The sequence below is a fragment of the Erpetoichthys calabaricus genome, chromosome 11 (assembly GCF_900747795.2).
Source record: "Erpetoichthys calabaricus chromosome 11, fErpCal1.3, whole genome shotgun sequence".
Taxonomy (NCBI): domain Eukaryota; kingdom Metazoa; phylum Chordata; class Cladistia; order Polypteriformes; family Polypteridae; genus Erpetoichthys; species Erpetoichthys calabaricus.
This window is the reverse complement of record NC_041404.2, coordinates 12,040,675-12,184,853: the sequence shown is the minus strand read 5'-3', so window position 1 is coordinate 12,184,853 and position 144,179 is coordinate 12,040,675. Positions and strand designations below refer to the sequence as shown.

The window sequence follows — 144,179 nt, the reverse complement described above, 5'->3', positions numbered from 1 at the left end:
AGTACTTTTTATAGGCACTGTGGTACTAACTTTGACTCAGCTGAGCCTCAAAGCCTAAGCAAAAATAGCCTTGTAAACCTCTCCTGAATGAGAGACATTCATTTTTAACTCAATTTTTAACAGGATGCGGGAATTGTATGACACTGTATAGTTAGAAAATGGATGAAGATCAAATTTCTTTTAAAGTTTGAAGTAATTATGGCTAAGAAACAGGTAACTCACAAACCAGGAGGAGACTTCTCAGCAGGCCTGACATTAGAGGTATAACCTGTGCTGGTAGAAGGACCAGTGGTGCTGTTATTAGGGTCTTCTGGGGTTTCAACCACCAACCTGAGGTGTGTAGCCCCACATTTATTAGATCTATGACACCCACTTTATCAAAGCACATAAGCCTGATCATCAAGGGGCCAGCCCTGATTTCTTCCATTTAGCGCTCTGAAAATGGCCACTGACCGCTTAAAAACTATAAGAGAGACCCCCACTCCCAGTTGTCACAAAGCAGTCCAAATAAGTGCTGAAGCTAGCAACGCTCCTGGGAAGAAAAGGATGAGTTGATATCCCATATACACAGACACATAGGCAGGGGAATGACTACCAACTTGCCCTAAATATTGGGAAGGGGGCTAAAAAATCATAAACTACAACATAAATAATAGCATATCAATTTGGCCACCTTCAATAGCCTACTACTGCCAACACTTATTGCTTGAGTTCTGAGATTCCTCAACAGTTTGGAATAATTCAGCAGCAGAGGAACACAGTAATGCTTCTCTTTAAATGAAACATTGAAGACTGTGATGCATTTCAGGACCTGGCCTTTCAAGAGAAAGTTTATATACATATTAACTGGCATTGCCAGTTATTTTGAAGTTATTTTTTCATCTTCATGCAATACAGAATAACAGCAAGATCAATGTAAATTCTTTGCTAGAAACTTATTTTTGTAGTGTCCCATCCACCTTATTAAAATTATAAGTGTCTGTGTGTCCGTCTGGTTGTTATGTCTCTGTGATTCTAACAGATGGCACATCACAAACATTTGTAGTAATAAAATGAATTGCATTTTCCATTCCAATAGATGGCACATCACATTAATTTGCAGTAAAGCATTTCATTATGGTAAATGTTTGTGATGCACCATTTGTTGGAATGACAAATGCAATTCTTTTTATTACTATATGTATTACAAAATACATTCCAATAGATAGAACATTAACACTGAGATCTACGTTAATTACTTTGATTTCAAACCACCTTAGACGTGTACCACAGCCAGTTTTTCATAAAACAACAGCCATCACCATCACCACCACAATAATAATAATAGTAATAATAATAATAATAATGCTCATTATCCAAATGCAATTGACAGGAGACATAGCAAAATAAATTGTAACGATCAACACAACATCGTGGCTGCAATTGTCATGTAATTGTAGGCTTTGCAAAGATGACTGATCTATGTCAACATATAAAAGTCTCCCAAACTTGTATTCGTTAAAACTTGCCTTAAAGCCTGGCTAATTTCACTTTGTTCACTACCATCTATGAATTGACTGATAATGTTCCTCTTCTTCACTGCTGCTTTGCTAAAAAGTCAGTCTCTCACTTGAAACTACAGGATGCCATGCATTGAGTGAAAGGTGATACTGTGTTTTCTGCATGCGTTCTTGTAAGAACATAAGAAGTGTTGTAGGTCAATGGCTTTGTGACTTGTCACAGGTGACTGGGGGGCGACCCAGCCGGGACTCCCTGGAGAACCGGAGGAGGGCTTACGCTTCCCACGTGGGGGTGACCGCAAGGGGGCGCCCTAATGCCTTGGGACACACACCCGGAAGTGCTGGGGGGAAGAGGATCAGGGACACCTGGAGTGTTTCAGGGAAGATTGTCGGTATGCACCTGGAGCATATCCGGGTGATTATAAAAGGGGCCGCCGCCCTCCATTCGATGGCTGGAGTCAGGAGAGAAGGAAGGACAAGGTCTTGGAGGAGTCAAGGAGGTGGCCTGATGAGTGAAAGAGGCATTATTTGTTGGCCAGGACTTTGGGGACTTTGGGGTTGTGTGTCACACACTTGTAAATATGGAGTACTATAATAAACATGTGTTGGGTGACTTCAACGTGTCCACCTGTCTGTGTCCGGGTCATCTTCCACACTGTATTGGGCTAATTTTGTGATTTCAATGACCTAAATTAAATGAAGTCATTTAAGGTTATGGGACTGCTTTGGTAAGAACACAATTTTGCTGTCACTGTCACAGTAGGCTGTCAGTTAGGCTGACAGGTCAAAGGCCAATCCACCTTTATAAGAAGTCTTCAGCAATGGATAAACCAGACCATCTGGTATTGAGGTTTCAACTCGATTTCAGCATTGTGACATTTCTCCAGCATTGCATTTAGATTAGAGGGGCATTGCACCTACAGGCTGTAGGATTCAGGTAAAGCAGACACCACACCACCAACCCCTCAGATGGGAATCCTATGAGTTAGGAAGATCTGAAAAGACCCCTACCCTAAAGAAGCTTCTCACAGATTAAGAGACAACAATTGTCCTAGAAGGAGACAGCTAAACTACACTAAGGTACTTCAGACCAGACGGAGATAGAGTTTTCCTTGGTAGGAATATATTGGATCAGGGGTCTGATCTTCCCAATGACTACCAGGAAGGAATGTGGCCTGAAAATCTGAATTGTTTTGAAGCAGCATGGATTAAAAATGTTATTCTGTTTTTCTTACATAAATTAATCCATAAAAAGATGGCTGATGCCCGTGTTGGAATAACGGGTGGACAATGGGCCAAGAGCAGCTGGAAAGGTTGGCCAGATAGCAGGGATGAGAAAGAGAAAACAGGGAATACTGGAAATAATAATGAAGAGAGCAGGCCAAATGTTTCCTTTTTTATTTGGGTACCCAGCACTTGCTTGATAGATTGGTCTATATGGACATTAGACAGACAGATAGATAGAACTTTATTTGTCCCCAAGGGTAAATTTATCTTTTAAAAGAAGCTCTATGTGCAGATGACAGTGAAATTCTTACTTGCATGAGTGAATCAACATACAACATTCTACCCCTTTCTGGTGCCAGGACTAGTAAGTATAACTATCTTGCTCCCAAACGTCTGTCTTCCTAACACTGAAAATCTCAGCAGACATGGTGATTTGGGGAAATCACATTGTTTTCAGAGTGGTGCAGTAAATCAGAAGGTCCAGGATAAAGAAGAGGCAGAATGCTGTTTCATTTTTATACGATTATAGTTCTAAAATATCATAGTTTCACATCTGCCTCAGACCGCCATTGACCATGTGTGTAGAGTTTCCATGAACTCTTCATGTCTCTCTAGGTTTTCCTCCCACATCTCAAAGACATGCAGGTCATTTTAATTTATAACGCTTAATCTAGCCCAGTCAATGTGAGTGTACTCTGTAAATGGATTGGCACCTTATGTAACATTCATTCCTGCCTTGGGTCCAGTGCTGCCAGGATGAGCTACCTCTGACTGTGAACTGAATATTCATGTTAAAAATGAACGGAGGGATCTTGCTGTTTTCTTCTGCTTGTAAAAATAAACTATAGCATGGTATTGAAATGAAGCCCATCTTCTGGGATTCCATTGTTTTGCAAAAAGAGCAGTTAATAATGAATTTAAAATGTGACATTGTTTCCAGTTCTCATTGCAATGGACAGCATACATGGATTGGCATCCCAAACGGAACAGAAGATGGATCCTTACCCAGCCAGGAGGCGAGTACAATGGAAGAACAAGGGAAGATTAGCATGGCTAAATATTTCCTCCTCCATAGACTAGGTGGTAGCAGCCTTGGGTTAGGATACCTACATGGACTCCTGCAGAGCATGCTGGGAGTGTAGACCCGTGAGGCAACCTTGTTGGGCTCCGTGGGGGCCAATAGGGGGAGCTGATGGGATTCATAATTCCTGTTATGTGGGACTTCCGATTGATGTGGAAGTTTTTCCATAGAGCAATGCCCTAGCACCACTTGACCTTATCCAGGCGAGCTGGAGTCGGGTGGAAGAGGACAAAGCTCACCTGGGAGGAGTGGAGGTGAAGGAAGAGAGACAGAGAAGAAGGAATGTGCTTGGTTTATGACACCTTTGAAGCCTTTGGGCACATTATCCTCTGTGAATAGGCCTTTTATTTTTACCAGAATTTGTGTCTGTGAGATTCTGTCTGGGGTTTGGGATGCTGCAACACCCCCTACTGGTCACATCATGTATTAAACTATAGTAGTACAGATGCACAACTTGCATATGAGGCTCCAGAAATGCCTACTAGTGTGGACATTCTAGTGTCAGTGCTACTGTCCCCTATTAAAAGCATCACATTCAGACTTTAAACAAATCGCTCCAGGGTTCACTTGGCACCACACCGAGACCACCCTTTCCAAAAGATCACGGTACGGTTGACGTGTTCACATCTACCTCAACAAACTGGCCCTTCTGGGAAATCGCGTTAGAGTTTGAAAAAACTGGTCCAGACCATCTAGGTGTGAAAGCGACTTAATATTAGTATGCATCATAAATACTCCTCTGGAGGTAGAACACATTCTTATCTAGTCTTCTTAGCAATTCCGAGATGCTTGATAAATCGGAGCCTTGATACTGTAGCAGCCTTTGACAATCTATAAGGGATTTGACCGGCAGGCCGTGCTGTGCATGAAGGGCTTTTAAGTCACTGTCTCATCCACACTGACCCATAGGCCTACTCACTGTGTCTTACAAAGGCCCCACCCTGGTCAGGAGAGCCAAACTGGCGGCACTGTAGATACAAATGCATTTCTCTCTCTCCTGCTCCGGCTGTTTATATATAACTACAAATATAAATATATACACATATTCATATCTTTGACAGATGAAACGTGAAATCCGTGTGGCTAAACTTAGCTTCCTGCAGGCCAACTATTTTTATCTGCCGTTCCAGGCAGGCAGCAATATGACTCACCACTGATGACGATGCCATAGCAGAAGACAGACACAGACGTCCTCCCCCTAAACAATACAGTCTCTAGCCTACTAAACCCCCCCCCCCCCCCAACACACCACCATTATCAAACATACAGCAGCAAGCTCAAATCATTTGTCACCCAAACTAATGCCACGCTCTTCCTCCACAGGGGTTTTTTAATGAAAGTCAGACAATCCAATGTACCCCAATGCTGCTCAGATTCAGGAATTAGCAACATATCTAATAAGCAGTCTTCTCAGCCCTGAGAAAAGAAAAGAAATTTAACATCATTGGGTGATGTATGGCACATTTTTTGCAGAAGGCATGCAGCTCACTATCCAGGAGAGGGGACTGATTTATATTCCTTGCACAAACCAGAATGGCCCGTGTCTGAGGCACAAATTAGTCAGCTTGCCACCTTTGCTATAATGATCCTGGTACCAGGGCACATTAGAGTTTATCAGTTTCTGAAATTTTATTTTCAAGACTTGTGATTCAGTCAGAGCAGGATTTCAAGGCTTCACTAGCTTTACTGAAGGTTAGTACAGAGACAAAAAATACAGAGTGTGGCACACTGTTTACTGAAGAGGAGAAAAGTTCAGAGCTATGGTAGAAACAGTCAAGGAGCTGGAATAGGTTCAACCATTGTGCCAAGGCAAAGAGAGGAAAAAAGGGCAACAAATTGAAAGTCCTTCTATTCATTTTCTTACATTGCTTACTCACTTTAGGTTTGTGGGGCATATCCAAACACCACCAGGCATTAGGCAGGTGCCAACAATAAATGAGACACCAGAACACACTCTATATTTCCTCATAAATAGGGCCAAATTTCAGTTATCATCTCATGTGCACGGTTAGGATTTTGGATTAAACGGAGGTATCTAGTGAAACCCAACACAGACATGTGGATAACATGCAGACAGTGGCTGAACCAGAAGTCACTGTCTGAAACCTGAGGCCAGTGCTAACCATTGCAAACCTGTGTTACCTGATGACCACCCTATTGATTAGGTAGTCAGTCTGTATGTTCTACAGGTTATTTCATAGCATCACAGGGTATATAAACATCATCATGTGATAATAGTTCTGTGGTTGGACGTTGGCATTAAAAAACAGTAACAGAAAGTCAAGAATTTGAAGACTTTTGCCATTTCAGATTCACAGGTGTCAGGATGGATGTGCCATTGTTGCCTTGAGGTTACTCTGAGAATCTCTCTGAGGTGTCAAGTTACAGAAAACTTCACCATTGCACTTGTCATGACCCCTCAGGTTAAAGCTTTGTGTGTACCACAGAGATCACCTTGTCATTCAACAGTGCCAATCTGGCACAAATGAATGAGGACACATTCACCCCCAAGACAAGACATTAGCCTGGCAGGCAGTGTGCTGCTTTAGCCTATCCTTCAGGGAGATGGCTCCTGGCAAATAACCATCTGTTTTGTTTTTTTGGTTTATATCCTGGCTCTGCATCAGTTTTAGTCCGCAAATGGGAAAGATGTCAGAAATGTAAACAGTCACTGTCTAACCCAGCCACCATAGGGGCCTCAATGGCAAAAAGAGACTTGGCCACATATTTCAAGCTTTTAGGAAGAAAGCAAAAAACAAAGTTAGTCACCCAGAAGCGTGAGACTTTGAATGAACTGCGCTTCCCACTGTGAAGTCTTGGGATTCTAGTGCTGGTGGCAAAGGGCAGGGGAAGCATTGAACAATTTTGAATGTGGGCAAGCAGTGTGGGCTGAGCCCTTGCTATGCTGGCTGATCAGACCAGAGAGCCATGAAAAAACAGAAAGAAGCAAGCAACAGCCTTTGGTGACCTGGCACTGGAAAATGTGCAAACAAACAACAACCGCTGCCTGCTCAGGCCACTAGGACCAATATAAAGTGGCACATCTGGACTGAAAAGTCCTTTTGTAGCAGGTGTTGGCCATAATGGGCATGCTGAAAAGTTCTCAATAAGCACTGTTAACAGTGGGTGCATAGCAAACTAAGGAGTAGGAAGCTTTAAGCAGTAAAACTGGGCCAGAGTGGTACCAGCAGAAAAATTAATAGCCTCTTGATATTCAAAACTCAAGAACTAAGAACTGGAGCAACAAATATTGGCGTCACTTTAGAAATAGGAAAGTGCCTACCAAAAGTAAGCAGATATCAAATTATGACTGAACATGGGATACAAAAGGCCAAATAAAATCAGATTACCAAAAGGAGCAAAATAAGTGACCAGGAGATATACTCATAATGCAGGCTGGTAACCAGTAAGTGGACCTCACCCTGTGACGAGAGGAGGCTGCCCAGTAGAGATTGACCAGCCTTGGAAAACACTGAAGACTTTCAAGGTCAACTACAACTGGAAATTGACAAGAAGATACAGGTAAGAGGGACTTGCCAGTTAAAGATTTGTATCCTGCGTTGACTAAACTAAGGACCTTTGCAAATTACCAACACTGATTGACCAAACAAGTCTTCATTCTAAGATTTTAGCACTTGGGTAGGTGTTCAGGAGCAGCTCTGTCCTCCATTAGTGTCTGTTCTGACACCACCTTCCAGGACTGGGCTGGCTTTATAGGGCTGAGATTGGAAGGGGCAGAGCTTTCCCATGGTGGTAGGGTGGGGTAGGGTCAGTTGTCCTTCTTGGGCATTTTTGCTTGGAGGAAGGAGAAGCGAATGTTGGAGTCAGAGCCCCCTTCTCATCCCTGGGTGGAACTGCTTACCTCACCATATCCAGGAAGGTAGTCCCCAGACGTGCATGTGTGATACCTTATAGTAATAGCTGTACTAGCAGCATTTTTAGGTGGTGCAAGCCTACTGGCAGCAGAGTGAATTAATTTTCAAAGAAAACAAACAGTTAATTAATTAGGATTCAGTATATCAGCAGGAAGGTAAATTCATCCAAGGGCATTGTTAGGTTGGAAATATCTATGAAAACAAACATGAAGTAAAGGTGCTAAGCAACTTGCTCATAAAGTAGGACTCAGATCAAAGTAAGGTCTTCTGATCTTGTATCTTCTTTATTAATTTCTGCAAATAAAATAAATTACAAGACCAACATTTGCGTGTTAGCCCTTTAATTCTTAAAAACCATGCTGAATGGATACTCTTCTAAGAGATATTCAAATATGCACTGCCACTATGGAGCATAACGGAGCAGATGGTCAAAAAAAAAAACAATGACAGAATGTCTGCTTCCCCCTTTATTGTGCCTGAGCCATGCCAGTCGGTAACGTATTATAATGCTCGTCCTCTGAAGCTCATTTATCTTTAGGTTCAGAAGTAAGTTCACATTATGTCCTATTGTTTTCAATGCTAGCCTGCTAAATTAGATGACCAGCCTCAATCACCTAAAGACGTCACTGTCAATATAAAAGTAGGTCAACATTTCTCCTCATACCACTAAGACTTTCTTGGGCTGTCAAGTCTTTTTTTTTTTGATTGTTAAGTGCTTTAGTGCTCATTTTTATTAAATTTTTCTGCACTCTGCCTTTGGCTTGTTTGTTACACATACTTGCCTTTTAGCTGCTCTTTTGATTCCCACTGGTTCTTGTTTTGCTCCATTAGTTTTTGGCCTGTGTCAAAACTTCAGCTTGATCCTCAGGTCTATAACATAAGCGACAATGGGCCAATTGTTCTTCTTCGTGAATCCTCTGGGATTAGCCAGGGTGGAAGACTAAGAATAACCCACCATAATGTCAAGCACATTCTGTCATAAACTGGTACCACAACACATTACTGCACAAAATGTACTGCAAGCATCATCCCACACAAGAAAGGTTGACATGTTAATACACACCTTTCATAAAACTGTGTCGCCACATAGGGTAATTGATAGAGCAATATAATTGGTTATGGGTGCTGCTCCCAGAGTTCTCTTCAACTTCACCTTCTCTCTGGATGATGCCCAAGTAACATAGTTGAACCAGCAGCCAGCTGCCAGAGTGAACATCTGCCACAAAGGCACACTGTAACTGCTGTGATGGTGAACACTACCTTTGACAAGGTGAGAGGGTTTTGCTTGAGCTTCCTGGAGGAAGCAACTTCTGCCTTGCTGATAAGGTATGAGACTTTAAACCCTAAGATTACCAGTTTGGCTTCACTTCTGACTCACTGGGTGACTATGAGCAATTCACTTAACATGCCTGGACTCCAGCTAAAAATGATAAATGTGAAAAATTGAGGTTATAGCTCTGTACGCATTAGGCACTTTAGGATGGTGCCCTAGATAGACAGAGTCACAAATGCATGTCAGTGGAACCTTACCAGTACTGAGAAAATGTCCAGTGAGGGTATTTGACTCCTCCCCTTTCGATACCCAACCTATAAATCCCAAGGTCAACTGGAAGGAGGCACCACTCTGTGAACAGAGCACACCTCAGGATGGAGCTTCTACCTGGTGAATGATAAACGCTATACAAAGCCTGACAGCTCGAGTGTTTGATTTTCAGACTCTTGTGTTGTGTTTTACACCTAGAGCACCTACTTTGTTTGATTTATTTTCATTTGATTAAATGGGGATGGCTGATTTGGCACCCCAACATTTCTCCATGGGGCTTAATGTTCTTCCCTCAACCACGATAGACAGAACTATATTTTTCCTAAAAGGAAATTTAGATTTTTACAGAATCTCAGGCAAAATTATTACAGTACATAGAACAAAAGCAGAAACTTGACCCTACAAACACATACAAGAATCACAAAGAAGAGAAACAGATTAATGTCATCACAGAGAGGCATTATAAAGGCTTGTTGCCGAAGGAATGAATGAGCCCTAGTACTGTTTCTTAACACACTCCTGCTGAATGACTGCAAGTGCGTCAGAGAGACAATGTGCAGCATTATCCATAAAGGACATCAATGTGGCCTTCATTCGCTCTTCTGCTTCTACCTCCAGTAGATTGAAAGTGCATCCCATGATTCAGCCAGCCTGCTTGAAGTGATGTCACTGGCCCAGAAATCACATTGGTTTTCACAGATATATAGAAGAGGGAAAGAATGTCACCACTGACGTTAAAGACACACAGTCTACAAAGTCTGTTCTACCCTTTCTTATACAATTTCTCTACATTGCAACACCAGTCCGGTCCGTCACTGGATGTTGACCCCAAGTGTCTGCAGAGAGAGAGAGAGAGTGAGACAGGTTGGGAGAATGCACTGATACAGTGCGTTACCACACGACAAACCACCTCAGGATCCCTGCCATGGGCGACACCTAACCACCACACTAGTTCAGATGGAATAGAGCAGTGTAAGGTTTCTACAGTGGCTGGAGAGCAAATCCTGCCACCAAATCCCCGAATTTTCCCTTGCAAGTTGGAGGTAGTACAGAAAATAAAGGTTGCTTTGTTACAACTTTTCCTGCTCTGATGAGTCCATAAACATGCTAGTATAGCAAGAAGTTGCCATCACCTTTTTAATTTATCACAACAAAATATATCTTAATTTGAAGGCTGGAAAAGTGCTCTACACTTAGTGCCAAAACAAGCTACTAAGTATCCGTGATCCTGAACTGGACTTAGCGAATTCAAAAACGATAGATGGTAAGTTTTCCCTACCATATCCCAGTGATATTTTAGATTAAATCACAACACTACATTGACCCCAGAGGAGTGTGTGTGTTTGTGTGTACCTTGTGTTGGACTGGTGCCCTGCTTTTTGCTCTCTACCCAGTGCTGCCAGGATGGGCACCAGAACTGTATGACTTTGAATTTAATAAATGGGTTAGAAAATAAAGGAATTTTTACTCAATAAAAGGACAAAACACGTGATATCTGTAGAAAGTGTAAAAGCAAAATGTTTAGAGTCACCCCCCGATTTATCACACTATGTAGCACCATATGCAGGACTTGCTTTTTGAGACTTCAGCTGGAGACTTGCAATATGGATGACTGGTTTTGTCGTCCTCTTAGCAGCTGTCTGATGCTTTGTCTCAACAGCTGGAACTTACCCTGGGGCTACAGCTACAGAAGAGACCAGTCTACACTGACTGATATGTGTTGGGCTCAGAAAAATGGCAGCAGATTTTTTTTATCGATTTAAGTTACCAGCTGAATAGTAAGTTTAAGGCTAGTTAACACTAGTGCTACTTAAGTCTGTTTCATATTTTCTCCGAGTTGATATCAGGATGCATAAAAGTTATGAGGGAAGGGATGGGGCAAACCACAGATTCTCAAATTTGTGATAGGTAATGTTATAAAATGACTTGGTGGTGACGTATAGTGTACTGATAAACAGGTATTGGAGAGAAGTGGGCAGTGTTGTACTGGATGTTTGCTGAAATGTCTAGAAGGTTTGTTACACTACCCTACAATGTATGCCAAACCAGACTGCAAGCAAAGGCAAATGGGCATAAATGTGTTACAGGCAGGCAATGTGGCATAGTGGTTAAGGCTTCAAACCCTGAGCAAGTGACTTGGCCTGTCTGTGCTTCAACTGGAAAACTAAAAGAAATGTAACCAATTGTATCAGAATTGTTGTAAGTCACCTTAGATAAAGGAGGAGAGCAGGTTGAGAGCATGCCGTGTTATCCAAATAAGTAACTGTAAATGCTACATTTCGAGTTATGATATAATACAACCCATTCCTCCATTTTCAAACTCACTTCAAGATTGCAGCAGCTGAGCCTATTAGAGCAACAACCAGGTGCAATTTGGGAATCTGTCCTGGAAACTAAATTACATTAGGTCTCAGAAGAAGATGAAACGATACACGTTGGCAGAAGAATCCATCCGTTTTCACAGAAACAAGACAAGAAAAGCGGTGTAATCCGGAGGAACTGACAGGACACTAGTCCATCTGAGGCTGCACGAGGTGTTGTTTCATGTTTAACTGTTAGTTTGATTTGGTTTTATTGCAGCCATCCAAAACAGTTTCCCAAATGCTGTGGACGCTGAACACTGTTTAGCGTGCAATGTCTCAAATCTGTTTTAATTTTAGGACACAGCTTAAAGTTGTTTTTTATAGTCTGTTCTTATCTGAATCAAAACGAAAAGTAGTTTTCATACCCCGCTTTCTGAATTACATATTTTGCTTTATGTGACAGTGTCACAGGGGCGCACACTTCGGCAAGCCCTCTCTGACACATTTGTTTACAGCCTGACTCAGTAAATGGGCTCTAAGTCACGTGATTCATGCAGTGCGCGATGGGCAGTGAGATGATGCCCAGGTGTATTTCTGCAACATTAATAATAACATTAAGACATCACGGGTTTACTTTACATTGGCAGCACACCCTCCTTAAACCATCTTGTACTCTCTCATAGGAGGACCACCTTACACTGACTAATTCGTTCATTCAGAAAATTAGGATTAACTTTTTTATTTAATCAAATCTCACAGTATGATTAATGTAGCTGGAACTTACACTTACTTTAAACTGCTTTGACAGTATAATAAAAATGATTAATTACAAGTGTTTAATTCAGAGTATGCTCCGACATTTGCTAGAATTTTCTCACACATTAGGCCAAATTACAGTGGCTTCATCCAAATGCACCATCCCAAAATGAAATTCATTCTATAAATTATCTGTCCTCATTTTATGTAGTACAGTAGTCAGATATTTAAAGCCACCTGCTTTACCAATAATGGAGATATGTCCCAGTCTTCTGAAACTTCGCTCACAAACATTGGACGTGCAAGCTTTTAGCTGTCCCCAAGCTTCCCATGACGGCTGCCGTTCCCCTCCCAAGCAAAGCATTGTGCTCTTAAATTATTATCGGCCGTTGCCGTCTGCCGAGCATTCAGCTCCACTTCGCGCTCCTGTCTGAATCCCTAATCGACATTTAATCAGACACGCTGAGTTAACTTTCAAAGCGAATTAGTATCAGCCACTGGCTGCTTTCACTCGCTGCATCTCATCAGAAAACTGTCACCGGGGGCTTCAGCAGGTGGAAGCAAATGAAAGACAATCTTTGGAGGTATTGATCTCCACAGCGCCCAGCGCCTTTCAACTCAATACATAACAGTGTGCAGCGTGCCTGCAACGACATCACGATCAGGTTAAACGCGTTCACCTTGGGAGTGGAGAGGTGAGCTGTGTGCGTCTGCACTGCACTGCACTGTTGGCAGCGGGAGCGCCCATCCCCTGAAGAAAATACCACTGGAAGAGCCAGTAAATTCAGGAGACTTCCATCAGACCCAGCGTCATTGAAAACTGTTCAGCTTTATCTGATGGGAACAAATTAGTTCTGAAAGAAAAAAAAGGAGACAAACTAAGTTTAGTGGGGGTAAAATAAAGGCCTACATGCATATGGTGAAAATAATGGAATGAACACAAAAGGACTGAATCTGGAGCTTGGGGGACAACAGGACAAATACATTTTGTGCACTATTCATTTTTCAGATTTAATAAGTTATGCACACACACACACACACAACCACTTAAACATAAATGTTGTCACACTGCTTACAAACACATCCTGTATACTGTAATAAACGGCGCACACACACACTCCATGTGATGGGACCTTAATGACTTATACACTAATTAATTATACACACAATGATTGACAAATTAATTACAGCTTTTCTCAAATGAATTTACACATTCCTCCAAACTGACTTTCGTTCCCTGAAAACACTTAACACGTCTAGCCAACGTGATGACTTCTTTTTCTAGAGCTATTAAAATTTACTGCACACTTTGCGTTTTTCATTCTACTGCTGTGAATTTCAAGCTCAGAGAGGCCATACAAATGCTGACCCTCTGAAGAGGACTTTCCCTCACCTGGGGCCTCATGTATAAACGGTGCGTATGCATAAACATGTTGTGTAAGCCCGTTTCCACTCTCAAATCGCGATGTATAAAACCTAAACTTTGTGTAAAGCCACACACATTTTCACGCTATCTCAAACCCTGGCATACACAAGTTCTCCGCTCGGTTTTGCAAACTGGCGGCACCCAGCGTCAAAGCAATGCTACTGTTCCAGTGTGGTTTCCCTTTCTTTTTTAGATCCACATCCCTGGCATGGCTTTATCAAAAATACTGAAATTAACTGCATATTGTTTATTAGTTTAATGCATCTGATTGTAATTAACCTGTAACAATATAATGGTCCACAGAATGGTCAAACTATTCTAATACCATAGCTGCTTTAGCGTTGTTACTCTCACTGCACCTTCTTCTTCTTCTTCTTCTTTCAGCTGCTCCCATTAGGGGTTGCCACAGTGGATCATCTTTTTCCATGTTACTGCACCACTCTGAATATTTATATCACTGTATTTGAGTGGGGAATCACAGCTGTACAGCAAGATCAGAAAGAGAATTATCGGTATCCAGCATCAAGCACACGCTGCCTCAGCCACGTTGTCTATTGAACTGCTCTCACACGGCAAACACTTCAGAGCCTTTCTTGTACGGACCTCGTGGTTCAGAAACAGTGGTTCACAGCCTCTTTGATATCTGACAACTTCTTTTTTATTTCAGGCGCTGTGCGACTTTGTGAACTTGAGCTTTCAAGTTTCTCCAACACTCTGTCACACAATCAACTTCCTTTTGTTGATTATATCACTGTTTAAACCAACAAATAGCACGTTTTTCCTTGCCTCTACTTGGTATTCGCTGAAATTCTTCTGTTTTCCCTTGTGCTTTTGCCATTGACTTTTCACAGAAGGCAGAGCTTAAGGGCTATTTATATTGATTTGCATATTCAAAGAGGTGTAATTCTGGGAGGAGTTGGGGCGGGACAGCAGGTGCGTGCATGCGTTACTTTTCACGCTAACTGGGAGTTATGTAGCGGAAGAACGTGGAAGTTAGCGTTTGCACAGATTTATGCATTTTTGTGTTGTTCTGAACATTTCCGCTTTTGTCCGTACGCCATGTTATAGTGTGAATTCTATGCATGGCATTATACATGAGGCCCCTGGACTGGCACAAGATCCCCAATGGAAATCACATTTATCCGAAGCCTTCAGTCCCTAGCAGTCAGTTCAGGACATCTAAGATGGAAAGAAAGCTTCATTTCTGGAATAGTGGAGGATCTCACAATTTAATAACAATGTTTGAAAAATGGAATAGTAGCTATTGTCATTTTCCACATGTAAAGCATCAGGAGTCCATTGGCACTTTACCACAGAGTACAGGGTTTGTTTTGTGTCCGTACAAGGACTAGGCATTGCTAAGCAAATGTTTTGTCACACTTTAAATCACTACAGAAAGAAAAGAAAACACAGAGATCATTGCAGTAGGTGAACTGTACTCCACTGACTTTCAGATTATGTCAGGCACACCTGCTACATTCTCATCACGGAGTATACCAGCCCTGGGCAAACACGCAGGGTGCGATGGTGAGTCCATCCATGGCATGCAGTGTGTAGAAAGCATGGTGATCAACATCCTTTAGTCTTCAGGCAGAGATGAACCCTTCAGTAGGATTCAGAAATGGGAAGATAGGTGGAAGAAAAATCATTTGAAAATGGAGATGAGCTTCTTACTACTTCTGCACCCAAGTAGCTGAAGGAGACATGGCTGGCTGTCTGATTCTCTCTCACTGTCCTGCTCTGTTTCTTCACATTTTCAAAATGGCTTTACATTAATCAGTCTTTTGATACTGTGCTAGTATCAATTTGACAGGAAACAGAGAAACTACATCAAAAAAGTGGATCAGCACTATAAATGTTTTAACATATACATTTTTAATCTTTTTGTTAAACTCTCCAGAGGTAAAGATGAAAGATTTTGGAGTGGCCTTTTCTTCTTAGTAATTCTGTAGTTGACACTTGGCTTTCCATTATTTAATTGCAATTTAAATTAAGTATTTTTTTTTGTTTGAGTAATTTGTTTAATAATTGTCATCTTAGTTTGTATTTCTTCTTCACTTATTTTTAAATTAGCCTTATCTTCAGTTTAATTATTGTTTGAGTCTTCTCTTTTTGTAGCCGTACTAACTATTGCTAATTTTGCCTTTAGTTTGCACTAATAGATTGAACGTTTTTCTCTCAGTTTCTTATAATTTTATGTTAATTACTTTATTAGGTTTGTCAGTTAATTTCCCAATAAACTAATTTGGATAAAATGGTTTATTTTATCAGCTTGTGATCTTTCATTTTTGTTTTGAGAACAAATCAAATAAAAGAGATAAATATGAGAAACAGACAGAAGTTCAGCCTTAAGAGGGAGCTTTTATCTACTCGCCTCAAATGCAATTCACAAATGCTTCACTCCCTAACCTCCAAATGTTGCATCAGGCAGCCGAATCTCTCAATCAGATCGAGCCTTTAACACCACCACCACACCCTTTACCCCAAGCTGAACCTCTCTCTGGTCAAGGGTCAGTTTTAGACACCTCCACACATGCACTTCCAGGCTCAGAATGCCCCTCAGAAATTTCTGTGGCCAGACTCACAGAGCTCCTTCAGGCGGCCTCAGCCTTCCCTGCATCTTGAAGCCCTTAAATTAGTGCCCAAGGAATAGATCCTTGTAGAGCTCATTAATTTCAGATTTAAGTAACCTCTTTGCAGTTCCCATCCATTTAGAATTCCCCTTGAAGGAAACAGGAGCTGAAGGACAAAGCTCTAACAACTTCCTGACTGCCCTCACAAAGACCATGGACCCTCCTCCACAGGATTCATTCTGGATCTGCTTCTTATTTCATGCTACTTAATAACAGACACACTAATATGAACTCATACTTAATGATTATTACTCTAACACACACACACACACATATAAATAGCAATTATTGAATGTTATAGGAACAGGCCTCTCCCCAGGCAGCTTAACCTCTTTTCAAACAGCAGCATGCACAGGCCAAACATAGGGCTAAGGCTTTTAGAAAGCAAATGTCCACACAACTTCCACACAAGGGGAAGGGGACAAGGAAAACCTTTAAAAACCTCCAACCTCAAAAAACAAAGTTCTTTATATTCCTTAATATACAGTAGTGGTTCATTATGCAGTTTACGGTGTCTTTAAATGTAGTAATGCTCCTGGTTCTTTGTAAGTGGTTCCCCAAGAGGTGGGGTCACCCTGACATCACTGCTGTGGAGACCTCCTTATATATTCTCCCAGAGAGGAGGCCTCTGCAACATTTACATTGAAGTCATTTGGGGCGTTTGTTTGAGAGTACTGCCAGTTCTTTGATTCTTTTTGCCCGCTTTATTGGATTTGTTTATATGATTTTCATATTGGGACATATTTGGCTTTGGATTGCCTTTTGGCAACACCCACCACTGTGCTTCTTTTCTGCTGTTACAAGCTTTTCTTCATATTTTTTGAAAATAAATCCTTTTATTTCTTAAGATTGTTTATTGCCCTTCTGTGCACAAGCCAAGGTTTTAAGTCATTCTCCTCTTCTGGGGCTTTTGTTATATTTTTAGTGCATTTAAGATATTTTTGAGGCTTAAAATTCCTTTTGGGCATGCAAGGCCTTAGGCAGGCCCCATAGGGGTGAGGCCTTTTCTGTGCAAGCACAGGAAGCCTGGCCTGGTAAGCAAAGCACTTTGAATGCTTCGCATTCATTTACATTATGTTCGAAACTCCATTGTATGACAGTCCTCCAGCAACATCACTAGGGGGCCCGGCCTCCTTTGGTTCCACACAGAGGAGGCAGGGTAGAACACAAGCAACACTACACTGCAACAATCAAATAAAATTACAAACACAAAGACAAGACAAAACAGAATACCATATCAAATTTATAAATAGAAAAATTATATACACAAAAAAATAAACAAGCTATAACAATTGCATTCTTAACCTGTTCTGTAAAAGAGTGACAAACATAGCAAAAAAAAAAGGGTGTGAGAGGCCTACCAAAAAAAAAAACAAAAGGAGACCAGAGGGGCCTCATGTATAACGCCGTGCGTAGAACTCACACTATAACATGGCGTAAGCACAAAAGCGGGATTGTGCGTACGCACAGAAAAATCCAGATGCAGGAATCTGTGCGCACGCATACTTTCACGTTCTTCTACTACATAAATCCCGATTTGCGTGAAAAGTAACGCACGTGCACGCGCCTTCTGTCCCGCCCCAACTCCTCCCAGAATTACACCTCTTTGAATATGCAAATCAATATAAATAGCCTTCTGTGAAAAGACAATGGGAAAAGCACGGGAGAAAATATAAGAATTTCAGCGAATACCAAGTGGAGGCAAAGGAAAAACGTAATATTTGTTGGTTTAAACAGTGATATAATCAACAAAAGGAAGTTGATCGAGTGACAGAGTGTCGGAGAAACTCGAAGGCTCAACTTCACAAAGTCGCACAGTGCCCGAAATAAAAAAGAAATCACATATCAAAGTCGCCGTGAAAAAGCGAGTCGTAGCCCACCGTCTGAGTGTCATATGAAAGCTTATTAGGGTACAGACAAACTTCATCTTAAAATCGTTTAATTTACTAGTTTCTCAAATCCCATTGTAACTAAAGTGGCATGTTAAATGCTTTGTTCTGTATTTGATCTTCTATGTGCTCTATGTGTATGAATCACTACCTGCTTCTTAAACGGGCTTTCTCTTTCTCAACAGGACACATAATCCATTACATTCTTGATATTACAGCTCTCTGAATAATTAAAATACTGAGATGTATACGTGATATCTTTTTCATGATGATAGGAATGAAAGCATGTTATTAAACATGGGAACACGGTGGCGCAGTGCTTGTTCATGTCTCACGCAAGAGGCTTGCAGTGCCATGCGCAACCTTCAATGAAATAATTTATCACAGCAGTACTGTCTCTTTCAAACGTACTAACCTCCAATTCCTGTCCTTACTTTTCTTTCTCCAAAAACTCAATCGCCACACAATAAGCTATGTAATAGACGTGAAGCCATCTGTAATCTTAGAACTTCGATTCTTCAAAACTTTTAAGGAACACTGAAATATCTTAGTAGTACGTGTTTAATTATTATATCCGTCTATCTTTCCAGTGTCGCGTCAGCACCAGCAATAATACAGTGCAAGGCAGGAACAATTACTGAACTAGCTAGCGCTGCGGCACCGTGTCCTCACATGTTTAATTATTAACAATACAGATTATTTAAATGAAGTTAAAGTTTTATCTGTATAATATAATCAACATGTTTTGCTGCATTTCGTCTTCGAAATGAATACCGTCATCACATGTAAATACGCGCTTTATAAAGTGGCGCTTGTTATGCAATATTATAACTGTAGTGCAAGTTTACAGTGGGGTAATTGTACTTATAAGTCCAAACATTTCTACAAGGAGCACTTGATGGACTGATTTAGTGCGTTTAGAGTTCTTGGGATGAAACTGTTTCTAAACCGCGAAGTCCGTACAGGGACTAAAGCGTTTGCTGTGGCTCAGGCAGCATCTGCTTCATGCTGTGTACCGATAATTCTCTTTCCAATCAGCTGCTGCTGTGATTTCCCACTCAGATACAGTGATATAAATACTCCGAGTGGTGCAGTGAGAGTAATGTGGAAAAAGATGATCTGCTGTGGCAACCCTTAACGGGATCAGCTGAAAGAAGATGCAGTGAGAGTTACAACGCTAAAGCAGTTATAGTATTTGGAATACTATGGCTATTCCCTGGACCATTATATTGCTACAGGTTAATTACAATCAGATGCATTACACTAATAAACAATATGCAGTTAATTTCAGTGTATTTATAAAGCCGCGCCAGGAATGTGGATTTAAGAAAGAAAGGGTGATCACACAGGAACAGTAGCACTGCTTTGACACTGGGTGCCGCCAGTCTGCAAAACCGGGCGGATAAATTGCGTACGCCAAGGAATGAGTTACCGTGGAAATGTGCGTGGCTTTACGCCAAGTTTAGGTTTAATACATTGCGATTTGACCGTGGAAAGGTTCGTACGCAACATTTCTGTGCGTACGCACCGTTTATACATGAGGCCCCAGGACAGAAGCCTGCACAGAAGAGGCTCACTCCAAGTCAGCCAGCCTCTAACTGCAACCAGCAGGATGTGGCCTACAAAGGCTCCCAAATGGGAAAAGGGCTTTTCAAGTTTAAAAGTGCACAGAAAGTCCCAAAATATATCGAGAAATTCTCTACAAAGAAAAGAGTGACCATAAACCACCAACTTGAAAAAAAAATGAACAATTTAGATTTATTAACAGAAAAAAATCTAACATACAATAAAAATGATCAAAAAAGCTAAAATGGAGCTGGCTAAAAGGCAATCTGAGGTAACAAAGTCCCAAAAGACAAATCCAAGAAATAAAAGAAGAAATCCAATAAAGCAGAAAAATCCTATGAAAGGTAATATGTACAAATGACAACAATCAATGATCTACTGCTGGATCTCTTGATCTGACTCGGAGTGCCCTGCTTTGAGGGGCTTCACCCACAAAGCACAAGAAATGGCAGCACCTCTAAATATTAAAAAAAATACAGAAAAACAGCAGAAATAACAAGCAATATTACAAAATTAGTCATAACACAGAAATAAAACAAGACAAGGGGTATAGCTTGGCTGTATGCAAGATAACAAAAACCAGCTTCATCCAAATAGACAAATTTAATGACAGGCACAATCTAGATTTACTAACTTGTACACATACAAATACTTAATTACTATTACACTTAAAGCACATCAAACCACATGCATTTTTACTGATTTGTGCAAATTCATATGCACTCATGTACTTAATGACTGACAGAATGGATGATACACGTACAGCAACATATTTACTAACTATGCACATTTCACAGGCCAACATTTAAAGATGAACATGCTAATTAAAAATGCACACATATGAACAAAAAGTGAGCAGATTAATTAACACACACACACGCTTAATAATTCATGCACACATGTAACCACAGAAATTTAATAACAGGCACACTAATTAGCACAACCAAACCTAATAACCTACAAACATAAAAATTCAAAGTCCTGCTTGAAATTGCTTGGTACTGCTGCCCACAAGTGTGCCAGTCAGCCCACCACCTTTAGAAAACTGTGTTCACCTGCTGTTGTTCATTGAATTTAATCTACTTGGTACAAATATTGTTTGAAAGGATGTATGTGTTACCGATTATTTCCAAGTGACTCACTTGGTGCATGTGAGGAATTTTAAAGGGAAAATTTTCAAAGCCAGGTTTTCCAACAGTGGATGGGCCAGAAACAACAAAGGAAATCCCAAAAAATGTTTGGGGGACAGAGGAGACAAACCTGGCAAGACATGCTTATCTCAGATTGGCACTATCTGCAACTTTGTAAACTAATACCCTGTGACTGACATGGAGATTCATTTTATCTCCCTACGTGCCAACAAACACCTTGGTTTCATCCCAGGTAACCCCTCACCCCCAGCCCAGGACCTTTGCCCCGCCACACTTGCTAAGTTTAAAATGAGGATGCATAGCCTCTGACTTCATTCATTTATTTATCACAGAGATGATCGCTAGATTCACCTTGGAAATGCCCGCATGGTTGATCCAGGGCCTAGCTTTCAATCTCCACCAGCATTTTGACTCCATGTTATTCTCACATTTCTAATCTGGTGGATTTTCCAGTGGAGTCTGAAATAAATGAGTAAATATTGTGCAGGAATGACAGCTGCCAACACTGGCCTCTGTGTAGGGGCATCTGTTGCCAAGCTCCTCCTCAACCCCGGAATTAATGTTGATATTTCTGTGTCAGCACTGTGGCCATTTATTTTAAGTGGGTCAGAATTTCTGAAGACACAAACAAATAACGTAATGGGTGTTACAAAACTGCGTACCCATCTTGGTCAGCCCGTTTCAAGTTGTAGACCCTCCATTTGTGGCTCATTCCACAGGAACATTTAAAAAAAAGAAGCACCAAGCCTGCTAACACAAATTAATGCCTACTGGTGGTACTGACATGGCCTCTCTGTGTTGTGGATTAATGTACACAAATGCCAATGGTGACCACCTGTTTCCATAAACATTCTAAGGAGACTCATCAAGCACAGACTGCTGCAAAGTTCTATGTTACACATAGTCTCAAATCCTTGGCCTTGAAAAGTACATTGTTGGAAACCTCAGTCCAAGTGAGAGCAGGCATAGAACTGAGCTATGATGGCAAAGTCTTGCATGTATGAGCAAAAAAAAGTTGAAATCCATGCAATACTTTTAAAATACAACAATCTCGCAGTGATGCATTCGGTAGCACCAAAGAAACTTCACATTAAAACGTTCACGTGGACAACTGCAGTCATGCTGCCAACATTATCGATAAGTGCACTGGCATGACAATACTGGGTCTTTGTTACCATACTTGTCTCTCTGTCTGTTACATCCCATCCAACTCAAAGAAGCTTTTCAAGTGGAGGAGCTCCTTTCTAACATTTGTCATATTGCCAGTTTGTGCCACACTAAGTCTAAGCCAGATCAATAGATGCCAATATAACCAGTCATCTTATGGTGTCTACTGGCTGCACCTACTTAGATCCTGGTAAATAGAGGCCTCTCTCCTACTCATTAAATATCTATGTTTTACATGAAATAAACCTTTTATTTTGTTAAAACTTTATTAAGGATAGTGAGTCGGCATTGTGTCCATAGCACCTCTCTCTCATTTTTTGCTCCTATTTAAGGATCTAGCACTGTATTGGTACTTTTCAACTGACGCTGTGTCTGGCATTTGGAAGATCCCTTGCACTCTCTCTTAGTTTTTCATTCTTGGGTAAAGACTGTGCACTGTAGCTGCGTCTAAAACTTAGTCACTAACCATGGCCCTGGCGTCTGCACCGCCCTTCTCTCTTCCTTCTTTTAATTCAATCCCATTGATGAGGTGCCATACATGCATCAGGCTCTGCCCATGGACATGGCTACAAGGATGCCTTTCTCTCATTCCATATCCACAAGACACATAACCAATCTTACAACTTTGAGCACGGGCCACTTTCCTTACATCTTCTTCATACTTCTCATGGATGCTCTCTGCATAAGCCTATAAAGAGAAAACAGAATTGTCAGACAAATACCAGGACATCAGCTCCTAAATTACCTCACCAATGTCCTCCACAGGTCTCCTTACTGTGTTTACAGTTATGCCAATACTTATAAGTCCTTATCCTAGTCCGAACAATAGTAAGTGTCAAGTAGAGCCTCACTATGGAAAGACAAAGTGGCAGCCTCTGCTTAGAACTTCACAATGGAAGTTTAATCTGCCAAAACCTATTAATCACCCTGAAAATGTTAATTAACTTACAAGAGTTAAGCAGCTGTGGGAATCTCAGAACACATCGCAGAATCCTAAAGCAGTGAAATTACTTCAAGTTTTACAATAAGTACGGTTCTGCACAGATAAACCAGAAACTGTTATGGACTACAAAAGAGGGTCTTCAGCATAAAACCGGACCTGCTGGGTGAGTTCTGGCAGAAATGAGCCCCGAGAGTCAATATGGAAACCACTGGTGTCACAACTGTGTGAAAAACAAGCAAGAGAAGGTAGACATGGCATAACATTTAGGAGCGTTTGGAAACTTGGCTAGCTGCTTTGAAAGTTGGGACATTCACAAGTTTTCAGTGGTTTGTTAGCACAAGTCTGTTTTGTTTACATCATTTTGTAACAGTGAGTCTTCCTCCAAAATAACAGTGTTAGTAGATTGTAGGGCAGAGTGGGGACTCGGAGGCCCCCAGGAGGCTAGGGTTCTTTGACAGCAAATGGAAGGTTGCCAGTTCAGTAAAAAAAAATTTACACTGTTCCGTTCCATTTGAGCTAGTGTGGGTGCTGCGTTCGGGTCCTAATCTGGGACCCTTAGGTGGTTCGTCATGTGGTGGGTGTGGCAACATGCTGTATGAATGCATGCTCCCAACCCTTAGTAGATTATAATTACGGATATAAGTAAATGTACATAAAATGTTTTTTTTAATACCACTTTACAGAGACAGACAGGTTAGGTGGCTTGGCGATCCTAAATTGGTCCTAGTGTGTGACTGGGCTGTGTGTGTGTGTGTGTGTTTGCCCTGTACTGGACTGGGACCCTGTCCAGGATTTGTTCCTGCCTTGCACCCTGTACTAGCTGGGATGGGCTCCACAACCCCCTCATCTGGACTAGGCAGGTTAAAGAACGACTGACTGATTTTACAGCATCATGGAAAAATTTATGTGCTATTGTTAGTTGTTGGATGTGGGTAACTGTAGCTCAAATTTAAACACATTTTTGATTGAGATTTCAAATCTACGCTGAAGCCTCAAGGAAAATTTGTAGCTGCTTCCAAAACATGATAGATAGCGGATCAGTGCTGCACTTTGCTGATAAATTATAGCGTCAGAAATATTGAATCATCATAAGCTTTAGATAATATAGCCATGAGGTTGTTTTTAGTGTAGCAGAGATGCTGAATGCACATTTAGTCACTGTAGCGTAAAGTGTCACCAAGCCATGTTTCATCCATTTCTGTGCAAGTTGCTTTTATATTTTACTTTTACAGCCATGAACATCATGTCACTTAGCCACTTTGATTTAAAGGAGCAAGAAAAATGGGTTGCTATGACTGATGAAGCCGTGTAGCCACAGATAGGAGCATGAGACAGGACAGAGGTAGAATCCAGACATATAACAAGACCTACTTCTGCATTCTGGTACAGTAAGAGAGTTCTGAACAAACAATAACCTTACTACTGCATTGAATAAATGGAGAATATTATTATTAGTGAATTCAACAGATAAATACATATCTAATGTCTTACTTTTCTTATATGGTTGTCACACACGTGCACTTGAGGAACAGCTAAGGGCTTATGTGATAGTAATTTTCCACCAAGACATGAGGGGGCGCTCTGTAATCTCTCCTCTCCTTTCCCTTAAGCAGAAAGAAAGATTGATGTACCCGCCTGTGACATCACTTCCGGGGTCAGACTACTTGGACCCACCTCTTCCTCCCAGAAGCCATCAAAATAGGAAAAGTTGCCACCTTGGGCAGTTTGTGGTTTCTAAGAAGACTCAACATTGTGCTGCACAACATTTTTTTTTATGCCTTTTGTGTATTTATAATATATGGGATTTGCCTTCAAGCTGCCCCAGACTTGGTCATCCAACTCTGCCTACATCTGAAGAGGCTCCATCCCTTCAGTGCATGACTGCAGATGTTTCTCTCTTTTGCCATCTAGGGTGGCTGTCAAAGAAGTGAAAGAAAAATGGTTTTTAAAAAAAATACAAGTTGAAGTAACCACTGTCACACATGTCAGAGGACCACCTTCCAGGTTTATTGGAGGTGAGCGATACCACGCCAGGGAGAGAGGGGACGCAATCGCTAACATTCTTGTCTCTTCAGTCATCCACAACAGAGAGAAAAGACGCCCACTGAAGACAACTGACTCCACGCCCAATGGCAGGAGGGCTATAAAAGAATGAACACCCCAGAGAATGGCGCTCTCAGATCGGACCCGCACTGTGATCATCATGGAGCTCCTGAAGACGACCCGATTGATTTCTATTAAGAGAAGTTGAAGACCTGTTAGTTTACTCTTATTTTCTTGCCGTTATATATGCCATTGAGTGTTTTTTTTTGTCTTTAAAAAGGGAGACCCAGCCTGCACCCCAACACTTTCTGGAAATGACAAGTGTCCTTCCAATCGTCCACACCACTCATAAGGTAAATTTGACAAACTCACACAGAATGTTTCTCTGTTTCAGTATATACAAGTTTGAATATTTGACAGTGTTTTTCCAACAGAAGATTTGGAAATTACAGAAATGTGTACAGGAGGCTGTATTCAAGATATCAAAAAAATTCTACTGTCCTTGGAGAGTAACTGTGATAAATTTTAACAAAAATGAGTCCCCTGGAAGCCAAGTTGTTTCATGCCGACAGACAGACAGACAGAGCTGTCACAGTAGGGCCTTGTGCGTTATATGAGAATGCATTTAAAAAGACAGATATCGGGGCAACGGGGACCACTTTAACGTGGGGAATAAGGTTCTGCAAAGCATGACCAGACACTCTGAACTCTAGTTTCAAAATAAACAAACTGGGCAATTGCAATCTGGAACTTAAAAAAAGCTAGAAAATAAAGTATGCGTGGCATTTCAAGAATGCATCACCTGATGTTATGGCTAAAGAAAATGAGAGGTAGAGAGCAAAAGACAGTCATTAGCATGGAGTGATCAGCACAACCTGGGGTGCAAGGGGTGTTAAACGGGGTTAGGGGAGACTTGTCTCACTCCACAGCTCACCTGTCGCTCTCAAACAAAATGCTGCAGTTCACCCATCACTCTCACTGAGAAGCTAGCAAATTGACTGTCACAACCACAAAAATCAACAGTCAACGTGTCACTGTCACACACAGAAACGTCTGTCATTCTCAAAAACATCTGCAATGTACCTGTCACTCTCACACAAGAGTCTGTAGCTCACATGTCACTCTTATACTTTCAAGTCAAACGTCTGGAATTTACCTGTCATGTTCACATGAGTGTGCAGTCTCACACACAATTTTACGGGTTACCTGGCACTCCCACACACAACTTTGTGGAACTCTTTCACTCTCAGACACAATTAAGTCACAATCTGCAGTTGGCATGTCACTGTTACATGCAAGTCTGCAGTTCACGTGTCCCTTTCAGCTCAGCTGCCCCTCTCATATACATTTGCAGTGTGCCCGACACTCACACACAGGTCACACTACTGCACTCTGCACACCATTTTGACACAGATGTCACTCTCCTGCTCAAATTGGCAGCTGACTCTGTACCCTTTCACCAGTCTGTTGTACTTTTAAACCGCATAGAAGAAAGTGTGCTATTCACTCAGCTGGAATGTCCAAGGATGAGCGTCAAGGGCAGGTAACTCCGTCACCTGAACTGGCGGGTATCTAGTCAGTTTGCATCAGTTTTTCGAGGTTTTCAAAATTAGTTTAATCAATATCGCAGTCCAAAAGGGGCGACAACATTGCAATTTCTTCTTATAAATCGTCTGTTTTCTTTCTGACATACGAGATCACTTCGGCAGAATCAATCATTGACAGTAGTAAGGATTGTTACACACAGACATATTGAATTAGGCTTGAGCAATCCTCAGATGACGATTCACCAATCAAAACACAGTATGTGCTAGAGCCCACCCCCTCAACTTTGACGAGTGAAAGTTTGAACTTGATTACAGACACATTTTTGTTCACCTTTCATGCAGTTTTTATTTACTCGCGCATTTATTTCGTTACTTTTGTCCAAATTATTCCTCCATACTAGACGACTGCGTTTACTTTCTTGGGGCTTGAATTTTTCAGAAACATGTTTTAGGTCGGGGCGGCACGGTGGCGCAGTGGGTAGCGCTGCTGCCTCGCAGTTGGGTGATCTGGGGACCTGGGTTCGCTTCCCGGGTCCTCCCTGCGTGGAGTTTGCATGTTCTCCCCGTGTCTGCGTGGGTTTCCTCCGGGCGCTCCGGTTTCCTCCCACAGTCCAAAGACATGCAGGTTAGGTGGATTGGCGATTCTAAATTGGCCCTAGTGTGTGCTTGGTGTGTGGGTGTGTTTGCGTGTGTCCTGCGGTGGGTTGGCACCCTGCCCAGGATTGTTTCCTGCCTTGTGCCCTGTGTTGGCTGGGATTGGCTCCAGCAGACCCCCGTGACCCTGTGTTCGGATTCAGCGGGTTGGAAAATGGATGGATGGATGGATGTTTTAGGTCTCGTACCCCCGTCGTTGTCCACAACACAGCCACACTTTGAAACTGCAAACAAGGAAAGCAAAAAAGGCTTTACCGGTACTTACATCACATCCACTTAGCCAAGTCTGTTTGCCACACAAGTGCTGGGAAAAAGTCCATGTGTAAGCTCATCCTCGAATTCTCAAGTCAGGTTGGTCCGGTCCATGTTCCTTTATCTTCTTTTTTTTTTCTCTTCAAGTGAATGATTTATGAAGAGGTAAAATACTGAATTTTCTTTGACCTCTGAAGTTACCATCTTCATAAAGTTGCGCTCGCTCATCTATAGTTATATTAATGGTGGGTGTGAACTGTAACCCATAGACGTGAACTTGAAATAGTCTGTCGACGATTGGCCAATCACATGAGATTTATTACACCTAAAAAAATACTAATTCGTTGCCAATAAATGTGGGAGTGGCTGGGGCGCAGAGAGCTGTGTCTCCGGAAACATCTGAAAGCAACCAATTAAGGAGCAACCTCAGGTCACATGTTTTCCAAACGATCAAGGTCTTAAAAAAAGTGTCTTTTGGCCGGTGTACTTTATTGTGGAAATATGGATATTCACACAGAAATTAAACAAGTACAAGTCAGAACTGATTGTTAATGGATGTTGACATGAGCTAACACCAGGCACGTTGTGCAAATAAACAAATTTATGTAATTATTATTTTGCATTACCTAATTAATTTAAGGATAGTTTTTAAAATATTGGGGGAGGGGGCGCACAGTATTTCAAACCACCACAGGAAAAGAGTATAGGTGGGAGGCATCCCACTGTCGTGTCCACATCCACCAGCTGCCCCTTCACTTCTGATACCACTTCAGCTCACTTGCTGTAACAAATTTAGCAGCGAGCTTTAATTATACGTTTTCACGATTACTTCAAGGAAGAAAAGAGATTGCAGCCTCCCAGATGGTGAGCACTGCCTGCAAGCAGAAATCAAGTCAAGAGCCCAGGGCTGACATTTGTGTTCTACTTTCTTCCATCACAATGACTCTCTGGCACTTCACATAACTTTTTACCTACATAAAGTTGTGCTGACATTCAAAGTCACTTTGAAGTCTTAACGTGTCACTGGAAATCCATGTCATGCTATGTCCTGCGTGTATAGAGGTGCTCTAACATTTTTGCTACATATTATCTACATAGATGTGCTCTGGTATTCCAGATCTCTTTTGGTAACATACTGTTCATTGGGTCTCACTGCCAGTTGTTGTATATATTAAAACTAACTGACGCTTTTGTCTACATAGTTGGCCTCTGGCTAGCAATTCTTAGGTTTATTGGTATTCCACGTTATCTTCTGTCAAAAGGATTTTGAGTATGGGAGAGATGCTATATAAATACATCTCATTATTATTAAATATCACCCACATAGAGTTTCATTGGCTTTCTAGACATTGTGTATCTGTAAAGTGGGGCATTCCCTCCTATTTCATAAGTACTTACTGGTGTTCTAAGTCACTCGATTACTTAGTAGGGCATCTGCCAGCTAGGCCACATCCTATGCGTGCATCACCTTCAAAGAGATTCACTGGCATTCTGGACCCTCAATATTGTATAACATGAACTATTTGCTATTTCATATATTTTTACATTTACATTTATTTGCTTGCAGATGCTTTTATCCAATCTGACTAATGAAAGAAGTCAACATAATTGAGTAAACATCAATCCAAGGGACTATTTTGAAACAAATTTTACAGGACAAGGTTACAAAATTGATTACCACAAGTGAAGAGCTCAGAACAAAATGCAAGCTCGTTACATCTCCTTGCCTTATCTGACGACTTATTTACCTGTCAATAAGAGCTTCCTTGACTTTTTGTAGATTGGTTGCACAAATGAAATAACAGTCTTTGCACCCGGTATTAGAATAATAAATACACACAAGAATACAATTTACAATATAGCAAATGAGGCTAAAAAGCAACTGGAACTGACATTTTCTACAGTGGATTCAGAAAGATTTCAGACCCGCTCACTCTTTACCTACCTTGCTATGTTGTAGGCTCAAACTATAATCATTCAAATCAATTTTTTCCCCACATCAAGCAATAACTCAATATCCCAGAATGACAAAACAAAAACAAGGCCCTAAAATTTTTTGCACATTTATCAAAAACGTTAAAAACAAAATATCACCTTGACATAAATATTCAGACCCTTTATGCTGTACTTAAAGCGGTTTTGGCATAAATTACGGCCTGGAGTCTTTGCATACCTTGATTGAGCAGTTCCTGCCATTGTTTCCTGCAGGTCCCCTCAAGCTCTGTCAGGTTGGATGAAGACTTTTGGTAGACAGCTGTTTTCAGGTCTTTCCAGAGATGTTTGATTGGGTTGCAGGCTTTGGCTGGGCAACTCAAGGACATTCCCAGTGTTGTCCCCAACTATCACCTGCGTTGTCTTTAATTTATATATATTTTAAATCTTTTATACACTGCAGGTCACCCATTGATAATATCATTTCTGGTTGAATATCTCTGTTACTCTAAGCACCATTTTACTTCCACAGACGTTCATGGGCACTGCAACTATTTTCAGTCTGCATTTCAGTGACTAGAATACTTCTTGTAACAGATTCCTAAGTATAAAATTCCCTGTGGCACTCCATGCAATATCCCATTTAAACAGAGGTAATCTATCATTCAGTTTTGCATATTACATTAGAGGATGACAGGTATTCCATGTTTATCATTTCTAACATTTAAAGTGGCACATAATGCCACTTTTTCACATTATACACACACATTGCAGTTCACTTATACTGATTTTTTATATAAAAATAACAGCATACCATAAAGTTGCAAGCAAATCTGAATGTATGACATAAAGATAATTAATATAACAATACTTATAAAAACATTTGCAGCATGTTATTTAACTTTATAAACAAAAACTGAATAGTGTTTGCATGTACAATAAGATATATGGCCAATAATCTTTAATATATATTACTGAAAACTCTGGCCTGTCATATTCAATGTGTGTAGTCATAAACATCTCATGGATTCGGTCAAACTGGCCCACCTTCACATATAATTGCCTGAAGGACAGATGGCTCATAAAATCAGTGGCGTAGCGTAGTGGGGGCGGCAGGGGCGGCCCGCCCCGGGCGGCACTTTTAGGGGGCAGCAAAATTTCACAATAAATAATAATAATATCTTGTAAAAATTTGAACCATACCTAAATAAGGGGGCGGCGGAATTTTCCTCCGCCCCGGGCGGCTGACACCCATGCTACGCTACTGCATAAAATATAATCAAATCACTGGTTGTTGGTAGAAAGCTATACAAAAATATTAATAGCCTTCGATAAGTAATTACAATTAAATGTCATTCTTAAGTTCCAAATGTGTCAGCCATTTGCTGCCAACTGCCAAGTCATAAATACCTTTGCCTCCTCCTTCAGATACAGTATATGTTTAGTGGTGGACATTTTCAAGTTAGTGGCATGGAGACGCAGTGGTAGAGCAGCTGCTTTGCTGTAAGGACACCAGGGTTCGCTTTCCTGTGTCCTCCCTACATGGAGTTTGCATGGTGCCCGTGTGGGTTTCCTTCAGGTGCTCCAGATTCCTCTCAATTGGCTTTACTAAATTATAATACTAAGTCGGCCCTGGGGTGTGTGTGCCCTGCGATGAACTGGCCCCCTGCACAGGGTCTGTTCCTGCTTTGTGCCCTGTGCTGGCTGGGATGGACTCCAGTAGCCCTTAGAACCCTATTCAAGACAAAGCAGGTTAAACAATGACTGACCGGCTGACTTTTCCAGTCAATCTGTAGTTAACTCTAAAGCAAGAACAAAATTCTTGATAGGTTTTACTAATCCAAAGCAGCATGTGTGTACATGTCCTTATATATTCATGCTACTGCTATTATAATCTATTCTATTGCTAATGGTATTCTAACATCCTTATATATCCATCCATCCAACCATCCATTTTTCAACCTGCTGAATCCAAACACAGGGTCACAGGGGTCTGCTGGAGCCAATCCCAGCCAACACAGGGCACAAGGCAGGAACCAATCCCGGGCAGGGTGCCAACCTACCGCAGGACACACACATACATACCCACACACCAAGCATACACTAGGGCCAATTTAGAATTGCCAATCCACCTAACCTGCATGTCTTTGGACTGTGGGAGGAAACCGGAGCGCCCGGAGGAAACCCACGCAGACACGGGGAGAACATGCAAACTCCATGCTGGGAGGGCCCGGGAAGCGAACCCAGGTCCCCAGGTCTCCCAACTGCGAGGCAGCAGCACTACCCACTGCGCCACCATGCCGCCCATCCTTATATATTCTAATGCAATTAGAATAATATATACTGTACTGTATCATATACATCATACACAAATGCACTCACTAATACATTAGGAAAAGATACTGTAAGATCCATTCACGCCTTTTTATCAGTGGGTACCTCCACAACTCACAGATGGAGACTCTCTGAATTAAACATGTAAACTGAATTAAAGTGATATTTTTTTGAAAGCATGAGACTGGTAAAAATAAAATATGTGAGTAGCAGCAGAATAGGTTTTACTAAATGTGGCGCAATGAGTAAGGCTTTGGACTTCAAACCCTGAGGTAGTGGGTTCAAATCCTGCCACTGACACCCCTGTGTGTGACCCTGAGCAAGTCACTTCACCTGCCTGTACTCCAATTGGAAAAAGATAAAGAAATGTATTCAGTTGTATCTCAAATGTTGTAAGTCACTTTGGTTATAAGTGTCGGCCAAATAAATGAATGTATATCATTGATGGCTTAGCATGCTACTGTGTAGTATCAATCAATCAATCAATCAGTCTCAATTTTATATAGCAACATGAACAGCAAACACCATCATAAGGCACTTTACAGAGCAAACAGATTGCCGTACGATTGTTAAATATGGACACTGACAAATGCAATAAGACCTACAGCACTGACAGAGGAGCTTGGGAGGTTAGAGTGTTCAACATAAACCCAACTGAACTACAGGAGCTTATCTAATTCAATCATATTTTTATGTATTATATTTAGCTGTTAATTAAACAAGAATCCTAAAAGAAAATTGGTCATTCCCAGAGTGCCAGCCAGAACATTGTGAAAAGAATTGCACACTTTTAAGTTTTATTAACTTTCTATAGACAAGTATTTCATTAATCTGCTTTATCCAGTATAAGACTGAGAGTTAAGACTGTGTGAGTATAGATAAAAATATACAAAAAAACAATTCCTGAGCCACTTTCCTCTTCTGTCCCTTTAACATTTAGGTTTTGGTATTGTGGGTGCCCTGCTTTTCCTCTTTTAAGAAACCAAGGAGTGGCAGCCTGACAACAAAGAAATTCATCACAAATTTGAGCATTTCCTCCCACACGGATCTAATCTTGTTCCCAGTTGTTGCCTCAGTGGAGTGTGCATGTTCTGCCAGTGTCAGTGTGTCTCTTTGTTGTATGAACGTGTATCAAAGTAAGTGCTGGAGGTGAATGTGTGGTGCGTGTGAGTGTGGACTCTGCAATGCAAAGAACACTCTGTGCTGTGTTAGTTCCTGTCTTGCACCTGGTGGTGCCAGGATAGACTTTGGCCCGGCATGACTCTGAATTGGATTAAGCAGGTTTGAAAATGCTGTTATATTATAAATGCAGTGGACTCTACCGAAAACTGATGGTACTGCATATTACCTACAATGAAATTACATGTAGCCCCCTAGAAAGAAATAAAAGCAGAGCAGTGGACATTATGGGAACATTGCAGATAGGGCAGACAGCTTAAGGCGTGCTGTATTTTCCAATCAAAACTTTAGGTATAAATGTTATTCCAGTTGGATGAGCTTAAAGGTTACAGACAGGGATTGACAAAAAAAGAATGACACAAAACACAGCCGAATTAAAAGGACTCCTGCACTTGCAGTACACAGCCCCTAAATATTAATGAGGCGGTGAGCATGAGCACACTGTTGTGACCTACAGTAAATATAACATAAATAAATTCAAGGCACATCTTAGAGCTACATTTTAAAAAAAGATTGCAGTTTTGGAAAAACAAACCCTCTCTTTCAGCAAGGTCCCAAGATACAACCAAGAATTTCTCTCCAATTATGAGAATGAATTCAGAGAAAACCTGTGGCTTGTGAAGCTCTCCGAGACCAGAACTGGAGATTCATCGCGTAGAAATATAACTGCACTTTTCACATGAAGTAACTACATTATTTGCCTCAGCAGGATGGCCATTGTGAAGACTCTGCATCTATACATTTTGTAAACCACTTAATCCAGTTCAACATTGAAGAGCCTATCACAGGAACATAGATGCAAAGCAGGAACCAGCCCTGGACAGTTTGGCTTTCCTTCACCTAGTACACTCCTACAACCTGAAATGGGGCAATTTAACTTTCCCAGTTCATTAAATATGCATCTTAGAGATGTCTGAAGAAAATCTGGGAAAATCTCAAAACATCATACTGGGCTAGGATTAAAAATGCGTACTCTGGCACTATGACACCAACCACTGTGTCAACACACCACACTGTGTTCAGTTTCTTTAAAACACAAGCAGTGAAACATAAGTTTGCACAATCCTGGTTATCGTTCGTTTGCATGTTCTCCCCGTGTCTGCGTGGGTTTCCTCCGGGCGCTCCGGTTTCCTCCCACAGTCCAAAGACATGCTGGTTAGGTGGATTGGCGATTCTAAATTGGCCCTAGTGTGTGCTTGGTGTGTGGGTGTGTTTGTGTGTGTCCTGCGGTGAGTTGGCACCCTGCCCAGGATTGGTTCCCTGCCTTGTGCCCTGTGTTGGCTGGGATTGGCTCCAGCAGACCCCCGTGACCCTGTGTTCGGATTCAGCGGGTTGGGAAATGGATGGATGGATGGTTATCGTTCAGAAAGTACTACATATGAAAAAGCCTAGCAAGCCTTTTTGGGGGAATTTAATATGAATGAGGGTGTATAGAAGAGAGAATGAAGCATCAACTATCAGTCCTTCTCTCCTTCATTCTTTTAAGGAAGTCTCTAGCACTTCCTACTATTGACCTTTGCTCCCATTATATTAAAATTCAATTATTTCTGAGCTTCCAACACATTATACCCCTTGGGACAACATCTGTGTCTAGGAATTCTTACCAACAATTGTGGGGTCAGAATTGGGTCATGGGAATCCCTGCCTTGACTTGGTTTTACTGAAGATGAGACCTTGGGCTTGTGACAGCACTGCACTTTGAACCAAATACCTTGCTAGATATCAGGTGACATCTGTTTGGGTTTTGGTAAATCAATGGTGAAGTCATCATTTTTGGAAATCAAGTAATTATGCATATGTAAGTGCTGCATGTTCTCTCAAAATCCCCAAAGGTTTAATTTACCAATAAGTTGACTAAAATTTCACCTAGGAAACTTGCAAGCTTCATAAACTGTAGATATACATTCAGTCTCAAACCTGTGCCCAATATGATCACAAATGAGGCTTCTTGTTGCCATAAAACAGGGGCATCAAGACTCTGTGATATTTGGGCCTGTTGCATCTTAACATTAATATACATACCTGCACGTCACCTATTTCAGATGTCTTATCCTCTAACATACAAACTGGCACAGTAGAAGTGACAAGTTGGGACCAGTTGCCTTTCTTGGTCACTTCCCAAAAATGGGGCTTTTAGTAGTGCAGAACAGTTTTGTTTTGCTTTTTGGTAGAGAAGCAGCTTTCCTATCATTTTGTTAAAATAGTACAAATGTAATTAGAATACAGCAGACACTCAGCCTCCTTAAGAGGCTGAATTCAGCAAACCAATGGAAGGAGACATTTACAGACTAAAATCTGTGGCAACAGAAAGATGATTTTCTGCACAGAGTAAGAGTATAATTACAAGTGAAAGTTGGCCTCTAATTTAGAAACTGGCTAAAATGTGTAGAGCATCAGGTCCTGCAGATGACCAGAGGTCTCTAGTACAAGACATAGATTACACCAAAACTTGTAGAGAGCGTTAAGGGTGGTAGCCCTGCAAGATCTGCTGCTTTATTTTCTCATCTTGTAACTGACAATCTGTTTTTCCCTAATATAAAACAAGCATGTCACACTGATCCTTTAAGGTAATCTGAATGAAGTATGACAATGTTTCCTAGACCCTGGGCCTCAAAGCTAACTGAGGCACCTCTTGAGCTACCTGAACAGTAGAATCTGGATTAGTAAAACCAGACATTTGATAGCTAATTATGTATAGCATTATGTAGGTTTGCATTTTGAAAATGCTGCTGTTGAAGAATTTGCAATTCAAAAATGAGAATCAGATTTTGTCAAAATAAAATTTTGTTCAAGAAGAAATGCATGTTCAGACTTGTTTTAAGAAAGCAAGTTCCCCTTAGACAGTGCCTTGAGAGACTACATAGTAATAGCCATAAATAGAAAGATGAACAACTGGATATTTACACAAAGACATATCTTGAAATTTCTTCACTCTCATGTTTAATTGTGTTTATTGTAAAGAGGTCATATGATCCACCAAATGCTGAAACCAAGAAGTTCTCAGCCCCAGCCCGCGTGTGTGTGTGTGGCCCTGAACTCCTTGTGACCTCTTCAATGGCCATATTTTACTTTTGGAGACCTTAAGTACAAATGTCTACAAAGCATCACACATGCCTTTCACCACAGACTGGCTGTGAGATGCACTATTTCTGCACTAGAAACTCATGGCGGCTCAGCATTTGGCATGTAGGACGCATAACGGACACATAAGACTGCATGCACAGTTGTGATTGTTTGTTGAATTGCATCAGAATGGTGCATGCATGATTGAATTGAACAGCTGTGACTCTGGATTTACTTTTGGGTTTCTCATTCATTCAGTCAGATATAGCATCAGTGATGATGATGGTGTTTAATTTTCACTGGCACTGCACTGTAAATGATTTTATACGGGCATCCAAAATGATCTTTCAGTGATTTTAGTGAACAGCTTAACTATGAGTCAAAGACTTCAGCACTTTCTTTAGATGTAATTTATAAAAGTGACATAAAAAAGAAACCTTCTGGCATTTTGTCAGATTGGTTGACCTGACACTTAATTCTCTTAGACACTCACTGTACACAGTTTCTAAAAAACACCACTAAGCAATCTGACTGCTAGATTAATGATTAATTTTTAAATAAAGTACAACACATGGGCAGCATGGTGGCGCAGTGGTAGCGCTGCTGCCCTGCAGTAAGGAGACCTGGGTTCGCTTCCCGGGTCCACCCTGCTTGGAGTTTGCATGTTCTCCCCGTGTCTGCGTGGGTTTCCTTCCACAGTCCAAAGACATGCAGGTTAGGTGCATTGGCGATCCTAAATTGTCCCTAGTGTGCGTGTGCCCTGCGGTGGGCTGGCGCCCTGCCCGGAATTTGTTCCTTCCTTGCGCCCTGTGCTGGCTGGGATTGGCTCCTGTGACCCTGTGTTAGGATATATTGGGTTGGATAATGACTGACAACTATGCACTATGCTTAAGTGGTAAAGTTTTTTTTTCAAACAAAAGCTCCACAGAGTGTTATGACCATGACAGTTAAGAGTTTGGTTCAGGATGAAGTGAAGCACATTTGCAGCCTTCTTTACCAATACAAGTTAAACGCTGAGTCTAACTACAGTGTGCCTTCTGCTCTGGTTTACTGGTGATAATAAACTGGCCGAAATGTGTGAGTGCTCTTTTCAGTGAACTCAGATTACTTATGCGTCGGATTTGTACCTTGAATGCAAAGCTCCTGGGAGTTGCTTGAGCTTGTTATGATCCTGTATTGAAAATATTGGTTGGGAATACGGTTTGATAAAGAGTGTCCTTAAGATGCTAATAAAATTTTTTTATTAAAGTTTTTATGTCATAAAACATACTGTATGTATTAAAATCAGTCACCTTCTCCGTATGTCTGGGGAAAAAGCGTTGAGGCTCTGTATCAGACAGAAGTGTACTTCTGTACGTTTGCAGAGGTATGATATGTAGCTTACTGAATATGGTATTGCAAAAAAAAAATGTTTAGTGTTTTTCTATGATTATCTATTCCACAATTCCTGGTTTCATCACACAAAGGAGAAAGGCATCCTTTACATTTTCCAGTATACCTGAGCTGGTTAATGTGGTTAAGATAAAAGCTTCATGGTATTAACATATATGCCAGCTAATCATGGTAATTAGGGAATGAAAATCTATTCCTGGAAAGCATCACAGGAAGTTGGAATTTATACAAAGCATTTATGGTCCATGTTCTCCATCAACAGCATTAAATTAACGTGTTGCTGTCTTAAATAAGCAATTGCTTTATTGTCAGCATCAATATTACCAAATCATTCAGCTCTATCAAACCCAAGAACAATATGAACACTCCAGAAGAGACTTCTCTTCTCTGTCAGCCTGTGTTTTCCTGCCATATCAGGCAGAAATGTGAAGGTGAAACACTGACAATTAAGCAAGATAAAGGCCAGCCACTAATCCTGGATCTGATTTATACAGAAGTACACAAATTATCCTGTCAGAGTTGCTGTTTACTGTTTTATCAGCCAGGGTTAATAGTAAGCACACGCTGCATAAGCATTTATTCCTGTCACCTTGTGTGAATGCCTGGATGAAAGTTTTTACTTGACATAAGTGTGCATGCATTTCGGCATAGATAAACAGAAAACATGCTTTCTCCATAGACCTATAATTTTTTAAAAACTCAGATTTGTGAGACTGCGGTAGGCTGGTGCCCTGCCCGGGGTTTGTCTCCTGCCTTGTGCCCTGTGTTGGCTGGGATTTGCTCCAGCAGACCCCCGTGACCCTGTAGTTAGGATATAGTGGGTTAGATAATGGATGGCTGGATTTGTGAGAAACATTTCTCTTTAAATATTAAACAAAATGTACCAGCACTAAATAATCCATCTATAGTAAATCACTGCGCTTCATGCAAATATCTAGCTGTCAGCTTTAAAGAAAATGCAATTACTTGGTTCAGTGTTTTTAAAGATTTTACCTTTTTGACTGCTTATTTACAGTGTAAGAACTATGTTTGCTTCCTCTCAGCCATCCATTCCAAAAGTCTGATGAACCATACCTGAATAATAATTTTTGAAAAACATACGGCATGTATAATTGCTGAGCAGAGGCACTGATCTGACTGTTTGCATCAACTGTATGTTTTTGTATGTGCTGGGTTACAGTACAGCTCTCAGAACACACAGCACATCATCATGGAGGCAGAGAAACTCTCACAGGACCTGTCAGTTGTAAACAGGACGAGGCTTCTAAAACTGCACAGTGCTCATAGAAAGCGTGAGAAACACTTAAAAACGCTAACAACACACACACAAATAAATGAATAAATATAAAACCCTAAAACTTGATCACACACTGGCCTTCAGTATTTAGCCCAGGGTTTATTATTTCAAAGTTTGCGGTGCTTTTTTTTGTCTTTTGTTAGACTCTGATATGAAAAGTATCTAAATAAAAAAAAAAAAACTTTCTTCACAGGACTTGAAATTTAATGAAAGAAAAACAGACATTCGACACAAATTCTTGCCATCAAACCCCTATGCGTCTCGGTCGCATCTGTAATGCTCTCCTACCATCTACTTGCAGGGATTTCAGCTTAGGATCACAGGAGGAAAAAAACAAGTACAAGTAAAGTTTCACAGTTTGCGGCTGCTTTTATTGGTTCTTTTACCACCCTATATGTCTGGAAATAGTTTTTGTGTGCCATCCAGTTCGACAAACAGTTGGACAAACAATATTCTTGGCATTATAACAATACTGCAACAGATAAATGCCAAAAAAGGATAAATGAATGTTATGAAAATTGTTCACATGAACCTGTTCATACTGTGTGTAAGTTTTGTCAGCAACAAAGCGGGACCATTCAGTCATCTGTAATAAAAAATATAAATAAATACAAAAATAAATACTACATGTCACATTTCACAGAAAGATAATCCCAATCGTGTAACCTACGGTAGGATAAATATTCTGCACATACTCAAAGCACTGTTCATTTCTCAAGTGTAGCATTCTTTTAATTTTGTTAGTAGTTTGGCACCACTTTCTATAAGGTGTCTCTTAAACTGCTTTCTGAAGTGAGTTATCCAGGCTTGACTTTTCACCATCAACTCATATTGTAGCCTCTCAAATACTTTTTGTCTCCTGTCTATGTGTGTATGTGTGTGCATATGTGTATGTATGTGTGTGTAGTCTATCACTCTATAAATATATGTACGAATTTACATTATAAATGTAAAAAGTATACGGCGATGCTTTATTTTAAATGGCCTTTATCGTTATACGTGTTGTAACAAAATATTACCATTTGTTTAGAATATTCCTTTCCCATCTTAAAAAAGCTCTCAAAATAAACTTAAACCATAAATGAGTCAAAGCAACTCTGAACACCAGGTGCAAATTAAAGGGTCATTATATATGATTATTAAATTATTTCACCAATGTATAAATTAAAACAGCACCCAGTTTTTATAGTTAACTATATACCAGTGAAGGACATTTGAAATAAAGCAATTTCACGCCTTTTGCAGATAGTTTAAAATAAAGTGCCATCCATAAACATTCTCTAAAATCGAACTCTAGGGCACATTTAGGGCCTAAGGTTCTCAGGGGAGCTCTAGAGCTAGTCCTCATATTTGAACACTTTAAGCATCCAAACTGTTTTGCTTAAGGTGCTGTTGTTAACCTCAGGTAGCACTGCTGGTCTCGATTTTGGTCAAGTTTAGGTTCGCCATTCTGAGACATGGGGTTGATTTTTTCCAAACTTGTATCTGCCTCATTGCGCAAGGTGCCAGCCACAGCTGTAGATACTTTGTCTAGAACTTTAATTCCAGCTTCATCGTCGTCGTTTCTTTGTGTCTCGTCTTGACAAACAGAGGGAGTAACCAAGTATGTAACTTTTGCTTCTTTGGGGAGGTATCCTTTGGACTGATAATGGAGTGAGGGGACCACTGCCCCATTGTTATTAATGCTAATAGTCTCGATGGGATTGTTTGAGGGACACAGTCTGTGGCATCCAAGAAGAATAGAGAAGGCTCTGCGAAAATCAGCATTAAAAGCATAGATAATGGGATTTAGAGATGAGTTTGCCCAACCAAACCATACAAAGACATCAAAAGTAGTAGAACTTATGCATGGAAAGTCATAATCTCCATTTGGCAAAGTGTGTTCACAGAAAGGTACCATGCAGTTCAAAATGAAAAACGGCAACCAGCAACACACAAAGACACCCATGATTACAGAAAGCGTCTTTAAAACTTTGGTTTCTCTTTTGAATGACATTTTAAATGAGCTTTCAGACTCCAGGCTACTGCTGTTTCCCATACTGCTGTGACGAATCTTTGCATGCTCAGCAGCACGCTCCAAAGCAGAAATCCTCCTGATCTGCTTTTGTGCTATTCTGTAAATCCGGGTGTAGGTGCCTATCATAATGGCTACTGGTATATAAAAGCTGATCAAAGAAGAAGAGATAGCATAGGTTCTGTTTAGCCTAGAGTCACAGTCCTCCATCAGTGTCTCCTCATAGCTTGCATTAAACTCCATAAAGCCGGTAACTTGAGCCTTGTGCCAGTTCAGCTGTACTGGAATAAAAGAGATCAAAACTGACAAAGTCCACGCCACACTTATCATGATAAATGCCACTTTGGGGGTCATCTTCCTCTCATACCGAAAGGGACTTGAGATGGCCCAGTATCGGTCCACACTGATAATGCAAAGGTTTAAAATTGAAGCTGTGGAGCACATGATATCAAATGCTATCCACACACTGCAAAAAGAGCCAAAGGGCCAAAAACCAGCAATCTCTGTCACAGCCTTCCAAGGCATTACTAAAATGGCTACTAACAGATCTGAAACTGCCAATGAAATGACAAAGAAATTGGTCACTTTGGACCTGAGATGTCGAAACTTAGTTACAGCTGCGCACACCAAAGTGTTTCCCAGCAAAGTGGACAGTATGAGCAGGGACAAGAAGCAGCCAGTAAGAACTCGAGCTGAAGAGTCTCCCTCCGAAACATCACTGTCACTGACTGTGGTGATGTTGAAACCCATCATTTCTCACCCAAACTCAGAAGTCATCTCTCAGTTACCCTAACAGGATAATAGCAGGGCAAAATAAAGTTCACAATGGCAAGTGGGGACTTAGCGGCCCATAAGGACATTCTTTGTGCTAAGCACTGTGACATTGCTGCGTGGTATACAAACTTGCCATCCTGCTCACAATGAATCTCCTACCAGCAGAGTCCTGTCACAGATGAGCCTTATGTCAAAAATATTAAGTGAGCCTGGTGTTAAAAAGAGGGCTCGGGCACAGAAGTGACTATAAGCAAGACCCAGTTCTGCCTCAGGCAAGTCCCCTGGCAAAATTTTATTTTTCCCAGGCAGAATATTGTACCATATTGAACTCCCTCCACAAGTCAGTTTCCTAATCTAGCAGTGTGTTAATCCATTTGAGGTCCCAATTTGGAAACAATCCTGCCCAAACTGATCCCATCCTACCGTAATTGTGTATTGTTTTTTAGTCAGAATCCTGCTACAGCCGAGGCCCAACTTCAAACACGTCAGCATCGGTGGTGAGCTTTCTGCTGGGTCAATGTCCCAAAGCCACTGAACCTCTTATTAGACCACGGACAGATCACACTGTCTTGTATTATGAAATTGTCCAGATGTCCTTCTGCTGGTCCTTGCCCCACTTATGCCCACGGTGGTTAAAGGTTGGTGCCACAGGCAAATTCCCACGCAGGGTTTCACTGGGGACAGGCGCTTTGTTCCCTCTGAATGCCTTTCCTCCAGCTAATGGTTTTTTAATGGGCTATTGATCATGTTGCCCCCCGTCCTAGCGACTTGATCCGCTTCATGTCCGCTGAGGCGTGTCCGACCAGCATAGGGACGTCCCGTTGATGATTAAACCCTCCCTCATGGGGTCACTTTAGAGTTTGGGACACGGGTGACCTCTGACCTTGTGGGTCCTGGGATCCAGCCGCGACGATGTTTATCATCTTCACTAAAGTCCAAAGAGATGCTGCACGTAAAACTGGTCGCACTCTGCCCTTCAGGTTCAAGACAGCACCCCGCTGCGCTGTCCAACTCCAGCGGTGTCCCTCTTGCTACCAGTGTCTGCTCAGTAAAATAAAACCTCCACATTTACTTCCATGAATTCCCTGCGCCCCTGCGTTCGTGTGATTTGATTTTTCCTCACTTCTTTGCGCTGAAGCATCGGAGCGACAATCCAGAGGATAGCAAGTCCCGAAGTGCGATGCCGGGCGAGTGCGGGGCCGCGCATACAACACGCGCAGGGGGGCGGCTTTGAGGCTGTGATCAGCGAGTGACGTGTAAAGGCAGGAGGGGTTAGGGAGCGCGCGCGCGGGAAACGCTCAGCTAGCAGGATGCTGAAAGCCCTAACGAGAGCAAATAAAAAAAGTCTACAGACACCGGAGGGTGGACGCTGAAGCCTAAATAACAGAAAAGCAGCAAAGGGATGTCAGCAGACATAACAGCACGAGCCTCAGCGCAAGTCGCTTTTAGAAGAATCCCTACACTTCATACATACATAAATGGTGACGCAAAAGAGCCGCTCCTTCGATGTCCTCTCGCTTTCTTAATTTGTCTCCATAAATATTCGGCTGAACGAGGCCACCTAATGGGTAAGCGGAAAATAATGCAAAGGAACGCGTCCGTGCATCGATTTTCAATCTTTGCTTATTTTTCAGTCCATTTTGTTCAAAGAATCTGGCAATAGAAAATCCGTTTCCACGGCAGCACGAGGGGCTTTATCATCCAAGAGAACAAACAGCGAACAGGGTGAGAACCCTGTCAGCAGAGCTGTGCGGTCAACTGTTCTGACTGCTGAGCCACCTGACCGCCGGTTGGATCACGTTTGCAGGAATGTGAGTGCGTTTTATAGGGCCCAGCTGCTTGGACCCCTTTACCCTTCTGATAGAGGTGGTCCCAAGAATTTAAATAAAATTTAAATAAAATAAAAGTCCGGTATACTGGAATTATTTACAATACAAATTTAAGAGATGTTCTTTCTTTCTTTCTTTCTTTCTTTCTTTCTTTCTTTCTTTCTTTCTTTCTTTCTTTCGTAGTCAGTTTCCTTCTTCAGATTTGTTCTTTAGATCATATATAAGAAAACTCTTGTAAGTTCCTGTCCATACATTTTCTAACTTTTGTATCCAGTTCAGTATTTCAGGAAGCCATTCCCTATGCCAGCACTGGACCCTCTCTCCTTCACTGAGAAGCATTAACTTGCTTTCAGATTTTTTAAAATCTTTTTTTATACAACTGATGTTGTTAAATTGTGTTTGGAGTAGTTATCAAGCATCCTTCTCATGTGTCTTCTTTCACCCCATAAGGAGCTTATTGTAAATGTCTTAGAAGGTGCTGCCAGTTTCCTGCAGGATGTGCAAATGCATTTTGAAACATTCATAGGGAAAATTAACTAGAGTGAGTTAACTTTGCCAGTGAACCTCAAAGCATGTTTCTGACCTGAGGACAAAAAACAGGAAACGTGCACAAGCATGATGAAAACAGACAAATTGTCCACAGCAGCCAAGCACAGATTAAAATCTGGTGTCTAAATATAATTCTGTCACATCTCAGTCAACTAATCAAATTTTCTAAACTGAAACACTCTTCTGAGAAGATCTCTAAGCCAATAGAATATTGCAATTAAAATATCAAATGTGTGATAGATATGGGCCAGGATGATAGAAGCCAAGATCTGTGGATGAAAGTGATTATACTAGGTAATAAAATATAATAAGAAACCAAAGTTTGTTATGCATATGAATTATGAGACTAAAGAAGTGTTATAGATAGATGGCTAAAAAAAACTGAAGAAAATAAAAATCCCAAAAAAATGAACTTTGACTAAGAATGCAGCAGTGAGTTAAAGGAACAGTTATGAGGCTGGCTTTGGAGAGCTTCAACTGTCAAAACAGGTTTTTAAGATGTAAGCAGTCTTGGCAAATTCTCCTGGCTGGTCAGTCTCCATGTTGGCAGATCCTGACTAAAGACAGTTTCTCAACTCACCAAGACAGAAACATATAAATGGAAAGGAAGTAGTCATTATTTTCCTTGGAAAATTGAAATGGTGAAAATGAAGATATCTTTCTTTTTGTCCTACACAAAAATTATCAAGGCAATTTTATTTTATAAGATTTTAAAAGGCTAAAAGCTTCTATCCCTGTCAAGAGTTAATGGTAGTGTGGTATAGTGGTTAAGACTTTGGACTAGAAGCCTTCAAGTTGTGAGTTCATGTCCTGCTACAAACACTGTGTGACCTTGAGCAAGTCACTTACCTGGCTGTGTTCCACCTGGAAAAACAAAAGAAGCATAACCAGTTTTATCTCAAATGGTGTAAATCATCTTGGATAAAGGTGTCAACTTAATAATCATAAAAAGGGAAGTGAGTAGACACCTTACATTGTAAAAAAAGGCAGGTTAATAGTCGAAAATGTTTCATATATTGGAGATATTTTTACATGAATTAGGAAAAAAAGGAACTCTGTTAATGCTGTTTTACTTTATCATTTATTTTATATTATTTTTATTTGTATTGATATTTTATTACAATACATTGACATTCAAATAAAACTATTGTTGAATTTGATTTTTCTATCAGGGTCTCGTGTAGAATTCTGAAGGTGTGCAGAAGTCCAAGTACTGTACTTGAGGATTTGGTTAAGTAACTTCTGGCTGAAAGACAAAACGGAAGAGATTTGCTGTGACCCATGGAAAGAGGTAATGAAGTTAAGTTTACACAATACTTTAATGATGAATTCCTACAGATGTCAGCCAAAACACTTGCAAAAGTGAAATTATTTTAAGTCAAGGTGCCTCTCTCATTGTTTATAAATTCAGTTTACCATAAACTGTATTAAATCTGTTTGCTAATGGACGGATGGATATTTTCTAACTTAGTTGGCACTTAATTGCTTATTTCTAATACCACTGGTGTTTTATGCTTTTGATGTATACATGTATGTAGAATGAGCAAATGCCCACTTCTCAGGAGTTAGATAACTACAGTGGTGTGAAAAACTATTTGCCCCCTTCCTGATTTCTTATTCTTTTGCATGTTTGTCACACAAAATGTTTCTGATCATCAAACACATTTAACCATTAGTCAAATATAACACAAGTAAACACAAAATGCAGTTTGTAAATGGTGGTTTTTATTATTTAGGGAGAAAAAAAAATCCAAACCTACATGGCCCTGTGTGAAAAAGTAATTGCCCCCTGAACCTAATAACTGGTTGGGCCACCCTTAGCAGCAATAACTGCAATCAAGCGTTTGCGATAACTTGCAATGAGTCTTTTACAGCGCTCTGGAGGAATTTTGGCCCACTCATCTTTGCAAAATTGTTGTAATTCAGCTTTATTTGAGGGTTTTCTAGCATGAACCGCCTTTTTAAGGTCATGCCATAGCATCTCAATTGGATTCAGGTCAGGACTTTGACTAGGCCACTCCAAAGTCTTCATTTTGTTTTTCTTCAGCCATTCAGAGGTGGATTTGCTGGTGTGTTTTGGGTCATTGTCCTGTTGCAGCACCCAAGATCGCTTCAGCTTGAGTTGACGAACAGATGGCCGGACATTCTCCTTCAGGATTTTTTGGTAGACAGTAGAATTCATGGTTCCATCTATCACAGCAAGCCTTCCAGGTCCTGAAGCAGCAAAACAACCCCAGACCATCACACTACCACCACCATATTTTACTGTTGGAATGATGTTCTTTTTCTGAAATGCTGTGTTCCTTTTACGCCAGATGTAACGGGACATTTGCCTTCCAAAAAGTTCAACTTTTGACTCATCAGTCCACAAGGTATTTTCCCAAAAGTCTTGGCAATCATTGAGATGTTTCTTAGCAAAATTGAGATGAGCCCTAATGTTCTTTTTGCTTAACAGTGGTTTGCGTCTTGGAAATCTGCCATGCAGGCCGTTTTTGCCCAGTCTCTTTTGTTATGGTGCAGTTGTGAACACTGACCTTAATTGAGGCAAGTGAGGCCTGCAGTTCTTTAGACGTTGTCCTGGGGTCTTTTGTGACCTCTCGGATGAGTCGTCTCTGCGCTCTTGGGGTAATTTTGGTCGGCCGGCCACTCCTGGGAAGGTTCACCACTGTTCCATGTTTTTGCCATTTGTGGATAATGGCTCTCACTGTGGTTCGCTGGAGTCCCAAAGCTTTAGAAATGGCTTTATAACCTTTACCAGACTGATAGATCTCAATTACTTCTGTTCTCATTTGTTCCTGAATTTCTTTGGATCTTGGCATGATGTCTAGCTTTTGAGGTGCTTTTGGTCTACTTCTCTGTGTCAGGCAGCTCCTATTTAAGTGATTTCTTGATTGAAACAGGTGTGGCAGTAATCAGGCCTGGGGGTGGCTACGGAAATTGAACTCAGGTGTCATACACCACAGTTAGGTTATTTTTTAACAAGGGGGCAATTACTTTTTCACACAGGGCCATGTAGGTTTGGATTTTTTTTCTCCCTAAATAATAAACACCATCATTGAAAAACTGCATTTTGTGTTTACTTGTGTTATATTTGACTAATGGTTAAATGTGTTTGATGATCAGAAACATTTTGTGTGACAAACATGCAAAAGAATAAGAAACCAGGAAGGGGGCAAATAGTTTTTCACACCACTGTAGGTCAGTGTATTCCAGTTTGCTGTGCTTTTTCCCACTTAATCAAATGTTGTGCACAAATTGTTCCTTGTTTTAGACTAATTTATAACAAACACAACAGACACAAATTCAAGTAAACAGTTTAGAGATGTTACCTCTTTCAAACAGAGTGAAACAAATGGGATTTAAATATAGATGTAAGTTCATTCCAGCTGAACCTCGTCAAGGAAAATCTGTGTTTATGTCAAAATACAAATGTCATCCACTTGGATTTTGAATAGCCTTGTTAGAGATTAGAATAGCAGTCACTATACAGAGAAGAACATGGAGCTATGTCATTACGCTAAGTACAGCTTTACATGCATACAGTAGACTCCTTCAGAGAGTTTAGACCTTTAAAGTTCATTTTTGACAATTATTTCAAGTTTATTAATGAAAATATTGTATAACATTCATCCACTGTTGTTATACCCACCACTGAGGAATATATTTCAAATGTAAGGCCAGTGCCACTTTCCAGATATTCCAAGCCGGCCAGCCATCCTGTCATGTAATGTGTCTAAGGACAACAGTGGCTTAGACAGTATAAAGTTCATCTAGACGAACAGCTAGTGTTCCTGGCCCAAAGACCATAGTTTACCTGTAGAATACTCTTGACAGATGTAATATCACTGTCTTTTAAAGAAAGACTTCCCCATCTGTTTATGAGGGCTTCTCACTGGCTTTCTATCAACCAGCCAATTTCATTTCCTAACTCAAAAAGTCCACCACTTTGTCCAAAATCTGCATTACATACTTACATATATAAGGTGGTCCAGATCTAATTATGCAATTATTTCATTGCATTACATTAAAAGTTGCATAGTTATACTTGAATGTGTATAGGGTTCTGTAAACGCATCTGTGGTAGCTTGCTGGAAGGTTTCACGGGTCACTGAAATCCCTGTTAGCTCTGATCTCCTTTGTGTGCCACAGTGGGCTCACATGACAGCATGCTCCATTTTTACTAATGCATCTGAGAGCAAATAACCGTTAGCTGGCTATTTTTAGCTTTGACGACACAATATATTTGGCTTTCTGGTAAGTTGGAGAAATAGTTAAAGACCAAAGGGAGTACATACACTTTCACCTTATAGTTATTTGCAGCTTAATGATCCGCACTACTCAGCTCTTGAAATCTATGATTAAAACTGAGATGGGACCAATGATGTGCTTGGCTTTGTTCTAAGCACTACTCGGTCCTTTTCCTTCTGAATATTTGGAATGATGCCAAGCAAATGCATTATGATGTTTCCATGGACAGAGATTAAAGCTAACATGCAAACCATACAGCTGATCTCTAACTGAGATCTCTCTCTCTCTGAGGCACATATCTATGCTGACAAATCACAGGCCAGATGCTTCTTCCCTCGATACCCAGATGTTACATTCATTGAAACATTCCTCTTATCAAAAAGTCAGCCAAGGTCTTTGCCACGATGTCCCATTTAATAATGGTTGATGGAATGGTTTGTTTGTTCTAATAAAAAGCCCTTCTCTGTAAAAGATCTACCTGATTAAGTCATTACCTGTAAACAAAGTCAGAATAATTTGTTGAGGTTGAGCAGTGTAGTGGGGTTCAGTAAATATGTGGGGTACGTGATCTGAAGCTGAGATTAAATCTGACAGCTGGAAAAACAAGAGAGAGATTATACAGTAGGTTGAGTGGTCTGCAGTATTGCCAACTTTGTATCACGACTTTATGATATGAATGCTGAACTTTCCTCCAATTATTAAACCACCTCTAGAAGAAAGGGTGCATCAATCTTTTGACATTTCCCCTCTTTACACTTCCTGGTAAAGGAAACCATAATTACTGTAATTCTATGAAAAAAGTCAAAGTGGGCTTTTAGAAAGGAAAGAAACAAAGGATTATTTACACTTCATTTACTTTATACTAAGCGACAAGAAAGGACTACTTAGGATTTAAGCAGCAGCTGTAAAATACGAGGGAGACAAGATGTCAGGTGGTGGGCTGAAAATGGCAGCACAGAACTCAGAGCAAGATGCAGTTCTGTGTGGATTATGTTAAGCATGACGTCAGTGATGCACTAATTAAATAAAAAAAATATTGACCCAAATACCTTTAAATTCTATAAAGCTTTCATTTTACAGTGCAAGATTAACTTTGTAGGTCATCCAATACAAATAAAAACAAGTGTTTGTTCAGGATACAGAACCAGTTTGTCTGACCAGCTAAACTTGCTGGCTTGCCACTCCACAGTACACGTTAAACTTCTTTGAGCACACTGGGTATATGTCACATGTAGAGTTAAAAGATATATATAAACCTTTTTAGCTTTGTTCAAGTAAAATACAACATATCAGGACCACCAATGTGTTAAGAAACCATTGAATTACATAATAGTCAGAGCTGAAGTCACCTAGCTAGGTGTCTATTTCGTCCTCTTTTTAGCTAGAGGGTATTTAATATAGAGCGTGAGGGCCTTCCATAAATTCATCACCAGAACACAGAGTCTGTGCCCCTTTAGGCAGTATGGAATTATATAAAGCTAGATGGGACCACATTAGTGCATGATCAATTTGCCAATTAAGTCACACGTGCCACAGGGGGGACAATTAGCATGGCATTAAGAGAGGTCACTCCTGTCAAAGTCATTTTTCGTGCAAGAATTAGAAAGTATAATTAGTGCAAGAAAAACACAATATTATGTGTGAAAGTTCTTTACGCTCTTTATTGATAAGTAATAGAAATGTTTAAATAATTCTGAAATGGCCACACTGACGATTGATTTTAAACAGATGACAGGTTGTGTTTAGCATGTCAGGATACAAGCAGAAAAGGTCTAAACTGTGTTGCATTACTTTGAGATGATGCAGTTGTGGCAAAGTATTTCTGAGTCTTAAGATATAAAGATAACTGCAGTCTCAAAAGATATTTTAACACCAGCAGACCAGACCTGACAGAGATCCTGCTAAGGGGTCTGCTGACTATTCAGGAGGGATGGAGCTATGTCAAGAAGTCGGCCATCAAAGGAGCCCATATGGGTTGTGGAAAAGCAGACACTAAGAGAGGACTTACCTGTTAAGACTCAAGCATTGATGAGGGACTTCTTTGCCTTAGAATGTGGGTCTCTGGAAGGGTCCTAGTATGAACTCTCTCATGGAAATGGGGAACAATAGATCCCATGTTGCACAGTGCAGAACTAATAGGAATGAAAAGCAGTTAAATGGGTGGAAGAACTATAGCAACTTTTACACAGCTGGTATGAATTTGAGTGATGGCACACAGCCTTTCATTTCTCTCAGAGGGTCAACATTGGTGAGGATTAGGCTCTCCAGCTTATAGAAACCATTCTTTGGCCACTAGGCTACATGACCTGGATTTGTTAGATAATGAATAAATCATGGAAATAAATTAGGGAGTAATTAAAAGGAGTCATGAAGCGCTAAGGCTTTAATTAGCTGATCCTCATTTCCATCAGTTACCACAGTGAGCTGTTGGACAGAGCTGTGGACTAAAAAAGTTCCTAGAAGGAGGGGAACTTACACACACAACTGGTCATCAAAGAGTAAGAACTTAAACAAATCATATTTCCTAATCTCAGCACTGTAGAAAGATATGCTGAATAAGAAAATCTTAAGAAAGAAACAATCCAAATGACAACATAGCAACAAGTTGCTGTGAGATAAATGAGGCTGACCAATCAGAAATGCTATCCATTCTATAGGTATAGTATTGGTAGAGCCCTGAAAAGCCCAAAAAACAACATTCTAAAAAGTTTTTTCTTTTCTTCTTAAAGGGCATTACATCTGAAAATTGGAATGAAACTGAAAGCGCACAGGTGGGCAAGTTTCCAGAGGATTTATCTCATGTCTCTTGTCACACATCCAAGCAGCTTGTAGAACAGCTTCCAGTACAAGTACAAAGTGAGGATTTCACTTTGAGATGCTCTCAACATGATGCAGGAGAGATAATTGGTGCAAACAGTGCTGTGAATCCACTGCATGACATTTGAGAAGTCAAGCAGGAGCCACTTCACAGCAATGGTATTCAAACAGGAGCTCTTTAAGAAGCTTCAGAATGATTAATTGTATGAGGAGGCACATTTAGTTTTACATCTCTGCAGCACTGTAATGCACTTGTAACACAGACAACTGTTTTAAGATTTTACATGCCAGAAACAGCTTCAAACACCTGAGAAGTAGCTGCTCAGACAGAAGGTTCACAGAGAATGGAGACTCATCTAAATGCAGGCACTGTACCTGTAAAAGGCCAGATTTCATCTCAAGCAGAGGTGACTTTCATTCCGTGTTAACAGGGAGAGGCCCAGGAGATGCGGGGCTGTTATGCATATAGAAGTCTGGAGGTTTATGCTTTAGGAATGCCTTGTAAATTTGTGAAACTACTTCTGGCTATCAATACTGAGCAGCAACTCTGCTTCAGATAATGGACTGGAGGCCTAGCTTTGTCCTCCACTATGGCAAGACTGACCACAACATTTTATTTTCACTTAGAGTGCTAGATTTTTCCAGTCCTTAAAGTGTTTAGTTATTTGTCCAAATATCGAACTGTTCAACTGAATGAAAAAATAATTTAATCATGTTTCTGAATGCATTTTTGTAGAATATTTAACTTTGGGTTTCCAAGCATCAGTATTTTTCTTCTTTGATGTTATTAGTAACAGTTGTTTCTATGCACAAAAAGCTCACATCCATCTTTTTCTTCTTCTTCTTCTTTTTGGCTGCTCCCATTAGGGGTTGCCACAGCGGATCATCTTCTTCCATATCTTTCTGTCCTCTACAACTTGTTCTGTAACACCCACCAACTGCATGCCCTCTCTCACCACATCCATAAACCTTCTCTTAGGCCTTCCTCTTTTCCTCTTCCCTTAGCATCCTTCTCCCAATATACTCAGCATCTCTCCTCTGCACATATCCAAACCAACACAATCTCGCCTCTCTGACTTTGTCTCCCAACATCCATCTAATTTCCAAAAAAGGTTTATTCCATTTAATGTGTCAGGGAAATAAAGACTCCCTCTCCCTCTCCCTCTTATATATATATATATATATATATATATATATATATGTATATATATATTGTGGTGCCCGGATGGGGGTGGTACCCACCCGGGACGCCCAGGAAGACAGGAGGAGGGCTCATTCCTCCTCCAGACCTCGAGGGGGCGACCGCCCTGGGGACCGTGGGTACAGAGCTGGGAAGTTCGACCCTGTAGGGGCTCGTGGTCACCGCCAGGGGGACCCCAATACCTGGAGGACCCTGGACTGCAGCACTTCCGCCACACCAGGAAGTGCTGGGGGGAAGAGGAACAGGGACACCCGGAGTGCTTCCGGGCAGACAGTTGGCACTTCCGCCAAACTGGGGCGTGTCGGTGGGAGATTGCTGGGAACACACTTGGAGCACATCCGGGTGCTTATTTAAAGGGTCCGCCTCCCTTCAGAGAGGGACTTGAGTCGGGTGGAAGAAAGGACAAGGTTGCTGAAGGAGAGAAGGAGGCGGTCTGAAGAGACAGAGAGAAAGAAGGCATTGTGATAAGGCCTGGACTGTGGGGTATTGGGGCTTGTGAGTACTGATGGAGTGTATAATGGAGACCCAAAATAAACGTGTGTGGGGTGATTTAAACGTGTCTGCCTGTCTGTGTCCGGATCATATTCCACAATATATATATATATATATTTATTGTGACTGCTGCTGCAGTCTCTCCTCTTGGTTTTTCAATGGAAGAGAAACCTTTTTGTGGGATCGAACCATGGCCATCCTGAGCTCTCTCATTCTCCTGTCTCTCTTCCCCAAGACTCTCTCCACTCCGGCCAATGGTACCGGCCCGCTGGATCCCCTTGATGAAGAACACTTTGTGTTCTTTTGAGCAGGAGTCGGGGCAAGAGCGTCAAGTTTGACAGCTGTTCTTTGTGAGGCCGCCTCTGGAAGAGACTTGTGTTTTTAACTGGCAGGACAACAAGAAAGTTTCTACTCTTTGGAAAGCCTGCTAAACTCTTCAGTACCACTTTGTGACCCAAGCTTGACAATATAAATAAACTAGTGGACTTCGCCCCCTGCTTGCTTCGCTCACCAACCCCCTGGTCAGCACTACACACTTTCCTCTTTGCGGTTCTGTCACTCGCGTATGGGGATGTGGATGTACAATTTAAACAGATGTTAATTTTCATGTGAAGTGTTACATTTGAATCCACGTGACTTATAACTGCCCGTGATTGAATTTAGTTTCTTTCTCTCTATTAAATAAAACAATTTTTTCAAATGTTTTGCTCTGAGATTTGTTAACTGTCTTTGCAAAAGCTAAACTGTTAACGTTTTAATACAAATGGCATATCAAGATCTTCTTTGTTGTCTAATATTATCTGCGGAAGATGTAGTGCATTACTTTTCTTGGATACATCCTTCTTCCTACAATAATTCATGCGGTGGAAGACCAGATGGTGTTAATGGTTGTAGATATTCTTCGGGATATTGTAAGTTGATGTTTTCATCTTCCACACGATCACCACCAACTGTTTCAGCATAGTCTATTGATACGCATTTAACCATTTTTCCATGTTACCAATCGACAGTTTTGGCTAGGATTGTCCGTGTACTCATTTTTTCTGTTGATAACCCTTCGTGATGAAATTCTTCAATAAGATTTGGACATAATATGTCTTCTTTAATTGGGAACTTAAAGTGAGGAAAACATTAAAATTTAGAGCTGAGAGCGTAGGAAGTGTGTCTGACAAAAGCATTCACAAGACTGAGAGGTGAGAGTACCGTAGTCTTGTTTGAAAATGGTTGCTAGGAGGGCGTGACTTTTAAAAATATCATGGTAATATTTTCGTCTCACGGGACTTGAACAAATCTTTTTCAAAAAGTCTACTCTCCTAAAAAGTCATTTTTTTATATAATAGAGAGATATATACTGTATATCCACACACGTGCGCAAGGGAGGCAGCTAAAGGGCTTGAGGAAGGTGCATTTCCGAATCATTCCAGGTTGTGGCAGAGTGCACTGACTCTTTTTTTCCCTTGCCTGAAGACCATTCACAGGAGATTCCACCTGGCCCACTTGACGTCACTTCCGGGACCGAGCCTATGGAAGAAGACCTTGCCGGCTCCGGCCCCTGTGATGTCACATCCGGGCTCGCACTTATGGCTGAAGACCTTCCTGAGCCCGACCCCTTTGATCTCACTTCCTGTCTTCCCCTTTAAAAGCCTCCACCTTTTCCCTATTCCCTCAGTTCTGTTTTGGACTCGGTTTTGTGCACAGTAATGCTATCATTTCAAACGACAATTTGCAGCCAGGAAACCAAATATACAGGTGGCTGCCCCAAACCTTGCTATGGCTGATTGTGGCTTTTGTGACAATATCTATATACAGTGATCCCTCGCTATATCGCGCTTAGCCTTTCGCGGCTTCACTGTATCGCGGATTTTATATGTAAGCATATTTAAATATATATCGCAGATTTTTTGCTGGTTCGCGGATTTCTGCGGACAATGGGTCTTTTAATTTCTGGTACATGCTTCCTCAGTTGGTTTGCCCCGTTGATTTCATACAAGGGACGCTATTGGCAGATGGCTGAGAAGCTACCCAACTTACTTTTTTCTCTCTCTCTCTCTCTCTTGCATTGACTTTTTCTAATTCTGATGTAGGGGGATTGAGCAGGGGGGCTGTTCGCACACCTAGACGATACGGACGCTCGTCTAAAAATGCTGAAAGATTAAATTGACGTTGGTTACCTTCTGTGCAGCTGCTTCGTGAAGTGACATGCTGCACGGTGCTTCGCATACTTAAAAGCACGAAGGGCACATATTGATTTTTTTATCTGTCTCTCTCTCTCTCTCTCTCTGCTCCTGACGGAGGGGGTGTGAGCTGCCGCCTTCAACAGCTTTGTGCCGCGGTGCTTCGCATACTTAAAAGCCAAACAGCCCTATTGATTTGTTTGCTTTCCTCTGTCTTTCTGACATTCTGTGCTCCTGACGCACACTCCTTTGAAGAGGAAGATATGTTTGCATTCTTTTAATTGTGAGACTGAACTGTCATCTCTGTCTTGTCATGGAGCACAGTTTAAACTTTTGAAAAAGAGACAAATGTTTGTTTGCAGTGTTTGAATAACGTTCCTGTCTCTCTACAACCTCCTGTGTTTCTGCGCAAATCTGTGACCCAAGCATGACAATATAAAAATAACCATATAAACATATGGTTTCTACTTCGCGGATTTTCTTATTTCGCGGGTGGCTCTGGAACGCAACCCCCGCGATGGAGGAGGGATTACTGTACTAGACATTAAGCCCGTTACAATAACAGGTGCTAGAACAGTAGTCCATAAACATTAGTAGGAACAGTCTATATTAAATGGCAAGGGACCTTTTACCTCATTAAATTTTTCCCGTAAAATGCCTGTAATTTTCTCTGACAGTAATACTGGCTTTGCTGTCCGTAATATGCGTTTAATTTTCTGTCACAACAGTGGGCAATCAGCAGATTCTCCCCAGCAACTGATGTAATGTGCGTGAAAATAAATCTACTTTTAAAAGTCATCATATTGTAATATCATGAAAATTCGTATATTTAGGAAAACCTCTTCAACGACTGACACTTTACACTTTACCGGGCCAAGCTTCTTAATCGCAAATCTGACATCCTCAGAGTGAACACTTGCACAACAATGGGGAAGCTGGTCTCCGCATCTCAGTATCCGATTGGATTTTTTGTGTTTTATGTTTTAGGTCTTACCTCATTTACCGAAATCCGATTGGATCTGCCGCGCAATATTTTATAGGTCCCGCCCTCTCTGTCTTGTGTGACGCGTCAGGCGGCCTTTGAAGCATCGCACCATGCCCGAGCATGCGCACTTCTCCAGAAGACACACACACACGGACACATGGACGCACACAGGGATTTTAATAAAGAGGATACTGCATATTTGAGAGAGAGTGAGAGTCTTTATTTCCCTGATTTGTAGCTAGAGATCCACAAAGGGAGAAAATAAGTCAAGAATCTTAAAATATTTTTTTATTCCTAAGCTTTCAACAATCTACCAGGTGTCATCATCAGAGGAAAATGATTAGACATGCAGGAATCAAAGGCAATATACAGCAAGTGAGGGGTGGGGGATGGAGTAATAAGGTGGGGTTTAGAAGGTGTTGGTTATAAAGATTTTTTTTAGTTCTTGGATGTTCTCCTTTTCTGGATCTCTAGCTACAAATATGCAAACTGTATCGCAGACCTTTGCTTCCATATATATCTTTATACACACACAGATACAATATATACACACTTGCACAGTATAAGTACAGTATACAGTATATAGCAACAGGCCCATGTTCAGTGCACCATTTTCTACTAATGCCAGGTTAAAGGCAGGGCACATCACAGGGGACATTTAAGCAATTTTTGATGAGATAAGAAAATGGAGCACACAGACAGAGCAGGCGTATAAATGTGGAGAACACGTACAACTCCCACACAGGCAGAGAATGAGCCAGAATTCAGCCCTTGGTGCCTGTCATACCAACCTTAAACAATCCATGAAACTTAAAAAGCAAAAAGAAACAAAAAATGGCAAAAAGGTGACAACAATATACAGGCATCACAAGTTGTAAACTGTAAGAAAGTACAGTTGCCCTCTATACTTTTATGTGTCACAAAAATTGTTGCCTACTCTTATATGATAGTCATCATTGCCTGCTGCTCAATCAAAACCTCTAGGGTCTCTGGTTGAGGATGAATTTATCTCATCAACTCTGGTAACAGGGTCAAACACATATCAATGCAGCCATCTCTAGCTCATCTGTGTAAAAGGACCCAAAGTTGCACTGTTGTGTAGGGACCCTGTCCTCATCTGCTGGGCACCATTGCTGCCATGGTATGGATTCTGAATGGTAGCAGTAAACTTAAGCTCATTGCACACTCTTCAGTTGTGGTATAGACGGTGCTAGAGGGTATTTAATATAGAATAAAGCAATCCAGTTTTTGTAAGAAGGTTGTGAATTGACCCATTCTCTGGCTCATCTTTGAACAAGCTGAAGTACTCTTGAAAAGAATGCTTAAATATCTTTGACATACAGCTGCTAAGTAAAATTGGTTTGTAACCTCTTTGCTTAGAACAATCAATAACTCTCTGAATTAACTCACTATAATGCCAATGACCCAGAGCTGAGATATCTAAGGTCACAGTTCTCCTCCACAATCACTTCTGGAGTTTATTTATGGCCATGCAATAGGTACAAAATAATGATCATGAGAAGGATTACACTACTCTAAACTTTTGCATGACATTTTTAAGCAAATAAAACATATTGGGATTCCATCCATTATCCAACTCGCTATATCCTAACTACAGGGTCACGGGGGATCTGCTGGAGCCAATCCCAGCCAACACAGGGCACAAGGCAGGAAACAAACCCTGAGCAGGGCACCAGCCCACTGCAGGGCACACACACACACACACTCCAAACACACACTAGGGAAAATTTAGAATCTCCAGTGCACCTAACCTGCATGTCTTTGGACTGTGGGAGGAAACCCACGCAGACACAGGGAGAACATGCAAACTCCACCCGGGTCTCCTAACTGCGAAGCAGTAGCACTACCCACTGCGCCACCATACTGCCCCGTATTGGGATTTCTTCTTATTAAAGCCTCAACTACATTAAATAGTCAGATGACAACAAGATGAAAACTAGCATAAAAAGAATTGGCCCAATTACAAAAAAAATGCAGGCAACACTTCAAGAAGTAGTTCAAAGGTCCATAACTTTTCATCTAGCGAAACGGAGTGGTGGCTCTGAGGCTAGGGATCTGCACTGGCAATCGGAAAGTTGCCGGTTTGAATCCCGTAAATGCCAAAAGAGACTCTGCTCTGTTGGGCCCTTAAGCAAGGCCCTTAACCTGCAATTGCTGAGTGCTTTCAGTAGTGAGAAAAGCGCTATAAAAATGCAAAGAATTATTATTAATTATCATACGCATAAATAAACAATCAATAGGAATGGTGCAGTGGTTAGTGCTTCTTCCTGACAGCTCTCGATTCCTGGACTGAGCACTGCCTGTGTGGAGTTTTCACATTCTCTCCTTGTCTGGATGAGTTTCCCTGCCTTATCCTAAAGATATTCAAACTAGGTTTTTATTGGCAACACCAAACTGGCCCTGTATGTAAGTGTGTGCATTGAGATGCCTGTCTAGAATTGGCTTTCAACTTGCATTTAGGAAATTTGGCTTTTACAAAAGCTCATTAGATACTTCTCTCTCTCTATGTATGTACTGTATATGTGTATACTGTATATGTATGTATATATATATATATACATACATACACATACGCACACACACTATGGTCTGAATACACACCAGAATGAGTAAAAGAAAAGAAAATTTCTGACTTAGCAGTTACTGTGATTTTGAGGCATAAAGTAGCTCCAGTAGTGTTTCTTGACACACTTCTGCTGAATAATGTGTTAGCTGAAAGTCATCAGTGCTATAGTGTGTCAGAGAGAGGATATACAGCATTGTTCATAACAGCTCTCAGTTTATTTCTTTATCTTTTTTCACTACTACTTCTGTGGGGTGCAGACTGCTTCCCATAACTTAGCCTGCTCTGTTAATTAGCTTATCAATCATGTGGGCCTCTCTTGAAGTGATGATACCAACTCAGTACACCACAGTGTAGAAAATCACACTGATCATCGTAGAGATGTACAACATGTGAAGAAAGTTACCACCCACATTAAAGTTTGTAGTCTCCTAAGAAAAAAGCTGCCTGCTCAAACTCTTTTTTATATAGTTCCTCAGTATTACAAGACCAGTCCAACCTGTCATTGATTTGAACCCCCAAGTACTTGTAGGACTGCACCTCCTCGACATATACTCCCTGAACAGTGATCAGGCGTACAGGGTCTTTGGTGTGCTGAAAATCAATAACCAGTTTCTTAGTTTTGCTGATGTTAAGTTGCAGACAATTCTCTACGCACCAGGAAACAAAGTTCTCCACCAGACTCCTATACTCTATTTAACTCCCCTAACTTACACACTCCACAAGTGAGGACTCATCTGAGAATGTATGCAAGTGATAAGACCTGCTGTTATTTTATAATCTAAGGTGTACATTGTGAAGAGAAAATGAGACAGGGCTCTTCCCTGTGGTTCTCCAGTGAAGCTCGCATCTGTATCAGTAACAACAGTCTTTGAGTCTCACAAACTGTGGTCTGTCTGACAATTAGTCCATTGTCCAGGACACATTTACTGCTTCCAAAATGGGTTCCTGCTCTGAATTGGGTAAACAGACTATAAAATGGACAGATGGGTGGAATAAGCAATATATAATACAGCATTGCCCACTGAGTATTATTGTGTTCCACTGCATGTCAGATATACAGTAGTTTTGCCAATTTATGAAATATACCTGAAAAGTTTCCAAAATTCCACATTCCTTTCCACCAACCTCAGGAGCATGATTACATCAGTGTAATGTACAAGCCAGTCCTGTGTGAGCTATCAGTACAATGCAGAGTGAATCTGATTTACTGTTCCCATGTTAAGTATTTTGGCTCATTGGTAAGTGTTGTGGCCTGATCACAGCTTAGGTGGCTTCACTGTGGAAATAACACATTTTTTTCCTGCATTTGTGCAGATTTCTTCCAATGTGGAGAGGACTTGTATTGGTTGGTAGATCTAAACAGGTACATAACTAGTGTGGCATTTCATACATATCAGTCCCTGAAGAGAAATAAGTGAGAACAGAAAATGTACTGGTGTGTACTCAGCATTACTGGTGGGATTGGTTTTCTCCAACCATCTTTATTACTAGGTCCCACTGAAACAGTTCTCAATTTGCCTTATTTAATTCAAAAAACAGGTTAAACAGAGTTTTCAATGCTCTACATTGTATTGCATTTTGTATGCCTAGAGTCTGACCAAATTGATAGAATTTGAATAGCTTAATAACAGAAAAGAGCCAAGGCCATAAACACTCTACAAATGTACAATTTCCACTAGATTTGTAAATGCCTTGACAGATATTTAACATTTTCCTGCTTGATCATTTTTGGGTCAAATATTATGGTGTCACTTGGATATACACTGTGTAAGACTTAATAATCAATATATTTTATATAGAATTAACTTAAGAGGAAAGGAAGCAGAGATTTAAAGGTACATATAGATTGCAAAGTACAAGAACACACAGACACATAAAAATCAGTTGAACCAAGAATTGTGCAATTGTGAAGAAGATGACAAATACATTGCCCAATGACCAATTTAAACACACTGATTATACAGTATACTGTATGTGTGTGTTACAGTGGCATTCAAAAGTATTCAATCCCCTTGAAAATCATCATCATTTTTTGCATGACAAAAGATTTGCACACATATTTATCCATTCAGTATTTTTAAGTGAACTCTTGTGCTGTAACAATACACTTCCAAAGTCAAACTAAACCATTTTCTGTAGATATTTAACTAAATAATAATAATAATAATAATAAATTTTATTTATATTGCACTTTATATTTTAGCAATCCCAAAGTGCTACAGAGTAAAAATAGAATAATAAAATAAAAAAGAACAGAAGAGTCTATAAAATACTTTAACAAAATGACTTTCTAAAAAGATGAGTTTTTAGGTTTTGCTTAAAGGCCTCAGTCGACTGTGGGGCTCTCAGGTAATCAGGGAGGGCATTCCACAGCCTCGGCGCCACCGATGAAAACGCCCTGTCACCCATGCTGCTGAGCTTAGTTCTGGGGACTTGAAGAGTGTTAGTGAGTACAGAGCGGAGGGAACGTAAGGAGTTATGGGGGGGTAAGGAGTTCCTGTAGATAAAGAGGGGCATGTCCATAATAAATAAATAGTCTCCTTTGTAAGGACCATGGTCTTTGGTGGACAATCACTACAAAAATGAAGACAACGAAACATTCTGCTGATGTGAGAAACAAAGTCGCTGGGATGCACAAGGTAGGAAATGGCTACAAAAAATATTGAAGAGTTGGAATGTCCCATTGCACACTGTTGGATTCAGAAAGTGGAAGGGTCATCACACAGGCCGACTGTCAAAGCTAAACATCAGAGCAAGATGTCGACTGGTGAGAGAGGCGACTAAAAATCCAACCGTCACTCTCTTCGGCTAAAACTGGAGTGAAAGTGTAGGGGTCCACAATTTCAAATGTTCTCCAGAAAATAGGCCTCTATGGGATGGTAGCAAGAAAGAAGCCATTCCTTAAGAGGGTCCACATAAAAATACAAAGCATGAGAAAGGTTTTATGGTCAGATGAGACCAAAATAGGCCTTTTTGTACAGTCTTCAGGAGGTATGTGTGGTGTAAAACTAACTGCCCATGTCTCATGAAACACCATACCTACGGTGACGTGGTGGCAGCATCATGCAATGGGGATGCTTTTCCTATGATGGGACTGAGAATCTTGTCAGAGTCAAAGTGACAAATGATGGATACAAATACTGTAGGAGAACTTGTTCCAGTCTGCTATGAATCTACAGCTCTGGAGAAGACATCTTTCAACATAAACATGAAGTCAAAGAGACACTGGAATGGCTCAGAAACAGAAAGATGAATGTCTCGGAATGGCCAAGTCAAAGCCCTCATCTTAACCTTACTGAGAATCTGTGGCACGATTTGAAAACTGCTGCCCAGAGGTGCCATCCCACCAACCCGGATGATCTCCATCAATTCTGCAAAGAAGAAAAGGGAAGAATCACTTGTGAACAATGTGCAAAACTGGGACATGCTTACCCCAAAAGAACTAAGGCTGTTGTTGCAGCAAAAGAGTTCTCGACAAAGTATTGGGCTTGAAGACTTTGAGATTAGAGTTTTTCTTCTTCAGTTACATGTAAATATCTACAGAAAATGCTTTATTTTTGACTTTGGAAGTGTATTGTTACAGCATAAGAGTGCACATCAAAAATACTGAATAGATAAATGTGTACAAACCTTTCGTCATGCATTAAATTCTGATGACTTTCAAGGGGACTGCATACTTCTGCATGCCACTATATATATATACATATACAGACACCATTGTATTCGATCTGAATACTGTAGAAAGACATAATTTAAGCCTACTTATTTGCAAGTCCACACATAAATACAATTCTAAGAACTCAAAGTGCCTTGTTCTGTTACTGTATGTGTGCAGTTAATTCGCAACTGCCTACATCATTCATTTCACCTACTCCATTCAAAAATAGGGTTTACATCAATGGCCCCTTTCTAACTGCAGGATAAAGATACTTCAAGCAGCAGGAATGTGGTGTTTCAATTGGAAGAGGCGAGAGGAGTGGACCGTGAAGAACAGACATAAATGGTGTTCCCAAATTAAAAATGACTTTTTAACATTCAAGAAAAATCATCAACATATGAACACATGAAAGAGATAACTAGAGAAAAACAGTTTTTGTCCTGAAAATTTTCATTGTCCAGATTCTGTATTCAGTTGCATCTTTGCTCTATGGTACACACTTGTTTTTACAGTCACTTCCATCCACATTTTTATGACTCACATACTGTACAATGTGTTGGTTGGTTTGCATTCTATTGTCTTCTAGAGCTACCTGAGGAGCTGAATAAGTCTGGCGCCATTCAAACACTGGCATGTAGTAACAGAGGAGTTAAACAGCTGTTTGATATTCTGCTTTGAAAGCTTCCCTTGCAAATGGAAATTGCTTATTTGGTCACTGCAGAACAAAGTGCCAGTCTGCATTAGAGCCCAGAGCTGTTCTGCTGATTACACAAAGTTAGATATTCTACAAGACAGTGACAGAATTAGGCATATGGGGCTGCAAGGCCTAATGGGGAGGAACAAAGAATGGTTCAAAGAACAAAACTGACATGGGGGACGAGGGCTGTGCACACCAAAATAGGGGGTCATACCTTTTCTTTTCTTTTGGCAGTGTAGCACAAAGGCTAAGGTTTTGGACTTTAAATAGTGAGCCTCCCAGTTCTATCACTGCATATAAATCTCTGTACAACTAAAAAAAATATCAGTTAACTTGTAACTGAAGTATATAGAAAATTAATATACAGTAAACATTTATCATTGTAAAATGGGAAGTGCATACTGGCATTTCTTCAAACCCAGAACTATGTCAATGGAATGGCATTTATTAAAAAAAATTTAAAAAAAACTTAACTCTCCCTGATATTTTTCTCACTTGCTCTCTTTATTCACTAACCCACAAATGTGAGGAACTACTGTCTCCTAGTGACACCTGACTTTCCAGACTAGCATTCTGCAAGATGTTTCCTGACATTTGCCAGGCTGGATAACTTTCACACTGCATATAAATATATACAGTTGTATTTCAATTCTATTTTTTGTAAAAATTAATCGATTTGTATGAATGATTACAATAAAATTAATAAATTAAAATACACACACAGTTGTACTTTAGATATCCATGCACTTTAGAAGTACACAGGTAATGTCAAGTAGGTAGATGTGTTTAACACTACACATTTTTGCACAATTTTACATTTTCTTTCACCAATAATGCTGTACACCTTTGCCAAAAGCAAGGATCCATGCTTAGATTATACAGGTCAACAATAGGTCGTTGGAGTTACTGAAATTCATATGCTGCTTATATTGTTAACAACGCTGTACATTGCTCTTCCATCCTAGATGCTGTGTGAATACAGCAGAGTGTTGCCAGATAAACTGCACACAGATAACGTAAGGAATGGGTGTAGGTTCCAGCAGATGAATGAAAATGCCTCTACGGATATAAAGGTAGTACCAGAGAGGGCAGCCGTCGGTCCAACAGCACCCTCTTGAGGTCCTTTAGTGAAGACACTGTAAAGAGCTTGCCCAGTATCATGTGGAGATATGGGGATGACTTTGTTGACATTAATATACCCAGTGCTAGCACACCTGCAAACAGTTATTAAGAGTTTACTGCAGCAAAACTAATTCAGTTATCATTTAAACACTAAAACAATCTGTACAGAATACGTAGCACAAACTTTAAAAGGTGACACAAAATGTAAGTGCAGTATCAAGGAAAGTAATGCAGAATTGTGTTCTCTCCTCTGTGAAGCTGAATTGTAGACTGTTTTCAGGTAGAATATTGAACTTGGATGGACAGTTTGACCCAGGAAGTGGTGCATTTTTATAAATATACCAGGCAACCCGTGGCGTAGCATACGCTGCATAATTATTTATTGATAGGTGAACACTTCCTGAAAGACACAGTTGTCCAAATGAGGTGGGTTTGAGGATATGACTGTAAGTGAATGAAAAGATGGAACTCTGGAGAGAGCAACATAATTGTCCGTGACTGAAAACTGGTTTTGGCAGATACAGGCATATCTTTTTTGAAAGTTTGGCCCTGGGCCTTATTGATTGTCATCGCAAAGGCCAATCTAACAGGAAACTGTCTGCGTGTAAAAGTAAAAGGCAAATTTGAATCTGATGGGGTCAGGGATATCTGGGGAATAAGGACAGTTTGTGAGGTAGGAGCTGTGACAGTTTTACACTCCAGTACATTGCGGTGAATGCTGGTAACAGTCAGCCTAATGCCTTTACAGAGACTTCTTGCTGGCATGAGGTTTCTGAGAAGCATGACGACTGAACCGATTTTAATTTTGAGTTTATACAGAGGCATGCCAGTGGGAGTAAGGCTGTTAAGAAATTCTTCGGGAAAAGAAACTTGATCTGCGGGATCGTCTGTGACGATGCAGTCAATGCGGATGAAAGTTACTTCGTCGGTAGGGATAAATTTCAGTACTTGTTCATTAAGGTGTAGCGAGTCTTCGTTGGTGACGCTTAATATAGCTCGCGTACTGAGTTGTTCCGGAGACACAGTTGAGAAGTCGATGTCGCCACATAGTTGTTGAATGGGATCAGAAATAAAAGGAAAACAATGTGAAGGTAATGGACGTGGGAGGAGGATTAGAGTTGGCGGGCGTGGCTCTGTCTTGTGTGCGTGTTGCTTGCCATGGTCTTAGTGAGATAGGATAGATAGATAGGATAGGTGAGTGGCTTTTTCATGTATAATAATAGTAGTGTGTTGTACCATGTTAGCCATTATGGATGTCTGATTACAACTTGGCCTGCTGAAGGGGCCTGAGTTGCCTCGAAAGCTTGCATATTGTAATCTTATTAGTTAGATAATAAAAGGTGTCATTTTTGCTCGACTTCTCCTTTCATGTATAATAAGAAAGTGGATCCTCTTTGACACTTGGGAGCATTCCAGCACTTATTGAGGTGTGCTGGTGTCATAAAGCATTTTAAAGCATTACTTGTACTTTAATAATTTGCATTTTTTCCTCTAAATATTGTGCTATAACTCTCCCTGACATACCAAGGGCAGGAGCATGGAGGTGCAGTGATTAGCACTGCTCCAGTATACTGGGTTCAAAACCATTCCACAGTTACTGTTTATGTGGGGTCTGCACATTCTCCCTATGGGTTTTCCTTCCAAATCCTCAAAGATATGTGTGGTATGTGAAGTAGCAGCACTTAATTGGCCACAGCGAGAGAGAGTTTGGGCATGCAAATGTACTGTAAGCTATCTACGGGTGGCACTCACTATGCAGAGCAGGGAACCAGTGTAAAGAGACAGGAACATGTACACGAAGATAAGAAAAGCCTAACTTTCACAGCCATAGACTGCTCAGTCTAAAAGGGTCACCTCCTGTTACGAGATGCCTAATTAAGAAAGTCCCATTAGGGGGTGTAAAAGACTTGGTCTATGGTCTTGAGCTTGATGATGCACGCAACAAACACAACAACTGAGGGAACAACAAGCCAGAAGCAACAGCCGCTCATGACTTCCTGAAAATGTGACTCTAACGGAAATCAGGTAAGAGAATTTAACTTCCAGCAGAGCCTTAAAAAGCTACTGCAAAAGCAGCTTTTGTGAGTATGACTAGCACTGCCCACCACAATAAGGCCTGCACATGGGGTCTCACACATTTATTTACAAAAAAAAAAAAAACCAACAACAAACACAAATAAGTCAGTCATGTTCTGCCTTCCAAAATATTCAGCAGTAGAGCCAACTCATATTTACAGTCTATTAAAAAAAATCCTTAATTATAAAAAATAAATACATAAAGAACAAAACGTGTTAAGTAAACATTGCCTACAAAATTTAGGAAAAAAAAAAAAAAAAGTGCAGCAGAATGAGCTCTGGACCCATCAGTGCTCAGACCGCTTCTCAATCCGCCTTCCAAGTTTGAATGTTTCTGTGGAAGTTTTATTAAGATGCGTTTAACTATTGCCAGTAATGATCACGTAGCCAAGCTGTGTGCGGTTGAGCTGCCAAGCAAGCAAGGTCCTGCAGCCAGGCCGCCATCCTTCAGATCAATGAAACGTTTAGCTCCCATCTAAAAGCATATGAAATTCAGAGGAAGACAAGCTGTGTTTTTCACCAGTCAGAAGCAGGCTTGGTGCCGACTTCAGTTTCTAGTGATATTCCTGAGAAGGGGTCCCAAAGTCTGACAGCAAGAAGACCTACTGGCCCTGCTTCTTGGATAGGTACCTGCAAGAACATTAGAAAGGTCAAGTTTATGTAAGCACTACAAAAGGAAAGAGAAAAGTCAAGATGCATCTTTACAATAATAACTTGGACCTTCTCTTCGGATCAATTAAATTATACTTTTTACATTTAAAAAAATAAATAAAATAAACCTTTAAACTCCCATGAGTTGACTAGTGTGCAGCAAAGGGTTACCTTGAGAGAACGTGAATTCAGACCATTCAGATACCAGTCTGGCTATCTCTGTATGGGTATGCATAGTCTACAATAGTTAAGCACACAGAAAACTATTTCTCTTTACCTTTCCCAGTGCTTGTGATTGAGATTTGAGAAGTCGTCTAACTTGGCAATTTCTTTCAGATACTGGGACAGTTTCAGAAGCTCTTGGTCTTTGTCGCGATTTAAATGAGCCTTCATGAATGGTCGAATCTGTACAGAACAAAAGGAAAGCACAAATGAGTATGAAGAGTACTCAGGTATTTACAACATATCTGATGAATGATTAAGGTCATTATTAAACGTTGTCCTTTTTCAACACTACATTACCATGGCTTTGAAATGTTAACATGTAACATACTGTATATATTGTTGGAGAGAGAGGGGAGATCCTAAACATTCTGCATTTGGTTTCTGTTGGCCACTGACGCACTCTTTTGTATTTGTGCTAGTATGTGACCCACTAAACCTAATGTCATGTATCCCCCAGAACACTTTACAGACTGAATCTTCACACATGTTAAGTGAGAGGTTAGGATCCACAAACGTAGTACAACGTTGTATTTACTGCTGGGCAGTATGACCAAAATTCTATATCATGGTATTTTTCAAAATTATACCGGTTTCACTGTATTTTTTCCCCCATGCATGAGTGGATGTTAACCACATTTTCCACTGCAACTACTGCAGTAGACTGGCCAAGAATAACCGATTCCACTGTCATGAGCATTGTACAAAAAAACATTTTAATGTGCCCACAAATATTAATACAGGTTTGCATGGCCCCATAAAGTGATAGTTTTCAAGGGGGTGGCACTAATGAACAGAAGGAATCACACTGCATGACAGATGCAGTCAAAATATTAAACCTCTTTATTAAGCAAAGTTTGCAAACAACTTAAACTAAAATTGACAACATATTTTCAACCATCCAAAGAGGCATTTAGACTTAGTAAAATATCCAGAGGTGCTTGTCAAAAGTTGTATTGCACTGAACATGTCTTAGAAAAGGAATAAATAGTAAATATTTTTTGTAAACCAACTACACTTTCTGTTAATGTTAACAATCTCTGTCCACTGACACATTAAAGTGACTTTTTAAACAACTTTACCATCATTAAACTGCATAATATTTAAACAAATAATAACAATAAAATAAATAATAGTGCAACTTCCAGTAATAATAATATTACTTCAAGCCCAGGTGCATTACACAGTATTCACCAAATAAAAATAAAATAAAACAAGTGCAACTTGGTGATGACATCTTTACCAACTGAACCATCATTAAGGCAAACTGCATTAATATGGACCCTGCTTCAAGTTAAGCTATATACATAAATAATAAAACTGCAACTTGCATTTATAATGCTATTTGTGGTATAGCCCTACGAAAGAAGAAAAAAAAAATATATGTCAAGAATAAAGTGGACATGTTGACTTTATTCTCGCCGTTTATGTCAAGATTAAAGTCGACATTTCCACATTATTCTCATAGTTTATTTTGTCATTAAAGTAGAATGTCATAAACTAAACTTCATCCTATAATGAATGTTTAATTTACTAGATTTTCTCAAGCCCCGTCATAAGTTAATGCAGCACATTAAATGCTTTGTGTTAAGTGTTCCCCGACCCAGTTGTTAAGCGCTACACGCTTCTTAAACTGACTTCCTCTGCACTAAGAGGAGGCGCAGGCAGCAATCGCCGCACAGAATACATTCACGTCATGATATTCCTGCTCTCTGAAAATTTAGAATGCTAAGATAAATACTTGATATCATTTTCATGATGAAATGCATTAAAGCAGGTATTAAACATGCACGGTAGTGTGGCGGTAGTGCTGCTCCCTCGCAGTAAGGGGTCCCCAGGTGTACATTCAGTGTAGAGAACTTTTATGGCAGGTGTGACGAGGCTCCAAAAAAACTGGATGTATGAATGGTTATCACAAAGGTTTAACTTAAATATTGTTTAAATGTTGGGTTTGTGATCTGGTGGTCGGTGACACGAACACAGAATTCAATGGATGTTCTTCTGAGCGGGTTCTTTTTATTGCATGTGTGCTGTCTCTGTCTGACGTAACAAACCCCCGGTTCCTATCCTTCCTTTTTCTTTCTCCACATAACCAATCACCACACGTTAAACGTCTTTGTGAAATTAAAACTAGTTATAAACTTAGACCGCGGAGTATTCAGAACTTTAAAAAAATCTTCGTTATACATGTTTAATTATGCCAACCATTCAGGGTTGCACCCATCCCAGCAAGCATCGTGTGCGAGGCAGGAGCAAATCCTGAACGTGGCGTCGGCACATCGCAGGGTGAATACGAGCAATACATACACTAGCAGGGTCAATATAACGTAACAAAACCCCACATCCTACATGACTTTGAAAGGAAACTGAAGCACGCTGAGTAAACCCACCAGAAAAACATGCAAATTCAAGGCAGAGAACACCCAGGATCCCCTTGCTGCGAGGTAGCAGTGCAACCTCCACGCAACCGTGCCCCCCCATGATTAATACATGCTTTAATGTATTTCATCATGAAAATTATATCAAGTATTTATCTTAGCATTCTAAATGTTCAGAGAGCAGGAATATCATGAAATTAATGTATTCTGTGCGCTGCCTGTGCCTCCTCTTAGTGCAAGAGTAAGTCAGTTTAAGAAGCATTACCGATTAACATGGCTCCGGGAACACTTAACACAAAGCATTTAATGTGCTATATAACCTATGATGGGGTTTGAGAAAATCTAGTAAATTAAATATTCATTGTAAGATGAAGTTTAGTTTCCGATGTTCTACTTTAATGACAAATTACGATAATAAAGTCAACATGTCGACTTTAATCTCGACATAAACGGTAAGAATAAAGTAGAAATGTCGAGAATAAAGTCAACATGTCGACTTTATTCTCGTCATAAGCGTTGAGATTACAGTGGAAATGTCGAGAATAAAGTCAACATGTCGTCACACTATTACACAGTACCCAGGTACATTACACAGTATTGAACAAAAATAAAACAAGTACAACTTGGCTTGCAGTATTATCCAGTATTTACACATTTGAACATAATGGTCCACATCTGACCTCTTAAAACCAAAGTATCTCCAGACAACAGACACAGCTCCTTTTTTCGGCAAAGTTTCTTCTGTATCATCATATTCAACTTTATTGTCTGCTACAGCTTTAGTTTCGGAATGTTCTCTGTCCACTTTCACTGTTCAATACCTACACTAACGCATGTACTCCACTGTATGCATGTTTAGCATTGCAGCAGTGAAAAAGGTCCCTCCTTAAACAGTTTCCCGCTGCGCCACGTTCCAAACGTTGTTTAGGCTATTTAAACCAGTGTTGTGGTATAAGAAAAATCCATATCATAACAAAAATAAAAATGCTTTTTGGTATGAACTGGTGTATATATATATATATATATATATATATGTATAGAAACAGTAAGTACTTACAATAGCTTACTTAACTCAAATGAAAGTACATCATTGTTGGCACAATCTTATCGGCTTTTGTCAAACTGCTTGCATGGCACTCATAGCTACAAATTACAATTAAATATATATAATTTTAAATTTGCAGAACTTTCTGCAGTGCTTCACTTTTGGATACAATATGAAGTATATCTGATAATAGATTTCAAAGAAAGTGACAAACTAAACTGCTCAGAGGCTATAAAAGAGACCAAATGACGTGCAAGCATTCTGCTGTCATTTCTTTAAGGCTCTCCTCATTTTTAATTCAAAGGCCCACACACACTTTAACATCTCTGAAGTATTCTAGTTACTGCTCTTTTAAGACAAGTTAAGCACTATGAAATCTCACACTGATTGAAAACCTAATACATAATAAATGCATTTAGAACTAACAAGATATTCTTCTCACAATTTTAAGAAAAAAAATATTTAAATGCACATCAGGAACATATGCTTCTGTAGGTTCTTAAAATCCATCCACACCATCCATGCAATTCCTACAGTCTGCAATAGACAGTTGCTGGGATTTTTAGATCATGTCAGTAGCATTTCAGACAATATTATGTAGGACATCAGCCCTTCACGAATCACAATCACATATACTCATACATTCAATTACAACAGGACAATTTAGAATTGGCAATCTATCTAAACACTTCTTTTGGACCGAGAGAATTCTAAGACAGTTAAATTTCCAATTTCCAGGAAAACAGGGATGTTGTCTGTGGGAGAGAGGGTCACACTCAGAACTGCTCAAAACATGGCACAAAATTCATTGAATGTAAACAGTTACTCAATATTTAGGAACATATTTACCAAAACTACAGAAGTCATATAAAATGTAAACATTAATTAGAAACCAAAGGCAACTCATAAATTGCACAAAATTATAGAAATCTCCAGTGTACCCATTGAGGTTGGGCACGTCATTTTTACTGGCAGCAAATAGCAAAACCCCAATTTGGACAAAACCATATAGCAGCTCACAACTGCTTTAAGATTCTGACTCTTTCACTCTGTATGGGGGAGGAGGATTTATAGGATTTGTAAATGTACAGACATTCTTCACTGTTTTATAATACACCACTATAAGCAAAATACCCAAAAGAAAGAGAAAACTCAACCTGAAAAAAAATCTGTTAAAGGCCAATAATACTTATATATGCATTGTGTTTCACCGTAAAACAAATACACAAAGCACCAAGGCATTGTGAAACACTGTTACTAGAAACTCTGAATTTGAGCTTGATCAACAAACACTGAACATTGTTTTTTTTTTACTATTGCTTATCTTGTACACCAGTGGATAATTAATAGCTCAGATACTTTTCAGTTTCTTGAGACCACTCTGTAACATGTGTTAAAGTGTGCATTGCTTTTCTTTTTCTTTAAACACTACTTCCCAACTTATATGCCCGTTCACAAAAATTGCGACACTTTTTTTTTTTTACATCTTCTTGCCTTCTCCAATCTTGATTCAGTTTCTGAGACACATCGAATTTTGTTGCAGCAGCGCTGTTACCAATTTCTTTTGCCACTTCAATGACTTTTAATTTAAAACCAGCTTCATATTTTCTTCTGATCAAACACTCCATCGTAGATAAGGGAAGCTCTTACGATAAAGGTGAGGTGTATGAGGGTGTGAGATACAAAAAACACAAATCAGTGCAAAGGTAGCTTCAGAATAGTTTGGGTATTATCGTGTGGTCACGTAGGCACAATACATAGAAAGAAAAGACAGTGTGCTCCGTGGTTACTCCCTCAGGTGGGCATTAGCATATCATAATCTCCTGGACCAATAGCATTCATTTTCCGCATTTGACTTATACAATCAACATTAAAAAATACCGGAAAATATACGGTAAAATAAAGCCCCGACTAATCCGCTGGAGAACTTAAATGCGAGTATATACGGTAACTAAAATTTGATATTTGCTTTTAAACAAATATTGACATTTGTTATCCCAGGGAGAGATTTTGTACTTGCTTTCTGCCCATTTATATTTAGATAGTTGAGTCCAGTAAAGAAACCTGCTTCATTAACAGAACATTCTGGTATTCGACTGAACAATTAGGTGAATTTAGCAGCCAGTTAAATTTAATTATACCGATTGGTATTAGGGTGGTACCGTGTTAGCCATTATGGATGAAGTAAGAAGTTAGCCAATAAAAGGTGTCATTTGTGATTAACTAAAAAGATTACAATATAATATGCAAGGGTTCTAGATACTGTAACTCAGGCATCTTACATTTTGGCTGAAGAAGGGGCCTGAGTTGCCCCAAATGCTTGCATATTGTAATCTTTTCAGTTAGCCAATAAAAGGTGTCATTTTGCTTAACTTCTCACTACCGATTGATATTGAAATGCTGATTTATTAAATGGCTTGATTTTAAAAGTCAAAATGCAACAAAAATGACAACTCGTTTGCAAAATAAACTTAAAAGTGTATTGAGTTACAAATTGAAAATACTTCTAGATTATTTTAGATCTTAAATCTCCTATTTTTATTACTTCTAATAGTATATGATGTTCTGTTTTCACTACCTGATTGAGTTATCATAAACAGCACCACTACAAAAGTACAAAATGAAAACCAAGAACATCACAAGTTTATAAAGGTCAGAACACGGAGTCAGTATGCATTTATTAAAATCCTTGTTTGCTAACACATAATTTTAGAATGGGTGATATCCAATTTTGATTACTTTCATTTCAAAATGCTTTTTTATATATATACACATATATATATATACACATATATATATACACACATATTATATATATATATATATATATATATATATATATATAAATAAAGTTTTCTACATTCAGCCTTTTAATTATAAAATATTTAATTACAACCTGAAAAACATAATGAGAGGTGTAATTCATTTTTGTAACATCAGTTCAGTGCATGAGCACAAGAAAGGAGTAAGAATGCAACATACGGATGGGAAAACTATGCTAGAAGATAATCTGAAGAGTGCAACTATTTCAATCTAAAACCCTCTAGCACATTTACGACATTCAGAATGTAATTTAAACACATCTTACATGGGTGCTAATTCAATTCCCTCTCTATTGTTAACCCCTATATTTTATCTTGGCAAAACCTCCAAATTATATTAGATAAATGATACTTTATTTGTACCCAAAAATTAAAACTTTATAGAAGCTCAAGAAAAACAAATATTATAACAAACCACAGCCTCCAAATACACATACAAACTTGTGGCTTGTATAATAAGGGAACTGCTGCCTTCTGAGAACAGGCCTGTAAGTGGGAGTATGGCATAGTCGGATCTGCCCAGTTTTGCCACAGGTTTACATTTAAAGATAATAAAATGTCAACAGAGAATGCTCAGCTCCTGATTAGCCAGTTTTTCCTAAGATGGTTCCCAGCCCATTCTCCCATATCCCGGGAAACAACCCACTTCCACCTTACTTTTAATCCATTCTGTGGATTCATTAGGAAGTTCCGTCCAATGTCATCAAACATGATGGTGTTGCTTTTACTGTAGAAGTCGGAGTATTTGCCCCATATCACACCCAAGGGCTTGACCTGTAATAAAACAGACTAATAGTTCAAAAAAACGTATACTCATGACAGACTTTCAACAATCAAAAAAAAATCAATCATCAGTAAATTGTGTAGGTTTTTAAGTATATAAAACATATGCTCTTTTATTGGCCGTTTTACTGATTGAAGGAAATCACAGCTGTAACCAAGACTAGTACAGCCATAGAAATTATTAACCGAAATAAACAACTCCATTCTAACCTGCTTACTCAAGATAAAAATGGACAGCAAAAGGACAGCTGTTTATTAGTGACTGCCTACTGACTTCTTAACACTTGTTTATACTTAGCACTTATATTAAAACCAAGTCACTGGATGATAACAAAAGTGTTACAAGTACAAAATAAATATTCTAATGCAGTCTGATCGTACAGTTTAACTTTTCCCAAAATGTCTGAAGTCCATCCATTCTAGTCTGACATCAATTCAAAATAGTTTTATTTCTTTGAACCTACCAAGTGGCCTTCTGGTTTACATAATTCTTTGTTCCTAGACTGACATGTGGATCATGTGCACATACTGCTTGACATCATGAGGGGGAAAAACACATTAAAGGCCACACATATGGTCAAGGCAAATCAATGAAGCAGAACACTGAGCTGACATTGCTGGGCAATAATAAGGTCTAACCCACCTCTACAACACCGCGCCGTGGGGTATGTACTGTGATCATCGCAGCACTGTCTAGCATAAATGTTATCTTGTAGTTTGAGTTATTGGTCACTCCTAGCTCCTAGAAAAGAGAAGAAAAGAGAAAAATGTCCAAGGAGTCCTAACAATTATGACCAACATAAAAGCGACATCTAAGGATCACTCGTGTATCAATGACTAAGGAGACATCTTATACTGAAAAACTACTTGTTTTGAAATGTATGGCTGAACATGGCCTTCCAGTTACACTGAAGAAAGTAATAAAACCATACTGGAAATGTCAGAAAGTCAATGGACTGATTTAGTTTGATTCAAAGAGATTTAAATAAAAGACTGTTATTATGCAATACAGATTAAAGACAAGTGTTAGCAACAAGCACTGCATTGTATAGTTCACCAGCAAGAACAGGTCACTAATTAAGGAAAGGGTTAGAATGAAAACCTGCAGCCACTGTGGTCCTCCAGGACTGGAGTTGGAGACCCCGGTATAATTTCACATTTAGCAGCCTAGTTGTGCAAAAGCAAGTTCTTAATAGAAGCCTTTCAGAAAACATAAAATCAACATGAACAGTGTATCTGACTATGTAGAAAGAAGAGGGAATAAAAACCACTGACAGAATGAAACAAATACTCACTTTCATCTTTGCTTCAATCCATTTCATACTTGTGGCAGCTAAAAATTAATCAGAAAAATAACTGTAACCACTGTTATTAGAATACACGAGGACCAACACAGAGAGATTTAAATGGATAATGGTGGAAATAAGTACACATCACTAGGATATGCCAAGTTTGGGAATGATAGGCTATGACTGTGATGAGGAACCATGTATGAATAGCTGTAAAGTCTGCCTTTTTTGTTAGTGATACTTTCATAATTCCAGGCCATCTCCTGTTCTTTACTTACTAATTGCTTTGAATTGTTGTTTACATGTTCCTTTAGGGAATTAATGGTTTTAAAAGAAGCCTACTGTATGAAATGCACCAAAGGGTGCAATATTGCGAAGATATTAAATATCCTGGAGTAAGTTTGCTTTCTAACTAAAACTTATTTGCAGAACATAGTGTTATCTGTATGAAAGACACATATCTAAATAATGTCTTAATCTGGCTAACAGCGTAGACAGAAGAAGAATTTTCAAGTAACTTAAACAGAGTGCTGTGTACATAAATTCTTAAATGGGACCAGTCACTTTTTTCCATCTTTTAATAGTTAAAAGCACTTTTTGCATGTAGGTAAAAAAAATAATAAATCACAGGGTGAAACAATACAGCCATTTTTGTATAAATCCCCAAAGAAGTGCAGTCTAGTGACATCACTGGTCTAGAACTGAGCTGGAGCAAAAACTCAAAAACCCAACGACCAACATATTGGCAAGTGCCAAAACATGCTTGTCCAGCCAGTGTCCAGTATAATGCCCACATAATCCAGGGACAATATTAATTTAAAGGCCATTGTCAAATCAATCAAAGAGTTTAAGTAAAGCAGTAATTAGCATACAATAAACTGGTCAGAACCCACAAAACTGTATTCTGGACAAGGATTACTCTCCCCAAGGATCTAAAGATGACATCATGTTACTTCAAAAATGAAAAAATAAGGAAGCAAATAACAGCAAGGGCCATTGCACAAGATTTAGACAATAAAAACAAAACACTTGTGAGTGTGACACAACAGAGTGAAGCTTTGATACTTTATAAATCTAACATAGACCTGAAATAGCTATCTTAAACCATTCACATGGTTGTAAGCTGGACATAAAGGGAAAACATTCAGGTACAGGCAAACAATTAACTGCGGTCCTGACTCGGGAGATCCAAAATGGCAGCAAGCCTTTATTACAATTTACCTTTATATTCCAAACCCATTCATCCCATTTTTTAAAATGTCTGCTCTCACTTCTTGTTGCAGTATTTCTGCACTTGTGTCAAAAATGCAAAAGTCCTAGCACCTGCATTCTACAGCAAGCAAAACTGGATTTACTATTTAATATACGTATAGTCCGATTCTGGGTGACAGATTTCAAGGTTAATTTATAAGTTGGCTAAGAAGAAAGATAGAAGTTACAAGAATAATAACCAAGATGTACAGTATCTGCAACACCTAATCCAAAACTGTATCAGTTCTTGCATTCTTTAAAAAATATATACTATTTTCAACTTCCATCTCTTGAAACCAAAAACTGAACTTTAATTGGGGGCTGAAAGAAGAATAAATGATATGTTCCAACCCAACTATACCAATAGATTGGCCAAGATGGCACCACAAAAGTGAACAAACATTTGTTAGGAAATGTAAAATAAGGCTTTGGAGGTGTAAGGCAGCCAATGACATAAGACTATATGGAAGGACACACCAAGGAAATCATGGTGAGGGGGTACGGTATCATGTACGATGTTGAATTACAGACGTTCAGGAGGGATCAGACTTGACAAAGCCAATTTAAAATTATTTCCATTAATTAATACAGAAGGAAATGGCTGAGAGGCAAACGAAGGCCTATGCAGAAACCAAGGATGCTGGAAAAGAAAATTCTGCATATTGTTGGTAAAAAATGCCATGGGAAGAAAAGTGTGTCTAAGGAGTGAATAATGAGAAAGAATGCAACTTAGAACTAATTCTTCCTGCCCACTTGTGAAGAGTACACAAGGAAAAGACACAGAATGAATGCCATGAGATACAAAAGGAAAAATCAAAAAGATGCAACTTGAAACACCCAAGCTTAGATGACATGATTCCAAATTTTTAGTGTGGTTAAGGGAATCAGTAGCTGATGAAAGTTTTCAAGGATAAAAAAGAATGTGCTGCTTGGGCAGAACTAGTGTCGATGATTAAAACTATAGTGTCCTTTAAACATATCTGCTTGTATTTCAGGTTCAAAATTATAGTCCTATGAACAGTGAAATTTATACTTGCATGTCTGTCGGGTCTACAGTAATTAGAATGTGAATATCTTACTGATACAATACAATCCATGATCTGTATGTTTTGATGATATTTAAAAACCAAAAAACCAAAGCCAATTCACTTTCATTTAAAAATTGTGAGATAACAAAACTCCAAAAAACTGTAGAATATTTGTGACATGAGAATTTCTTCACAAAAACAGCTGGCACTGTATGCTTTTAGGGATGCAGGAAAATGGGACGTCAAAGTCTATATAACTCAACCCAACTAGCTGTCCAAGTCTTTCCTGCGCATTTTATATTGTGGTATGATGTTTGTTAAATATGATAAAGTTTTGAGACTGACTATTTAAATGTCAGTTTTGCTTCCTTATTTTTCAAACTACTACATATTAAACTCTTGAACCTCTGAAAAGGAGTGGAAGACAGCTATGCACAGAATACACTCCCGGACCTTATGCGCAAAGCATTCAATCATCCAACTTAAAATCTTTTATCAGGCTCATTTATCTCATTTAACATTGTCCAAAATGTATCCAGGCCAAGATTTAAAATGTGAACGAATGTTGCAATTGAGCTCCAGCCTCACTGGACGTGCACCAAATTAACATCATTCTGGACAAAACTCTTTGAAATGCCTATCAGACAGCCAGGGGTCGCAATCATTCCGAACCCATTAACAGCCATATTTAAGGTACTCCTGGATGGGCTTAAAGTGGAGAAGGACAAACTGATTGTGATTGCTTATACCACTCTACTAGCACATAGACTTATCTTGCTCCACTGGAAGAATCCCAGCCCACCTGTTATAAGTCAGTGGGTAACTGATATTCTATACTATTTGAAATTGGAAAAAAAATTAAATTCTCACTTAAGAGGTCCTGTTCAAAACTTTTTTTTTTTTTTTTTTTATAAATATGGCAAGATCCAGTTAATCAAATCTTAGAATATATATGCATTTATATTATTTGTTATTTTTAAAGATTTGCTCATGTTGTAGTCTCTCCTCCCTTTTTCGGGTTGAATTATGGTTTGTCAAGTGTGACATGTTTGTAAGAAATGTTGCTTTCTTTAAATAAATTAATTCTAAACAAATAAATTAAAAAAAAAACAAAAAAACTCTTGAACCTAAATTTGAAGGACTGGTTTAGACTTTTTGAATGTGTTTGTTTTCCAAAAAAGACACTACAAATGTTCAGATACCAAAACTTTTACTTTTTGAAAACCCGAAATTTCTGACACTGTATTTTCCTATAAAATGGTATAAGCAGAATTCAGAATTAACATTTAAATATTGGTCTGTAAATCGAAACATAACAGGACCATGTAGTAAAAACAATAACCTAGTCAAACTGCATATCTAAAGCCTATTGAAGTGTTGTGGAAGTGGAAGAAAATTCATCAAGCAATACATGCTCTAAAAGTATGAAAACTTTAAGTAGTTGATGATGTTCTGCAAGAAGTAGGTCAAAATTACTCTGCAGCACAATGGAGGAACCTGGGATTGCAGGTGGTTAAGGTGGTATAAACCAGTTGCTGGGTTCAAGAGGCCATGTTGCTTATGTCACCAAATAACTAAAGTGAAGTATTTTTTATTTACTTTACAATTACAAAAACTGGACTATAAATTAAGCAGGTTGACTATGATTACCAAGCATCTTGCAAACATTTCTTAAAACATGAAGTGGGTGGCTACTGAGATTAACAAAAGGCTTGTATGTTAGAAAGTTGAAATGTTTATGCATACTATTGTAGGAGGTTGAATAAAACTATTTAAGAAAAAGATTTAAGAGAAGTGTAATTTAACCAGTTTGTTGTTTTCTTTTTCTGGAGCATAATAAAAGTACTGAATCACTTACAAACCCACATGCTTCAAAAAATTCCCAACCTGGCATATATGTTTATAAAAGAGTAGTACATGTCACATACTGAGGCAGATGGTCCAAATAAGTCCTAGAAGTTTGTTGTGAAACGAGAGGGTGAAGGTGAACCCTGGAAAGAGAATACTGTAACCCTTTTCTTGATGAAAAGTTGCTCAGAAAAATCATTGACAGAATGTATAAAATCATAGTCTATGAATATAAAGTAACATATACTGCATAAACACAGTTTTACACAGAACAAGATTGTAGTTTTCAATTCAATAACAATACAGGAATACTTAAAGTTTTCAAAATCAATTGCCCATCGAAGAATGTTACCATACTACAATATTTTCTCTTGATATTTCTAATATTTTACACTTAACACTGTTGTTACAGTGATGCCTTTTCTTCATACATCTTAGATCACAAAGCCTTAGTATGAAACTCAAAGAATATATTCATTTAGTTTTACTACTCCTGTTATGTGTAATTCTACCTGCTAGATCTAGGATTTAAAACAGTCACCATTCACCTATCTTCTTAATAAGCAACTTTTCTCTTTAGATGTGCTCTTCTAGTATTTAATTTTGTCAGACTACTATTTTGCTATATACCATCCCTTTCACACACACATTGTTAACTACATGTTAGGTTGTTGGAAAGTCTCATTGTTTCTCTCAGTTAAAGGACTGGTTTAGATGCACCACTATTCAGGGACTTCAAGTAATAAAGTAACAATTCCAAAAAAAAACCATTGACAACACTATGAGAAATGAAAGCTGCGTCTTACTTGAAAGAAAACTGTGTGTTCACTGCAGCTTTATAGAGATTGTTGAATGTTTCTAAAATATCACAGACAGTACAATACAGTTCACTACAATTATACTATTCCATACCACTGCATAAAGATTTTTAATGTGTACAAGGTGCACATTATGACAGCAGAGACTTCAAGAAATTATTTCCCCATTCTGTTCATTCGAATAAAATAAAAAAATTGACTTTTAGCATAAAAGAAAAAAAATACATTTTTAGACTACACCGATAACATTAGCATATTCACTTTACTATAATTGTGTGCTGAAACTTATACTAAGGCTTCAGGAAAAGAAAGTTGTATTTTTATGGCCTTCAGTTACCCTGGATGCCTCATGGGGACATAGTATCCCAAAGCCACATGTAAACAATAAACTGTTGTTACAAATGCTCTGTAATTCAGCTATCAGTGCCTCTCCTGTATTTTGTGATAACAATATCTACTGTACTACATGGGATACAATCATAGCTAGCTGAGGCTGTGGAGAGGTGCTAGCATTCAATGGTTAACAACCTTCTTTTACCAAGACATTTTTTACATTATAGATTATAGAATGTTATTTCTCTACATTCTTTGGACCCAGGTACATACCAAATACTTTTTCAATGCTTGACCACAGCTGTACGTCACCTTGAGAAACCAGTAGGTGTAACAGCAGAATAGTGTAAAATATATTAAGACCCTCAGGGATCACTACCGATTACTATATTCCTGTTCAGGAGGCAATCAATGATATTTCATGCTGCAGGTTACTTAAACAATCACAATATATGATAAAGTATTTTGCTCTGGATTATAATTGTATCTTGACAAAAATTGTTTATAACAGAACTTACACAATAATATTCAAAGAGAAAATAAATGCAATTTAAAACAAAATAAAATACTATGTACATGTTTTTGTTGGTGATAACTAACTCTAAACATCTCCATCCTCCTCATAACACCCAGAGGACAGATACTGTACTAAGAAAGCAGTACATAAGAAATACCACCAAGGGAGCAGAGAACAATTATTTTAATCAAGCCTTGCTCTCTGTCGCTGAGGTGTTTCACTTGCATGTTGTTGAACTGTGCTTCCTTTCGAGGTTGTGTCTCTTTTTTATGTTATTAGCATGACTTTATTGATTGCGTGGCAGTGTTTGCTGCACACAAGTCTTTTGTATTGAGCAGCATGCAAGCACTGGACAAATATTAAAGTGCATGCAAGCACCTTCTGGTGGCTGTGGTTGAGTGCGAGTAGAGTGGACTGCTCCATACACGAACACACACGCACAAACAGGTCTTTCATTTATATATGTCTTTTTTTTTTTTTTTTTTAGAAACAATGTAAAAAGATACTAATTCATAATCTTAAAATCTATGCTACTATATTTACCTGAGAGCAAAAAAAGATCTACAAAGACGCATACTACTACATTTAACCACATACAGTAAGCCTACTTCCCTCTAAAAACTACTGATCTTGGGGCAAGCTGCATGGTGATCACCACAAACTATACACATTTACTACACATATAAAAACAAAAGCTACAACTTTTTTTAAAATGTCTTTAGTGTATTTACAAAAGTGCACATTTGGTATTAACTACTGCATGACGTAATTTATACTGATACAAAGGGCGTTTAAGTGCCATTAACAGAGAACTCACAAAGGCATACCTGACTGCTTGCTCTCTTGCTGCTGTTTCTAGTATGTGTGTGCTTCCAGAACTTAAAGCAACTTGCAGTGCTTTATTTCTACTCAGTGCAACTTGGCATCAAGCTGCTTCATAATTATATTGTACATAATGACACAATAATGTTCAAGATTGTTATGCTAGGCTTGACTATTTTTATTAAATACCAATTACATTTAGATTGAACAAAATTTTAAATATGCTACCATAAAAGCAAATTATTACAGCTGACAGAGAAGCAAAAATGTCACCAGAAACTGGTTTCCAAACTGTTCCACGAATGCACTACTAACCAATTCCCTAACTGCTGATTTCACGAAGAAATAGATGCATTCCTTTTTGTTTTAATGGGAGCCTGTAGTTGGTGGAAAAATCCTGCAGTAGGGAGTGTTTGTGGTCCTTCTTTTGAGAATTTTGCTTTATTTTCTTTTCAAAAGGCTTGTTTTTTATGATGACTACTCAATCTGTAATTGGCTCAATGTAACAAATACAATCAAGTGTGTGAGAATGTGCACTACAATGGACTAGGGCAGGGGTGGGCAAAGTCATTCCTGGAGGGCCGCAGTGGCTACGGGTTTTTGTTCCAACCCAGTTGCTTAATTAGAAAACAATCCTTGCCAATAATTACATTTCATGGCTTATTAGTGCTTTAACTCTGCTATGTCAAGTCATTCTCATATCCTAGATTTTTTATCCATTCTAAGGATATCATCCAAATACTTTGAAGTGTAAAACGGATGGGTAATTCTCAGTCCTTCACTTTTTTCTCTTCTCTTTCCTTCCAAATATTTAATTAAACCAAATAGTGCATGATAAATACACACAGGTGTAAAGGGTAACAAGCAAAATGGATAACTGCTGGTTTCTTTTGTCATTTGCATCTTATTGCTAATAAGGAGCAATTAAAAACCGAGAATGCAGCTGTTTAAGACTTAAATAAGCAATAAGGGTTCAAAATCTTAATGGAGGGAGATAACTAAAATGAAGCAGAAGTGTTTCTAGAGTAATAAGTGCTTCTTATTAAGCAATTGGGTTAGAACAAAAACCTGCAGCCACTGCGGCCCTCCAGGAATGACTTTGCCCACCCCTGGACTAGGGTGTCATCCAAGACTGGTATCTTTCTGTTAGCTTGTTTCTACTAAAATAAACTCTAATACTAACCACTAAAAAAGCAAATCCAGAAAATACACAGATTTATAATGGGCGTAAAGATGGATGGCAACACTTGAAAAAAATTGTAATGGAGTTTCAAGCCGTGCTTATTTCTTGATTTATTTGACCATGGCATGTTTACTCACTATGTGTATAAAAACCAAATTATTTCCCCCAATAAAATATTTGTTGCAAGATGACCTTAACTATTAAACTATGAGCCACAAGTTCCATACCTGTAACTCTTATCACTGCAAAGTTCGTTTTAATTTGGTGAGTCCTACTGTAGTTACATTTCTGACTTACTTTCATATATGGCTTTCCATTTTTGGAGGGGTTTTTTTTTGCATAATGAAAAGGATCTTATTGAGAAGCTCTGTTTGTTCAGATTATGCCAGATAATATATTTTCTTTCTTGCATTTTACATTGGCCATCCCTGTAATTATTTTATTTTCTAATAAACATTTACCTAAGATACAGTATTTGACTATGCTGTGCTAACAACCTTTGTGAATCAACTGTGCGATTTCCTTCTGATTATATCCCAGTATTTAACAAACACGGCATGTACGTAAAAAATTAATGAACAAATCATATTCTGATCTGGCTTTCTTTTTTTCCCCACTTGTTCATACGTTCAAGCCATTTCCCTCACTTGCTCGAGAGTTTTGTTTGGCCCCTTTTTTTCTTGTCCAGATTTTGCTTGCACAGTTCAATCGAACCATTTGTAGTTTTTCTAGAGGTTCTCATTATTTGATACAACTCATGGCTTTAATCTGTTTTGCAACTGCATAATGCTTTCTAACTCACATGCTGCTGTGCTGCTAAGACATTCCAGCCCTCCATCTGCAGCATTGCTTTTTAATAAATTAAATGCAGAGGCATAATAAATAAACAGGCAATCTTGTTTTCCCAGTAATTGTAATGTCTCATCTGCATTCCTTGCGGATTTAGATATACAGTAATCCCTCCTCCATCGCAGGGGTTGCGTTCCAGAGCCACCCGCGAAATAAGAAAATCCGCGAAGTAGAAACCATATGTTTATATGGTTATTTTTATATTGTCATGCTTGGGTCACAGATTTGCGCAGAAACACAGGAGGTTGTAGAGAGACAGGAACGTTATTAAAACACTGCAAACAAACATTTGTCTCTTTTTCAAAAGTTTAAACTGTGCTCCATGACAAGACAGAGATGACAGTTCCGTCTCACAATTAAAAGAATGCAAACATATCTTCCTTTTCAAAGGAGTGCCCGTCAGGAGCATATAAAGTCACAGAGATAGAGAAAAGCAAACAAATCAATAGGGCTGTTTGGCTTAAGTATGCGAAGCACCGCGGCACAAAGCTGTTGAAGGCGGCAGCTCACACCCCCTCTGTCAGGAGCAGACAAAGAGAGAGAGAGAGAGAGAGATATAGAGAGAGACGGAGTTTGTTTTTCAAGCAAAAATCAATACGTGCCCTTCGAGCTTTTAAGTATGCGAAGCACCGTAAAGCATGTCGTTTCAGGAAGCAGCTGCACAAAAGATAGCAACGTGAAGATAATCTTTCAGCATTTTTAGACGAGCGTCCGTATCGTCTAGGTGTGCGAACAGCCCCCCTGCTCAATCCCCCTACGTCAGGATCAGAGAAAGTCAGCGCAAGAGAGACAGAGAAAAGTAAGTTGGGTAGCTTCTCAGCCATCTGCCAATAGCGTCCCTTGTATGAAATCAACTGGGCAAACCAACTGAGGAAGCATGTACCAGAAATTAAAAGACCTATTGTCCGCAGAAATCCACGAACCAGCAAAAAATCCGCGATATATATTTAAATATGCTTACATATAAAATCCGCGATGGAGTGAAGCCGCGAAAGGCGAAGCGCAATATAGTGAGGGATTACTGTACTGCTTTAACATTCTACAGTAACTATGGGAAATACATTTAAATTACATTCACCAATAACTTATTTTCTAAGACACTCTTCAAGAAGCCACTTTCTCTTTACTTTAGTAACTGCCTTGGCAATAACAGAATAATCCAAACTGGTAAAATAGTATAAAAAGGGCTAAACATAGGATCATGGAGATCATACAGCAAATATGAGAATAACAAAAATAAAATAGATAATAAAAAGGTGACATTAACATAAAAAGATTTACCTTGAATTATTTCTCAATAAAAACAAGTTTTTTAGAAGGGTTCTAAACAGACTCTATGGCTTAAAGAAATATACAGAACTGACCCTTTTTTAAGCAAGTACCTTACTTCAATGTGTTGGGTGTGTGCACATCAGTGGAAAACTAGACACATTACCAATGTGGTGTGAAAAATCCAACTAGTAAGAAACCAGGCAACAAAAAAGTAAACTTAACAACTTTCACAGGTTCTGAAAAAAAGATACATAAGAATGTACCAAAGTACAGGAAAATAGTATGATGCTGTATGACAATACTGTGATTATGAAACACATTTTAAAATGGCTTGTCTGTGTAAGAAGAAATTGACTGTTAATCAAAAAGATAATCATTTACTAGGCTTAAAATTGCAACAGCAACCAGGCTAATCAAAATGACAACTTACACCAGATAACGATGTCATAATCTTCATAAGCAGAAGTGAGGAATTCATGAAGATAAGGTCTCATTAACTCTGTCCCAGTCTCTGCACATGATTTGTGATCTGAAAGATATTAGTATAACCACAGCTAATTAAAAGAACAAAGTACAAAAAGTTTTTCCCCCTACAATACATAAACAGTAAATGTTTTTGAAACTACCCAACTTAACTAATGAATTAGCTTGCTTAGAAGAGGCAGGCTTGTTCACAGGATGTGGGCTCACACTGAGGCAGGACAGCCCACAGAGCTCTTAAAGGTATGCAGGGTTCTTTTAAAAAAATTACTCAAAACATACATATACAATACTCACCAAACAGTGTATAGTCCACGTCCAATACAAGGAGCCTTTTGCCCTGCCGAGGTGGGTTCAGAATTTCTATTTTATATTCTTTTACTCTTCGTGCTATTTTGGCCAAGTTTTCCTCTCTAAGAAAAAAAAAATAAACAAGGCTAGATGCAAAGTTACTTGAAGTCAACATGCAAGACTACCCAGTAATGTCTAAAGGCTCAGTCCATTCATGTTAACTAGGCAGTTTCAAGCAATTTTACAGCTTCTAAGCCTACAATTATATAACATTGTTAAAAATCTGGAAAAAATAAAGGTTGGTGATATGTTCTGCAGTTATTAAAATGCAAATAAAATGATGGATGCTGTTAAAAAAAAATGGGGTGAGTTAATATAGTTTGTATAAATCTATAATCAAAATACTAAAGTAACTCATATTTTAAGAATGAAATATTTTTGCCCATTATATTACTATAACGACAAAGTTACTAGGCACTTAGTTATAAATTTACATTAATATTTTGTTAGTTAGTGTTAGCTCAAGAAAAAAAAATGCCTTGGTGGGTTGGCAGATACATCAACCAGGGAGGAGAAAAAGACAACAATCTTTATTAACATTCGGACAGCACAATATGTCCACAGTAACTTACATAAAAGAATACTATATAGCTCACCATATTATAACCATTCTCCCCTTTTTGAGACATATTTACTGTATTTATATACAGTATGTGCACATGTTTGATATTGGGGGAGATGGCTGCACAATATTTACTTTCAAGTGCACCAACAGCATATGGCCACTTAATTGACTTTTCTCTGAGACTGGTAAAGTGGCTCAGTAAAAAGATGGAGTGGAGTTTCTTTTGTAGCGGACCATATATGTTGATTATATATTCTGAAGAACATTGCAACAAATAATCTTATTTGGCAACAGTGACGTTAAACTGTCTAACACACCAGGCTTCCTTAAAAAAGTAATTTAATTTTCTTAAGACATAAATACCGCATATGTATAATTAATATTGGTAAATTTACCAGAACCTGTTTACTGTAACAGATTTTTACTTTTATCTACCTGCAAAGCTGAATGAAACCCAAATCTTATGTTACTAAAAACAGTACTACACACTTTCTCTGTTGTTGCTATTCTTTGCAACCCTTTGATTATTTTAGAGGTTACTTGTTTGCTGCTTTCTGTATGCAGAGCACACACCTCAGTCTCCTGTGTTTCAACATGGCTTTAAACATAAGCACAGTAATGCAGCAGCTTGCACTGCTGCCTCATTAATTCAGTATCCTTGGTTTGAAACCCACACACAGATGTTGTCAGAAAGGAGTTTACACATTTTCCCCCATCATTACTGAAGATTCCATCACCAGCCCCAAAAAGCACGCAGGTTATTTGAAAACACCAAAATCCCCAAACTGGTCAGTTGTGAGTGCGGGTGTATTTACAAATAGGCCATTCAATGCGTTGGCGTGTGGTGGGTTGGCACCCTGCCCGGGATTGGTTCCTGCCTTGTGCCCTGTGTTGGCTGGGATTGGCTCCAGCCGACCCCCGTGACCGTGTGTTCGGATTCAGCGGGTTGGATAATGGATGGATGGATGCGTTGGCGTACTGTCCACGACGGATTCCTGTCTTGTACCCAATTATGTCAGGCTCTGGCTAGGCCTCAGCACTATTAAACTGGGTTACCTGGTGTGAGAATGTTACGAAATGCATGTTATGCCCAACCATTTTGACTTTTTAGATGTACTTTGAAGTTTTTCTAGTCAATATAGTTCAAGGGCCAAGAGTGATATTAATTGTAAACAGACTTTGTGTGTGCATCCAGGTGATCAATGGAACATTAACTATGCATTTTCTCATCAATAATCTTGTTTTTTCTGAAACCAGGATTGGAATTCTGATTTCTTCATACTAAATCAAACTGGTAGACAAAACAAATATTATTGGTAAGGATTTCTGAAAATGTTAAATTGAGCAGTTTTGCAGACAGCAGAGAAAAACACTAAAGTCAAATTGCTAATGTTACAGATTACTTTTGCTTTTAACTTGCCTCTGTTGTAAATGTAATGCAATGTAGAAGTCACATATTAAAACATTTCACTATTATTCTTTCCAATATTCATGAAAAAATCACTGCAAAAGTAAACAAAGCAAAGCAAATTTCACTGAAGCCAAACAAACTATATTCATTACTATAAGCCTAATTTGCTGGTTCTACTTATATTTTTTAACCGCAGCACTAAATAAGAATTCAGAAGGTGTATTCAAACCATTCTTATGTTTAACACAAGTTATGAATAGCTGCCAAGACAGATGAAAGATTTCAGTGGGAATTTCTGGCACAGTATATTATTAAACCTTAGTCAGGTGAGGCTGCTTACCTATAAAGTAGGAAATTATGTTTATGACACAAAAAAGCAACAAGCTGAGTTACATTGTCAGACAGTGTCAAAACTCTTCAGGATCAGTCAGCATTACATTTGCTTTGTAGGTGTATCACAAGGGCGGGTTTTTAACAGGCCATTTTTAACAGTGTTTTGGTCTAAGGAGAAGGCTTCACAGTAACAGTGTCCATACTGAAAAGAAACACTGACATCTTACTTCTGTAAAATAATTGTGTCAATTATTTGTATTATTTTGGCTTTTTCATTTCCATATAATGGGCTATTGAAGCATAGTAGGACGGTTCCCTCTTCTGCCAAATTCTGTCAGAACATGCACTGGCTCTTCATTATCTTGAAATGTATACATGGAGCGATGCTTTTATTTTTTGCCCCTGAAATAATAGGCATTCATTCATTTCATGTTGCTTTCAGCAGCAACTATAACTTTCTCTTTTCTATTTATTTCTTTAAGCATGTCACATAAGCAGTATCCTGCAAATGTATTAAAAATCATGGCCTGCTAAGAATGGATATTTGCTACTTGTAATAATATATGTACATTTGCCTTCAATTTCTGTATTTGACTCCCGCTGGCTAAAGACGGTTACCCTTTAATTCTCATTGTTGGTGTTGAAAGTCCTATTACAACCTTAACAAATAAAAAATATCATGTTTTGGTAAATTGGCTTAATATACCTCCAAAGGAACATAAATATAAAACAGTTATGTAACCTGTTCTCCACTTCTATGACCTCCTCTTCAATGTCAAAGTCATTGATAACCTCATCATTGTCTGGAGGTGGACCTAATACATCTTCCTATATGAAGAGATGAAATTAAACAATAAGAAGACACATATAAACTAAGACAGACATAAATACATACTCTGTTTGTGAATCTGGGTACATGAAACTATTCATGTTAAGGCAAGAACCTTCAAAATAAAAAAAGGGAAAACAAAGAAGATTCTGCTACTTGCTTTCATACTATGGCTACTTGCTTGGGGTGGTGGATAAAATATTGAGAAAGTCTGGGCCTGTGAGTTGCCCACACAAAATTCAGACTTGAATAGGTGTATAGTAAAAATAGATGAGGGGAATGTTATATACCGGTAAGCCTATTGTAACATTGGATTGATTACAGTGTGGCAGCAAATATGTACATTTCCTTTGATTTTGATTTTAACAAGTTTGACATCAAGATAAGAACAGGTTTAAAGCAATATACCTAGTATAAGAATAATATGGAGGTGACAATGTATTTAATGTCAAAAAAATGTAAAGTGCCCATGAAATGATAGAAACCCTTTGTGTATTGCTTCATACAAAACAAAAGCTTTAAGAACAATGAACTGCTAATAAAAGAGAAATATACTACCATGAAATGTACAGTTGTTTCTTTCTTTTCTGATTATCTGCATTATTGACTATTTTTTCATAGTGACTCTGGTCAAATATTTATATGGCTTGTAGTGATAAATTAATGAGAGTCTAAGAAGAAAAAAATATTTAAAGTACAGTATTTTTTTAACTGGTGGGCAAGATACCCAAACATAAAATCTTCAGGTGTGAAAACATTACAAAGTTACCAATTGTCGAAAAGATTATGAAGGAAAAAAAAACCTAAACACATCAACAAAAGTCGCCTTCATACAAAATTAACCTGACAGCAAAAGGCAAACTAAGTAACCCAGAAACTCCACATTGGAGTCTTTACAAAACTACAAGGTCTTTTAGTTTCTAACTGTTAATGTGATTATTTAGGTTTATTTTGACTTTTTATTTAAAACACATTAGTAGTGCATACATCTTTATATTTTAGGTATACAGTTTTCTTACTCTATAAATGTGCACACTCTATATAAGAATTAAAAAGCTACAATTACCAGGCTCTCCTCTCTGCTTCCCATCATCATAATTTTGGTGTTGGGCTTCAGTTTCAACAGACCAAGTTTAGTATGATCCTCTGCCATTTTACCTACAAGACAAAAACATAAATCATCTCTTATACTGATAAATTACCGTCAATCACTAACCAGAAAATGTAAAGCAATCCAATGATTTACTTAAAAGCTATTACATAAAAGGTGCTTCAATTTAAAGAGTTAAATTGGAAACGTAGGAGTGTTATTTAAAAATTAAGTATATACTGTACATGTGATGAAGCAACTTACACAGAATTTAAAAAGGCATTGTCAGGCTGCATTTAAAAAAAAAAAAAAAAAGTAAAATGAGGAAAAATCATGAAAGAGAATGCTGCCCTGAAAAACAACTACCAAAAAATGCTATCAGAAAGATGACAAAATTTCAGATTAGACACTACAGATTTGAAACCTTTCATTATTTTTAGCATTACATATGGATATGCCATATTGAAAAGAAAAGGTTTTATTTGGTGTAAATTTCTCTTTAGCATGATCCCTTCTGTTTTCAAACTCATTTGTGACCGAGTTCAATAGAGAATGTGCTGCACTTGCCTACAGGTCATTTAAAGTATGCAGCAGAGGTACAATCTTCCCATGGCACTTCTGGTTAAAGCTAATAAAGTAAGTATAATCATAAATACATCAACTGCGTCAAACTTGATTTGGTGAAGTATATACATAAACATCAATACAACTTTCAAAAGGACGTCAAGAATAATCATCATTTCCCTTTGGCGCAGAAACAACCAATGTAATACATCTACACTTAAAGAACTTCAGCTTTTTATTACATTAGACACTTTAACAATAAAGCAGATCAAATATCAGAACATGGGCAGAAGTGGTACCTTGTTCTAAAAAAGTGCAATGTTGAACAGTATTAAAATCATTCACCAACTGCTCAGTTAGATTCATAATGTGTGTATGCTGTATTGTCCTTCCAAACGGTCTTTAGGTAAGTAAAACCACTGAACTCAAAGACTGTATTTGCAAAGAAATCTGAAGTGTTGTATCAGTATTTATAAAACAGTCACGCATGAAAAGTTTAAAGATGTAGAAATAAAAACTGAATTATGAATTTAAAGTTTTGTGATAACAAACTTCTCCATGATTAAATCAACTTCATTAAAATAAATAAACTCTCACTAACTTTAAACTAAAAGAAAGATTTTAGACAAAGCATCAAAAACAAAAATAAATGTATAGGGTATTTCAGATAAATCTTATTAAAAATATTATCATTCATGAAACTCAATGCGAGTAATAAAAGCAATTTCAAACGTGTTCAACAACACATTTTGCAAAATATGTAAAATGAGTAGCATTCCAACCACCGAGAAAGTCACCTTTTATTCTACTGCAGTGCAGCACTGTTGCACAGATTTAAGCATTGAAAATGATACGTGGAAAAAATTCTCAGAAAAATCAATAACTAGGTCAAAAATTGCAATTAGGTGCGAAGTCAGGTTTTTCTGCTATTTCACTGTTCTTTTTCAGGCATTGTTAACATGTAATCTCAAGAATTCAAACTACACACATAAACTAATGAAATGTCCTTTTGTGGCATGTCAATTCATCCACCTCTACCCACCCAAGAACACGGGAGTCAGCGCCAGACCCCACTCATGCAGAAACAGAGCAAAGTAAGAACCAGTCTTGGATGGGAACACCCTTCTCATTGCACATGGATACTTAAAGATGCCAACTGCCCTAACAGCATATCTTTGAAAAATGTGAGGTAACCTGAACCACTGATGGAAACTCACAAACAAAAAAGGAGGGAAAATGATAAATGCAAACGACAGGCTTCCAACCTTAGAACTAAACTGCATTTATTATTATAATGCAGGAACACTACCCTCTAACGAGTCCCCCTTTCCAAAATTATGCATATTTTATTTTATTTTTTGTAAACTAATAAACCTAGACATAAAAATATTATATCAGATAATGCCTTTCTTAATAACCTCCATCCATCTTTTTATTTATTTTTTCATAACCCACTTGATTCAATTGACGTTTGTAAAAAGACAGTGCCTCACAGGCACAAGGCAAAAAACCAGCCCTAGATAGCCGGTGCATTCAGGGGACATCCCTGAAATCATTCACATTTGGCCAGTACAGAGATACCAATTAGCCCAACACTGTATGGGATGTGCCTGGGGAAAAAATGGTTAGAAATGTTCAAGTAAAGATTTTCCTTTCTTACCTTTTACTTTCAATCCCAAGAGCTTCTGTCTCTCTGGAAGCACTCCAGTCAAAGACTTTATTGATTGCTTAAGATCGAGTACTGTGTCCTCTTCAGACAACGTTGTTATTGAGTACTCCTGTCCACCCCATTTTACTATGACAGACACAGACATGCTGCTCCAGTGCAACAAGTAACCTTGAAAATATAAAGTGAAACATGTCATCTACATGTAAGGTGAAGAAGGTGGATACTCACAGCATTGCACTGCATGTCACAGATTCACCATCTCATTTTTCATTATTGCACTTCAGAATAATGACACATTTCTCAATGATAAACTATTGAAGATTGAGGCCAACACCCTGAATTATGACACTAGCTTTTCTCATAGTATAGGGGTACTTGGTATAAATTCAATATGAATAATCACACCTGACTGTTATGATACTTGCCTGAAAGAAAGCAAGAAGCTCTCTTCAGAAGAGTTTGAACAATTCAGGCTGTTCACTCAGACCACTGAAGTGAGAGCAGCACTACAGATCTAAAGTCCAAGGTTGATTTCTACACCCAGTCATTGTCTGAGAGAAGTTTTCACCTTCGCCCTGTGCCTGACATTTTTGTATTTTTTATGTGTACCCACATATCTGTGTGTGTTAAGCAATTCCAAAGTAGCTTGGCCGTAAATTCCAAAGTGGCCTCCAAACCAAAGATTATGTGGCCACAATTATTTTAATCTACTGAATATAGACAAGTTTAAGGTTGAATTTCAATTTCAAATTTCAAGTGTGTATGGCCCTGTGATGGTCTAGTGCCCTATGACTTTGTGTCCGGTTGCTCCCCCCACAATTCTAAATTGGGTTAAGGGAGAATAAGGATCACTTTTTACTTTATTGTATACGACATATAGGGAAAGTATTGTAACTGTTCAAAAATTCAACCTCGTTTTAGCCCTCCCCGAGTCCGAAAATACCATTTTGGAATTATGTCTGTGTGTCTGTCTGTGTATGTAAACACAATAACTTAAGTACCCTTTCACTTAGGTCAACCAAATTTTGCATACAAGTATTAGGTACAAAACGTTGATTTCTATCAACTTTTGAGCTATTTCTGTTAACTGAAGTGGTACTTTTTTATTTATGCAGCTGCAGAGTCCGATTTATTTAACTTTACTTTTTTAAATAATTGTTCAATGTATTATTAAATTTGATTTGATTTGTTGTTGATGGTTTTTTAATGTACACAATATAAAAATATAATCATTGTCTTGCAGTTTATTTCTCAAATATCCAACCCCATATACGAGAAAGTCTAGGGGAGACTACTCCCGATTTTTAAATGTGTGCTATGCTACAGTTGGTTTAGTACAGCTAACATGAAAGCACTATATCAAATCCATCCATCCATCTTAACTTATCCAGTTAAGGGTCACGTGGAAGCTAGAGCCTATCCCAGCAGGAATTGGGCAAAAGACAAACAATCCCAGGGCAAGGCACAGCTCATCATAGGATGAGCACACACTTGGGCCAATTTAACAATGTCAATTCAGCTAACATGCATGGTCATTAACTGGATGTGGAATTAATGGATACATTTTTCAGTTAACAAGTAAATCCCCATCCATAGTAACAGTGGCAAAGTATGGGCAGTGCCCAAGAGGGGAAGATCCTAACTCTGCCAGACAGGGTAAATACTTCCAAAATATCAACAGGGGTTTTAAATAAAGCCACTTATTCTCTAGATGGAGAAGTCCATCCCAGTGCCCACTGTCTAACACGCTCACACTAGGCAAATTTTGAATTGTCAAGAAACCTAAATACTGAGGAATACTGGAGAAAAGCCCACAAGCAGACTACATCGACTGTAAACAGGATGCTATGTCCATGAATACTGTTAACCTCTGTGTCTATTATCGGATTTAATATTACTGTTACACAATACCATTGCTGTAGAGTAACTATAAGAGTTTTGAGGTTGTTACGATCTCTTCAATTCCTGGACCACATCTCTCTCGTAATGGTTTGAGACTGGAAAAGCACAGCGCTGCCCAGGGGTGCTGGTTTGTGGCTGAATATTAAGGGGTTTGGGTAAACAGGGCTAAAATGAACAGGTGTGAGTGGAGTAACATACAATGCCTTCAATGATTTCTGTGGATATTATCTTAAAACTAAAAATAACAAAAGATTAATCAGGAAACCATGCATCTCTGACATCTGTTTGTATAAAGTGGTTTAAAGAGTGCTTAACGAAATGCAGTTAGACCTCTCTGAAACAACAATATCGGAGTAGCGAGGCAAGTGGCAAGAAACGAGGTAAAATATGAAAGAATCTGTGCGAATTTAGTTCACAAATAAAACTCGATTTATTACGTGATGCTGGGATTGGCTCCGAGTCGACTCGCCACTCACACACACCTGCTATTCAGTCAGCATTTTCTGCAGCTTTAAACTCTCTAGGGTGGAGAGCCAGTAGAAAACCAGGCCTCACAGTTACCACCTGCTTATTATGGATGCCCTGTTTTTCGGTTCTCAATAGCAAAAGACACCAGGGGGATTATCAAAAAGCCAGCGTCTACGTCTTCTCCCTCCCAGCCATGAGTCACACACTTACTCAACCCGCACAACACACGGCTTTGTCGTCTTTTTCGCGCACCCCCCGGCCACACGATTTTCACCCCTACAGGCACACTTTCTCAAACCCCCGCTCCAGGTCACGGACTGTACTCACTCTCACAAAGCACCGCTTATTTTCTCCCACTCTGTCTCTAGGCGACGGACTGCTGCGTTGCTATTCGCCCTTCAAGAGCAACTTATGCTTCTCTCTTAGCGTTCTTGGCAGATTCTCCCCCTGCAGCGCATTACTGCCATCTTCAGTTCTGGAGGAGTCAACTCTTTACATCCTTTAAATTCGGTTTTAAATTCTCCCACAGTGCCATCATTTTTAAGAAGCATAAATAACGTCGGATACTTCTCTATTTGGATTGCACCATCCTAAAATACATTTTAAAGAAAATTCATAAATGTCAGCTATCTTAAAATATTTTTTTCAACCATTCTCTTTCTAATTCACTATTTTTACACTCCAAGATAGTACGCAAAGTATATTCTGAGGCTTCACATCCCTTTGGGGTCCCGACTATTACTGTACCAGTCCATTTTAAATAAATATTTTATTCACCGTGACTTATTCTGGGTTCATTTATTATGATAATTCTCCTTCAGACAGATTCACATGAACTGAGTTTTGAGTTTGAAACAAATGCTTACCTGTTTATCTTGATTCTTACTTTTCCTGCAACAATTTCCTGATTCCCTTTTTATACAAACTCTTTGCTTCCCACAGACTCAGTGACAATTTAATATCGATATTTGTTTGAACTGTGGAAATTTTAGAAATTGTATTTGACATTTCATTTGCAATTACATAGAGCTGCAGCCCACAAAACTCCTACTGTAAAACCCTGATGGCATAATGCAGTGTAAATGTAGGACCTCCAAGATCAACTCTCGTCTTATCTTACTCTGCACATTTTGTACTGAAAGTAAGGTTGCCACTCATTTCACACTACTATTCTAAAAGTTATTTTCTCCCCTAATACTTGTGGTAAAATTATAAAATGTACAGACAAATAATCAGTACATGTCTTCTGGTATTGAAGCTGAAGATTCCATCATTCCCAATTCTGGAATTTTAAAGTTATCTGCATATACTTATGAATGATCATACCACTAAAACATGCTATTCAAAGCTTCTTCTGCAACCATCACCTCTGAAATCAGTTCCCTTCAGAGAGAAATCAACTTGCAGTTTAATTTAAAATCCTAGAGGCATTTTAAATCTACTGTAAAACTGCTTCTTTAATCATTTTTTTTTAAATTATGCAAACATCTTTCCATCTCTACCTCCAAATCCTGTAAATTCATTTAATAGCCTGAAGTAGCCACCCTTCACGCTGCTCTGTCCCTTTGAAATTTCAAGTGGCAGATGTCCTAAACCCTAAAGATACTGTACATCTCGACTTTCCATCAGCAACGCTGAAACAGGCGCTGCAGGAAATGCTCCTGTGCACAATCACAATGCCATACACACTTTATCACATCTCATTTCCTTAATCATGAATCTGAGGCTGATCAGTATCCCAGAAGTCCATGTCATCAATGCCCTATACATTCTTTAAAGTGCACTCTCACCTTATTCACCTCCCAAGTTAATTTTGATATTCCTCTCATTAAGTTTAGAATTTTTAACATTTATTTATAATACTATTAACAAGAATATTCCATGTTAATGTATTACCAAACTACACTGCTCAAAATTAAAAAATGTAACTCTTTCCAGAAAGATATACGTAATATGCTGGAAACTCATTTTTAATAATCATTTTTGCTGAAATGAAAAAGTTTTTGATTCAACATTTGACAGTTTAAACCCTACTTTCCTACCCATTTCAATCTCAATTACTGCCTCTTGAACCTTTGTGAATACAAATGTAACATGTCTTCCCCTCTTTCACACTAAACTAGCATCATCATGCCTTAACCTTCCACTTTATTTGACTGACTCATATATATCATTTGATGATACCATTCAACTTACTACACTCTTTTTATAGAGCTCTATTTTCCACTGTATGTTTTCCTGAAAGGTGACACAATGGTGCCGTATTAGTGCTGCGGCCTCACAATTGGTGCCCCCTGCACAGTATTTGCATGTTCTCCCCTTGGGCTTTCTCTCACAATCTAATGTCATGCCACTTGGATGAAGTGACATTGTTAAATTGGCCCTAATGTGTGTGTGTATTCAGCCTGTAATGGGCTGGTGCCCTGTCCAGGATTTGTTCCTGCCTTGTAGACTACCTGATGATTACTGGAATAGGCTCCAGCTGCCTGGTGTGGATAAGCAGGTTAACAAAATGGATGAATGATTTCCTGAAGTACTGCCTCCTATACTTTTACCTCCGTTTAAAACTCAATTAAGAAATCTGCTATCCATTTCCATAGGCGCCCGCCTCCTTTTGAATTCTCAAATGTAATTACTAAAGGTTCCCTGCTTATACAGTACGTCTTTTCTATAACCGCCAACACTGTATCTAATGCCATATCTCGTTATCGAGTAAAGCTTTCTAAACGGAATGCTCAATACTTAAAACGTTATTTAGGTGGACCTCCATCTTCTAAATCGAGTCTGACACGTTGTCACAGCGCTCCTTCTGCAGCTGGATGGTTTACTGAAGTCTTTTGCCAGCTTGCTGAATTGGACTGTGTGATGATCACGTGCTTTAGGAATTTTCGTTGTTACCACTTGTGACGTCACACCTTCCCTTTTCTTTACGTTCATGTATACAGTATTTCCTTTCTGAAATGAACAAATAACGCAATCAACGGGATTAACTCTACTTTTTCGTTACTATAAAAAGCCAAGCAAACGCACTGGGCGTGTAACGCAGCGCTCTAAATACAATGCGAACTCAAAAGTGCTGTTTCAGACTGACCTTTTTTGAATTATACTGTGGAATGACGAGTGAAAGGTCAGCGAACGTTACAGCAAAAGGGCGTTCATGTGAAATTTCGCAGGGGAAACTTGTATTTCCTGTCTGCCCCAACCCAAAGTAAGCGAACGCAGAATTAACACTTGAAGTTTCCCATGATTTCGAAAATGAACTTTTTTTTTTTTAATCTCTACCAGCAAAATGAAGCATTTTTCTCGTATCCATGTTAATAATAATTATAAAGAGCAAGATATAGATTACAAGAATTAAAGTGAGGAAAAAGAAATTAAATACAAATAAAAAAAGAATTGCAAGTCATAAAATATATTGTGGTGAATGAACATCTAAATATTGATTATGTCGTATCCCATGATGAAATTTACCAGTCTTTGAGCAGTTAATTTTTAAACATACTATTTATTAGTCATTAGACAAATTAAGGAAGAAGGAGCAAGTTTAAGATGCCTTCACGTTTGAATAAAAATAATGACCTACAATAACTGAAAAGTCATTTTATCTCCTAAAATAAATCCTAATATCTTGGAAAACGAGGTAAGAACCTTTACTATAACTAATGGAATTACTAGAAATGCTCGCTTTCGGCAGCTATGATTGCGCCAGCAGTTTGTTCATGTCTGTTTAATAGCTGATAGTCTGCCGTTCTCGGGTTGTCAGCTGTATATTATACAGATGTTTTCGAACAGTGGCCAAGGCACGGGGGTTTGCTCCCCCATGCTGAGGCATCACTCCAGTACTGCTGAGCTTCTAGAAGTGTCTCGTCGTGTGTCTTGGTCTGCTACCAACAACCTGCATGGTCCTCGATACCACCAAGACAGTGGAAATGGTCATTGACTACAACCTCTCCCACTAGAAATTAACGATTCTGCAGTCAATATGGTGGAATCCTTCAAATTTTGGGGCACAACTACCACAAACATTCTCGGAACCTTAACACCACTTCCATCACAAAAGAGGTACAGCAGCGATTGTACGTATTACGCCAACTAAAGGAAATAATTATTTTAGAGCCAACAGTTTAATTTTAAAAAGCCACAACTGAAAGTGTAATCAGATTATCAAATGTTCTCTGGTTTGGTTCAGCAATGGCACCTACCAAAAATAAATTACAACTTGTTGTGAGGTCTGCTGCGCTCGTCCATCCGTGGCAGACCACTAGGCATTTTGTGTCACTAGCCGTGTCATAAGGATCACCGTGGACTCATCTCACTCAGCTCATTACTTGTTTCAAGAACTCGCCACTGGGTAGACTCTTCAAGTCAATTAAAACAAAAACGAACAGACACCTCAATAGTTTCTTTTTCAGAACCACAGCCCTCTCAAACCAGTAACTTCCCTTGTCTTCTTTTCATGCATTCTGGCATATAAGGTATGAAGGTGTGTATATGTGAGGGTGTGTGCAGTAGTGTATGTTCATGTACGTGTGTGTGCACGTGCATACCTACTACATACTGTACACTCACACTTTCACTTCCACATATATAAGTGTACTATACTGCAAACTTGTATGAAGTTTGTCTTTTTAACTTATGCAGTTTATGCTATTGGTATGTTATGATATGTTCCGTTACAAGCAGCTCCAAATCTACGAAGTCAAATTTCTGTACATTAAGTACTGGCGAATAAAAGTGATTCTGATCCTGAAATCCATCCATCCATTTTCCATCCATCCATCCATTTTCCAACCCGCTGAATCCGAACACAGGGTCATGGGGGTCTTCTGGAGCCAATCCCAGCCAACACAGGGCGCAAGGCAGGGAACCAATCCCGGACAGGGCGCCAACCCACAGCAGTGATCCTGAAATGGTTGGAATAATTACAAAAGAAAAGTAAGAGATCAGTTGTTTCAATATTAATACAAAATCTACAGTTATTGTAATGAAAACCAAATCTTTGTCTTAAACATTCTTTACAAGGTTATCATTTAAAAGTTGAAAGCAGTAAGTTTTATGTAGTTTATAAACTGTAAATTGTGTTCTTTTGACGACTATACTTATTTCAATAACTTGGATATAGCAGGTTAACAGAGCTACATATTATTTTGTTTGTTTTGAATTTCCTTCGGGATAAAGTATCTATCTATCTATCTATCTATCTATCTATCTATCTATCTATCTATCTATCTATCTATCTATCTATATCTAAAAGTACACTATTGTTAAAATCAAATCCTTGAATGTATAAAGATAGGAAATTACTGCAGTAGAATTTTAAAAAAGTGATCTATTCCATTCTTACAACTGTAGACAGGATAGCCTTAAAAGGACACATTATACTTTTTGATTAAAATTAAAATTATATTCTAAACAGAAATCTTCAAAAAGCACAAGGTTTCCTTAATTATCCGTGTTTCAGAGTTAAATATATATTTATTATTCCAAACTGGAGAATTGTGTGGTGTAAAATTGTAAACATACAAGAGTTTACAGTAAGAAGACCATTTAAGACGTATTACGAATATTAAAGTGACAAGACAAAAGGAACTGAATGCCACCAATTTTGGTAAATATTTCTGTAATACCATGTTAGGGGCATGCGCCGCACCCACCACACGACGAACCACCCGGATTGACATCCGAGTGCAGCGGGTGACACCTCAGTGAAAGTGTGAGTTTTTTTATCTCACCGTATAAACAAGTAAACAAGCTTGTGAACGCCAAACAATATGTTATACAAAGTATAATGCGCCTTATTAATCAAAATAAAGAAACTGGATTCATTTTTTATTTTAATTTTTTTATTCATTTATTTTTTTATTTTTTGTGAACTAAGTACTGAGTAAGCTGGGGAGATAATATCTTGGGATGTTTTCCATGGTATTAAATGCAGTCGTTCTAATATAAATACAGTATGTCCCTCTGCAGTCTTATATTAAGCCCACTTTTACATTTATGAAGTATACTGCAAATATTTAACTTTCAAATAACTCACTGTCTTTGGTAGTTTGCATTTCCAGGTGTTCTACAGTGGATTTATTAAGAATGTTATAAGCATCAATTTCAATAGACATACATTTATTTCCAAATCTTAGCATTTGTGAGGAACGTAAAGAAGAACAAACGTTCATCTTTTGGACTCTTAACAGTGAGGCAATCCCGTCATCGACGTCACAGCAGAAGCGACGATGATAAAGAAGGCTGCTAGAGAGAAAAGAGACTGGCTGTTTGTACTTCCGCCACCTAGCGGGTAGGTGTAAAAGCTACATTTTCCTTTGTAAGGGCTTCAAAATGAGTTTTCATGCCAAGACACTCCATCCATTCATCTTTATCGTTTAATTTTAGGTTGTAGGAACCTATACTAAATGGTGGTTAATTACAAGACACATTCACTTAATGCTCAAGCTCACACATGCCAAGTCACATGTGTGAAGAACCTCAGAATACAAAGAGAAAAACCCTTATGAACACAGAAATAACATGCAAACTCCACATAAACACCAATCAAGTGATGGATTTGAACCCAAGATATTTGATCCACTTGTCAGCAGAACCTGCTGAAGTGGAAATCCATTTGATTCATTCCAGGAGTACTAGGATTAACTGTAAGAAAGCTACAATAAATATGCTGGCTGAAAATTAAAAATGATTTGTCACATCCTATGCATCTGATTGATTGTGGCAAACATCTGATATTCCATCAATTTGCATTCTGAAAATTTTCTAAATGTATAACCTGATGTTTTATTTACCTGGTCCAGTCTGACTTGAGCTTGCATGTTTGCCCTTTGTCCATGCAGTTTTTCTAGTTTTTCCTCCTACTTCCTAATGATGTGCAGGGTAGTTTAATTGGTGACTCTAAATTGGCATTAAGAGGCACTGCCATGGACTGGCACCCAACTTTCAGGTTTCAACCTTCAGTGACATACACAAGAGCTTCACCACTAAAATGACAGACATGAGATGTATATAGGACCTGCTGAAGTAGAAATCCATCTGTAACAAGCCCCAATTCCCACTCCCACCTCAGTTCCTCTCTTGATTCTGTATTCCAGAAGGGGGAAGAATGTACAAAATGATCTGAGCTGTTGAGCTGAATTAAGGTCCACCATCGGTTGAAATCTGTGGGCCAATATTCTGCTTATTTTCTGAATTCCATCCAATTAAAGTTGAAGTTAAAGTTGTGTTAATCAAGACAGAGTGACATCTTTGCAGACACTGCCAGGCTTGCAGATGCTGAATGACATCCTTTTTAAACTGAATAACAGCAAGCAGACCTCCATCCATCCATTGTCCAACCCGCTGAATCCGAACACAGGGTCACAGGGGTCTGCTGGAGCCAATCCCAGCCAACACAGGGCACAAGGCAGGAACCAATCCCGGGCAGGGTGCCAACCCACCACAGGCAAGCAGACCTGAAAGGGAAAATTAAGAGTTTCAAAGTGGCAGGATTGGACCTGAACTTGAAAGCGAACTGTGGTTAAATGAGGAAAATCTACACCTTCCTAAAAATGGGGCATGCACCTCTCTCTCCAATTTCATAATAGTTCTATCAATTCAGTTTATTGTAGGTATATCATTATTCACTGAGTGCAGGCTCATAGCACTATAACAAGTTCATTGTTAAAATGTATTTACAAATTTTAGATAATTACATAATTTAAATGAGTAAAGATACAGATTTGTATAAAAAGACAGTGAGGGGGCAATGGTGCTAACAATCTCTCCTCCTTTTTCCACAGTGCCCCACTGAGGAATGACCATGTATATTATCATGAAATTTGTGAGACTTACCAGGAACCTACAGTATATTGGGTTCATCTGCTCTCGCCCTTGAAGATTAATACACAGATGTAAACACACACATGCACTTAGCAATCCTATCCAGACAAAGTCTCAAGTGGTGCCAGATGCCAGTCACTCCACAGTATTCTGCATAAAGTTCTCAATATAGGGATTCACTATCACCAGCTTTAACAAAATGCAGGTGTCATTGCAACACACAGAAAAGCACAATTCTTTTAGTTATATGCGACTTACTAACCAAACTACGCCTTGCCTTTGCCGTAGTTGTTCTAATTATTGAGGAACAACCTCAATAGCCTTAATAAATCCTGTGAAAAGGAGTAGCATCATATTCACACTTGGTACCCATTTATTATTTCAATCACTATAGACAAAAGAGAAAGTATAGAAAATATAAAAACAACATGGTATTTATTAATGTATAACAATACCAAATAGAAGACAATATAATATAACATAAAATGGATAGCAAAGTCTGTATTTAAACAGTCTTAGAAAAGCTTACTAAAAATCAGAAGTGTCAAGGAGTGAATATTCTGGGCAGCTTTTCGTTTCGTAATCAGTGTTGTTCATAGTTACGTTTTCTGACACCCAAGTCAGATGATTTCATGTCTCTTGATCTGACTTTCTTCTTGTCCTTCTCCTTGGTCCATCAGATGAGCCATGAGGTTTTGGGACATGTGACATTGCACACATTTGATTGGCCATCCTGTCCTGATAATGAAAGACTCTGATCATAGTGTTTGTTCCTTCCTTTCCCAAGCTGTAAGCTAATTTTTTAATTGCTAGTCCTACAGCATCCATCCATCCATCCATCCATTTTCCAACCCGCTGAATCCGAACACAGGCTCACGGGGGTCTGCTGGAGCCAATCCCAGCCAACACAGGGTACAAGGCAGGAACCAATCCTGGGCAGGGTGCCAACCCACCGCAGGCATCCATCCATTCACAGGTTATAAATTAATTATAACAGGTTCTGCGGAAAGTGCTTAGGTAATAAAGTAATTGAAAAAGAAGCTGACTGGAACAAATGCATGCATTACTACTTCAACACAAAAGGATGCTTGCAATGCCTGCACATCCTGATTCAATTCATCTTGTTTCATTTGAGCAAAATTATTAAAATTTAGTTTGCAGTTGAAAATTTGAAGATTTTTCACACCAGAACACCATGCTTCTTCTTTTCCCATGATGCCCAGCCCCTCTATATGCTCCTGAATTCTATTCATAGACATGCCTGCCAGGTGGCTTTTCCTGCAGTTACTGTTGGTACGTTTTTCTATTTACATTATAAGTTATTTATGTTGCTGATTAAGTCAGGATCACCCAGCTGGTGCCCCAACTATCCCTCCTGTGATTATCCCAAATTTGTAAAGTTGACATGTTAGCATAGTCAGCAGGAATACATCAGTATGGCAGACCAGGTGGACCTCAAAATGGTCACGAAGTGACTAGCCGATCAGATTACGCAGCTGCAGTTGGTGACACAAAGGACGGATTGACCAATGCGGAAGTGCATCACATTGCCACAGAAGCTCTTCATGCTGAATGAGCATAAGATCCCTCTCAATTACTGACCCTATTAAGGCGCCAAGATGACACTGAGGCATTTCTCTTGATTTTTGAGAGAATTGCCATTCACCACAGATGGCCTCATGATGTGTGGGGCCCAGATCCTGGCTTCATTTTTAACTGCCAAAGACTATACAACACTGAAGCAAGAAGTTTTAGCCATGATGTCCCTGCTGCTTCCAGGGCCAGAGCTATATATTCTGACACTCCAATTGGAAGTGGGTGATCAGTTGGATCTGAACCAAGAGCAGAGATGGATCTCCTTAATTCAATTAATAGACAAGCCTTTCCAGGCGGCTTTGCTGGTAGTTGCTGTTGGCACATTTTTTGGTTTACTTTATAAGTTATTTATATTGCTGATTAAATGTGGATAACCCAGCTGGTGCCCCAACTATCCATCCTGTAATCATCCCAAGTTTTTACTGACAACACAATATACAGTATGTCCATTAATATCATTATTGAGATATGGCCAGTTGACAACAGAGGAAAGGTAAAATGAAACCTCCAGTCTACATCATCTCTAATGAAACTGAAAAAAATGAAACCTCCAGGGGGTCCACTGTCCAAAGTCAGAAGGCAAAGTCAGATATGATCAGAGTCCTTGTGGTCTAAGTCAAATTACTGCACATACTCTTCCAGTCATAAGCAGGCAATCGGGGTGGAATCACTAACTGAGACTTACTGAAACTGGAATCTGCATGTAGCCGAATCCTTTCTTCAAGAAGGACACCTAAACGTTTGGGGAAACCAGCTGCATGCCATATTAGCTAAGTGCTAGTAGGAATCATGCATTTTCTTATGATGCATAGCACAAGGTACAGAGATTATCATCCTACATGGGTCGAGGATGACCACTGACAAGTTCAAAGAGCAACATGGCAAAGACAAATGAGTATGCTCAAGTAAAGTTGTTCTTGACTTGTCTTGACCCAGACAACTCCCTTTAACACATCAGTGGGCATCTTCTGGAAGGCTTTGTTTTGAGAATGAAGACAAACTGATGGTCCTTATGAACACAATGCTGTGCATCCTCTCGTTGACACACTACCAGGGAGGGAATTTAGCCAATGAATTATTAAAAAGAAATGTGTCAAGAAAGGGTACTGAGGCTCCTTCATACCTGCAGCAATACATCTTTAGAATGCCTCACTCTTACTACTTTTTTACATTTAGTTAACTCAGAAGAGGCGAAGATTACCTGAGAGTGGGTGTGGCTTAGGTGCAGTGAAAAGAGATGGTATTGTTTGCGCTTGCACCCCCTTTTGCCCAAGAGGGGTATTGCATACCTTGTTTGAGCCTAGAAGGTGATCATCAGGCACCCATGTGTCACACTATCTATCTATCTATCTATCTATCTATCTATCTATCTATCTATCTATCTATCTATCTATCTATCTATCTATCTATCTATCTATCTATCTATCTATCTATCTATCTATCTAACATGATTTTGCACCAGCTGTAAAGTAACACAAACTTCCATCTATCCTTTACATATTCAAAGCTTCATGGCATAAAAAATCATAACATTCAGAACTGGTTAAAGGAATACTTCACCCAAAAATATTTTTTATGGATGTTACTTAAAATCATTTCATTTGTAGTGATAGTGGGTAAAATTTAATGTATTTTCATGGATAACAGTTTCTGATAAAATGGAGACCAACAATAGACAACAGCAAATAACATAAAAACATTCATGAAAAATTTTCAGTGTTACTCGTGTCAAATAATCCACAAGTCAAGTCATCCAGTCATATGCATAAAATGTGCAAAATGCATGCATTTTTTGATAAAATATTGTTAAAATATTTTAGAAAAATTAGAGTGGTACATATACGGGAATTGAGCTTTTGAACTGAAGATCCATCTCTCCTCCTAATTCATTGGCTAGAAGTCCTGTCTTCAATTCAAAAGTCTGAGCTGAGATTTTTTACATGGTTGGCCAGTTTATTATGACGCATTAGTTTTGCCTCTGAATTATAATATGAACTCTGTTTCCTTTATATCCATAAAGCTTATTGAAGACTGATAGTAAATTCTGCCATCCAAATCACTGTTTTGTCTTTTTAGATGTGAATGAAGATGTAAAAAAAAAAACAGTAGTAGTGGAAGTAGTATTGTTGCATGTTTTGTCATAAAATTCATACTTAACTGTCCAACCAAAAAGTAGCAAATCATCACTGTCTGGCATCACAATTATCATGACTGTATTAAAATTCACAACTTCACTTTAACAAAAAAACACAAATCATTTTTCCTGATGTACGCCTCACCTCTATTTCCATACCACTTTGTGGAAAAAACCCTGAGAAGAGGTTCAGTATAGTTAGTGGCAGGAGTGAGTTAACTTTATCAGGCAGTAAGAATGCATATGTACAGTACAGCTCCCTTTGTGTTTTTCTACGACCTCACCCACCAAATGCAATCTAAACCCAATCTAAACAAGAATCGAAAATATGAAAAATACATCTATTGAAACTAAAACAAATTAACTTAAACTACATTCTGATACTAGAAAAATAAATATAGAGTTAGATAAATGTCGATAAAAGTTAAGTAGGTATAATAAAATATGCATCTATGATATATTATTAATTAAAAAAGAACAAATTGGTATTAGTGGGCTCCTTTCAAAAAAACGTAAGGGGAGCGCAATTAAAACTGTTATGAAAACTCGGGTTGCAAATACTTAAAGGTTGAGAAATGCTGGTTTATACAATCTCTTGTAGGCAATTTATTTCAGGACATTGCTTTGTTAGAGAATACTGTAACAGTCATTCTGCAGTCTGTTTTCTGCATCTTTTTTTCAGTTACAGTGTTGAGGATAGTGGGAGTTTACCCTAGCAGTGTAGAGATGGAGAAAGACCTCTTGGAATGCAAGTTCATCACAAGGTGGGATTAACAATTTTAAGCCCATCAATCATCAGAACCAGCTTTTTCAAACACAGAGGTGCTGATTGCAGGGACTTCTTCTGGCAGTACTGAGTGAGTGGCAAGTGCTTGACCCTGGATGCTTTTTCATTCCATCACAGAGTGTGCAGTTAACAGTTTTTCATCCATCCCTTTTCTGAAACCACTTTCTCTATTAGAGACTTGCTGATAGCAGGAGCTTAGTGCTGCAAGACAGGAACCAACTTTAGAAGGGATGCCATTCCATAATAGGATGTGATTAACAATGTTTCACCTATGAATTTTCTGAGGCTGCTTTCTCATGGTTCTAAGGAGCCAAGCCTGTCCCTACAACATCAAGGGCAAGCAGAAAACAGTCTCAGAAGACTTCCCACTGTGGTACATGAATAGTAATAAATATACCTTTATTTTTATAGCAGCATTTACTGAACATGCCATCATAAATTGCTTAGTCATATATTATTCTATTAATATTAAAACATGAGATCATAATCGGTTGTTTAACATTTTCTTAACTGTGCACACCATGAAATAAGAATTTAAATGTTTATTGTGGACTGGTAAATTGATTGTCAGGAGAATGAAGCTAATTGGGGAAACAAGTATTGTTTTCTTATATTTGTTTCCTTACTTAGCCAAACACACTGCTGTAATGAAATGCTCTGCAGAGTGGATGTTACATCCTTTAAGAGTGTGTTGGTACGGTACTTAAGCTGTAGTATAATTAAGGTATCCATTCACTTATTTGCTTACCCACTAAACTCACTCAAGGTTACAGTTAGAATCCATTCCAGAAGCAATGAGTGCAAGGCAGGAACCATCATATTATGCTATGCATAATGAAAGACGTTTATAGTGGGCTGGACCTCATGCCAACAGACAGAAAGACCCAAACTGGCCATCTGGCATAGCCTTTGTGTGGGCCTGAGCTCCCTAAAGCTGTTAATCTACTGTAGCTGAGAGCCAGGACCACATGACTTATCTACCCAGAAATGTGTTGTACACACTGGTGTCTTCCAAGCTGTGCCAGTGTCCTTCCAGTTCTAGCGAGAAAGTTAGAAAATGAAAAGCAATAAAATCATTGATAGGAAAGGAAGACACTTTTCCTAGAAAGCATTAATGTACTCTAGTACCCCAAGGTATTTTGCCTCAACCAATTTAATTTAAATGTAAATTCCCCACAGATGACTGGGACTAAACTGGAGAATCCCACAGCTCAATACAAACTTTAATACACTTTCGCAGTTTTGCATAGTCTGTTTTGGCATATTACAAGCAATTACTGAAAAGTTTCTCCACCCATCTCCCTGATCCCCAATTGCTTGACTAATAAGAAGCACTGACGGAGACCAAAGATTACCTCTAGACCAGCCTGCATTCTTCAGAACGATGGCACAAAAATGAGTTCCCTTGGGAAAGTAACGAGTGGCTGGGATGTCTTTCTGGTTAGCATTGGCTTCCCAACAGGGAAAAAAAAATGTACCATTCAGTTTAAATGTTTAAAGTCTAGGTAAGGATCAAAAGTCTAGGTAAGGATCAAAAATCAAAAATAACATAATATTCGTAATCTGACATTGAAATAGCCCAAAACGATACCCGCATGATTATGCTTGAAATTGATCATTTTCAACCTTCTGGTAGTGGCTCTTATAGAGAACTAGGATCACCGGTAAAGAATCATATATTACAATTTTTACCATATTCGGAAGCAGCAACCTCGAAATACTGTAACATAAAACGACACCACGTGCCTATATACTGATGCTCATTTTTACAAAGTCCTGTGAAAAAGGAGTAACGTAACGACCCCTCATATCTCATAAGGGGGTGAACCCCTGGGGGTCAGTTGATGTGGCATTGTGTGTACATTCAAATAAAGCGCACTAATAAATCAGGATTCTTCTTCTTCTAAACGCTTTTTAAAAGGCATGGACGAGAAATATTGTAATATTAAATATTAAATCATCCCCTTCGCCAAGGGGAAATGCTAGAAGCCAATTCGTCTAATATTTAAAAAAAATCTGTTGACGATTATTTAGCGGAATTTTTCAAACTTTTTCCTAAAGTTTTAATCAACTTTGTATCTCGTCTAAGTGTGAGTACCGTGCTACCGGATACCTTTCACGTTTTATCTCGTTATATTTCATATCGTGCTTCACTAGTTTCTCCCACTTATGCGACTCTGAGACAGTTTCAAAATTCTGCAAAATATTTCCGAGGCCAGATTTATTAATTTATTCCATACAGATGTAACGATTGTAAGCAGTATTGGGATACCGCTATCCTCTGGTGCAGTGCGCCAGCTTGCTTTTACCTGCGCATTTTGATGAGATATTACGGCCAAGCTCGCACGCAAGCGCATACATACGGGATGCTAAGGCGCTCTCTGTAATGGCTGCGATCTGATGTGGATTGGGAACGTCGACCCCTCGTTAAGCCGGAAAGAACGTACAGTAGTCGGAGACGGATAGACTGGTGATAAGATGGAGGATGACCAAATGGGGAAGCTCTGTGAATCTCAAGAAAACGAAGTGAAGTGAAGTTATCCCGTAGGTGTCTTCGTTTTGAAACGTTTTACGGAAAAGGAAGATGCGACTGTGAGCCCGTTTGCTGGGATTTGGCTGTGGGATTTAGGGTTGGATATTGGGTATAGGCCGCTCGTATATCTTGTATCACGTCCCGGTGCAAAGACTGTGGGAGTTTTTACAGTTAGCCCGCTTCTCTGCAGCCCCGGTATTGTGATGGTGGAAGAGCTGCTCTACCCTCCCCGCGCCGACTCCGGGGTTATTATAGTTCACAGGAAGGCTGTCTCATTTCACGGAAATATGCGGAAGGTTAGGGGAGACGAGCACACAAGCTGAGGCGATGGGGATTGATAACTGGTTGCTGTCTTTCATTCCAACCAACCAGTTTCAAGTTGGTCTTGGTCTCCAGTTCCCTGTTTCCAGGTGCAGCCCTTTCATAATTAAAACGGCTCTCTTTTGACTTGTCAGGAAATATCTGGTCTTACTTGTTTTAGGTGGAGTTTTAGAAATTCTTTCATCATAAGGGAACCGCGGGCGAAGTGCCACTTATGCAGGTATCTTAATAATTTTATGTGATTGTAAAGGTTACATTTAGCCATCCCTAAATACAGAGAAAACAGCAATTATGATCTTGTATACATTGTCTTAGTGGTGAATTGTTTTGAAAAGCCCAGTCCTAGCTGGGAGCGATTTGTGCATCCTTTTTCCTGTGATTTCTTCTTCTAAATATCTACAGAGGTAACAGAATTATTTATCCTTTATGTAATGTGAACTTTTTTACGCGTTTTATGTGGGCAGCTGCTGTCTGAGGTCTCACTTTATGTGCCTTTTTCATTTTTTTCCTGGCAGCTGTTTGAATTTGTGATTGACAGTATTAATAAAGTCATTGCTCCTATCTAACGGAACTGAACTGATAGCAGGCATTTATTACGCGTCGTCTCCAGGGCGATCTCTGAAGATTGATCATGTCACACTATTCTGGTGGCCGGTCCTGTTTGTATTTTGAAGATTTTGAGACACATTGCTGCTAGTTTTCTGTCTGCGAGAATAGGTGCTGGCGAAATGTTCACAATATCTTACCATATTCTTTTTTGGAACTTCCCATGTGTACTTCCCTGTATAGCAAAACGTGTCCTGCTTTTGAATTTTTGTATTAGTATTTCAGATAAAGAGGCGGCTGTTGATTTTATAACAGTTTAAAAAAACACAAAAACTGCAAATATGGTAGTAGTAATAAACAAAAAACATGCAGGAACATAATTTAAAAGAAAAGTTATGTACAGTTCACCTTTTCTCTTTATGTTAATTAAAAGTAATGTAACAATAAATTTGTTGTAGTTTGCCGTAATGTGTGAGTAACTTTATTGTAGTTTTCCATTTGTAAATTAATGCTTTTAAGTTTCGTTCCTCTTTAAAGTGAAAAGGCACCAAAGATGTAATCCCAGGATGATCTAATATCCATATCCTCTCAGAAACCATTTCTATCCACCCAAGTTGTTGAGATAAAACGTTGTCCAAAATAAGTGATCCTGCCTTCACTACAGTCCCCACATTCTATTTGCTCTCTCTCCCAAAGAATAACTTGGAACTGAGAGAACATTTTGCAAATATGACTTTTGGGATTAATTTACATCAAAGGTTCTCCGTTTAGGGTCCTAGTGTTAATCCAGTAACAAAAGGATTTGATTGCACACATACTCTTGTCAGTGGCTTATTTCTGCTTTAAATTAAACTTGCTTTTGAGAGTGAACCTTTGCTTATTCATACACGTGTATGCGTTCTGATTTTTATCAAATTGTGGTATCGGCAGGTACTGTGCAAGACTTTTTTACTACAACCTGATAGCTTTGCACTTATACTACTTCGTTGAAATGCATTTATCTTTGGATCAGTAATTAACGAGAAAGAGTAAATGCGGACAATAAACAGAAATCGTATTGAAGTATTTATTTCTGAGCAACATTTATACAGCATTTGAAGAAAGAGATTAAATATCTATAGCAGTCTGCATTACAGAATGTATAAACCAAATGGGGACAGTAAAATGCTGGTACTGGACAGTTTAAGTATGTAGCTAATCTCTGTTACAAAGTTCCCCCATCTTTATAAGGTGAAATGTAGGAAAGTCAGAATGGGGGCAGTTGCATGTACACATGCATGAGACTCTTCATTTAGGCTGCTACTCTTCCAAATGTAGTTTTCCTTGCAATATGTTTTCAGTTTTCTGTAAGGAGTGTGAAGTTTCAGACTGTTGTCAGCCTGTGTTATCTATATGTGGAATTGTTTGGGTTTGTACTTCACTTGAGAAGTAAATGTTTTCTTCAAAGAGAAAATGATGAAGCCTGCAAAATATGGTGAGTTTATTGAGCAGAAGCTTCAGTGACTGTATTTTTAGTTATTTTAAGGAAAGAAAGCTGTGCCTTACAGACTTTAATGATGGGCCTGTATAATGTGTTTTTTTTTTTCTTCCTAGTGTGCTGTAAGAATTGTGAGAACGGAAAATGGCAGTAAAGGAAAAGTTGGAAGCAGTTTTAAATGTGGGTCTGCGGGTGCCAAGCATCATGTTACTGGATGTTTTGTATCGGTGGGATGTTAGCTCCTTCTTCCAGCAGATCCAGAGAAGCAGCCTCAATAACAACCCCCTGTTCCAATACAAGTATTTGGCCCTTAATATGCACTATGTGGGTAAGTGGAGATGTTTTGTGGTTTAGTATACAGATTTTTTTTTTTTTTTTTTTGGTGCATTTTTTCTGGTAAGTATTACCACAAATATTCAGGATGTTTATAATTTTGTCATGTCCTACTATTTCTTTTAACTGTTGTGGAAAGGTGAACACAATTTTTTCCCTTGCTTTGACGAAGGGTAGGTTATTCGTTTTAGAGTTCATCCAGTTTTCAGACTTTGTACCAATAACCTTGACAAACACTTTTACGAAAGCCATTACTTGAATATGTTTTGGTCTGTTCACTTGCATTAAACTTGGTGTGTCTTATTTAAGAATGCTCCTGCATGTGCATGAGTTTGTACTTTTTTGTCTTTTATTCCAACATATTCCAAGACAATGGATTTGTCGTTTACAAAGCTTTGGCCTCAAATTTTGACCACAGCGTTTACTTGCTTATTGTTTCTGTAATATACTGGGCATTCTTTTGATTGCGACTTTTCTGCATGAATTAAACAGATTGCAGCAATGCCTGAATGTGTTGTTTCCTCCATTTACATTGTGTTTTTTTGTTTATTATTTCACCAACGCCTTCATCCAAAGTAACCTACAACATTTGAGATAGAATTGGTTACATTTGTTTTTCCAGTTGGAGCACAGGCAGGTTGAACTGACTTGCTCAGGGTCACACAGTCTCAGTAGCGGGATTTGAAACCACAACCTCAGGGTTTGAAGTCTACAGTCCACAACCTTCACTGTTCTGCACCATTCTACCTGGTCAACTAGATATTATCTGAGTATCTTTAGTTAATGTTGTACCTGGTGCAGTCCTTTTTTTTTGGGCATAGCCATTAAAATATTGCGTTTCTTTTTGATATGGTTTATTTCTTTTGTCAGTTTCTTGTAGCTGCATCACTGTGGTCTATATCCATAGTCATTAGTCACACTGTTTGATGTTTATATAGAATATTTAAAAATGTGTTGTTACATCTGTAGGAATTTAATGAATGCAGCCTCAATTACAAGGAAACTATCTCCGATATACAGGGTGGCGCAGGGAAACGGGAAATTTTCAGTTGACGTTCAATGCACAAATAAACGCATTACAAAATGCAATTAAAGGATGAAATTAGTTGTACAGGATATGATGGTAATCAATATTCATTCAGTATTTTTATGTTTTGAAGAAAACATCATGAAAGTGTTGTCCATTTCTTCGTACACATTCTAACAGTCTGTTGTGGAAATTCTGCATTGCTCGACGTTCCACGTCAAGAGGAATGTCAGCGATTTCCTCTTCCATCCTTCTTTTTAGTTCAGCTATGGTTGCAGGATGTGCATGGTACACTTGGCTTTTAAGATATCCCCACAGAAAAAAAATCACAAACCATGAGATCTGGGGATCTCGGAGGCCATGGAATGTCACCGTTGCGTGAAGTGACACTCCTTCCAAACAATTGTCGAATAGCTGCCATCGATTATCAGGCATGGATGGGTCAGAGTTACTATAAATATGTGCACATTCTCCAGTCAAGTGAGAAGTGGCTGGGGACTTATTTTTTAAGGCTAAACCCATTTCTTCGAAATTATGCACCAATGTTGTAATCACATGAGCAGATGGGACATGATCATGACATCCCAACTGGTAGTGATGCCGAAATTCCTTTTGCGCAGCAATCACACTATCACCATTCTTATAAAAGGTTTTCACAGCGAATGCTCGTTGGGCACCACTGCGTTGCTCCATTATAACTAATGGCAAGGAGTTCTAAACGAGGTTGCATTAGTCCCAAACAACTGCCGATGCCCCAGGGTCGCCAACACCTAGTTCCAAAATTTCCTGTTTCACTGTGCTAAGATAGCTGAAGACATCAGAAAAATGTAAACCAGACCTGTTGAATCTGTTTTAGCAACTTCTACTGGCCCTGCAACACACAAACATTCACACAGGTGTTTCCTTTAGTTTGTATGCTATCTGTGGGTGGAGTAGGAGTACAAAACCATTACTAGCATTGGTGTAATTATCATTACATTGTGGCTCTTTTGTTGATTTCATATTTTACATAGTAGTTAACAGGTTGTCAACTTTCTGTTTAGCCAAATCAGTCGAAAAATCGGAAGTGAGCTTATAAAAACTGTCAAATGAAACATGACGCCATCTTGGTGTGTCAGTGTTCATGGACAGAGTCACAGCCAAGGCTTGACTTTATAGTTGTAAATTCTGCCATTCCTGAAATATTTATCTTTTTAAATGTAAAGCGAATAACATTCTAAGTGTCTGCAATAATAGTTTGTCTGCCCAACAGAAAAGAGCAATTGAAATTAGTTTATTGGATGTACAGATGGACAAACATGATAGCTTGAATGTAAAAATATCGATTTTGATTATGTGGAATATTCAGAGTCTGTGCAAATTTTAAAATCAAACACAAGACAACTTTAAAATCTGAGAAAGATGCCTTTCAATTTAAAGGTTACATCTGTCATTGATGTATATTGATATAGTTCTTTTTTTGCAGTTTTGTTTTTTAAATAGTCCATTTTTGTTCTATAAGATTGTTTTTAGATTTGAGTTTGAAAATATCTTTTTATCTATTTCATTCACTGGCATTTGATCATGTAATATAGCAGTGTACATGAGTAGCCAAGTCTTTCAGTTACTGTTTGGAAAGATTTCTTAAAATTGAGAGAAAAAAAACGGTTGAACTAAAATATTGCTGCCTTTTGGGTGTGCGGTAGCTTCCTTGGCTCATCCTGAGACTGAAAGAAAAGCTACTTCTCTAGGAACGAATAAATGATGAGCCACAGATATTTGTGCTTACAAGAGCCATCATTTTGGTATGGAAAGAAACTCTGGCTGGGGAAAGTACACATACAGTATATAGTCAGCACTCATCGTAACCACCTTTGTTATGTGTACTAAAAATGTCCAGTGATTTCTATTAAAATATTTAAAATGCCCATCACTAATATGACTTTACATGTCATAGAGTTTATTATTGTGTTTTACAGATCCAGAAATCTTGGTTTGATTTCCTAGCCTGGGGTCAGGTTTATAAAACTGGCATAAGCAATAGTCCATGCAAAAATTAGGATTTCTTAAAGAAGACTTGACTGGAGAATCTGCACATCCATCCATTTTCCAACCCGTCGAATCCAAACACAGGGTCACAGGGGTCTGCTGGAGTCAATCCCAGCCAACACAGGGCACAAGGCAGGAACCAATCCCGGGCAGGGTGCCAACCCACCGCAGGAATGTGCACATATTTATAGTAATTCTGACCCATCCATGCACAACTTTTCAAAGTTACTGGGAAATGACTACACCCTTGATAAAGTGGGGAAATGCAGCCAAACCAACTAAATGACCACTCACATGAATAATAATTTATATCACAGAGCCATTGTTATAATGTGCTTTGACATGACAAACACATTATACCTCAAAAGTGATAAATATATTCAGGCTGCATTTTTAGTTCCCTTTTAATAGGGCCAATTCTGTGTATTTACACTGAAGAACTTTTTTGGTTTTTCATCAGCTTATATTGGTTACCGTTTGGCATGTCTCAGGGAACTGTCCGACAGATCAGAAATATTTCAACCAAGCTTCACTCTGTCATGCCTGCTGTGATGGCATCACCAACCGACAAGGCTCTCCATTCAGTTTTCGTTTGTTGTGGATGTTCTTACATAAAACTTAACATGTTTTTGAGAACATACTGTATAAAGGTAATTTCGAGCATTGTCCGGTTTTCCTAACATAGTCAGAGAACTTTACTGCACTCATATTACAATAAGGGTGCCTAGCAAGAATTAAACTGCTTTTGCTAACTGCAAGCAGTGACATTCCATTAACGCAGAAGTAATCTGTGATGCCAGGTTGAGACTAATTTGGTTTCATGGGGTCACCCCATGATTTTTCCATTATGAGGCTAAGTAATTTTGTCAGATGTCATGGTACTATACAGGATGACTGGCTTTCTGGCAAAGTATCTTGTTGAGCCCTCAGTTGTTTTTATATGGCCTGCACAGTAACAGCAGTTTTGTCATTATATGTGGTAGTGGGTGCCTCCTCAGACACTGGTGACTTGTGCTTTCCCCAAGCACCAGACCACAGATGAGAGGTGCTACAATGCTGTGCATGCTTTTGAGGTACTCAGTTGCAGAGCATAGCATGATGTGTCGGGTGGGACACTGCCCTATCAGCCAGTCAAGACCTGCTATGTAATAATTACATATGTACAAGGTTGATGGATAGATAAAATAGACAAGTGTATTTTTCCTCTGGGGGAACATTTGGCTTTTTACAGAATCTTATCACACACTACACACACTATAGGCTAAACATACACCAGAATGAGTAAAAAGAAATAAAACTTCACACTTGGCAGACTCAATCACAGTAAGGCATTATGCAGGCGTATTACTGTTGGTATAAAAGAGCCCCAGTCGCATTTCTTGATACAGTTCTGCAGAATAATTTGTTGGCTGAAAATCTTCGGTGTTAGCGTGTCACAGAGAGGATGTGCAGCATTGTTCACCATTATTATTATAATAATTCATAGGATAGTTCATGTGTAGTTGTTTCATGGTGGCTTCTGGGTGGGGTTTGAGATGCATTCACATACACACATTTATTAAGGTGATTTTGGTTTATAAAGGGATTTTTTTTTATGTAAGCATATTTTCATACTCAATTCCAAGCAAGGTTTTCTAAGTGAGACCCCTGGAGTTGTCACAAAGTGTCTCTTTGTCTGCATGCCTTTTTCTGGGTACTCAGCTCTTTCTTCCATGTCTAAAGACTTAAATGCAGACACTAAATTGATGTAATATGTGCCTTGTGATGGGCTGGTGGCCTTTTCAGAAATAGCTGCTACCTTGAAATCAGTCTGGGATATGGCCACTGAACTTAATGGATAAAGGTGGTTAAAAATGAATTGATCTACTCTGAACTTTTGTATTAATGTAACACAATGAAATAATGTCAGGAGCAAATGTCTTGACCTGATGGAAATGCTACTGGTTTAAACAGTAGTTCATATTAGTCTATCAACAAATTAAATAGGTAAGCACAATAAATCATGTTGACCTTAGGAGTGTCTTCCAACTTATCAGCTCAGGTTTATAAGCCCAGGTTACTGGGTTACAGTTGACAAACATGTGCAAATGTGTGTTTAAGAGTATCCCTTTAATTTGTATGCAGTGTAGTCTACAGCTAACATTTTCAGTTTTGCTTTTGAACTTACGTGGTTGAAATAATGTAACTTGTGAGTGGTACTTAAAAAAGCAAATAAATATATATTTATAAATATATATTTGGGTTTCAGATAACATTAGTCATGTTTTTAATTGGAATATTGCTGAGTTAAATAAAAAAATAAGATTTCTCACTCTCCTTTCTCCTTTGAGAATTTTCAGTAAAGAGAGAATGAAAGATACATACAATACTATATGCAGATTTTTGTTCATTAATGCATGCATCTACTTTTTAACAAGTTTACAGTGGAGCAAGCATCCACCCCCAGTGCACAGCTCTTGCTTTAAAGATTAAACCAACAATTTCAGCCATTGATGCAAGGCCTTGCAACCATTTCTTAAGATATGTACAGTAATATACTATTATGTCAAAATGTATAATCGTGATGTAAGAATGGAAATGTTTTAACATTAGAATACCTGAAGCCTACGAAAAAATTTGTAATCCTGTGCCACCTTAAATTCCTTCGCACCTCTCCGTCAGCGTCTTTTGTTTTGCAAATGTGTCAATCAGCACAAGCGGCAAGCAGCCTGCTATTCTATCCCCCTCACTGACGGAGCCGAGTCTGTCGCAAAATTCTCAGAGCTCAGGTCTCTTTTTATGTGGGAGTGAGGTGTCTGGAGTTGTATGGGATAAGTAATGTATCATTATTTGGAATACATCCATTTCGTGTGTTTTCCGTGTCTACAACGATCTGTGTAAGTGTAGGATGACTGGAACTGCTGAACACATAGCTAAAACAGAAACTTTTTCCATGTTATACATATAATGACGTGAAGTGTATAATGTGTGAAGACTTTAGTCCAAGTATCATATAAACACATGCGCTTTTATTCAAAAACTAGACAAAGAGCCCGTTTCGACAACATAAGATGAAACGGGCACGAGTGGAAAAGTAATAAGTATAAGCACCACAAACCTGATATAGGTATATTGAATGAATGCGTAATTAGGCCTGGAGCTGTAGTCAAAATCGCCTTTCAGGCCTCTAGAGCTTTAATCGAAGTCGCTTCTCTCTTTGAATTTTTGCGGCCGTAAATCCTCCGCCTGCCGCGATGTTGGTCGAAGTCGCCTTTCTCTTTGAATTTTCGCGGCTGTAAATCCGGCGCCTGCCGCGATATTTGGTCGAAGTCGCCTTTCTCTTTGAATTTTCGCGGCCGTAAATCCGCCGCCTGCCGCAATGTCGGTCTCGTAAGGTTTTTCAGGCAGCTGTGCAGAAGGCAACTGCGCATTCAGCTTCGGACGTGCGCAGAAGGTGACTGCGCATTCGGCTTTGGACAGACGGACGTGAGTGAGGAGACTGGCGAATTATATATAAGATATAACCAAAAGAAAAATTGATTTTCATGTTGCTGTCAATGAGTTAAAAACCCAAGCTCAAATGTCAATTTACAGGAAGTTGATATGTATTCTTGAATGGTGCAGAGGTAAGCACTGCTGCCTTATAACCCACAGGTTCTGGGTTTGAGGCTGGACGCTCTACGTTTTGAGTAGTGAGCTGATATTATTATTATTATACTATAATATAATAAAAACATACATTTGATTTGAGTCTGTAACACCCAGTGTAAATTTTGGCTGCTTGTAAAAGTTAGCGCTTGTTTTTTTATTATTGTGGTGCAACGAACTTGCCTCTCCCTCTTTGAGTTGATGGCATTTATCTCCATTCTTTTCACAAGAGCAGTGATGACCACAGTTGCTGCTGTGGTGGATGCCTGCTCAGAACTGTTTGTTGTACCGGCAATCAAAGATACGATGTCCCGTGACCACTATCAGACTACCATGCAGTATTTGCGTTTTGACAAGAAAGACAGAACGTGTGGAAAGTGACAGATTTGCTGTGATCTCGGACATCTGGCAACGTGTTGTTGAGAACTGTGTTTTGAGTTACAACTAAGGGCAAAGACTTTCCGAGTCTGTGGTCATAAAACTTATGGAGCCATTTCTGGACGAAAGGCAGAACCGTAACAACAGCTTCTTCACAGTGATTTCACTGGCTAATAGACTGCTGCACCACAACGCAACTCTGCTTGGCACCAGAAGTAAAATGGGACTTCCACCTGCAGCTAAAGTCACTTCAGTATGCGAGCAATTCGCCACACTAGTGTTTAGATCTTGTAGTGTCATGCTGACGGTGTATGCGCCCAAAAAGAATAAGCCTTTGATTTCAGTCTGTAACAGCTGGTGTAAAGTTTTGCTACCTGTAAAAGATATTGTTGAAGAGGTAGAAGCAGACACACAGACGCTGGCGAATCATGTCTTCTTGGCATCTTGTTGTCACTTGAATTTTTTGTTATTCAGTTTTATTCTTGAATACAAGCACACTTGTTTCGTCATACCTTTGCGAAAGTGTTTATTTTATGTTCTAGTAACCACTTGAATGAGAGAGATCGATTCTGTCTCTGCCTCTCTCGCGCACGCACGCACACACACACTCATACATGAAAAACTCACTATTTGAAAACACTATGCCATTTGAACATGAGTTGTCATTTTAAGATTTTTTTTTCTTGTTTTTACGATCTTGCCTGTACTGCAAGATATAAAATAAACACTTTCGCAAAGGTATAATGAAACAAGTGTGCTTTTATTCAAGAATAAAACATGTCGTGTTTCTCAAAACATTCCTGAGCAATTTTTGTAGTGTTCCAGGGTGCATTATCCTGCTGAAAAAGGCCACTGCCGTCAGGGAATACCGTTTGCCATAAAGGGGTGTATGTGGTCTGCAACAATGTTTAGATTGGTGGTACGTGTCAAAGTAACAGCCACATAAATGACGGGACCCAAGGTTTCTCAGCATAACATTACCCAGAGCATGTTAATGCCTTTGCAGGCTTGTCTTCATCCTATAGTGCATCTTGCTACCATCTCTTACCAAGGTAAACAACACATATGCACTTGGCCATCCACATGATCTGTAAGAAATTGTGATTCATCAGATCAGGCCATTGTTCCATAATCCAGTTCTGACGCTCACGTGTCTGTTGTTGGCACTTACACAATGGACTGGGGTCATCATGGGCACTTTGTCCGTTGTGCAACTATGCCACCTGGTACAATGCAAGCTGTGATTCACTGTGTTCTGACACCTGTCTTCCATGGCAAGCATTAAGTTTTTCAGCAAGTTGTGCTATAGTCACTCTTCTGTGGGCTGGGACCAGATTGGTTAGCCTTCACTCCACACACGCATCGGCATGAACCAGTAGGTGGTTCTCTGGTCCTCCTTTCTTGGGCCACTTTTGGTAGGTACGCAACACTGCATACCGGGGACACCCCACAGGATGCATTTTTAATACTTGAGCAATGATGTAAGCAAGTGTTCTGCACTGTAGTGTATATTTTTCATTTATTTCTCTCATTGTTTTCCAGGTTATATATTAAGTGTCGTTCTCCTAACTTTGCCCAGGCAGCATCTGGTTCAGCTTTACTTGTACTTTCTCACAGCTTTGCTCCTGTACGCCGGACACCAAATTTCCAGGTAAGTAGTTGTATAGGAGGCATGCATTGCTGTTTTCTTTTATTGGTGTTTGTATCAGATCTTCTTCAGGAATCTCATGTAGCTTTACAGATTAATTTAAGATTCAAGGTCACTCACTTTCGTTATTATAGCTTTACCTTTCAATATTTAGCAGATGTCATGCCAATATTATTGTTTGTTTGAGAAATGTAAGTGAAAAGTAATAATCCTGTAACTAGGGAATTTTAAAATATAAAGGGTTTTTCAGTGGTTTCATTTTTTTTGTTTGATTTTTCTTATTGCAGATTTGAATAAAGCAATACAATATCTGTCAATTCTGTTTTGTGCCTTCTGCATTTGAAACTAGTCGAAACAAATCCTTCCCTTTGTGGCAAAATTTTAACATGGTCCAAAAACAATGAAATGCTAAAAGTACTAATACCTTTAGCAGTACATAAGATGTCATTCACAATTTAGTCCTGTATTTCAGTTCAAAAAAAGATGAGGATTGTGTGTGTTTGTGTTTTTTCTTCTTAGATGATAATTGATGTAATTTTTCTTTGAAAATTATAACACCCTCATCATTTGGACAGTTAAAGAAAAGCAATTTAAAAAAAGAAATAAGTGAAAAATTATTCAATTAAAATTAAAGGACATTGCACCCTTTCAAAAATGACATGGCAGAACTAGAAACTGTGCAGAGCAGTGCACCACTGGCAAAAAAAAAAAGATATCCTGCTCAAATACAGGCTAAGAGAACTGAATGTGTTTAGTCTTGGCAAGAGAAGAGTATGTGTGGATCAAAGCTAGGTTTCAAAAGCATTAATAAAAGTTGATGAACAAGTTTCTGTTTGTTAACTAGTGAACTGCATGCCTAATAACACAAATGGAAATGAAGGGAAGTAGATTCAGGATAGTAAAATGATGTTTCTCAATGTGAAGACAAACTCAATTACTCTTGATATTGCATATTTAGTATAAGACCTAAGTAAGTAATTTTACCATCACGTCCATATACCACACTTTACAGAGATGAATAACCTAGCTACTGATGTTTTGTATGTGTTACAAAGGCCAAAAGAAGCCTTTGTTAAAGTCTTGTTGTTACATAAGAGTAAAGGAGTAACAGATATGTTTTTTGTAGTACCTAAACTACAGTGTTACCGAAAAATTAGCAGGGAGCAAGTATCTTCTGCCTTCATATTCTAGTAACAGAATTTGACCATTTTGAAATTTTATTTCCAGCACCTTTCAGGGGAACAAAACACTTTACCGCTTTCCTTGTTGTAGTGGAAAAGCAGCATAATCCAAATATCACATACAGTAACTTACAGTTCCTGCAGTTTCACAAGAATGGATTAATCCCATTATTCAAGAATGCCCTGACACACCAGTAGTGCAATTTGGTCTGTAATATGCTGTGATTTGGGTTTGGGAGTGCAGATAAAAAAAAACAGTCCTTGTCTATGTAAATACAAAAATGTCAAAGGCTAGCAAAAACTGATACGTTCGCTCACCAATGTAAGTCAAAACTATTTTTAGCACAAATATGCATACTGAATTTTCTGCAGCATCCGCTTGAGGTAAAAGTGCTGCTGCTCTTGTGGTTTTTTTTTTTTTGTCCAATTTATACAGCAAAACTGCTAGTAACTCTGCAGAGCTGACAGAGGTTGGCATCATTTGACATCCCAAACAGTCCTGACAAAAACATTGTATCTGAATGCATGCTCCATTATACCAGATACTTTACTTTACTTTGTCTACATTAAAAATGTAGTTTAAAACTACATATTTTTGTTATTACTTTTCCTAAAAAAGTTAATCTGCTAAAGTACAAATATGCCTCAAATATACATTATGTAAAAGGTTTGTTAATTCTGATATATCTCGCATTATTCTGCATAGCTTGCAACTCAGTAATTGAAATGAGTAATGCTTGTGAGACTGCAGGATTGCCAAAAGGAGATAGGCAAGTGCTAAATAAAGCATACCTGTCTTTTGGGGGGAAAATAGCACCAATCCCAGACTTATGTTGTTCTAGGAAGAAAATGTATTGACATTTCATACAACAAAAAGCAGAGGAGCAGTAACGGCCATGCTAATTTAAACATTTGTCCAAACTAAGATGCTGCTTCTGTGATTCTGAAAAAGGAATGTTAAAGAGGACTTGGTAGGTTTGTGCTGGTAAAAGGACTGGGCCTTTTTAATTAAATTTTACATTTCAAACCATCTTTTGGAAATGTAGTGGCAGTGTTACTAGGTATTGTTTGTTTGATTGATTTTTAGAGATTACGTGAGGAGTGAACTAGAGTCTGGATATGAAGGACCCCTCTACTTGGAACCTCTTTCAATGAATCGTTTTACTACAGCACTAATTGGTATGTATTTTGTTAGATTAAGTTAAAGTTTATTATCTTGTCTACATAGTGTATATATTACAAAGAAACTCTTTACTTGCAAGTGTCCTCAGTATTTATATATTGCAGTATTATACTGCTTCTTTTTTGCCTTAACTGGCAACCAAACAAAAATAAGATGTTAAGTGAGCCAACAAATGACCAGCTAAGACAGGGCCTTAAATTTCAACCAGTTTCTTAATTAAGAAGCTGATTTTTTTTTTTTTTTTTTTTTTTTTTATTAAACCCGTGATTTAACTCCATGTTTTTCTGGTGCTCTTATTCTGCCACAACAGAAATTTCAGATGCTGTTGAATTTCTTTTATCTGCAGTGTGTAGAATTCACACTAAAACATGGCGTATGGACAAAACTGCAAATGAACATACAAAAAAAGTTGAATGTATAGAACTGTGCGTAAGATAGATAAAATAATCACGGCGGCGCCGGATGCAAGCATCGTTCCATGCACTTTCCCTTTATAAATACCAATCAACATGAAATTTAATGCAAGTGCAAGTGCCTACAGCCCAATCCCGACTCTTCACAGAATTTTGCATATGCAAATCAATGTAAATAGCCCCTTCCATTCAGTGTTTTATTAAAAGACAATGGCAAAAGCATGTTTCAAATGCAAAGTGGAGGGAAGGGAAAAAGTGAGTCGCAGCCCACCATCAGTTTATTCTGTTTCAGAAAATATTACAAAAGCTGACCCCCATTCTGAGGACACAACTCCAGGCGGTGATGGTGTTGCTGTGCCCAGCACATCTTCAGACGCTGGCTGCACACACACCTCTGCCTCGGATACCACTGGGCGACCTTCTGGCTGTGTGCTAATGGACTGTTCTGGATTCATGAAATGCAATAGTGGATGCTGTAAGAGATGTGGCCAATGAACTAAGGAGTATAAGGGCTGTACTATGTGATATTGACCACAAATTAAATGAATTAGTTAAAAAATAACCTCTACATCTGATTACCTGTTGTTACATTCTGCTAATTACATTCAAATGAAGTTGTAATGGTGTTCGATATGGCTGTTCATTTGGTGGCTCAGGGTCAGGTTCATCATCAGGTATGGTGAAGCCACAATTGTGTACCACATTATGCACCACACTTCATGCTGGCACAATGCGACACACTTTCTGTGGACTATAGAACAGCACATTAATCGAGTGGAAATGCTTTATAACTTGTCTGGTGCCATTGCAACAACAATATGAAGGGAAATGACACAGAAACAGTAGCACTGATTTGACGCTGGGTGCTGCCTGTTTGCAAAACCGAACAGAAAAGTGTGTGTGCATGGTGTGAAGCTGCCATGAAAATATGCATGGCTTTATGCCAAGTTTAGTTTTTACACATCTCGAAGTGAGCATGGAAACGGGCGTACGCACCGTTTATACATGAGGCCCCTGGGCACATAAACATTATTGAGGCCTTCACCTTTATTTATTTAGTTTCAGATCGTGTGTGATGTACAGTGGTTAGCTGGCCATGTGTTGACTCATTTTGCATTTCATTACTGTTTGCCTGCTAATCAAGGAAAAAATAGCAGTTAAGAGGTTGGAGTGTTAAATAGCAAGTTAATTAAAATTAAGGCAGAAAAGGCAATTAGTAACTAAAACTGGTTTGTATTTAAGAAAATGGGTTGAATGAAAACCTGCAGCCACTGTGGCCTACCAGGATCAGCGTTGGACACCCCTGTTCTTAATAGAGAAAAAATAAATAATATTTTTGTAATGTGCTTAATACAGACAAAGTAAGTTGTGATGCAAACCAGGAAAGTTCAAGTGCAGAAAATGGACAGTTGCATTTTTACTAAAGATTGACTATTATAGTTGATACATGCTCTGGAATTTTCTGGCCTAATTAGTGTCTGTCTGTCTGTCTTACAGATATACATAAACAAGTTAATATCTCAAATTTCTAGTTTGACATTGTGAAGTATAATTTTTCTAAGATGCAGTTATCAATGTGAAATTGAAGTTATTACACTCTACTTTCTACTTAATTAGTTCAAAATGCATTAATACTGAAATAAAAGCTCCTTTATTGTTTGGGCAACAATCGTATATATTTGTATTTATATAAAGTGCTCATTAGTTAAAAAATACTATGCGAAGATAAACTTTTACATGTACATAGTAGTATTCGCAATCTGTACACACCTACAAAACACACCTTAAAATAAACACACACCTTGTCCAGTGCCATGTATTACTTGTAGTTTCCCACAGCTGATCTCTAAAAATAACACTGAAATGATAGCGAGATTTACTTGTGTGCCTTTTTATAAAATATTCATAAATCTTTGGTTTCGTTTTTGTTTTTATTTCAGGTCAATTGGTAGTGTGCACCCTTTGCTCTTGTGTCATGCAGACCAAGCAGATTTGGCTCTTCTCTGCCCATCTCCTCCCCCTTGTGGCACGTCTTTGCTTGGTCCCTCTAGAAACCATTGTTTTCATCAACCGTTTTGCAATGATCTTTACTGGCCTTGAAGTACTCTACTTCCTTGCTTCTAATCTGCTTGTGCCCTATAATCTTGCTAAAACTGCTTATAGAGAGTTGGTCCAGGTAAGTTGATTCATTAGTCTTGGTATATGCACCGTTTATTCAGATATACAGTATTTTATATTTTTAGGACCAGAAGGGTGGCACACTTCAGTCTAGAATGATATTTAGCACTGAAGTAGCCAGCAATTCATGAGGTGTCTTATAAAGACACTAGCAGAGAATGGAAAGAATTGGCTTTGTTAGCAGCATTGGATGTTTTAAGAAGGGTGATTAATGACAATTTAATGAACAAAAGATCAACACTTTTGATTCATTTATGCAAGTATGCAAATGATTATTTCAGGGTTTTCAATTTGATATTTTTGTTTCTGTCTAACTGTGTAATCAGAGTAAAATGCAAAGCTGTAGTGATATACTGTAAATTTCACTGCTTTCAGTCAACACAAACAAAAAAAACAGCAATAAAAAAACAATTCTTACTGTGTCGTTTTTAGCATGTTTCTGGTATATGCCTTGTTAGAGCTTTGACATTCCAAAAGTTTGTCTGTATAAATGGTGACGAATTGGTTTATTCTCTGAAGGCCTGCTTCAAATTCAATACAATCTTTGAAGCAGTTAACATGACCATTTTGGGCAAGACTTAGTGGTTGATGTATGATTTGAATGTTACAATACAGTTTTGTGTAAGCCTTTTTAAATATTACTAGCAAATAATTTTAGTGTGCTTTTGCATGTTGAAAGATAGTTTTTTGTCAGTCTTTTTTTTTTTTTTTTTTGCTTTTCTACCAGGTAGTAGAGGTCTATGGTCTGCTGGCACTAGGCATGTCTCTCTGGAATCAGCTAGTAGTTCCTGTGTTGTTTATGGTGTTCTGGTTAGTCCTGTTTGCACTGCAGATTTACTCTTACTTCAGCACTCGAGACCAGCCGACTTCCCGTGAGAGGCTACTCTTCCTTTTCCTTACAAGGTATGTAGTCCAAATGCAGCTTCTGCCTTTTTTGTGTTACTTTTATCTTTCAAAAAGCTAATTTAAAGGGAGTTAGGAGTGGAGGTTGAAGAGTATGGTGGTTCAGGATACCACACTGCCTTCTGTTCTCTATGCCTGCAGATTCACAATTCATTTTTTTCTTGAGCACAAAGATGTAGAATTAGTTTTGAAGAGCCCACAATTTTTGTTCAGCATCATCTTCAATGGAGTGGAATTGTATTGAAAGCATTCTTGGTGCTAGGCTAGGTGCTGATTTCTTGTGGACCTGACCAGGAAAAGTGGGTATTATAAATGGAAGGATAGTTACTTGCATCAGGAAGTTTGATATTAACCAATCAGAGGTGTTGGTGCCACACTTTTTTTTTTAATAGTGATTGAGTTTACATATATTCACTTGCATATGCTCAGTTACTTTGTGCTCTTCTTAAGTTCCCTTGAGTATCCAGATGTCTATGTAGTGTTTTTTTTTTTGTTTTTTTTAATATAATAACTCTGTAACCACCAGTTTTCCCTGATGTTTTGTTTGGGTATACTTTGCTTGTAGCATTGCAGAGTGTTGCAGCACCCCTTATTCTCTTCTGGGGCTAGTGTTTACAGTGTCCTTTGTGGCCCTTGGAGTCCTGACCCTTTGCAAGTTTTACCTTCAAGGCTATCGAGCCTTCATGAATGACAACGCAATGCACCGGTAAGCAAGTGGTCTTGATCTTTGTAGCAAAACTTTAGCTTCTTTGTTTTTGGGTTATGGGTCCAGATAGTTATTGCAACCAGGAGTGAAAAGTTAATTCTATCTCTAATATGAAAATTTGATGGAAGCTTTGTAAACTCTATGATATATGAAGCTAGCAGGTTTGTTGAAGAGAGCTGAATAAAGGTCACCTTTGAAGGGTCTTGCTTATTTTATTGGGATTTGAACTATTACTGTTCCTGTCTGTCAAAATAGGTGTTTATGTAAATAGGAGATGTTCATTTACAGTACGTCAGAAAATAAGTGCTATTCTGATCTAACACCATTGAAGCATGTTCTTTAAGTAAATCCCTCACTATCCTTAAAGAAATAGCTGGATTTAATATTGGCTAACTGAAAGGCTACAACCTAAAATCACAGAGTTCAAAGAAATAGTAAGTCACTTAAGAAGAAGCACAATTTGTGCAAAAGAAACCATCATTTTAAACACCAGATTATCCCAAAATATTTGTAACCAAGATAAGTCTTGGCAGAAACGTTGTATCTGAAAGCATGCTCCATTATGACAGATGCTTTACTTACTTTGTCTACATAAAAAAGTAGTTTAAAACTACAGATTTTTTTTATTACTTTTCCTAAAAAAGTTAATCTTCTAAAGTACAAATATGCCTCAACTATAGATTATGTAAAAGATTAGCTAATTCTGATATATTTTGCAGTAAATGAGAAGAAAAACACAAAATTGAGCTGGTGTCCATTATTCTGCATAGCTTGCAACTCAATAATTGTAATGAGTAATGCTTGTGAGACTGCAGGATTGCCAAAAAGAGAGAGACAAGTGCTAAATAAAACATACCTGTCTTCTGGGGGGTAAAAATAGCACTAGTCCCAGATTTATGTTCTTCTAGGAAGAAAATGTATTGACATTTCATACAACAAAAAAGGAGCATCAACAACGGCCCCGTTAATTTGAACATTTGTCCAAAATAAGATGCTGCTTCACTTTGCTTCTGTGATTCTGAAAGAGGAATATTAAAGAAGACTTGTTAGGTTTGTGCTGTCACTTAAGAAGAAACACAATTTGTGCAAAAGAAATCATTTTAAACACCAGATGACCCCAAAATATTTTTAACTGATCACTGACTTCTAATTCAAATACAGAAGCTGTCTTTTTAGCTTGAATTTGCACATTGTGTCTTTTTGTTATTTTTTTGTTTTTGTTTTTTTTTTTATAAATCCTGTACCAAGTCTGTTTTAACTTCTGTTGTCTTGGGTTGAAAATGTTAGTAACAATAATGGCATAAATCAGTTGGTGAAACAGATCAGTAAAATAACAACGTTCTAAGAGTGAAATTTAAAAGACCAGTTTAACAAGCCAGTGCTGCAGAAAGCCGAGTGTATTCCCAGATATAACTCCCCCAGTACATTCAGTTATTGTCATCAGGTCACAGGTTTGGGTTGCTAAAGAGAAAGGTCAACTGGTCCAAATATCCCTTTAACAACAGCTGGGACAATCTTCTAAATATGTTTTACTTAAGATAAGCCTATGGATTTTTATTAAACTGTTAACATTCTTGTCAATTATTGGTATAATGTCTTAATGTTGGTTTATTTTTTTTATGTAATATGCATTATCTGACAATATATAGTAAGTATTCTGTTCCATGTTGTTGTATTTTATTTATTTGTGCAAAGTTATGTTTCATGTTCAAATCTGTTTGGTATGTTTTAATGAGCTATCTTGGTCTCTCTGTTTTTAAAAAAAAAAATAATAATAAAATACCCTCATAGGACAAAGTTATACTATTAAAACAGATGGATTTTCTTCAGCACTGCACCAAATCCATAATATCCATTGATAGGTAGTTATGTGGATACATTAAACCGATTCTTCTCTTGTTGAAGCTCTCAGAACGCTTGTATGTATTCTTAAAATGTGTCTAACAAAAATGGATACTTGTAAGGACTGATTTACCCTGTGAACATCTACATTGTAAACTCTATAGTACTTAACTCTTTGTTAGGCATGTGCAAAGTCACAGTTTGCAATCAGCTGTACAGTAAGGAGTACTTGCATGCATTTTTCACATAATACATTGTAAAGTACAAAAATCAGTTATTACATGAATAGGAAGTGTGTTTGTTCACATGGGATTGAGCTTTTGAATTGAAGATCTGCCTCTCCTCCCACTTCATTACTAAAGAGTCATGCATTTGACTTGATATCTGACTTGTAGATTATGAGACCTGATTAAACTACAATTGTTTTTCCTGGACATTTTATGTTTCTATTCCCTTTATGTAACAACTCTTGTAAATGTTTTGAGGTTTTTTTTTCCCTGCTTTTTTAATGTCTTCACTTTTTTGACAGAGGTATGACTGAAGGCATCACACTCCTGGTTTTGGCTGTTCAGACAGGTCTGATTGAGCTGCAGGTTATCCACCGCGCCTTCCTCCTCAGTATTATCCTCTTCATTGTTGTGGCATCAATTTTACAGTCTATGCTGGAGATTGCAGACCCAATTGTCCTTGCCCTAGGAGCATCTCGAGATAAGCAAGTTCTTTTTTTGTCTTTTAAAGCCCTTTTTTTATTTAATCAATGTATGCATGCATGTGCAGACTTATGGCTCGTTTATACTAAATGCTCTGAGCGCATACGCGCACGCATCATGGCTGCCACGTGTTCCCAGCGTTCATTTGACGCGTCCTCTGAGCAGGTCCTCAGAAATTAACGCGACCTATGCGCGAGTTGCAGTACCAGCAGAAAGTCAGGGGGCGCAGTATGCTAAAAGTTGGAATGTGACGTCAGAGTCTCTGGTTACTATCTACATGTGACAGAAAGCTGCTTTGCGAATCCTACGAGATCGATATGCGCGATTCGATGTTTGATGAATAATTTGATGTGGTGAAGCAAAATGCTGACATATAGATGCACCCGTGGTGCTTTTATATTCAAGCGTCACATATTCCCGATCGTAATGACACGACACATTTTAAAAGTCTTACATACCGTCTTCTGTGCCATCTTGTTTTTTTTTCCCTGGGGCTTTATCCTGACCTGACAGCAATAGATCGTCACATGGAACGCATTAAATGTATGATATTCCAACTCTCTGCACATTTAGAATCCTAAGATTTATACTTGATATCACTTTCATGATGAAATGCAATAAAGTGTGTATGTTACATTTTACAGATAAATCGTTAATTTCGTTTAAATAATGAACACTGTATATTTATATCACACATGGGGGTGACACGGTGGCGGAGCGATAGTACTGCTGTCTCGCAGGGAGTCACGTCGCTGGTATTCTCTGCCTGGAGTTTGCACGTTTTCCTTCTGGGTTTCCACAGTGTGCTCCGGTTTCCTTCTAAAGATATGCAGATTTGGTGATACTAAAATGACGCTAATGTATGTGAGTGTTTGTATTCACCTTACGATGAGCTGATGCCTGTCCAGGGATTGTTTCAGCCTCGTGCCCAATGCTTGCTGGAATGGACACATCCCTGGATTGATGGATTTAATCATTAAACATCCTTTTCAGACATATTGCACTAAGGTGTCATCGGAATTTAATGGGTGTTCCAGGCAATTCACAACACAGCAAAACCAAGCCTGTTCTCACCATGATGATATCTCCTCCTGCTACCTGGTGGATTCCTCCAAATTTCCGTAAAGTACGCACGCAAGTATAAACAGTACAACGCTTGCGTAGCAGGAGCGTCTGCTGGAGCATGCATCGCGTTGCGTGAAGTATAAACCTGGCCTTAGACAGCACCACATGCAGTGCTTTTTGTCTTTGTCAGGTTTTTTAGTGTAAAGTCCTTCTGTTAACCACTTACCTACACTTGCACTCTGTATCTTTGGGACCTGGTGGTATTTACCTATGTACTCTTTTTGTCTAGGAGCTGGTGGAAACATTTTCGAGCTGTGAGCCTCTGCCTCTTCCTGCTGGTGTTCCCATCCTACATGGCCTACATGATTTGCCAGTTTTTTCACATGGATTTCTGGCTCCTTATCATAATCTCCAGCAGCATTCTCACATCACTACAGGTAATGGCCTCATTCATTACTGATGTAATCAATACTTACCTCAAGTGTTATGACCTGGACAGTGAACTTTACTTTCCTAACGTTAAATAAATATAGTGGCACACAAAAGTATCCAATCTTCTTAAAAGCCATCATTTTCTGCATGTCGAAAGGGTTGTACACATCAATTCAGTATTTTTAATGTGAACTCTTATGTTGTAACAATACATTTCCAAAGTCAAATTGAAACATTTTCTGTCATTATTTAACTGAAGAATAAAAAAAACTACAAAGTTTGCCTATGTATTCAAGTCCAACATATTAATACTTTGTCGAGAACTCTTTTGTTGCAATAATACTCCAAAAGAATTAAGGTGAAGTATTTCTCAGTTTCGTACATTGTCATGATGAAAAATGAATCTTCTCCTGAGCTGTAGGTTTGTAGCAGACTTGAACAAGTTCTCCTGCAGTAGCGTGCAATATTTGTGTCCATCCCGTAGAAGCTTGTTTTATGGAGACCATTTTAAATTGTGGACTTTTACACCTTCACTCCAGTTTCAGCTGAAGAGAACTGCAGACCTCAGAGAGTGACCGTTAGATTTTTAGTCGCCTCTTTCACCAGTTGCCATGTTGCGCTGATGTTTAGTTTTGAGGGTCAACCTGTTCTAGTAAGAGTCTGTGTGCTGTGATGAACCTTCCCATTTCTGCTGATGGATCCAACAATGCTTAACAGGACATTCAACTCTTTGATATTTGTTGTAGCCATTTTTCTGCCTTAAAAATTTCAATTACTTTGTATTTCATATCGGCAGAATGCTCCTTTGTTGTCATTTTGCAGTGATTGTCCAGCAAAGACTATGGCCCTTACAATGGATGCTTTTTATATCCAGAGAAATATACTGTCAAGGACTCGCAAGTTTTGACCTTTGTGTCATTTGTGATTCATTTGTCATTTGTGTAAACCTAAGAGTTTCCATAGCACAGAGGTTTATATAGGCAAACACTAACTTTGGAGTTTTTCTTCTTCTTCAGTATTATATGTACAGAAAATGATTTATTTTAGCTTTGGAAATGCATTGCTACAGCATAAGAGTTCATATTAAAAATACTGAATGGATAAATGTGGACAAATCTTTTGTCATGCAGAAAATTATGATGGCTTTCAAGGGGATTTAATACTTTTGCATGCTACTATGGATGTTAAAACAAATCTGCTGTGCATTTTTGACTGCAGTGCTGTTTTTCCTTAGATTTTTAATGTGCTTATTTCTGTGTTAGGTTCTTGGTACTCTTTTTATCTATGTGCTGTTTATGGTGGAGGAGTTCCGCAAAGAGCCAGTGGAAAACATGGATGATGTTATCTACTATGTCAACGGTACCTATCGACTTCTGGAGTTCCTGGTGGCATTATGTGTTGTTGCGTATGGTGTGTCAGAGACTATCTTTGGTGAATGGACTGTAATGGGCTCGACAATCATCTTCATCCACTCTTACTACAACGTGTGGCTACGGGCTCAGCTAGGCTGGAAGAGTTTTCTGTTGCGACGTGATGCTGTTAATAAAATCAAATCGCTGCCAACAGCCACCAGCACTCAACTGGAGAAACACAATGACATCTGTGCCATTTGCTACCAGGTAAGGGATGCCGTGGTATGGAGTGTTAATGTCTTAACAATCCTAAAGTCAAAGCTTTCAGTTTGCTTGGAGCCATATTCCAATTTTTAAATTAATTTTAATGTAGGAGCAAAGAAATGACTATGTACTGTAGTTCAAAGTAAAATGTACATAAGAGCGTGATATGGGCAAACATCTGTTTAGCGGCAATGCCCAGTCTTCAGTTATGTGTGCCTGTATGTGAGTAGTAGACACATATACACCTATATAATGTATAGTATTTAAGTATATATGTGTGATGTTTATAAAAAAGACTTCATGAAAAAATAGATTTATGAGCATTTCAGGCTATGCAAAATGTTTCTCACTTTAATAGCTTGTATAGCCTGGGTTCCCCTCTGCTCACTTTGCTCACCAGTCACTTCGTGTCTCTGCCACTCACGTTGTGAGGAGGGGGCCTGAACGCATCCCAAGGAGATCCGGTCACTCCTCCAAAACCACCACTTAAATGGTGATACATTGGGAAACAAATAGTTTTTGTTTGTTTTTTTTACCTCCTCTTTGCTCGATTAGCTGCTGGCTTGCTGCTGTTGTCGTGCTGCGTGATCTGCATCTTGTGCGGCGCTTTGAACATTTAAAAGCCTGTATAGCAGCTGTCCTACACTTTCGTCTTTTATTTCCGGCCCCGGCGTGGTTACATTTTTTGGCACAAAGTCCTGTCTCGCGAGACATGAGTCCTTGATTATTTTTTAGTTTATAATTTCATAACGGAATTAAGAATCTGAAAATCGATCAACATCACATTAAAGTTTGATAAATTCTGAAAAGAATGATACCAAACACATATATGTATGTTTTAAAATAAGCCTGATTTAAAGGGTGACAAAAAATGTGACATAAAAACGTCACCGTTGCACTTTTAGGTTTAGAATTTTATATATATATATATATATATATATATATATATATATATATATATATATATACAGTGTGTGTGTATCTATCTATCTTATCTATCCTATCTATCCTATCTATCTATCTCCGAGACTGGTAAACCGGATGGCATAGACGCAGGTTTACTAACTAAACCGGATGGCATGGACACAGGTACACGGCGATGGGACCATGAGACGTACTGCGCAGGCGCATACAGCGCACGTCTCATAAACTGCAATTGAAGTCGTATCCACCGCGAACGAAGGACTCACGGCCCAAAAACGAAACAGCTCAACTGACGTGAATGAGAAATGAGGCAACAAGGCACCCATAGCTAACGACTACCGACACAGCCACTCCAAAAAGAGGATTCTGCGCTGCAGCCCGGATTCAAACGGAAGAGGCTACGGCGGCCCCACAGGTCCACAAAGAGAGTACGAAGGGCGCAGGCATCACCGCCATATTGTGAGTGGCACTACTGCGGGGTGAAGTTAGGAGTAATGTGCTGCTTGGGATTGTACAAACCACTGAACGCTTTACACCGAATTCAAACACAATACAGCTCAACGATACAAACACGAGCCCACCTAGATAAGATCAATGAACGCAGGCGCCTACAACACGCGTCTGAAACTGCGGAAGCAAAGCAGGCACAGGTTCAAAACGAACGAGCTCGACTGACGGATATACAAACACGAGCCCGGCTGGATAAAATCAATGAACGCAGGCGCCTACAACGCGCGTCTGAAATGCCGCAAGCAGAGCGGGCACGGCTCCAAGACGAACGAGCTCGACTAATGTATTTCAGGATACCCAACGTCGGGGGTAGGCGAGCAAAGCGAGCAGGGGGCGGAGCCCCCTTGTGTGTGTGTGTGTGTGTGTGTGTGTGTATATATATAATATAATATAATATAGAACAGATAATGGTATTCCTTTTTAAAATGAGTCTGTTCTGTTCGGTCTTCCATTTAAACAAAATTATAATGAACAATACTAGATACTTAACAATTGCTATTTTAAAACATTGCAAATTTCAAGGCACAATATTCAAAAAGGCTTAAGTGAAAATAATAGGTTACAAGCTATTCAAAAGGTTTTTTTTTAAGAAAGCCTTGCATTGGTGTAACATTTTAAACTTTTGAACTTAAACTTTTTTTTTTTTTTTTTTGAGTCATCTTATACTGAACTAAAACACCATTAAAGACAATGCAGAATTCTCTGTGCCCTGCTGAGAACGTGTGTGAATAATAATTAATATATTCTACATTTTTGGCATGACCTGGTGGTTCTTTGAATGCTGCAAATTTTATTTATTTATTTTTTTTTGGACAACATTAAATTATGTTACATGCAGCTTATAGTGATTGTTGTGCACTCTGTTTTCTTTTTGTGGCGAGCTGACAGTTTCAAATTACCTGCTCAAGTGACCAAGTTGTGTTAAGGAAAACATTTGCACAGAATTCGCAGAGAGAGGGGAAAACTCATGCCTTGTATTTTTTTCCTAAAATAAATTTGCAGTCGTCAATATAGAAATGGTTTGGCTTTAATAGTTAAGATGTAGACGAAAAAGAGTGTTTTTTTTGTAAACTGTGTTCAAAAAAGAAACCTGCCAAAACTGACATTTATTTGTATAGTACATGTTCATACAAACAATGTAGCTCAAAGTGCTTTACAAGAAGAACGAAAAAGGAAGTTAATATATAAAACATAAACAAGATTAGGCAATGATATTATAGAGTAAGTAAACAAAGTAAAACGGTAAGGTCAAATGGCCAGGAGGGCAGAAAAAACTCTAGTTAGGCTGGAGAAATAAACAAAATCTTCAGGGGCTCCAAGGCCAAAAGACCTGACAGCATTACTAATATGTTTAATCACACCAAAGTGCATCCCTGTGCACCATACAGAATGCTTCAAACTGGTCTGTCCTCCAACACCACCTTTCTCGGACTCCTGCTAATGAAAATACATTACCACTGCTCTTCTGTATCAGATAGCTAAAGGTGTGGTTCCTGTCTGCATGTAGAATGAATGGGATTGTAGTGGCTGTCAAACCCAGATACAACTTGCCAAGTTGTAAGTTATTTGGGATATATATTGTATATCGGCCAAAAACTATCTTCTACTAACTTATTTTTTTTGTTTGTTTGTTTTTTTACCCTACTTATTGCCCAGCAGTAATTTTTGGCACTAAGCAGTTTTAAAAAAAATGAAACTATTAAAGCTGACGTCAAAATGATAATAAAATGAATAATGGAGTGTGTTAACACTAGAATTACCAGAGCCTACGAAAAAACTTGTAGATCCGCCCCACTTTAAATCTGTTTGCACCTCTCCCTCAGCGTCTTTTGTCCTGTAAATGTGCTGATAAAGTCAAGCAGCCTGGCATCCCATCCCCCCCACCGCCACAGAACATGCACAAACTTCTCTCAGCTCATGCCTTGATTGATTATCTGGGAGTGAAGTGCTGGAGTTTTAGAGTGGAAATAATAGATCGTTATTTGGAACACATGCATTTCATGTGTGTTCTGTTTCTACAATAATCTGTGTAAACACATTGTTTAAACAGAACATTTTTCATATTTTAGTAGTAAATTACAAAATCTTGGCATAAACTATATAATGTGTGAAGCCTGAAGTCCAAAGATCAAATAAACACTTTCACAAAAGGTTCAAGGACGATACAACAGCTTCCGTGGCGTAGCGGTAAGATTTGCTGACTTGTAATCAAGAGTCCTCGGTTCGATCCCGATTGCCTTCTATATTTGCCGTTTTCAGTAGTGAGCTGCTCTTATTGTTAATATTATACAGTACACACATACATTTGGTTTGCATCTGTAACAGACGGTGTGCATTTATAGGACTTGTGAAAGTTACCTTTTTTTCACTTTTATTCTTTCAGTCACGACAGCGATACATACTACCGCCCTAGGGATCTATTGCTGTTAGTTTTTATTTGAAACTTGGAGTAACTGTAGATGTGAGTGGTGTTTTGAGGCAATGGAACTGGGCATTCTCTGATCTGGAGGGATAAAAGCTGACACACAAACGCTGGTGAATCTGCCTTCTCCGTATCTCACCGTCACTTTTTTTTTTTTTTTTTTTTTGACATTATAGACCATAAGGCGCATACTAATTCAGCGTGAGCAGGAACACTCATATTAACTGAATAAAAAAAAAATCAAGTGACGGTGAGATACGGAGAAGGCAGATTCACCAGTGTTTGTGTGTCCGCGCTTATCCCTCCAGATCAGAGAATGTCCAGTTCCATTGCCTCAAAACACCACTCACATCTACAGTTGCTCTCAGTTTCAGATAAAAATTAACAGCGTCAGATCCCTGTTTTAGTATGTATCGCTGTCGTGACTGAGAGAATAAAAGTGGGGAAAAAAAAGGTAAATTTCACAAGTCGTATAAATGTACACCGTCTGTTACAGACGCAAACCAAATGTATGTGTGTACTGTATAATATTAACAATAAGAGCACCTCACTACTGAAAACGGCAAATATAGGAAGCAGTCGGGATCGAATCGGGGACTCTTGATTACAAGTCAGCAAATCTTACCGCTATGCCACGGAAGCTGTTGTATCGTCCTTGAACCTTTTGTGAAAGTGTTTATTTGATCTTTGCACTTCAGGCTTCACACATGATATAGTTTATGCCAAGATTTTGTCATTTACTATGAAAATATGAAAAGTATTTCTGTTTTAACAATGTGTTTACACAGATTATTGTAGAAACGGAACACACATGAAATGCATGTGTTCCAAATAACGATCTATTATTTCCACTCTAAAACTCCAGCACTTCACTCCCAGATAATCAATCAAGGCATGAGCTGGGAGAAGTTTGTGCACGGTCTGCGGCGGTGGGGAGATGGGATGTCAGGCCGCTTGACTTTATCGGCACATTTACAGGACAAAAGACGCTGAGGGAGAGGTGTGAACGGATGTAAGGTGGGCCGGAGCTACAAGTTTTTTTCGTAGGCTCTGGTAATTCTAGTGTTAAAATGTCATACCACTTCGCAATCAGCGATCAGACACGTCTAACATAATCGTAATTGGAGCTTGTATCTGGAGGCTCAGGAAGTCTGGTAGGGCATCACACCATGCGGTTTTATTCAGTATTTGTGTGCAAGTCTTGCACACAGACTTTTTACGTTGTGGTCTCCTGGAGCATTTTGTAATCTTTTTAAATGCTGCTATGTAGTATTTGTGCAATGCTGCTTTCACCAGTAGACCTTTTTGATGTGTTTTAGGTTCAATTTTGAATGTGTGTGTTTTGTATGTAGTATATATCTCTCTGTTATAATAAAACAAATCATGGGACGAGAGGAGACTTTTTAGCCTGGGACAAGACATGACTTTTTCAGTGAGATACTTTCACGCCCTGTGAGACGAGACTTTCTGCCAAGAGATTTAACCATGCCCTGGGCCCAGGTCCCAGTAACGTTAGGTCCATGACACCGATAACCATTAATTACTTGTTCATGCATGTATATCAGGTAGGCTATTGAACAGTAGTCATCGTGTTTTATTTATCGAAAGACGAGGCTGTGATTAAGACTTTGCAGCAAAGGTTTCAAACAATGATTGAACAAACACCCAGGGTAAGAGAAACACCATCCCTACCCACAATTCTTTTCTTCACTTGCATTCCCTTCTTTATCCCAGATGTTGGACAGAAACTGAAAGGGATCTGAAGCAAGTGGTGCTTTTTATAACCACTGCTGGTTTGTGGTTGTGCTAGAACTATCGAAACATGCTTAAGCATAACCTTTACTGCATTGATGAGGAATTCATGCTGAAAAGGAGATGCATGCAAACTAGGGCTGCTCTGATCAGTTTTTTTCAGGGCTGACATTAATCACTGATTTTCTATTACTAGAGTTAGTCAATTCTCGTACTGATTTGGATATGTTTTCTTTAACCTTTTAATGTTTTTTCTAACACTACACTTCTGCGTAACTAGCCATGTAGAAGGTTTATGTTTTGCATTAAAGTGATATTTTTACAATTAAATTGCAGACCACAGGTGCTACCTGTTCATTTTTTATTAACAAGATGACATTTTGTAGGCTTATTGTTCAGTGAACATAAAAATACTAAAATTCCCAGAAAATGTACTTTGTTAAACTATGTGCCCGTGCTGAACAAGCCTTGACATAATTTCAAGCCTCGATTCTAATAAAATGTTCATGCTTATCAAGAACAGAGGTAAGCAACGTCTGTCCTGAAGGGCCGCAGTGGTCGCAGGTTTTTGTTCCAACCCAGTTGCTTAATTATTTAACAGTCCTTGCCAATAACAGGTCTTGGGCCATTTCATGGCTTGTTAGTGTTTTAACTCTGCCATGTTGGGGCATTCTTATATTGTTGATTTTTTTTTTTCCTTTATAAAGATATCCTCCAAATTGATTTGAATCTTAAACATATAAGTAATTTTCAGTTCTTCACTCTTCACAGTAGCAGAAAAACGTCACTTATAAGAATATCTTGATCTTGTATTTAGACGGTGATGTTTTTTTTTTTTCCATTCTTCTATTTTGCTGGTACTGTATTTGTATTCTAGTTCATTATATACAGTAAATTACACAAGTGGCAGCAGCTTGTAACTACCGTAGATACTCGCGTATAAGTCGAAAAATTTATGCCTTAAAATTCATTCAAAAAAAACAGAATCGACTTATCCGCGGGGCAACACAATTGTCCATAGAATTTGGGTAATGACATTGTACACTCAACGCTTCACGGTGTTAAGTCACCGGTCATCTGCCGTTTCCCATGGTCTTTGAAATAATTATAAGCCAGCAATACTATTGCTAATTAGCTAGTTTTTTTCTAATTTCATTAAATAATTCTTTAAACTGTGAAATACTTGAATTTGAGCACTAACTTTTGCAGGTTTTGGATAACAAACATACCATTAGCAGGTTTTGGATAACAAACATACCATTAGCTGCCACGTGCAACCAGATTTGGAATCAAAAGAACCAAGGCAACGCACGCTATCAATGCGATGCAAGCGCAGCCCGCGATTCAAAACATTTCTCTGCCTACCTGTTTGTCTCGTCTGACAGTAGCTGAAAAGCAGCATCAGGAGAGAGCAGCCTGAAGTAGTCCAGCAGCGGGTGATCTGTCGTGTCCTACAGCAAGCCATGCTATCTTGTGAACTCCGGTAGCCAGTTCGGATCAACGTCTGGGTATTGCTCCCACGCAAACCTTGCCGTAGCTGGATCCGCGAATGCGTTCAGCTGGCAGCCGATCAGCTGGGGCAGCATTGGCTGGTGTCCGATCAAAACATCATCTGCCAAGTGTTTTCTTTTCTGCACTCGCTTCGCTCCCTTGTGACATATCGACGCCATCTTGCCTTTGTTTACATTTCGCAACTCACGCACACGCAAGGATTAGTTGCAGAGTCAACGAGTCTAGCATTTCTCCAAGCACAGAGGGGAATGCCTGTGACACGACAGTGAGTTTTGTCGCCATTAACAGCTGATTGTCGCCCTCTATCTCTGATAGCTGTCAAGTTTTACCCTTGACTTATACGTGGGTCATAACAAATTTCGTAATTTTCGGCTTAAACAATACACTCAACTTATCTGCGAGATCGACTAATACGCGAGTATCTACGGTATGACACCATCTACATACCTCTTGAGCTTGCTTGCTATATAATATTAAATTTAATGGTTTTACATACCTGCAAAACAGAACCATTTTGTTGTCTTTACATTTCCATATTTACCATTTCCCAGCATTTTTCATTTTTGCATAGTGGTGATAGCAGGTTTTCCAAAATTTAATTTGTTTTGGTGGGAGGGGAAAAAAGTTATGTTTGTGTTATACTTTGGTTTTATTTCATAATGGTTCCAAGTAAGTAATCAGTTTAGTGTGTTTTACTTTATTACAAAAACTGACAAGTTTTTTTTTTTTTTTTTTAAATATGCAAATGTCCTGTTATCCATCTGTCTTTTTTCTTAAGTCACTCATTCAGGTCAGGGACAGAGAAGCAGGATCTAATGCCAGCAATTTTTGGGATGTAAGGCAGGATCAAACCCTGGACAGGGCACTAGTCCATTGCAGGGTGAACCCCATCATCTCCCCCAAAAACACACACAGGTTTAGTGTTTTCAGTTCACTCAGCCTGCATGTGTGTTCTGTAGGACAAAACCAAAGCACCTACAGAAAATCCATACGGACATGGGGAGAACTTGTAAAGTCAATGCAGGATACACGTGGGATGCAAACCCCAGTCTCCATATTGTGAGACAGCAGCAACTGCACTGTGCCCCATCTGCTGTATCTTTATTTAAAAAAAATAGATACCTTGTTATTTTAAATGTTTTTCAACTACTGCAGCATTTAATAATTTCATTGTTTAAGTGATCTGCTGCCAAGCAGAGGTTCGTTCTGTTGAGCCACCACTCCACCCTGTTTGTATTTCATATTATTATTGTTAATTGAAGTTGTGTCATCAAGGGCAATAATCATCAGTTATGAATATTGTGGAAATCATACATGTCAAGCGGAGTTTTTTTTTTTTTTTTTTTAAACCTCTGGATTTACTGTAATTTCAGCCCGCCATGCTGTACACTCTTATGCAAGTGTTTGCGTTACAGAGTCGATTCTTTGCTAGTTTCAGAACACAGACGTATCGCCTGCTTCAGACCGTTTCCCTGCCTCGTGTCAGCCCGTCGAGTTCATTTCTTTGTGGGGCTTGTTGCTGTGTGAATGTGTCAGCTTTTTGTTTTCTTTCCCGGCTGACAGAGTCCTTTTTCTGTTGTTTCAGGACATGCAGAATGCGGTCATCACCCCTTGCAGTCACTTCTTTCATGCTGGATGTCTTAAGAAATGGTTGTATGTCCAGGAGACTTGCCCTTTCTGTCATGGGCAACTGAAAAGCCAGTCTACCCCAACCCCTGCCCCCTTACCTCCGCAGGAACCTGTGGTACATCAGCCAGCGAATCAGGAGGTGGAGAACCCAGGTCCACTTTGTGCCACCGAGGCTCCTGCAGAGGAGCCTGTAACCCCGGAGGACATGGATGTCACTTGTCAGGACACCTGCACACCAGAGGCTGGATCTCTTTCGTCTGCATGTCCCTCAGACAGCCGGCTTGTCCCGGAATGTAAGAACGGAGACAGCAGGCATGAGCACTGTCCTGAGCAGCTTGACAAGGTGCCAGTCACGTCGGCGGAGGAGACGGGCAAAGGGCTCGACGCTCATTGAACTACACTTGCTTCAGTACTCCCTTTGTGTAAATAACAGTTCCCTGGAGAGCCTGTGGTTTTTCTTCCAATGAGCGCCATGACTTTTAGGAGCAAGAAACTTTTGTGTTGCTCACGGCTTTAAGCACGCTTAGGTTAGCACGCTGCCACTGTCTTGTAGGAGCTCTCCGCTTTTTTTTTTTTTTTTTTTTTTAAATACTGGTATTTTTGCCATTGCATTTGCACTAATGTAATTTATAGTAATGCTCCAAAGTTGTCTTGCCAGGCACCAAGTATTTTTGGTGTATTTGTGGGAGAAAAAGAAAAAGGAAAAAAAAAATAGCTAAGGTTATAAATATATACATATGTAGAAAATGGTTTTTTTTTTTTTTTAATTTTTAAATTGGAGTTGTGAGCCAATCCAGCAGAATGAAATGGACAAACAGCTCAAATGAACACTTTAGTGCCCCCTCCAGGGAAGAAGTGGGATGAGCTTTTGCCATGGATTAGAGATGGGCACAACAAATGAAATCTTTTGAATTTCAGCAGTATTATTTGACATTAATTGCATTTGTGAGAATGAATACATTTCCGTATGACTGAACTCGGCAAATGCAGTTTCATTTTATAGTGTTTTACGTAGCTTTTGCACACATCTGCTCGAGGATGAGCGGAACTTGTGAACTTTTTAAAAAAAAAAAAAAATAATGATAAAAAAAAAATGTATAGATGTCTTTTATTAAAGCATTTCCTGCTGCGATGGGCACATTTTGTGAACACGTTTAATGTTACTGAAGCCCCAGCCACGTACAGATGCAATCAGCCGACGAACCTCAGTTTGTGCGCACACAGACAGACACGAGCCCACGCCACTGATGTCCTTACCGCAGGCCTGTCACCCGTGTGGGTCCCCTTGGGAGCAGGCCTGTCACCCCAACACCCCTCTCTCTGTGAGTGTCCCACCTAACCGTCACCCTGCAGCCCACACATCTTTTTCAGTGTAAGACATTTCATGTATTTGAATGCTCGAGTAATTCAGAATTAATTTAGTGAATTATTTAACTGACTTTTTAGTTTTTATTTTACAAACTGAATGTTTAAAATAAACTACTACAAACTGTGCCTGTTTGTGGCTCCTCTGTTTTCGCAGTTGTCTTGAAACGTATGGAGTTGGTGGTCTCGTTTCCTGCTGTGTTTTTGCTCACATTTTGCCTAACTCTCCTCCTCTCTGTTTAACTCCACTGTAGATCTTTAGTGGCGTTCTGCCCCAATGCTGCTACATGAGACGGTGTTTGCCAACTGAAGGAGTCACAAGAGGAGCCCTGAGCACCACCTTAGCAGGTTCACGTTCTCCAGTCACAAGGGGTCCCTGCTGGGGTCAATTCTGTGAGGTATTTTGGTCAGGTTTGACGTGAATTTTGACTTTTGGAGGGTTCTAACTGTGTTTCTACGTGCCCAGTTGTAGCTATGATGGCTTTCTGCCATGAGCTTCTCAATTTCCCCATTAAAATCTGAAACAAACTACAGAGGCAGAAACCTTGATGGCCTTTAAGAAGGATGTGGGTGTGAGTTTGCTACTAGCTGGTGGACTAAATGGACTCCTCTTGCTTGGCATGTTCTTTATTGGAAAACCCATTTTTACAAATTTTCATCCTTCTGACTTTGAGTTTTTCATTTGTTTTATTTTTAAATCCTAAATCCTAGGCATAACTCGTTTTTTTGTTTTTTGTCCACAAAATCATCATGCAGTTATTAAAGGTGATGCAACTCTAGCTGGTGGCCTTCACCGCTACATCAAGAAGACCTGCGCATGGAGGCCCCG

The 144,179-nt window shown here is 38.9% G+C and overlaps 3 protein-coding genes across 4 annotated transcripts; 1 reads left to right on the top strand and 2 right to left on the bottom strand.

The window, feature by feature from the left end:
* Nucleotides 1–39,159: 39,159 nt before the first annotated feature.
* LOC114659980 (D(1) dopamine receptor-like) lies at nucleotides 39,160–42,807 on the bottom strand. Its single transcript, XM_028812519.2, has one exon. The coding sequence runs from the start codon at nucleotides 41,517–41,519 to the stop codon at nucleotides 40,134–40,136; it is 1,386 nt and encodes a 461-aa protein (XP_028668352.1). The 5' UTR covers nucleotides 41,520–42,807; the 3' UTR covers nucleotides 39,160–40,133.
* Nucleotides 42,808–65,893: 23,086 nt separating this feature from the next.
* On the bottom strand, nucleotides 65,894–95,232 carry ublcp1 (ubiquitin-like domain containing CTD phosphatase 1). Its single transcript, XM_028812684.2, has 11 exons — nucleotides 95,076–95,232; nucleotides 92,370–92,546; nucleotides 90,122–90,213; nucleotides 88,969–89,054; nucleotides 85,864–85,979; nucleotides 85,517–85,615; nucleotides 75,172–75,209; nucleotides 74,520–74,618; nucleotides 73,751–73,867; nucleotides 66,904–67,031; nucleotides 65,894–66,605 (listed from the first exon to the last, which is right to left on the bottom strand). The coding sequence occupies exons 2-11, from the start codon at nucleotides 92,521–92,523 to the stop codon at nucleotides 66,578–66,580; spliced, it is 957 nt and encodes a 318-aa protein (XP_028668517.1). The 5' UTR covers nucleotides 92,524–92,546; nucleotides 95,076–95,232; the 3' UTR covers nucleotides 65,894–66,577.
* A 14,224-nt stretch (nucleotides 95,233–109,456) lies between these two features.
* rnf145a (ring finger protein 145a) lies at nucleotides 109,457–143,065 on the top strand. 2 transcript variants are annotated; one of them, XM_028812682.2, is made up of 11 exons: nucleotides 109,457–109,633; nucleotides 112,083–112,294; nucleotides 120,902–121,010; nucleotides 123,276–123,367; nucleotides 125,725–125,960; nucleotides 126,690–126,865; nucleotides 127,431–127,571; nucleotides 129,943–130,125; nucleotides 131,478–131,625; nucleotides 132,883–133,239; nucleotides 141,942–143,065. In XM_028812682.2, exons 2-11 carry the CDS (start codon nucleotides 112,111–112,113, stop codon nucleotides 142,377–142,379), a joined length of 2,064 nt encoding a protein of 687 aa, XP_028668515.1. In that variant the 5' UTR covers nucleotides 109,457–109,633; nucleotides 112,083–112,110; the 3' UTR covers nucleotides 142,380–143,065. The 2 variants fall into 2 exon arrangements, with proteins under 2 accessions (XP_028668515.1, XP_028668516.1); XM_028812683.2 differs by lacking the exon at nucleotides 127,431–127,571.
* Nucleotides 143,066–144,179: the final 1,114 nt, after the last annotated feature.

Bases quoted from the DNA above. Each gene is read 5' to 3' on its own strand.
- LOC114659980 (XM_028812519.2), bottom strand. From the start codon at position 41,519: ATGATGGGTTTCAACATCACCACAGTCAGTGACAGTGATGTTTCGGAG.
- ublcp1 (XM_028812684.2), bottom strand. From the start codon at position 92,523: ATGTCTGTGTCTGTCATAGTAAAATGGGGTGGACAGGAGTACTCAATA. The intron at 89,055-90,121 runs GTAATTGTAGCT...CTCTTCATATAG, and splicing joins GAAGCAGAGAGGAGAGCCTG to GAAGATGTATTAGGTCCACC. The intron at 85,616-85,863 runs GTGAGTATTGTA...AATATCTTTCAG, and splicing joins CGTGGACTATACACTGTTTG to ATCACAAATCATGTGCAGAG.
- rnf145a (XM_028812682.2), top strand. From the start codon at position 112,111: ATGGCAGTAAAGGAAAAGTTGGAAGCAGTTTTAAATGTGGGTCTGCGG. The intron at 112,295-120,901 runs GTAAGTGGAGAT...ATTGTTTTCCAG, and splicing joins CCTTAATATGCACTATGTGG to GTTATATATTAAGTGTCGTT. The intron at 127,572-129,942 runs GTAAGCAAGTGG...CTTTTTTGACAG, and splicing joins AATGACAACGCAATGCACCG to AGGTATGACTGAAGGCATCA.